The sequence below is a fragment of the Pseudophryne corroboree genome, chromosome 9 (genome assembly GCF_028390025.1).
Source record: "Pseudophryne corroboree isolate aPseCor3 chromosome 9, aPseCor3.hap2, whole genome shotgun sequence".
Lineage (NCBI taxonomy): Eukaryota > Metazoa > Chordata > Amphibia > Anura > Myobatrachidae > Pseudophryne > Pseudophryne corroboree.
In genome coordinates, this window is record NC_086452.1 from 474466148 (window position 1) to 474610326 (window position 144179).

The 144179-nt window shown below is 51.9% G+C and overlaps 1 protein-coding gene across 2 annotated transcripts; it reads right to left on the reverse strand.

Annotated features, from left to right (window-relative positions):
• Positions 1-494: 494 nt before the first annotated feature.
• On the reverse strand, positions 495-88371 carry LOC134958666 (semaphorin-3B-like). Of its 2 annotated transcripts, none has more exons than XM_063941402.1 (19): positions 88122-88371; positions 78387-78577; positions 62672-62812; positions 60302-60456; positions 60159-60221; positions 54136-54255; positions 33634-33727; positions 23234-23353; positions 15958-16100; positions 15750-15867; positions 14368-14437; positions 10302-10446; positions 9935-10154; positions 9733-9824; positions 8955-8996; positions 4806-4963; positions 4078-4133; positions 3578-3717; positions 495-3126 (listed from the first exon to the last, which is right to left on the reverse strand). In XM_063941402.1, exons 3-19 carry the CDS (start codon positions 62769-62771, stop codon positions 2653-2655), a joined length of 2310 nt encoding a protein of 769 aa, XP_063797472.1. In that variant the 5' UTR covers positions 62772-62812; positions 78387-78577; positions 88122-88371; the 3' UTR covers positions 495-2652. The 2 variants fall into 2 exon arrangements, with proteins under 2 accessions (XP_063797472.1, XP_063797473.1); XM_063941403.1 differs by lacking the exon at positions 88122-88371 and adding an exon at positions 78706-78759.
• Between the last annotated feature and the right edge of the window lie 55808 nt (positions 88372-144179).

Genomic DNA, 144179 nt, shown 5'->3' on the forward strand with positions numbered 1-144179 from the left:
ACTCATGTGCACACACACACACACACACACACACACATACAAGCTGGAAAGGGGTCTCTGTGGGTCTGCTCCAAATCACTCTTTGAAGTGATCGCCGGATGAGTCAGACTCGCCTGGGATCCAGATATTTCCCTTTAGAGTGCAGCCAGAGCTTCATTCTCACAGATGAGGACTTAGCGGGTTCCAGACCTCGGTTCACAGTATTCGCCCCATGTTCTAACACAAATCATTTACTAGCAGCTCAGCTATGAGTTCAGACCCCACACACGTCTTCTCAGTGTATCAGTAAATCAGTCTGAACGTTCCCACTCAGTGAGGATCAGCCTTTAATAATTTATCTACCCGAGATGACCCCAAATCTGCATTACTGGGGTACAGACCTATAGACATCACCAGCCGCAGACTGCACGGCCCTAAGTTCGTTTTCTGCTGATAAATGAGCCGTTTCCATGTGTATCTATCACTGCCACATTCCCAGAAGAATACGTACACCCTTTAAATAACTGATTTTATTGTGTTAACTTAATAAGTCATTTTCCATCTCCAACTTCCACCTGTTGTCCAGGACCGTCGTGACCATAGCAGTGACCAGACCAAGCCGATCACACAAACTGTAGCAGCAGAAAGGATTAATTTAGACTTTAACGCTATTTACACTAACAGAAATGTTGTCTGCCGATACCTGGGGTGGGGGTTAGTGGGAGCCTGGTTAAGGGGGTCTTGTTAGTTCCGTTGACCTCTTGGACATGGGGAGACGTGCTGGGAATATCAGGGGTGAAATGTAGAGGACCGTGAGATATATACATGGAAGCTTCGGCAAGGAGTGTGGCACCGCCTATTCAAGACCATTTCTATTGGGCGATTCAGATATGGTGGAGTGATTATCGCAGAGTGTTTTCTGGGTGAACATTAGCTTCTTGTGTATCGAAACGTGGACTATCTGTATCTTCCTAAGGGGCGATAGAGACTTATAATGTGTGTACACCTCTGTGGACACGTCTCCTATAGACATTGAAGGCTGCCAGTGTGTGTGATGCACCAGAATGCAGCCTGTACGCCCTGCTTGTGCCGCCGTGATGTCACTAGAGGGAATTGATAGGCTAAGAACTGGAGCAGCGCACATAGCGGCAGCCTTCCTTTTAAGTAATTTGCGGCTCAACTTCAGCTTTGACTGACTTCTAGGCATGTAGACTTATTACCATAGAAGAACCACTTGTGTGCAGAGAAACGTACGTGTGTATGTTCATCTACGTAATGAATAACTCATTAACATGCGGAACTGTGCAGAGAAACGTACATGTGTGTGTGTTCATCTACGTAACGAATAACTCATTAACATGCGGAACTGTGCAGAGAAACATACATGTGTGTGTGTTCATCTACGTAACGAATAACTAATTAACATGCGGAACTGTGCAGAGAAACGTACATGTGTGTGTGTGTTCATCTAAGTAACGAATAACTCATTAACATGCGGAACTGTGCAGAGAAACATATGTGTGTGTGTTCATCTAAGTAACGAATAACTCATTAACATGCGGAACTGTGCAGAGAAACGTACATGTGTGTGTGTTCATCTACGTAACGAATAACTAATTAACATGCGGAACTGTGCAGAGAAACGTACATGTGTGTGTGTGTTCATCTAAGTAACGAATAACTCATTAACATGCGGAACTGTGCAGAGAAACATATGTGTGTGTGTTCATCTAAGTAACGAATAACTCATTAACATGCAGAACTGTGCAGAGAAACGTACATGTGTGTGTGTTCATCTACGTAACGAATAACTCATTAACATGCGGAACTGTGCAGAGAAACATATGTGTGTGTGTTCATCTAAGTAACGAATAACTCATTAACATGCGGAACTGTGCAGAGAAACGTACATGTGTGTGTGTTCATCTACGTAACGAATAACTAATTAACATGCGGAACTGTGCAGAGAAACGTACATGTGTGTGTGTGTTCATCTAAGTAACGAATAACTCATTAACATGCGGAACTGTGCAGAGAAACATATGTGTGTGTGTTCATCTAAGTAACGAATAACTCATTAACATGCAGAACTGTGCAGAGAAACGTACATGTGTGTGTGTTCATCTACGTAACGAATAACTCATTAACATGCGGAACTGTGCAGATGTGTAGTGTAGGAACTGCATACCCCCTACGTTGTGGGATTCTCCCCAGTTGAAAATGGTTTCAGTCATGAACTTGTGCTCTTGGAATGAGTTTGTCATTGGAGAGCATTGCCAAGGCCAAATTTGGCATCCGGACAGGATAGTGTTTGGATGTGTCTACCGCAGAGAAGTAACCAGTCATCAGGCAGAATCCCTGGTCCTTAGGCCCCTTCATGATGTGGAGTGTTTATAAATACATAAAGACAGCGTGGAACTGGAAGAACAGAAGTGGTGTCATGATCGTGTCTTGTCCAGCATCTTTATCCGGAGTTAATGAAGCAATACTCTTTGGTAGAAGATTGGGTTACCATGCAATGCTCTGTACATTTATACCTTGCTCCGAGATACAGTCTACGAGCCCTCAATAAGGAACACGTGGAAGAGGACAGACCCCCCACCAGAGTTTCCACCTTACCAGCCCTTTCTCTTTCTACAGTTTAAAGGTTCATATGTTTGTGAATCCAGGTACCTAGCTTGCGGTACTCCGAGGTCCCCGCTCAGCCCTTTGATGCACATGCGTCCGGCGACTCCTCACTTTTATCTTATCCTCCAGGTGCTTCCATTTCTTTGCCTTCATGCTAAGTGGAGGCAGTGGCCGTCCAGGACCCTTAGAGGCTGGAAGTTGCGGAGCCCCGTGTGGGCCTGGTGGGTGGTGGCTCCGGCCTTTCCGAGCCCACAGCTCTTCACACATCTGTTCTCCTTTGGAACCCGGCTGCTGAAGAAGCCGCATAAAGTCCTGGTACCATCTCATCTGCGGCACACGCTGGGGTCCTAATGGTTCCTCAGCTCTGGAGGACGGGATGACCTCTAGATTTAGATGAAGTAAGACCTGAGTAAATCCATGTTCTGATGCATGACAGAGAAACGTCCCAGCGTCCCGGCGCATTACACTGCGCAGGAGAATCCCGCGGTCTGTATTTATTACTCGCTCATCAAACTGCACCTAGAGAGAGAACAACACAAGGTTTAGCACCTGGAAGCTGCCAAACTCAGGGGCAGATTCGTTATGGACGTGGGGTTATTTAGACCAGTGCTTCTCAACCTCAGTCCGCAAGGTACACTAACAGTCCAGGTTTTTAGGATATACTTGCTAAAGCGCATGTGACTTAATTAGCACCTCACTCGTGTTGATTTAACTATCTATGCTCAAGCATGGATAACCAGAAAACCTGTACTGTTTGATTTAGACCATAAGACCCGTAAGTCAGGCGGCGCTATAAGAGAGGCATCTTGTACCCGGCTGTTCATACCAATGATTGACATACTGTGCAGAAGTACTTAGCCACCGTGAAGTGGTAAATGAGGTGGATAGATTAATCTGTGGGGGAACTACAACTCCCAGCATGTACTAGAAGTCTAATGTAACCCTCCAGTCTCTTAAGGGACTCCTTTACCTCTTTTCTGGGTAACTCAGGCGACTTTTGATGAATCCATGTGACCTGGGCGCGCAGGGATTTGGGGAGGCACTCCAGGAAAACGCTGCTCCCCTCCACGCCGACCAGCCTCTTCTCCTGTACACTGAGCCGCTGCTGCTCTGCAGGGGGAATGGGGGATATTCAGGACGGTGAAGGCTACATCACAGAGGGGTAGATGTATTATGCCGCGATATGTGAGAAAACGGTAACTGCACACGTTAAGTGCGGCAGTGTATGGTTCTCCTAATGTATTAATCTACCAATATCGGCGCTGCAATCTTTAAGATAGTGCGCCGATGTGCCCAGCAATGTATGAACAGTCAGTGGCAGTGACTGTTCTGGCAGCTGGAGCTGTCGATTTCCACAGCTGCTGTTCTACACATTACATGTCTATACATATATACACACACATTACTTGTATACAAATACACAGATACACAACTCCAGACCGTACAAAGGTACACAAGGCAAACACTCACCCCCTGAACATAATGTGTTGGGGTCCCCATTCCTAACATCCTGGCGACGAGACCTCCTGGGGAAGAGAGAGAGATAGGAGGAAGGTGGTAAGAGACAGTGGGCACTATAGTGTAAGCAGTGGCATAACTAAGGAAGCTGGTGGGTAACACTGCCATCGTTACACGAATGCTTTGTTCTTTTTGGAGGGTTTAAAATACTTTTTAATAAACATTTTATACTTTATACCTATTGTTACTTTTTATGGCTAGGTGGATGGAAAGCTGATGCCTGGGCTTGGCATTTGTACAGAGATGCCCGCTGACGCCGCTTGCACTATGGTTGCTCGGAATGTCTGTCGCAAGTAAGCCGTCGGAGCCTTTACAGCTGCGTACGAATTAGCAGGCTGAGAGATGTACCTAGAACGGTTGCGACACGCCAGCTGGCCCCCGTTACCTCCCACAAGCGGTCACTACCTGCCATTCACTTTGCGGATAAATCCTCACTGCGTCCACCATCGCTAATCAATCGCCGACCATACGCAGTGCGGCTGGCTCATGCGCAGTTAAATAAAATCTGCCCAGACATCGCATTGCGTCCTCCCCTACATCAGGCTCTGTGTCATACTGTCAGAGAATGGCCAGTTCATGCAGGATATAGGTGTATAGTGGTAGCAAAATAGTCTCATACAAATGTTATCATCGGCCATTCCTGATAAAGCAGTGATGCGGAGACTGGCTGTTTCTCTCACCTCTTGGTGTTGGGCAGGTACCGTGTACAGCTGGCACCGTCCCAGGCACAGTAAGGGTCCCTGGCTAAGCAGCATTCGGCACAAGCCTTCCCATAGATACCGCAGCGATGCAGGGGCACCTGGGAAATGCCTCTCGCAGAACTCACATACAGTTGTTGCTGGGGAGAGTGCAAACACAAAGTGAGGGGGGAGAGTGCGGGCAGAGTGAGGTGGAGATAATGTGGCACAGAGTGAGGGGGAGAGTGTGGGCAGAGTGGGGGGGATAGTGTGGCACAGAGTGAGGGGGGAGAGTGCGGGCAGAGTAAGGGGGGAGAGTGCGGGCAGAGTAAGGTGGAGATAATGTGGCACAGAGTGAGGGGGAGAGTGGGCAGAGTGGGGGGATAGCGTGGCACAGAGTGAGGGGGGAGAGTGCGGGCAGAGTAAGGGGGGAGAGTGCGGGCAGAGTAAGGGGGGAGAGTGCGGGCAGAGTAAGGTGGAGATAATGTGGCACAGAGTGGGGGGGAGAGTGCAAACACAAAGTGAGGGGAGAGTACAAACATAAAGTGAGGGGGGAGAGTGCGGGCAGAGTGAGGTGGAGATAATGTGGCGCAGAGTGAGGGGGAGAGTGTGGGCAGAGTGGGGGGGATAGTGTGGCACAGAGTGAGGGGGGAGAGTGCGGGCAGAGTAAGGGGGGAGAGTGCGGGCAGAGTAAGATGGAGATAATGTGGCACAGAGTGAGGGGGAGAGTGGGCAGAGTGGGGGGGATAGTGTGGCACAGAGTGAGGGGGGAGAGTGCGGGCAGAGTAAGGGGGGAGAGTGCGGGCAGAGTAAGGGGGGAGAGTGCGGGCAGAGTAAGGTGGAGATAATGTGGCACAGTGTGGGGGGGAGAGTGCAAACACAAAGTGAGGGGAGAGTGCAAACACAAAGTGAGGGGAGAGAGTGCGGGCAGAGTGAGGTGGAGATAATGTGGCACAGAGTAAGGGAGAGTGGGGGGATAGTGTGGCACAGAGTGAGGAGAGAGAGTGCGCAAAGAGTGAGGGGGGATAGTGTGGCACAGAGTGAGGGGGGTAGTGCAGGGCAGAGTGAGGAGGGAGAGCGTGGACACATAGGAAATAATGTGGGGGGTATAGTGTGGACACAGAATGAGAGGGTAGGGCGGGCAGAGTGAGGAGGGAGAGTGTGGACACATAGGGAGTAATGTGCGGGCAGAGTGGGGGGAATAGTGTGGACACAGAGGGGTAAATTTACTAAGATGGGAGTAGTATTTAAGATGGGATGTTGCCCATAGCAACCAATCAGATTACAGGTATTATCTTCTAGAAAGTGCTAGATAAATGAGAGGTAGATTCTGATTGGTTGCTATAGGCAACATCCCATCTTAAATTGAACTCCCGTCTTAGTAAATTTGCCCCAGAGTGAGAGGGTTGGGCGGGCAGAGTGAGGAGGGAGAGTGTGGACACGGGGTAATATGCCTGCAGAGTGGGGGGGGGGGTAGTGCGGGCAGAGTGTGGGCACAGTGAGGGGAGAGAGTGTGGGCACAGAGGGGTAATGTGCAGGCAGAGTGGGGAGGGATAGTGTGGACACAATGAAGGGGGTAGAGCATGCAAAGTGTGGGCACAGTGAGGGGGCAGAGTGTGGGCACACTGTAAGAGAGCAGAGTGCAGATGCTGAGTGAGGGGGTAGAGTAAGGAGAAGAGTGCAGGTTTTGAGTAAGGGGGAAGCGTGCAGGTGCTGAGTAAGGGGAAGAGTGTGGGCAGAGTGAGGGGGGGAGAGTGATGGCGCAGAGTGAGGGGGGAGAGTTATGGCACAGTGTGAGAGAGCAGAGTGCAGGTGCTGAGTAAGGGGAAGAGTGCAGGCGCTGAGTAAGGGGAAGAGTGCAAGTGCTGAGTAAGGGGAAGAGTGTGGGAGTGAGGGGGGAGAGTAATGGCACAGTGCGAGAGAGCAGAGTGCAGGTGCTGAGTGAGGGGAAGAGTGCAGGTGGTGAGTAAGGGGAAGAGTGCAGGTGGTGAGTAAGGGGAAGAGTGCAGGTGCTGAGTAAGGGGAAGAGTGCAGGTGCTGAGTAAGGGGAAGAGTGCAAGTGCTGAGTAAGGGGAAGAGTGTGGGCAGAGTGAGGGGGGAGAGTAATGGCACAGTGCAAGAGAGCAGAGTGCAGGTGCTGAGTGAGGGGAAGAGTGCAGGTGCTGAGTAAGTGGAAGAGTGCAGGCGCTGAGTAAGTGGAAGAGTGCAGGTGCTGAGTAATGGGAAGAGTGCAAGTGCTGAGTGAGGGGAAGAGTGCAGGTGCTGAGTAAGTGGAAGAGTGCAGGCGCTGAGTAAGTGGAAGAGTGCAGGTGCTGAGTAATGGGAAGAGTGCAGGTGCTGAGTAAGGGGAAGAGTGCAGGTGCTGAGTGAGGGGAAGAGTGCAGGTGCTGAGTAAGTGGAAGAGTGCAGGTGCTGAGTAATGGGAAGAGTGCAAGTGCCGAGTAAGGGGAAGAGTGCAGGTGCTGAGTAAGGGGAAGAGTGCAGGTGCTGAGTAAGGGGAAGAGTGCAGGTGCTGAGTAAGGGGAAGAGTGCAGTTGCTGAGTAAGTGGAAGAGTGCGGGTGCTGAGTAAGTAGAAGAGTGTGGGTGCAGAGTGAGGGGGGGAGAGTGATGGCACAGTGTGAGAGAGCAGAGTGCAGGTGCTGAGTAAGTGGAAGAGTGCAGGTGCTGAGTAAATGGAAGAGTGCAGGTGGTGAGTAAGTGGAAGAGTGCAGGCGCTGAGTAAGGGGAAGAGTGCAGGTGGTGAGTAAGTGGAAGAGTGCAGGTGGTGAGTAAGTGGAAGAGTGCAGGTGCTGAGTAAGGGGAAGAGTGCAGGTGCTGAGTAAGGGGAAGAGTGCAGGTGCTGAGTAAGGGGAAGAGTGCAGTTGCTGAGTAAGTGGAAGAGTGCGGGTGCTGAGTAAGTAGAAGAGTGTGGGTGCAGAGTGAGGGGGGGAGAGTGATGGCACAGTGTGAGAGAGCAGAGTGCAGGTGCTGAGTAAGTGGAAGAGTGCAGGTGCTGAGTAAATGGAAGAGTGCAGGTGGTGAGTAAGTGGAAGAGTGCAGGCGCTGAGTAAGGGGAAGAGTGCAGGTGGTGAGTAAGTGGAAGAGTGCAGGTGGTGAGTAAGTGGAAGAGTGCAGGTGGTGAGTAAGTGGAAGAGTGCAGGCGCTGAGTAAGGGGAAGAGTGCAGGCGCTGAGTAAGGGGAAGAGTGCGGGTGCTGAGTAAGGGGAAGAGTGCAGGCGCTGAGTAAGGGGAAGAGTGCAAGTTCTGAGTAAGGGGAAGAGTGCAAGTTCTGAGTAAGGGGAAGAGTGCAGGCGCTGAGTAAGGGGAAGAGTGCAAGTTCTGAGTAAGGGGAAGAGTGCAGGTGCTGAGTAAGTGGAAGAGTGCAGGTGGTGAGTAAGTGGAAGAGTGCAGGTGGTGAGTAAGTGGAAGAGTGCAGGTGGTGAGTAAGTGGAAGAGTGCAGGTGGTGAGTAAGTGGAAGAGTGCAGGCGCTGATTAAGGGGAAGAGTGCAGGTGGTGAGTAAGTGGAAGAGTGCAGGTGGTGAGTAAGTGGAAGAGTGCAGGTGGTGAGTAAGTGGAAGAGTGCAGGTGGTGAGTAAGTGGAAGAGTGCAGGCGCTGAGTAAGGGGAGAGTGCAGGTGGTGAGTAAGTGGAAGAGTGCAGGTGGTGAGTAAGTGGAAGAGTGCAGGTGGTGAGTAAGTGGAAGAGTGCAGGCGCTGAGTAAGGGGAAGAGTGCAGGTGGTGAGTAAGTGGAAGAGTGCAGGTGGTGAGTAAGTGGAAGAGTGCAGGCGCTGAGTAAGGGGAAGAGTGCAGGCGCTGAGTAAGGGGAAGAGTGCGGGTGCTGAGTAAGGGGAAGAGTGCAGGCGCTGAGTAAGGGGAAGAGTGCAAGTTCTGAGTAAGGGGAAGAGTGCAAGTTCTGAGTAAGGGGAAGAGTGCAAGTTCTGAGTAAGGGGAAGAGTGCAGGCGCTGAGTGAGGGGAAGAGTGCAAGTTCTGAGTAAGGGGAAGAGTGCAGGCGCTGAGTAAGGGGAAGAGTGCAAGTTCTGAGTAAGGGGAAGAGTGCAAGTGGCGCTGAGTAAGGGGAAGAGTGCAGGCGATGAGTGAGTAAGTGGGGAGATTGAGTGAGGGAGAGCATTTGCCAAAAGTTGTGTAAACACATTACGGATCCTTCTACGTACTCGCTTAGATGATATCTGCATGCCGGTGATGGGAGATTCGTCCTGCATAGAGAGTAACAGTGCAATATGAAGAGTGGATGAAAAAGGTGAATGAGGAACATAAATATTATACTGTTTACTAAGGTGTACCTGACACATGCTCCCTACGGGGGCTGCTATCATCTTACTAGTGACCAGAGACGCTCAAGGTCCAACGCGCTTGTAGAACTGTTCTCTGACTCTGAATTAGCGTTGAACTACGAAGAACATGAACCACAAATTGGTCTGTGATTGTCAAACCCTAATCAGCTTTGAGGTCCTCAGACTGGCCATATGTGGTCACACGTGAGAATAATTCAGGCTTCGCTATTAGTGGCCTATTTATCAAGCTGCATGGGGATATCTCAGCTGGCAATATCACACAATGTATGGGGACACTGGTTATGGCATTCATCAGTCTGATGGCTTGCACTATCTGCAGATGGCGGTAGCGTGGGGATTCCCATATAAGGAGCTATCAGTGTGCAATAAGGAACATCTCTCAATGCTTACATGCGCGACCTAAGTATGTGCTCAGGACCAGTGCCGGAACAGAACCCGGTAGCGTAAACTTTCATTGCTGCAGTCATCTACGATCGTTACCATGATAAACAGCCCTATAGTAATGTTATACATTGCGGCGGTAAGGAATGCTACTGGGATTATTAATAAATAGGGTCTACAGTGATTATTGAGCACTGGCTGGCTGGATATTACACCTGCAGAAGTCAGTGCTCTCCCTGCCCCCTCTTTCTCTTACCTTGAAGACTTGAAGCTCTTCCAAAACCAGTTCCTCCATCTGGTCCCAGCTCTGTTTGGGCACGGAGATGACTTTCAGCACGGAACCCACATCTGGGAAAAGACAGTCGGACATCAAGGTGTCAGAGATGATGGGACGTCACCATTAAGCTATCAGTGACCGTGTGGCCACAAGCAGTACAGGTTACACCTGTAACACTCACCTGTTCCGATGAACATAACGTCGTATTCGCCGTCAGCGGCAGTCACCCTGTCCACGGTCAGCTTTGTAAACATGACTTCCCCGTGGCTGCGCAGGAAAATGGGCCTGCCAGAGCCGGGTGTTACAGGGTTAAACATGAGCGGGTGATTCCGTGCAAACTGCAGCACGTCGTCAGGAAAGTTTTTGGTGGATTCGAAACTTCCAAATGTTTTACTTGGACACTAGAGGGGAGCAGAGAAGGAATATATTCAGTATTCCCTTTTCCGTCTTCCCAGCATTCCACCCCTGTGTTTATTTTTATCCCACTTTCCATCTCCGTGTCACTTCCCACCTATTCCCAAACCACCAATCTCAGTGTGGTTACGTACCATCCCGGGCCGTGGATACGGCACTCTGCCCTGATACGACACCCACTGGTAGTTGGGTCCTTCCTTGTGAGCAAAGGGTCCAAGAAAAGCTCTGCGGACATCATTCATTGTGTAGACACAGATTGCAGAGCCACGGAACACAGAACTGTGGGAGATGGACAGAACAAACCTCCATAAGCAGAGCATTTCACTGTGACTTGTATGTAATCTGCTACATGCACTGCATTCTGTTGTACCAAACACACTGCATTATAGTGCACCACAAATACAAGGTACAAACACATGCACGCAGAGGCAGAACTCTGGGAGGCAACGGAGTCATCTGCCGCCGGGCTCCTGCTCTGAAGGGGGCACCTCTCCCATTCTGTGACACCATTGAATTAAGTTAATTGATAGCTGCCGCTGGCTTTTCAGTGGCCGACTTCCTCACTGGTCCCTGCACCTTACAAGTCACACCTTCTTTATTATACTGTAGATCAGTGGTTCTCAAACTCGGTCCTCAGGACCCCACACAGTGCATGTAACCCAGCAAGTGCACATGTGTATTAATTACTCACTGACACATTTTAAAAAGGTCCCCAGGTGGAGCTAATTATTTCACTTGTGATTCTGTGAGGAGACCTGCAAAACATGCACTGTGTGGGGTCCTGAGGACCGAGTTTGAGTACCTGTGCTGTAGATACACATTTTACAAGTGTCATACCCAGGATTAGAAACCACAACCTATTACACTGGAAGCAGACACCTTACTGATGAAGCTGTTTGCTCCTGTATAGGAAATATGAGAATTTCTAACTATATGAAGATACTTCTCTGATAATTACACGTAACTTCATATAGTTAGAATTCTCATGCTTCCTCTACAGGAGCAAATAGCTCCATCAGTAAAGTGTCTGCTGTTAGTGTAACAGGTCATGGGTTCTAACCCTGGGTATTACTGCTAAGAAATGTGTGATTTAAAATAAAAAGACAATTAAATGTATAAATACAGTATATAATTTTTTTTCAGAACACCACACACACACATATATATACATATATATATATATATATATATATATATATATGTATATATATATATATGTGTGTGTGTGGTGTTCTGAAAAAAAATTATATACTGTATTTATACATTTAATTGTCTTTTTATTTTAAATCACACATTTATATACACACACGCATTTATATATACACACACGCACATACATACATACATACATACATACATACATACATACATACATATATTTATCTTAATATAGGAAATAGGGGGGCACCAATATTTATCTTGCCTCCGGGCAACTGTGACGAACTTACGCCACTGCATGCACGGCATACTAAATGGGAAAAACTAGGGGATTCTGTACTGGAAAAAGACTTAGGTGTTCACATAGATAACAAACTTAGCAGTAGTACCCAAAGTAGTAATGCGGCAAAAAAGGCAAACGCGGTATTAGCATGCATAAAGTGGGGAATTGATGCAAGGATGAGAGTGTTATACTCCCATTATACAAATCACTAGTGAGGCCACATCTCGAATACTGCGCACAACTATGGGCACCATACTACTAAAAGGATATCCTGGAACTAGAAAAGGTTCAGAGACAGGTGACCAAATTGATTAAGGGAATGGAGACGCTAGAATAAGTGGAAAGGCTTGCTAGGCTAGGCATGTTTACACTGGAAAAAAAGGAGATTAAAAGGGGACATGATTAACATGTACAAATTTACAAGGGGTCAATACACAGAGATAGCGGGGGATTTGTTTTTGATAAGATCATCACAAAGGACACGTGGACACCAGCTTAGGTTAGACGAGAAGAGATTACGCACACAGAGACGGAAAGGATTCTTCACAGTAAGGACAATATGTACTTGGAATTCCCTGCCCGAGAGAGTAGTGATGGCGGACTTGGGGGGTCATTCTGACCCGTTTGCTCGCTGCTGTTTGTCGCAGCCAAGCAAACGGCTCTCTACTGCGCCGGCACCGTAGTGCGCCGGCGCATGCCAGGTGGGCGAAGGCCGTAGTAGGGCTGCGATCGCCTCTGCCTGCTTGACAGGCAGAGGTGGGAGGGGGCGGAACGGTGGCGTTTGGCCGCCGTTTCGTGGGAGCGGTTCAGCCAAAGCAGACGTGGCCGGACTGAACGGGGGGCGGGCCGCAGCGGCTGCGTGACATCACACGCAGCCGCTGCAGACCGGGGAGCGATGAGTAGGTCCTGGCCAGCACGCTAAAGCTGCACTGGTCGGGAACTACTCTTGAAGTGCAAAGGCATCGCCGCTGTGCGATACCTTTGCACTTCTGCGGGGGGGGCGGCACTGACATGCGGGGCAGACTAGCCCTGTGCTGGGCGTCCCCCCGCATGTCAGTGTGAATGATCGTAGCTGTGCTACGATCAACTCGGAATGACCCCCTTGGTCATTACTTTTAAGAAGGGGCTAGATAAATTCCTAACGGATAAGGATATACAGGGTTATGGGGTGTAAATCATGCATTATAGTAATAAAATAATAATAAAAGAAGGAATTGACATAACGGCTAAACATTCACCACAGTTAAAATTAATCTTAAAAATATTACAGTGCAGGAGATCAGTCACAGGTTGAACTTGTTGGAAAAATTGAGCCAAATGGAATAGAGCGAGAGTTTCAGAAAGAGAGATTTGGTAAGGTTTTTCTTTTTTTTTTAAAGTGGCAATCATTTACACTGCAAAACCAGGTTGATCTTGCTGTGTAAATGATTGCCACTTTAAAAAAAAAATCTCTCACTTTTTGAAACTCTCAGGAACTATGGGGGTCATTCCGAGTTGTTCGCTCGGTAAAAATCTTCGCATCGCAGCGATTTTCCGCTTAATGCGCATGCGCAATGTCCGCACTGCGACTGCGCCAAGTAAATTTGCTATGCACTTAGGAATTTTACTCACGGCTTTTTCATCGTTCTGGCGATCGTAATGTGATTGACAGGAAATGGGTGTTACTGGGCGGAAACAGGCCGTTTTATGGGCGTGTGGGAAAAAAACGCTACCGTTTCCGGAACAAACGCAGGAGTGGCCGGAGAAACGGGGGAGTGTCTGGGCGAACGCTGGGTGTGTTTGTGACGTCAAACCAGGGACGACAAGCACTGAACTGATCGCAGATGCCGAGTAAGTCTGAAGCTACTCAGAAACTGCTAAGAGAGGTGTAATCGCAATATTGCGAATACATCGTTCGCAATTTTAAGATGATAAGATTCACTCCCAGTAGGCGGCGGCTTAGCATGAGCAAATCTGCTAAAATCCGCTTGCGAGCGAACAACTCGGAATGAGGGCCTATGTTACTATGTTCTCCCAGCACATCACAAAGTTTTCAGAGAGAGTTAGATTTGGGTGGGGTGTATTCAAACTGAAATCTAAATTGCAGTGTAAAAATAAAGCAGCCAGTATTTACCCTGCACAGAAACAAAATAACCCACCCAAATCTAACTCTCTCTGCACATGTTACATCTGCCCCCCCCTGCAGTGCACATGGTTTTGCCCAATTGCTAATAAACTTGCTGCTGCGATCAACTCAGAATTACCCCCTTTATACGGTACAGTCTCTGCCTCCCAGTGCAACCCATTCTCACCTAGATCCTTGTTTCCATTCCTACAGGCGCCTGTAGCGTTACCGGATCTTATTGCGGGGCCTATTTATAAAGATGCAGCGGTAACAGAGACTCTTTATCACCAGTTATCACAGCGATAAAAAAAATCTGACGTTATAGCTGCAATCTAGTAAAAATCTGTTCGCGGCAGCTGGGGGATTCCCCACTACCTACGGGTCCCTCCTAAGCATTTGTTCATTGGTCGCCTCTGTCATTGTGACCCTGTGAGTGTGGTGGCCAAATAAGTATTGGGGCTGTACACGTGTTGCGTTGATGCGGTTAGATACTGTAGCCTATACCGTGATGTATACTGTGAAGCGATAATAAGCCCCCCCCCCCCCCAGCCACCACGTGCAAGAGAGAGACCAGAGCACAAGCGGTCTCTCACACCCAGGAAGCTGTCTGTCCGTCTCTATCAGTAGGGAAGAAGCCTGTATTTAGCTGTCTCACCTGGAGGTGGAGAATAGAGCATATATCAGCGGGTTCCTCCTGTCTTTGGTGTGCAGCAGAAATACATCTCCTAGGGCAGAGACACACATCATTCAGTAATAAGCATTAGTTCCAGTGTAGGGATCAGCCATAGCTCTGCGTGGGAGGGTCACAGATCAGTCATAGCTCTGCGTGGGAGGGTCACAGATCAGTCATAGCTCTGCGTGGGAGGGTCACAGATCAGTCATAGCTCTGCGTGGGAGGGTCACAGATCAGCCATAGCTCAGATCAGCCATAGCTCTGCATTGGGGGGGTTACAGATCAGTCACAGCTGTGCAGGGGAGGGTCACAGATCAGTCATAGCTGCGTGGGAGGGTCACAGATCAGTCATAGCTCTGCGTGGGAGGGTCACAGATCAGCCATAGCTCTACGTGGGAGGGTCACAGATCAGCCATATCTCTGCATTGAAGGGGGCGGGGTCACAGATCAGCCGTAGCTCTGCATTGGGGGGGGGTCACAGATCAGCCGTAGCTCTGCGTGGTTGGGTTACAGATCAGTCGTAGCTCTGCGTGGGGGGTTACAGATCAGCCGTAGCTCTGCATGGTTGAGTTACAGATCAGCCGTAGCTCTGCGTGGGGGGTCACAGATCAGCCGTAGCTCTGCGTGGGAGGGTCACAGATCAGCCGTAGCTCTGCGTGGGAGGGTCACAGATCAGCCATAGCTCTGCGTGGGAGGGTCACAGATCAGCCATAGCTCTGCGTGGGAGGGTCACAGATCAGCCATAGCTCTGCGTGGGAGGGTCACAGATCAGCCGTAGCTCTGCGTGGGGGGGTCACAGATCAGCCGTAGCTCTGCATTGGGGGGGGTCACAGATCAGCCATAGCTCTGCGTGGGAGGGTCACAGATCAGCCATAGCTCTGCGTGGGAGGGTCACAGATCAGCCATAGCTCTGCGTGGGAGGGTCACAGATCAGCCATAGCTCTGCGTGGGAGGGTCACAGATCAGCCATAGCTCTGCGTGGGAGGGTCACAGATCAGCCATAGCTCTGCGTGGGAGGGTCACAGATCAGCCATAGCTCTGCGTGGGAGGGTCACAGATCAGCCATAGCTCTGCGTGGGAGGGTCACAGATCAGCCATAGCTCTGCGTGGGAGGGTCACAGATCAGCCATAGCTCTGCGTGGGAGGGTCACAGATCAGCCATAGCTCTGCGTGGGAGGGTCACAGATCAGCCATAGCTCTGCATGGGAGGGTCACAGATCAGCCATAGCTCTGCATGGGAGGGTCACAGATCAGCCATAGCTCTGCATGGGAGGGTCACAGATCAGCCATAGCTCTGCGTGGGGCATTTCCCTGTGTACTCTCCAGTAAGCCCATTGTTAGTGATTACAAAGTAAAATACTTACTGAGCTCGTCGAAGGAGGTGTCGCCCCCTGCCTCATTGCCAGGTACCCTGCACACAAGGCGAGCCTTCAGGAACGTCGTCCATTTATTCACTAAGCTCCTCTGTCCTCCCATGTCATTCTGTAAGAGACAAGATAACGGATTAGCCTGATATAGCCGGAGTACCAGGACACACATGGAGAAATATTGTTCATGTCAGTGTTTATTTACCCGGCATATCTGCCCTATCCGGGCGTAGGACTGTTTGACACCTCCCAGACCCTCAACGGGCGTCTCCCGAAAGAAGAAGTAGATTTTATCATCGTCTGGGTTTTCACTCTCCGGAATCCAAAACACTTTGACAAATTTGGGTTCTAGAGAAATAGAAGACAGAGGGAATATGTACATAGTGTGTGTGCTCATCCAATGCTGAATTCACACAATATACGTGTATCCGTATCAGCACTGTGGGGGTCATTCTGACCTGATCGCTCGCTGCAGTTCTTCGCAGCGATCAGGTTAGAACTGCGCATGCATCGGTGCCGCACTGCGCCGGCGTGTGGCTGACAGCCGACGGCTGTTGTTGCCTAGCAATCGCCTCTGCCTGATTGATAGGCAGTCACTGGGGGGGCGGTATGGCGGCATTTGCCCGCCGTTTTGTGGGCGCGGTCTGACCACGCCTGCATTGGGGTGGGCCGCAGCGGCTGCGTGACGTCACACGCAGCCGCTACTACCCGGCCAGCGACGAGTAGAAGTGCAAAAGCATCGCCGTTGAGCGATGCTTTGCACTTCTGCGACGGGGCAGGGACTGACATGCGGGGCGGGCTAGCCCTGTGCTGGGCGTCCCCCCGCATGTCTGTGTTCCTGATCGTAGCTCTGCTAAATCTAGCACATCTACAATCAAGTTGGAATCAACCCTTGTGTTCTGTATGTTTGCTGTGTCACCTGTATGTTTGTTTGCTGTGTGATCTGCGTGCTCTCTGTGTCATCTGTGTGCTGTGTCATCTGCACCCATGCTGTGTGATCTGCGTGCTCTCTGTGTCATCTGCGTGCTGTGTCATCTGCACCCATGCTGTGTGATCTGCGTGCTCTCTGTGTCATCTGCGTGCTGTGTCATCTGCACCCATGCTGTGTGATCTGCGTGCTCTCTGTGTCATCTGCGTGCTGTGTCATCTGCACCCATGCTGTGTGATCTGCGTGCTCTCTGTGTCATCTGCGTGCTGTGTGCTGGCTGTGTGATCTGCACCCATGCTGTGTGATCTGTCGCTGTGTGATCTGCGTGCTCTCTGTGTCATCTGCGTGCTGTGTCATCTGCACCCATGCTGTGTGATCTGTCGCTGTGTGATCTGCGTGCTCTCTGTGTCATCTGCGTGCTGGCTGTGTGATCTGCACCCATGCTGTGTGATCTGTCGCTGTGTGATCTGCGTGCTCGCTATGTCATCTGTGTGCTGGCTGTGTGATCTGCACCCATGCTGTGTGATCTGTCGCTGTGTGATCTGCATGCTCTCTGTGTCATCTGTGTGCTGGCTGTGTGATCTGCACCCATGCTGTGTGATCTGTCGCTGTGTGATCTGCGTGCTCTCTGTGTGATCTGCGTGCTGTGTCATCTGCACCCATGCTGTGTGATCTGTGGCTGTGTGATCTGCATGCTCTCTGTGTCATCTGTGTGCTGGCTGTGTGATCTGCACCCATGCTGTGTGAACTGTCGCTGTGTGATCTGCGTGCTCTCTGTGTCATCTGCGTGCTGTGTCATCTGCACCCATGCTGTGTGAACTGTCGCTGTGTGATCTGCGTGCTCTCTGTGTCATCTGCGTGCTGTGTCATCTGCACCCATGCTATGTGATCTGCGTGCTCTCTGTGTCATCTGCGTGCTGTGTGCTGGCTGTGTGATCTGCACCCATGCTGTGTGATCTGTCGCTGTGTGATCTACGTGCTCTCTGTGTGATCTGCGTGCTGTGTCATCTGCACCCATGCTGTGTGATCTGTCGCTGTGTGATCTGCGTGCTCTCTGTGTCATCTGCGTGCTGTGTCATCTGCACCCATGCTGTGTGATCTGTCGCTGTGTGATCTGCGTGCTCGCTATGTCATCTGTGTGCTGGCTGTGTGATCTGCACCCATGCTGTGTGATCTGTCGCTGTGTGATCTGCATGCTCTCTGTGTCATCTGTGTGCTGGCTGTGTGATCTGCACCCATGCTGTGTGATCTGTCGCTGTGTGATCTGCGTGCTCTCTGTGTGATCTGCGTGCTGTGTCATCTGCACCCATGCTGTGTGATCTGTGGCTGTGTGATCTGCATGCTCTCTGTGTCATCTGTGTGCTGGCTGTGTGATCTGCACCCATGCTGTGTGATCTGCGTGCTCTATGTGTCATCTGCGTGCTGTGTCATCTGCACCCATGCTGTGTGAACTGTCGCTGTGTGATCTGCGTGCTCTCTGTGTCATCTGCGTGCTGTGTCATCTGCACCCATGCTATGTGATCTGCGTGCTCTCTGTGTCATCTGCGTGCTGTGTGCTGGCTGTGTGATCTGCACCCATGCTGTGTGATCTGTCGCTGTGTGATCTACGTGCTCTCTGTGTGATCTGCGTGCTGTGTCATCTGCACCCATGCTGTGTGATCTGTCGCTGTGTGATCTGCGTGCTCTCTGTGTCATCTGCGTGCTGTGTCATCTGCACCCATGCTGTGTGATCTGTCGCTGTGTGATCTGCGTGCTCGCTATGTCATCTGTGTGCTGGCTGTGTGATCTGCACCCATGCTGTGTGATCTGTCGCTGTGTGATCTGCATGCTCTCTGTGTCATCTGTGTGCTGGCTGTGTGATCTGCACCCATGCTGTGTGATCTGCGTGCTCTCTGTGTGATCTGCGTGCTGTGTCATCTGCACCCATGCTGTGTGATTTGTCGCTGTGTGATCTGCGTGCTGTGTCATCTGCACCCATGCTGTGTGATCTGTGGCTGTGTGATCTGCATGCTCTCTGTGTCATCTGCGTGCTGTGTCATCTGCACCCATGCTGTGTGAACTGTCGCTGTGTGATCTGCGTGCTCTCTGTGTCATCTGCACCCATGCTGTGTGATCTGCGTGCTCGCTATGTCATCTGTGTGCTGTGTGCTGGCTGTGTGATCTGCACCCATGCTGTGTGATCTATCGCTGTGTGATCTGCGTGCTCTCTGTGTCATCTGCGTGCTGTGTCATCTGCACCCATGCTGTGTGATCTGTCGCTGTGTGATCTGCGTGCTCTGTCATCTGCACCCATGCTGTGTGATCTGTCGCTGCGTGCTCTGTGTCATCTGCATGCTGTGTCATCTGCACCCATGCTGTGTGATCTGCGTGCTCTCTGTGTGATCTGCGTGCTGTGTCATCTGCACCCATGCTGTGTGATTTGTCGCTGTGTGATCTGCGTGCTGTGTCATCTGCACCCATGCTATGTTATCTACGGGCTCGCTGTGTCATCTGCGTGCTGGCTGTGTGATCTGCACCCATGCTGTGTGATCTGTCGCTGTGTGATCTGCATGCTCTCTGTGTCATCTGTGTGCTGACTGTGTGATCTGCACCCATGCTGTGTGATCTGTCGCTGTGTGATCTGCATGCTCTCTGTGTCATCTGTGTGCTGGCTGTGTGATCTGTCGCTGTGTGATCTGTGTGCTCTGTGACATCTGCACCCATGCTGTGTGATCTGCGTGCTCTCTGTGTCATCTGCATGCTGTGTGGTCTGCATGCTCAGTGTGTGATCTGCATGCTTGCTGTATGACCTTTGTGCCCCCTCTGTGTGATCTGTATGCTCGCTTTGTGACCACTGTGTGATCTGTATACTCACTGTGCTATCATGTATGCCTGCTGTGTGATCTGTATGCCCGCTGTGTGACCTCTGAATGACCTGTATGCTCAATGTGGGATCTGTATGCCCAGTGTATGACCACTGTGTGATCTGCATGCTCGCTGTGTGATCTGTATGCTGGCTGTGTGATCTGTATGCTGGCTGTGTGGATTAAGTGCTGGCTGTGTGATCTGCGTTCTTGCTGTATGACCTTTGTGCCCCCTCTATGTGATCTGTATACTCACTGTGCTATCATGTATGCCCACTGTGTGACTTCTGCGCCATCTGTATGCTCAATGTGGGACCTGTATACCTACTATGCCTACTATGCCTGTTGTGCGACCTGTATGCCCAGAGTATGAACTCCATGTGATCTCCATGCTCGCTGTGTGATCTCCATGCGCACTGTGTGATCTCCATGCTCACTGTGTGACCTGTATGTATGCTGTGTGACCTGTATGTATGCTGTGTGACCTGTATGTATGCTGTGTGATCTCCATGCTCACTGTGTGACCTGTATGTATGCTGTGTGATCTCCATGCTCACTGTGTGACCTGTATGTATGCTGTGTGATCTCCATACTCGCTGTGTGACCTGTATGTATGCTGTGTGATCTCCATGCTCACTGTGTGACCTGTATGTATGCTGTGTGATCTCCATGCTTGCTGTGTGATCTGTATGCTCGCTGTGTGACCTGTATGTATGCTGTGTGATCTCCATGCTCGCTGTGTGACCTATATGTATGCTGTGTGATCTCCATGCTCGCTGTGTGACCTGTATGTATGCTGTGTGACCTGTATGTATGCTGTGTGACCTGTATGTATGCTGTGTGATCTCCATGCTCGCTGTGTGACCTGTATGTATGCTGTGTGATCTCCATGCTCGCTGTGTGACCTGTATGTATGCTGTGTGATCTCCATGCTTGCTGTGTGACCTGTATGTATGCTGTGTGATCTCCATGCTCGCTGTGTGATCTGTATGTATGCTGTGTGATCTCCATGCTTGCTGTGCGACCTGTATGTATGCTGTGTGATCTCCATGCTTGCTGTGTGATCTCCATGTTCGCTGTGTGACCTGTATGTATGCTGTGTGATCTCCATGCTTGCTGTGTTACCTGTGTGTATGTTGTGTGATCTCCATGCTTGCTGTGCGACCTGTATGTATGCTGTGTGATCCGTATGCTCGCTGTGTGACCTGTGTGTATGCTGTTTGATCTCCATGTTCGCTGTATGATCTGTATGCTCGCTGTGTGATCTGTATGCTGGCTGTGTGATCTGTATGCTCGCTGTGTGATCTGTATGCTCGCTGTGTGATCTGCGTTCTTGCTGTATGACCTTTGTGCCCCCTCTATGTGATCTGTATACTCACTGTGCTATCATGTATGCCCACTGTGTGACTTCTGCGCCATCTGTATGCCTACTATGCCTGCTGTGCGACCTGTATGCCCAGAGTATGAACTCTGTGTGATCTCCATGCTCACTGTGTGACCTGTATGTATGCTGTGTGACCTGTATGTATGCTGTGTGATCTCCATGCTCACTGTGTGACCTGTATGTATGCTGTGTGATCTCCATGCTCACTGTGTGACCTGTATGTATGCTGTGTGATCTCCATGCTCGCTGTGTGACCTGTATGTATGCTGTGTGATCTCCATGTACGCTGTGTGATCCGTATGCTCGCTGTTTGACTTCTGCACCATCTGTATGCTCAATGTGGGACCTGTATACCTACTATGCCTGCTGTGCGACCTGTATGCCCAGAGTATGAACTCTGTGTGATCTCCATGCGACATGTGTGATCTCCATGCTCACTGTGTGACCTGTATATATGCTGTGTGACCTGTATGTATGCTGTGTGATCTCCATGCTCGCTGTGTGATCTGTATGTATGCTGTGTGATCTCCATGCTTGCTGTGCGACCTGTATGTATGCTGTGTGATCTCCATGTTCGCTGTGTGACCTGTATGTATGCTGTGTGATCTCCATGCTTGCTGTGTTACCTGTGTATATGTTGTGTGATCTCCATGCTTGCTGTGCGACCTGTATGTATGCTGTGTGATCCGTATGCTCGCTGTGTGACCTGTGTGTATGCTGTTTGATCTCCATGTTCGCTGTATGATCTGTATGCTTGCTGTGTGATCTGTATGCTGGCTGTGTGATCTGCGTTCTTGCTGTATGACCTTTGTGCCCCCTCTATGTGATCTGTATACTCACTGTGCTATCATGTATGCCCACTGTGTGACTTCTGCGCCATCTGTATGCCTACTATGCCTGCTGTGCGACCTGTATGCCCAGAGTATGAACTCCGTGTGATCTCCATGCTCACTGTGTGACCTGTATGTATGCTGTGTGATCTCCATGCTCACTGTGTGACCTGTATGTATGCTGTGTGACCTGTATGTATGCTGTGTGATCTCCATGCTCACTGTGTGACCTGTATGTATGCTGTGTGATCTCCATGCTCACTGTGTGACCTGTATGTATGCTGTGTGATCTCCATGCTCACTGTGTGACCTGTATGTATGCTGTGTGACCTGTATGTATGCTGTGTGATCTCCATGCTCGCTGTGTGACCTGTGTGTATGCTGTGTGATCTCCATGCTCACTGTGTGACCTGTATGTATGCTGTGTGATCTCCATGCTCGCTGTGTGACCTGTATATATGCTGTGTGATCTCCATGTTCGCTGTGTGATCCGTATGCTCGCTGTTTGACTTCTGCACCATCTGTATGCTCAATGTGGGACCTGTATACCTACTATGCCTACTATGCCTGCTGTGCGACCTGTATGCCCAGAGTATGAACTCTGTGTGATCTCCATGTTCGCTGTGTGATCTCCATGCGACATGTGTGACCTGTATGTATGCTGTGTGACCTGTATGTATGCTGTGTGATCTCCATGCTCACTGTGTGACCTGTATGTATGCTGTGTGATCTCCATGCTCACTGTGTGACCTGTATGTATGCTGTGTGACCTGTATGTATGCTGTGTGATCTCCATGTTTGCTGTGTGACCTGTATGTTTGCTGTGTGATCTCCATGCTCGCTGTGTGACCTGTATGTATGCTGTGTGACCTGTATGTATGCTGTGTGATCTCCATGCTCGCTGTGTGACCTGTATGTATGCTGTGTGATCTCCATGCTCGCTGTGTGACCTGTATGTGTGCTGTGTGATCTCCATGCTCGCTGTGTGACCTGTATGTATGCTGTGTGACCTGTATGTATGCTGTGTGACCTGTATGTATGCTCGCTGTGTGACCTGTATGTATGCTGTGTGATCTCCATGCTTGCTGTGTGACCTGTATGTATGCTGTGTGATCTCCATGCTCGCTGTGTGACCTGTATGTATGCTGTGTGATCTCCATGCTCGCTGTGTGACCTGTATGTATGCTGTGTGAACTGTATGTATGCTGTGTGATCTCCATGCTTGCTGTGTTACCTGTGTGTATGTTGTGTGATCTCCATGCTTGCTGTGTGACCTGCATGCACACTATGTGACCGCTATGTGATGTATATACTCACTGTGTGATTTGCATACTTTCTATGTGACCTGCATACCTGCTGTTTCACCTGTGTGCCCGTTGTACAACCTGCATGCCCACTGTGTGAGCGCTGTCAGACGTGTATGCAACACATTATATGTTGTGTTTGCCCTGTAAATATTGCTGCCCCCAGAGGCTGGGGCAGGGAGCGGAACTCACCATTCAGCCAGCGGGAATCATGCTGTTCTGTGCGCAGAGGAGGGCGTCTTCCCAAGCTCCGGAATATGGTGAAATCTCGCCCCATAAGATCAGTAGCAACTCCAGAGTATATTTCATCCCCTGGCAGATAGGAATGGAAAATAGGCAGCAGCAAAAACGTTTAAGACAGTAAAGATACTTTAGAAGCAAAAACACAGTAATATACAGAAATGCATTATGTGTATATGGTGGTGTCAGTGTGTATACAGGAATGCGGTATGTGTATATGGTGGTGTCAGTGTGTATATAGGTATGCAGTATGTGTATATGGTGGTGTCAGTGTGTATATAGTAGTGATGAGCGGATTCGGTTTTACTCGGTTCTCAAAACCGAATCTTATTGGCTCACTGATGTCACGTGTTTTGGATAGCCAATAAGATTCGGTTTTGAGAACCGAGTAAAACCGAATCCGCTCATCACTAGTATATAGGAATGCGGTATGTGTATATGGTGGTGTCAGTGTGTATATAGGAATGCAGTATGTGTATATGGTGGTGTTAGTGTGTATATGGGAATGCAGTATGTGTATGGTGGTGTCAGTGTGCATATAGGAATGCGGTATGTGTATATGGTGGTGTCAGTGTGTATATAGGAATGCAGTTTGTGTATATGGTGGTGTTAGTGTGTATATGGGAATACAGTATGTGTATATGGTGGTGTCAGTGTGTATATAGGAATGTGGTATGTGTATATGGTGGTGTCAGTGTGTATATAGGAATGCAGTATGCGTATATGGTGGTGTCAGTGTGTATATAGGAATGCGGTATGTGTATATTGTGTCAGTGTGTATATAGAAATGTGGTATGTGTATATGGTGGTGTCAGTGTGTATATGCGAATGCAGTATGTGTATATGGTGGTGTCAGTGTGTATATAGGAATGTGGTATGTGTATATGGTGGTGTCAGTGTGTATATAGGAATGCGGTATGTGTATATGGTGGTGTCAGTGTGTATATAGTAATGCGGTATGTGTATATTGTGGTGTCAGTGTGTATATAGGAATGCAGTATGTGTATATGGTGGTGTCAGTGTGTATATAAAAATGTGGTATTTGTATATGGTGGTGTCTGTGTGTATATGGGAATGCAGTATGTGTATATGGTGGTGTCAGTGTGTATATAGGAATGCAGTATGTGTATATGGTGGTGTTAGTGTGTATATGGGAATGCAGTATGTGTACGGTGGTGTCAGTGTGTATATAGGAATGCGGTATGTGTATATTGTGTCAGTGTGTATATAGGAATGCAGTATGTGTATATGGTGGTGTCAGTGTGTATATGCGAATGCAGTATGTGTATATGGTGGTGTCAGTGTGTATATAGGAATGCGGTATGTGTATATGGTGGTGTCAGTGTGTATATAGTAATGCGGTATGTGTATATTGTGGTGTCAGTGTGTATATAGGAATGCAGTATGTGTATATGGTGGTGTCAGTGTGTATATAAAAATGTGGTATTTGTATATGGTGGTGTCAGTGTGTATATAAGAATGCAGTATGTGTATATGGTGGTGACAGTGTTTACACAGAAATGCAGTATGTGTATATGGTGGTGTCAGTGTGTTTACAGAAATGCAGTGTGTGTATATGGTGGTGTCAGTGTGTATATAGGAATGCAGTATGTGTATATGATGGTGTCAGTGTGTATATGGGAATGCAGTATGTGTATATGGTAGTGTAAGTGCATATGGGAATGCAGTATGTGTATATGGTAGTGTAAGTGCATATGGGAATGCAGTATGTGTATATGGTGCAGTAAGTGTGTATATGGGAATGCAGTATGTGTATATGGTGGTGTCAGTGTATATATGGGAATGCAGTATGTGTATATGGTGGTGTCAGTGTGTATATAGGAATGCAATATGTGTATATGGTGGTGTCAGTGTGTATATGGGAATGCAGTATGTGTGAATGGTGGTGTCATTGTGTATATGGGAATGCAGTATGTGTATATTGTGGTAACACTGTGTATATAGGAATGCAGTATGTGTATATGGTGGTGTCAGTGTGTATATGGGAATGCAGTATGTGTATATGGTGGTGTCGGTGTGTATATGGGAATACAGTATGTGTATATGGTGGTGTCAGTGTGTATATAGGAATGCTGTATGTGTATATGGTGGTGTCAGTGTGTTTACAGGAATGCATTATGTGTATATGGTGGTGTCAGTGTGTATATAGGAATGCAGTATGTGTATATGGTGGTGTCAGTGTGTATATGGGAATGCAGTATGTGTATGGTGGTGTCAGTGTGTATATAGGAATGCAGTATGTGTATATGGTGGTGTCAGTGTGTATATGGGAATGCAGTATATGTATATGGTGGTGTTAGTGTGTATATAGGAATGCAGTATATGGTGCGGTCAGTGTGTATATGGGAATGCAGTATGTGTATATGGTGGTGTCAGTGTGTATATGGGAATGCAATGTGTGTGTAACGATTTCTAGAGTTCTCTGTGTGTGCGTGCTTGGAAAGATGTCAGCTGAAGCCAGGTGAAAATTAAGTAAAGTTTATTGTGGAAAAAGTGGTGGTAAAAATAAATATAAACTGGATGCTTGATTACATGGAACAAAACACGATAAATGGAATATTTCAGGTTAAACATAGATGCAAAATAAACATGAAGAAATCCGGGTTTAAATCAAGCAGGGGAAAAATAACATACCAAAAATTAAGTGATCAGGCAGGAATGGAAACAAACTGCAAATAATAGTCCAGAAATGTAGATGTTGAACTGGCAGGGTAAGAAGTCCAGAAGCAAGGCACATGCGTTTTAGCAAACTGCAGGGAAGTCTCCAAGAAGCAAATAAGGCAGAATCTGGACAGGGTTACTGGAGAGAGCCCAGTCTCACTCCATACGGAACCGCAATGATCTGCAACTAAGTGCCTGTGAGCTGGAGTTAAATAGCAGCAGGGTGTTGGGCTCCAGGTGCACACAATCAGGTAATTACCCTGCAGAGGCAGTGTGCAACTGCCATTCAGACCTGAGGCAACAAGTGAGACCCCTAGAGGCAGGAATGAGGTAATGCAAGGCAAAACAAAACACAAATATTCCTAACATTATCCCCCCCTTAAACAGGCGGATTCCAGACGCCTCAAAGTTCACCTTCTCTTCTTTTTTCCTTTTTTCTTTCTGGGTTGCCTAACCCTATTTGAAGGTGTCACAAAGACACTATTAGGCAATACAGGTCCATCAAAAACGAGTCTCGGATCATCCAGAAGCTCACTCTCAGAGTCGGAGCCACCACCCAGCGGTAGAACTGACCTCTTATTTTCCTGGATGGAATCAAGAGCGGATGGTAAACTTGTAGATGTTAAACTTGCCGAGCAATCTGCGTGAACACCTAGAGATACCTGCCCACATCTGAAAAACTGAGGGTGCTCCCCAGACTGCAAAGGCAGGTTCTCAGAGGGGCACACCTTAGTAGATTCATCTAGGAGCGTGAGGACAGTTGGTGGACTGAATCTTTCGGTCACAGCCTTGAGGAAACCGGGCAAATCTTGTAACACTGGATCTCCCTTATCTATAAGACCATTTACCCACTTCAAGGCCCTCCCTCTGAATCTCATACATACGTTAGCAATGATATCAATAGGGGACAAGTCATCAAAACTCAGATAATATCTGAAGAGAGCTAAACAGTGAGAGATATTTCCATAAAAGTAAGGCAGATCCTCGGGCAAATCTTGGATCTCGGGCATGGCAGGCACCTCTATCTGGTGTTGGACAGGCGGAACCCCCTCCTGGGGCTGGACAGGCGGAACCCCCTCCTGGGGCTGGGCAGGCGGAACCCCCTCCTGGGGCTGGGCAGGCGGAACCCCCTCCTGGGGCTGGGCAGGCGGAACCCCCTCCTGGGGCTGGGCAGGCGGAACCCCCTCCTGGGGCTGGACAGGCGGAACCCCCTCCTGGGGCTGGACAGGCGGAACCCCCTCCTGGGGCTGGACAGGCGGAACCCCCTCCTGGGGCTGGACAGGCAGAACCCCCTCCTGGGGCTGGACAGGCAGAACCCCCTCCTGGGGCTGGACAGGCAGAACCCCCTCCTGGGGCTGGACAGGCAGAACCCCCTCCTGGGGCTGGACAGGCAGAGCCCCCTCCTGGGGCTGGACAGGCCTTGGCCGGACCTCTGGCAAGGTGGACACCTCTCGGACCTCTGGCAAGGCGGGCACCTCTCGGACCTCTGGCAAGGCGTGGACCTCTGGCAAGGCGAGCACCTCTCGGACCTCTGGCAAGGCGTGGACCTCTGGCAAGGCGGGCACCTCTCGGACCTCTGGCGAGGCGGGCACCTCTCGGACCTCTGGCGAAGCGGGCACCTCTGGCGAAGTGGGCACCTCTCGGACCTCTGGCGAAGCGGGCACCTCTCGGACCTCTGGCGAAGCGGGCACCTCTCGGACCTCTGGCGAAGCGGGCACCTCTCGGACCTCTGGCGAAGCGGGCACCTCTCGGACCTCATGCCGTGAGGCAAGGGCAACGGGGACCTCATGGGGTCGCAGGGCCGGACACCCCTCCTGGGGTCGCAGGGCCGGACACCCCTCCTGGGGTCGCAGGGCCGGACACCCCTCCTGGGGTCGCTGGGCCGGACACCCCTCCTGGGGTCGCTGGGCCGGACACCCCTCCTGGGGTCGCAGGGCCGGACACCCCTCCTGGGGTCGCAGGGCCGGACACCCCTCCTGGGGTCGCAGGGCCGGACACCCCTCCTGGGGTCGCTGGGCCGGACACCCCTCCTGGGGTCGCTGGGCCGGACACCCCTCCTGGGGTCGCTGGGCCGGACACCCCTCCTGGGGTCGCTGGGCCGGACACCCCTCCTGGGGTCGCTGGGCCGGACACCCCTCCTGGGGTCGCTTGGCCGGACACCCCTCCTTTCGAAATTTGAGCACCACAGTGGCATAACTGAGCAGAATTTGGCACTATGGCAGAATGAGGAAAGCTCTTTTTATGTTTGCGAGCAGGACATAACTGAATAAAATGTCCCGACCTGCCGCAATAAAAACAGAGCTTCTTATCCCTTCTATGTCTCCTTTCTTCCTCAGAGAGACTGGGTCGTGGAAAACTCCAAAACTTGCCTTTGCTTACGCTAGAAAAACAGCAGCCAGAATTGAGAGTACCAGACTGATCTTTTCCCCTTTTTTCCTGCGTCTCCTTAAAGGGAGCAGGTAACCTTACTGAATCTTCAGGCAGAGCAGACAGTATCTCTGAAGATAGGATTTGAATACCCTCCAGTTTCTCTCTGAAATCCACCAGCAATGCAGAACTCAAAAACGGCAAAAACTTGAGAGGCAGGGAACCTTTCTGAAGTGAAGCCATTTTATGAGATTCAGTTGAATCAAAACAAAACTCCTGCACACGTTTATTTTGGCAGATCATTCTGTAACGATTTCTAGAGTTCTCTGTGTGTGCGTGCTTGGAAAGATGTCAGCTGAAGCCAGGTGAAAATTAAGTAAAGTTTATTGTGGAAAAAGTGGTGGTAAAAATAAATATAAACTGGATGCTTGATTACATGGAACAAAACACGATAAATGGAATATTTCAGGTTAAACATAGATGCAAAATAAACATGAAGAAATCCGGGTTTAAATCAAGCAGGGGAAAAATAACATACCAAAAATGAAGTGATCAGGCAGGAATGGAAACAAACTGCAAATAATAGTCCAGAAATGTAGATGTTGAACTGGCAGGGTAAGAAGTCCAGAAGCAAGGCACATGCGTTTTAGCAAACTGCAGGGAAGTCTCCAAGAAGCAAATAAGGCAGAATCTGGACAGGGTTACTGGAGAGAGCCCAGTCTCACTCCATACGGAACCGCAATGATCTGCAACTAAGTGCCTGTGAGCTGGAGTTAAATAGCAGCAGGGTGTTGGGCTCCAGGTGCACACAATCAGGTAATTACCCTGCAGAGGCAGTGTGCAACTGCCATTCAGACCTGAGGCAACAAGTGAGACCCCTAGAGGCAGGAATGAGGTAATGCAAGGCAAAACAAAACACAAATATTCCTAACAGTGTGTATATGGTGGTGTCTGTGTGTATATTGGAATGCAGTATGTGTAATGGTGGTGTTAGTGTTTATATAGTAATGCAGTATGTGTATATGGTGGTGTTAGTGTGTATATAGTAATGCAGTATGTGTAATTGTGCATATTGGAATGCAGTATGTGTATATGGCCATGTCAGTGTGTGTATATAGGAATGCAGGATGTCTACATGGTGGTGTCACTGTGTATATGGTGGTGTCAGTGTGTGTATATGGTGGTGTCAGTGTGTATAAAGGAATGCAGTATGTGTATATGGTGGTGTCTGTGTGTATATTGGAATGCAGTATGTGTATATGGTGGTGTCAGTGTGTATATAGGAATGCAGTATGTGTATATGGTGGTGTCAGTGTGTATATGGGAATGCAGTATGTGTATGTGGTGGTGTCAGTGTGTATATGGGAATGCAGTATGTGTATATGGTGGTATCAGTGTGTATATGGTGGTGTCAGTGTGTATATAGGAATGCAGTATGTGTATATGGTGGTGTCAGTGTGTATATGGGAATGCAGTATGTGTATATGTGGTGTCAGTGTGAATATGGGAATGCAGTATGTGTATATGGTGGTGTCAGTGTGTATATAGGAATGCAGTATGTGTATATGGTGGTGTCAGTGTGTATATGGGAATACAGTATGTGTATATGGTGGTGTCAGTGTGTATTTGGGAATGCAGTATGTGTATATGGTGGTGTCGGTGTGTATATGGGAATACAGTATGTGTATATGGTGGTGTCAGTGTGTATATGGGAATGCAGTATGTGTATATGGTGGTGTCAGTGTGTATATAGGAATGCAGTATGTGTATATGGTGGTGTCAGTGTGTATATGGGAATGCAGTATGTGTATATGTGGTGTCAGTGTGAATATGGGAATGCAGTATGTGTATATGGTGGTGTCAGTGTGTATATAGGAATGCAGTATGTGTATATGGTGGTGTCAGTGTGTATATGGGAATACAGTATGTGTATATGGTGGTGTCAGTGTGTATTTGGGAATGCAGTATGTGTATATGGTGGTGTCAGTGTGTATATATGTGGTGTCACTGTCTATGGCAGTGTCAGGCAGGGTATATATCAGGAGATGCTGCTGCAGGAGGCAGTGTATGGGAGAGGTGTGTGTTGTGAGATATGTGAACAGTATTGTGTGTGTCAGTAATGTATATATTTGCGGCTTGAGCAGGGGGTAACTGTACTGATGAGGAGGGGGTAATTGTACTGATGATGATGAGGAGAGGGTAATTGTACGGATGATGAGGAGGGGGTAATTGTACTGATGAGGAGGGGATAATTGTACTGATGAGGAGGGGGTAATTGTACTGATGAGGAGGAGGGGGTAATTTTACCGATGAGGAGGAGGGGGTAATTTTACTGATGAGGAGGAGGGGGTAATTGTACTGATGAGGAGGAGGAGGTAATTGTATTGATGAGGAGGAGGGGGTAATTGTACTGATGCTGAGGAGGGGGTAATTGTACTGATGCTGAGGAGGGGGTAATTGTACTGATGAGAAGGGGGTAATTGTACTGATGATGAGGAGGAGGTAATTGTACTGATGAGGAGGAGGGGGTAATTGTACTGATGAGGAGGGGGTAATTGTACTGATGATGAGGAGGGGGTAATTGTACTGAGGATGAGGAGGGGGTAATTGTACTGATGAGGAGGGGGTAATTGTAGTGATGAGGAGGAGGGGGTAATTGTACTGATGAGGAGGGAGTTATTGTACTGAAGATGAGGAGGGGGTAATTGTACTGATGAGGAGGAGGGGGTAATTGTACTGATGATGATGATGAGGAGGTAATTGTACTGATGAGGAGGGGGTAATTGTACTGATGAGGAGGGGGTAATTGTAGTGATGAGGAGGAGGGGGTAATTGTACTGATGAGGAGGGGGTAATTGTACTGATGATGAGGAGGGGGTAATTGTACTGATGAGGAGGGGGTAATTGTACTGATGATGAGGAGGGGGTAATTGTACTGAGGATGAGGAGGAGGTAATTGTACTGATGAGGAGGAGGGGGTAATTGTACTGATGATGAGGAGGAGGTAATTGTACTGATGAGGAGGGGGTAATTGTACTGATGATGAGGAGTGGGTAATTGTACGGAGGATGAGGAGGGGGTAATTGTACTGATGAGGAGGGGGTAATTGTAGTAATGAGGAGGAGGGGGTAATTGTACTGATGAGGAGGGGGTAATTGTACTGAGGATGAGGAGGGGGTAATTGTACTGATGAGGAGGGGGTAATTGTAGTGATGAGGAGGAGGGGGTAATTGTACTGATGAGGAGGGAGTAATTGTACTGATGATAAGGAGGGGGTAATTGTACTGATGATGAGGAGGGGGTAATTGTACTGATGATGAGGAGGGGGTAATTGTACTGATGAGGAGTAGGGGGTAATTGTACTGATGAGGAGGAGGGGGTAATTGTACTGATGAGGAGGAGGGGGTAATTGTACTGATTAGGAGGGAGTAATTGTACTGATGATGAGGAGGGGGTAATTGTACTGATGATGAGGAGGGGGTAATTGTACTGATGAGGAGGAGGGTGTAATTGTACTGATGAGGAGGGGGTAATTGTACTGATGAGGAGGAGGGGGTAATTGTACTGATGAGGAGGGGGTAATTGTACTGATGATTAGCAGGGGGTAATTGTTCTGATGATGATGAGGGGGTAATTGTACTGATGATGAGGAGGGGGTAATTGTACTGATGAGGAGGGAGTAATTGTACTGATGAGGAAGGGGTAATTTTACTGATGAGGAGGAGGGAGTAATTATACTGATGAGGAGGGGGTAATTGTACTGATGTTGAGGAGGGGGTAATTGTACTGATGAGGAGGGGGGGGTAATTGTACTGATGATGAGGAGGGAGTAATTGTACTGATGATGAGGAGGGGGTAATTGTACTGATGATGAGGAGGGGGTAATTGTACTGATGATGATGATGATGAGGAGAAGGAGGAGAAAGAGGAGGAGGAGGGGGTAATTGTACTGATGAGGAGGAGGGAGTAATTGTACTGATGATGAGGAGGGAGTCATTGTACTGATGATGAGGAGGGGGTAATTGTACTGATGATGATGATGATGAGGAGGAGGAGGAGGAGGAGGGGGTAATTGTACTGTTGATGAGGAGGGAGTAATTGTACTGATGATGAGGAAGGGGTAATTATACTGATGATGAGGAGGGGGTAATTGTACTGATGATGATGATGATGATGAGGGGGTAATTGTACTGATGATGAGGAGGAGGGAGTAATTGTACTGATGATGAGGAGGAGGGGTAATTGTACTGATGATGAGGAGGGGGCAATTGTACTGATGATGAGGAGGAGGTAATTGTACTGATGAGGAGGGGGTAATTGTACTGATGATGAGCAGGGGGTAATTGTACTGATGATGAGGAGGGGGTAATTGTACTGATGATGAGGAGGGCATAATTGTACTGATGAGGAGGTGGTAATTGTACAGATGAGGAGGAGGGGGTAATTGTACTGATGAGGAGGAGGGGGTAATTGTACTGATGATGAGGAGGGGGTAATTGTAGTGATGATGATGAGGGGGTAACTGTACTGATGAGGAGGGGGTAACTGTACTGATGAGGAGGGGGTAATTGTACTGATGATGATGAGGGGGTAATTCTACTGATGATGAGGAGGGGGTAATTGTTCTGATGAGGAGGGGGTAATTGTACTGATGATGAGGAGGGGGTAATTGTACTGATGATGAGGAGGGGGTAATTGTACTGATGAGGAGGGGGTAATTGTACTGATGAGGAGGAGGTAATTGTACTGATAATGAGGAGGGGGTAATTGTACTGATGAGGAGGAGGTAATTGTACTGATGATGAGGAGGGGGTAATTGTACTGATGATGAGGAGGGGGTAAATGTACTGATGAGGAGGGGGTAATTGTACTGATGAGGAGGAGGGGGTAATTGTACTGATGAGGAGGAGGGGGTAATTGTACTGATGAGGAGGAGGGGGTAATTGTACTGATGAGGAGGAGGTAATTGTACTGATGATGAGGAGAGGGTAATTGTACTGATGAGGAGGAGGGGGTAATTGTACTGATGAGGAGGAGGGGGTAATTGTACTGATGAGGAGGAGGTAATTGTACTGATGATGAGGAGGAGGTAATTGTACTGATGATGAGGAGGGGGTAATTGTACTGATGAGGAGGAGGTAATTGTACTGATGATGAGGAGGGGGTAATTGTAGTGATGAGGAGGAGGGGGTAATTGTACTGATGAGGAGGAGGGGGTAATTGTACTGATGAGGAGGGGGTAATTGTACTGATGAGGAGGGGGTAATTGTACTGATAACAGAACATGAATAGCTTCTTCTCACCGACAAGCACAGAAGCTGATGTGTGTTTAGGATCATACGGACACCGCCCCTTCCCGTCCTCCAGCCTCTTTATATCCAATTTAAACACTGGATCCTGCAATATAACACAGACTTCACATAGTGCCGCCAACCCATGTACCTCCAGCCTCCTCACTTACCTCATATAGTGCCCCCAACCCATGTACCCAAGCCTCCTCACTTACCTCATATAGTGCCCCCAACCCATGTACCCCAGCCTCCTCACTTACCTCATATAGTGCCCCCAACCCATGTACCCCAGCCTCCTCACTTACCTCATATAGTGCCCCCAACCCATGTACCCCCCAGTCTCCTCACATCACATATAGTGCCCCCAACCCATGTACCCCCATCCTCCTCACTTACCACATATAGTGCCCCCAACCCATGTACCCATAGTCTCCTCACTTACCTCATATAGTGCCCCCAACCCATGTACCCCCAGTCTCCTCACTTACCTCATATAGTGCCCCCAACCCATGTACCCCCAGCCTCCTCACTTCCCATACCTCATATAGTGCCCCCAGTCTCCTCACATCACATTCCTCATATAGCACCCCCAACCCATGTACCCCCAGCCTCCTCACTTACCTCATATAGTGCCCCCAGTCTCCTCACATCACATTCCTCATATAGCGCCCCCAACCCATGTACCCCCAGCCTCCTCACTTACCTCATATAGTGCCCCCAGTCTCCTCACTTCACATTCCTCATATAGCGCCCCCAACCCATGTACCCCCAGCCTCCTCACTTACCTCATATAGTGCCCCCAACCTCCTCACATCACATACATCATATAGCGCCCCCAACCCATGTACCCCCAGCCTCCTCACTTACCTCATATAGTGCCCCAACCCATGTACCCCCAGCCTCCTCACTTCACGTACCTCATATAGTGCCCCCAACCCATGTACCCCCAGCCTCCTCACATCACATACCTCATGTAGCGCCCCCAGTCTCCTCACATCATATACCTCATATAGTGCCCCCAACCCATGTACCCCCAGTCTCCTCATATCACATGCCTCATATAGTGCCCCCAACCCATGTACCCCCAGCCTCCTCACATCACATACCTCATATAGCGCCCCATAACCCATGTACCCCCAGTTTCCTCACATCATGTACCTCATATAGCGCCCCAACCCATGTATCCCCAGTCTCCTCATATCACATACCTCATATAGTGCCCACAACCCATGTACCCCCAGCCTCCCCACTTACCTCATATAGTGCCCCCAACCCATGTACCCCCAGTCTACTCACATTACGTACCTCATATAGCGCCCCCAACCCATGTACCTCCTGTCTCCTCATATCACATGCCTCATATAGTGCCCCCAACCCATGTACCTCCTGTCTCCTCACATCACATACCTCATATAGCGCCTCCTTCCCATGTACCCGCAGTCTCCTCACATCATGTACCTCATATAGCGCCCCCATCCCATGTACCCCCAGTCTCCTCACATCACATACCTCATATAGCGCCCCCTAATCCATGTACCCCCAGTCTCCTCACATCATGTACCTCATATAGCGCCCCCATCCCATGTACCCCCAGTCTCCTCACATCACATACCTCATATAGCGCCCCCTAACCCATGTACCCCCAGTCTCCTCACATTACGTACCTCATATAGCGCCCCCAACCCATGTACCCCCAGTCTCCTTACATTACGTACCTCATATAGTGCCCCCAACCCATGTACCTCCTGTCTCCTCATATCACATGCCTCATGTAGTGCCCCCAACCCATGTACCCCCAGTCTCCTCACATCACATACCTCATATAGTGCCCCCAACCCATTTACCCCCAGCCTCCTCATATCACATACCTCATATAGTGCCCCCAACCCATGTACCCCCAGTCTCCTCATATCACATACCTCATATAGTGCCCCCAACCCATGTACCCCCAGCCTCCTCACTTACCTCATATAGTGCCCCCAACCCATGTACCCCCAGTCTCCTCACATCACATACCTCATATAGTGCCCCCAACCTATGTACCCCCTGTCTCCTCACATAACATACCTCATATAGTGCCCCCAACCCATGTATCCCCAGCCTCCTCACATCACAAACCTCATATAGTGCCCCCAACCCATGTATCCCCAGCCTCCTCACATCACATACCTCATATAGTGCCCCCAACCCATGTATCCCCAGCCTCCTCACATCACATACCTCATATAGTGCCCCCAACCCATGTACTCCCAGTCTCCTCACATCATGTACCTCATATAGCGCCCCCATCCCATGTACCCACAGTCTCCTCACATCACATACCTCATATAGTGCCCCCAACCCATGTATCCCCAGCCTCCTCACATCACATACCTCATATAGTGCCCCCAACCCATGTATCCCCAGCCTCCTCACATCACATACCTCATATAGTGCCCCCAACCCATGTATCCCCAGCCTCCTCACATCACATACCTTATATAGTGCCCCCAACCCATGTACCCCCAGTCTCCTCACATCATGTACCTCATATAGCGCCCCCATCCCATGTACCCCCAGTCTCCTCACATCACATACCTCATATAGCGCCCCCTAATCCATGTACCCCCAGTCTCCTCACATTACGTACCTCATATAGCGCCCCCAACCCATGTACCCCCAGTCTCCTCACATTACGTACCTTATATAGTGCCCCCAACCCATGTACCTCCTGTCTCCTCATATCACATGCCTCATATAGTGCCCCCAACCCATGTACCCCCAGACTCCTCACATCACATATGTCATATAGCGCCCCCAACCCATGTATCCCCAGCCTCCTCACATCACATACCTCATATAGTGCCCCCAACCCATGTACCCCCAGTCTCCTCATATCACATACCTCATATAGTGCCCCCAACCCATGTACCCCCAGCCTCCTCACTTACCTCATATAGTGCCCCCAACCCATGTACCCCCTGTCTCCTCACATCACATACCTCATATAGCGCCCCCTAACCCATGTACCCCCAGCCTCCTCACATCACATACCTCATATAGTGCCCCCAACCCATGTATCCCCAGCCTCCTTACATCACATACCTCATATAGCGCCCCCTAACCCATGTACCCCCAGTCTCCTCACATGATGTACCTCATATAGCGCCCCCTAACCCATGTACCCCCAGCCTCCTCCCATTACATACCTCATATAGCGCCCCCTAACCCATGTACCCCCAGTCTCCTCACATCATGTACCTCATATAGCGCCCCCATCCCATGTACCCCCAGTCTCCTCACATCACATACCTCATATAGCGCCCCCTAACCCATGTACCCCCAGTCTCCTCACATGATGTACCTCATATAGCGCCCCCTAACCCATGTACCCCCAGCCTCCTCCCATTACATACCTCATATAGCGCCCCCTAACCCATGTATTCCCAGCCTCCTCACATCACATACCTTATATAGTGCCCCCAACCCATGTACCCCCAGCCTCCTTACATCACATACCTCATATAGTGCTCCCAACCCATGTACCCCCAGTCTCCTCACATCATGTAACTCATATAGCGCCCCCATCCCATGTACCCCCAGTCTCCTCACATCACATACCTCATATAGCGCCCCCTAACCCATGTACCCCCAGTCTCCTCACATTACGTACCTCATATAGCGCCCCCAACCCATGTTCCCCCAGTCTCCTCACATTACATACCTCATATAGTGCCCCCAACCCATGTACCTCCTGTCTCCTCATATCAAATGCCTCATATAGTGCCCCCAACCCATGTACCCCCAGACTCCTCACATCACATGTGTCATATAGCGCCCCCAACCCATGTATCCCCAGCCTCCTCACATCACATACCTCATATAGTGCCCCCAACCCATGTACCCCCAGTCTCCTCATATCACATACCTCATATAGTGCCCCCAACCCATGTACCCCCAGCCTCCTCACTTACCTCATATAGTGCCCCCAACCCATGTACCCCCTGTCTCCTCACATCACATACCTCATATAGCGCCCCCTAACCCATGTACCCCCAGCCTCCTCACATCACATACCTCATATAGTGCCCCCAACCCTTGTATCCCCAGCCTCCTTACATCACATACCTCATATAGCGCCCCCTAACCCATGTACCCCCAGTCTCCTCACATGATGAACCTCATATAGCGCCCCCTAACCCATGTACCCCCAGCCTCCTCCCATTACATACCTCATATAGCGCCCCCTAACCCATGTACCCCCAGTCTCTTCACATGATGTACCTCATATAGCGCCCCCTAACCCATGTACCCCCAGCCTCCTCCCATTACATACCTCATATAGCGCCCCCTAACCCAAGTACCCCCAGTCTCCTCACATCATGTACCTCATATAGCGCCCCCATCCCATGTACCCCCAGTCTCCTCACATCACATACCTCATATAGCGCCCCCTAACCCATGTACCCCCAGTCTCCTCACATGATGTACCTCATATAGCGCCCCCTAACCCATGTACCCCCAGCCTCCTCCCATTACATACCTCATATAGCGCCCCCTAACCCATGTACCCCCAGTCTCCTCACATCATGTACCTCATATAGCGCCCCCATCCCATGTACCCCCAGTCTCCTCACATCACATACCTCATATAGCGCCCCCAACCCATGTACCCCCAGTCTCCTCACATTACGTACCTCATATAGTGCCCCCAACCCATGTATCCCCAGACTCCTCACATCACATACCTCATATAGTGCCCCCAACCCATGTACCCCCAGTCTCCTCACATCACATACCTCATATAGTGCCCCCAACCCATGTATCCCCAGACTCCTCACATCACATGTGTCATATAGCGCCCCCAACCCATGTACCCCCAGTCTCCTCATATCACATACCTCATATAGTGCCCCCAAACCATGTACCCCCAGTCTCCTCACATCACATACCTCATATAGTGCCCCCAACCCATGTACCCCCAGTCTCCTCACATCACATACCTCATATAGTGCCCCCAACCCATGTACCCCCAGCCTCCTCACATCACATACCTCATATAGTGCCCCCAACCCATGTACCCCCGGGCTCCTCGCATCACATACCTCATATAGCGCCCCCTAACCCATGTACCCCTTGTCTTTTCACATCACATACCTCATATAGTGCCCCCAACCCATGTACCCCCAGTCTCCTCACATCACATACCTCATATAGTGCCCCCAACCCATGTACCCCCAGCCTCCTCACATCACATACCTCATATAGTGCCCCCAACCCATGTACCCCCAGCCTCCTCACATCACATACCTCATATAGTGCCCCCAACCCATGTATCCCCAGCCTCCTCATATCACATACCTCATATAGCGCCCCCTAACCCATGTACCCCTTGTCTCTTCACATCACATACCTCATATAGTGCCCCCAACCCATGTTCCCCCAGTCTCCTCACATCATGTACCTCATATAGCACCCCCATCCCATGTACCCCCAGTCTCCTCACATCACATACCTCATATAGCGCCCCCTAACCCATGTACCCCCAGTCTCCTCACATTATGTACCTCATATAGCGCCCCCAACCCATGTACCCCCAGTATCCTCACATCACATATTACATATAGTGCCCCCTAACCCATGTACCCCCAGTCTCCTCACATCACATACCTCATTTAGCGCCCTCAACCCATGTACCCCCAGTCTCCTCACATTACATACCTCATATAGTGCCCCCAACCCATGTACCCCCAGCCTCCTCACATCACATACCTCATATAGCGCCCCCAACCCATGTATCCCCAGCCTCCTCACTTACCTCATATAGTGCCCCCAACCCATGTACCCCCAGTCTCCTCACATTACGTACCTCATATAGTGCCCCCAACCCATGCACCCCCAGCCTCCTCACTTACCTCATATAGTGCCCCCAACCCATGTACCCCCAGTCTCCTCACATTACGTACCTCATATAGTGCCCCCAACCCATGTATCCCCAGCCTCCTCACTTACCTCATATAGTGCCCCCAACCCATGTACCCCCAGTCTCCTCACATTACGTACCTCATATAGTGCCCCCAACTCATGTATCCCCAGCCTCACTTACCTCATATAGTGCCCCCAACCCATGTACCCCCAGTCTCCTCACATTACGTACCTCATATAGTGCCCCCAACCCATGCACCTCCTGTCTCCTCACATCACATACCTCATATAGTGCCCCCAACCCATGTATCCCCAGCCTCCTCTCTTACCTCATATAGTGCCCCCAACCCATGTACCCCCAGTCTCCTCACATTACGTACCTCATATAGTGCCCCCAACCCATGCACCTCCTGTCTCCTCACATCACATACCTCTTATAGTGTCCCCAACCCATGCACCCCCAGCCTCCTCACTTACCTCATATAGTGCCCCCAACCCATGTACCCCCAGTCTCCTCACATTACGTACCTCATATAGTGCCCCCAACCCATGTACCCCCAGTCTCCTCATATCACATACCTCATATAGTGCCCGCAACCCATGTATCCCCAAGCCTCCTCACATCACATACCTCATATAGTGCCCCCAACCCATGTACCCCGTCTCCTCACATCATGTACCTAATATAGCGCCCCTAACCCATGTACCTCCAGTCTCCACACATCATGTACCTCATATAGTGCCCCCTAACCCATGTACCCCCAGCCTCCTCCCATTACATACCTCATATAGCGCCCCCTAACCCATGTACCCCCAGTCTCCTCACATCATGTACCTCATATAGCGCCCCCATCCCATGTACCCCCAGTCTCCTCACATCACATACCTCATATAGCGCCCCCTAACCCATGTACCCCCAGTCTCCTCACATGATGTACCTCATATAGCGCCCCCTAACCCATGTACCCCCAGCCTCCTCCCATTACATACCTCATATAGCGCCCCCTAACCCATGTACCCCCAGTCTCCTCACATCATGTACCTCATATAGCGCCCCCATCCCATTTACCCCCAGTCTCCTCATATCACATACCTCATATAGCGCCCCCAACCCATGTACCCCCAGTCTCCTCACATTACGTACCTCATATAGTGCCCCCAACCCATGTATATCCTGTCTCCTCATATCACATGCCTCATATAGTGCCCCCAACCCATGTACCCCCAGTCTCCTCACATCACATACCTCATATAGTGCCCCCAACCCATGTACCCCCAGTCTCCTCACATCACATACCTCATATAGTGCCCCCAACCCATGTATCCCCAGACTCCTCACATCACATGTGTCATATAGCGCCCCCAACCCATGTACCCCCAGTCTCCTCATATCACATACCTCATATAGTGCCCCCAACCCATGTACCCCCAGTCTCCTCACATCACATACCTCATATAGTGCCCCCAAACCATGTACCCCCAGCCTCCTCACTTACCTCATATAGTGCCCCCAACCCATGTACCCCCAGTCTCCTCACATCATGTACCTCATATAGCACCCCCATCCCATGTACCCCCAGTCTCCTCACATCACATATTACATATAGTGCCCCCAACCCATGTACCCGCAGTCTCCTCACATCCCATATAGCGCCCCCTAACCCATGTACCCCCTGTCTCCTCACATCATGTACCTCATATAGCGCCCCCAACCCATGTACCCCCAGTCTCCTCACATCACATACCTCATTTAGCGCCCTCAACCCATGTACCCCCAGTCTCCTCACATTACATACCTCATATAGTGCCCCCAACCCATGTACCCCCAGCCTCCTCACTTACCTCATATAGTGCCCCCAACCCATGTACCCCCAGTCTCCTCACATTACGTACCTCATATAGTGCCCCCAACCCATGTACCTCCTGTCTCCTCACATCACATACCTCATATAGTGTCCCCAACCCATGCACCCCCAGCCTCCTCACTTACCTCATATAGTGCCCCCAACCCATGTACCCCCAGTCTCCTCACATTACGTACCTCATATAGTGCCCCCAACCCATGTACCCCCAGTCTCCTCATATCACATACCTCATATAGTGCCCCCAACCCATGTATCCCCAGCCTCCTCACATCACATACCTCATATAGTGCCCCCAACCCATGTACCCCGTCTCCTCACATCATGTACCTAATATAGCGCCCCTAACCCATGTACCTCCAGTCTCCACACATCATGTACCTCATATAGTGCCCCCAACCCATGTATCCCCAGCCTCCTCACATCACATACCTCATATAGCGCCCCCAAACAATGTACCCCCAGTCTCCTCACATCACATACCTCATATAGTGCCCCCAACCCATGTACCCCCAGCCTCCTCACATCACATACCTCATATAGTGCCCCCAACCCATGTATCCCCAGCCTCCTCACTTACCTCATATAGTGCCCCCAACCCATGTACCCCCAGTCTCCTCACATCACATACCTCATATAGTGCCCCCAACCCATGTATCCCCAGTCTCCTCACATCACATACCTCATATAGTGCCCCCAACCCATGTACCCCCAGCCTCCTCACATCACATACCTCATATAGTGCCCCCAACCCATGTACCCCCAGCCTCCTCACATCACATACCTCATATAGTGCCCCCAACCCATGTATCCCCAGCCTCCTCATATCACATACCTCATATAGCGCCCCCTAACCCATGTACCCCTTGTCTCTTCACATCACATACCTCATATAGTGCCCCCAACCCATGTACCCCCAGTCTCCTCACATCATGTACCTCATATAGCACCCCCATCCCATGTACCCCCAGTCTCCTCACATCACATACCTCATATAGCGCCCCCTAACCCATGTACCCCCAGTCTCCTCACATTATGTACCTCATATAGCGCCCCCAACCCATGTACCCCCAGTATCCTCACATCACATATTACATATAGTGCCCCCTAACCCATGTACCCCCAGTCTCCTCACATCACATACCTCATTTAGCGCCCTCAACCCATGTACCCCCAGTCTCCTCACATTACATACCTCATATAGTGCCCCCAACCCATGTACCCCCAGCCTCCTCACATCACATACCTCATATAGCGCCCCCAACCCATGTATCCCCAGCCTCCTCACTTACCTCATATAGTGCCCCCAACCCATGTACCCCCAGTCTCCTCACATTACGTACCTCATATAGTGCCCCCAACCCATGCACCTCCTGTCTCCTCACATCACATACCTCATATAGTGTCCCCAACCCATGCACCCCCAGCCTCCTCACTTACCTCATATAGTGCCCCCAACCCATGTACCCCCAGTCTCCTCACATTACGTACCTCATATAGTGCCCCCAACCCATGTATCCCCAGCCTCCTCACTTACCTCATATAGTGCCCCCAACCCATGTACCCCCAGTCTCCTCACATTACGTACCTCATATAGTGCCCCCAACCCATGTATCCCCAGCCTCCTCACTTACCTCATATAGTGCCCCCAACCCATGTACCCCCAGTCTCCTCACATTACGTACCTCATATAGTGCCCCCAACCCATGCACCTCCTGTCTCCTCACATCACATACCTCATATAGTGCCCCCAACCCATGTATCCCCAGCCTCCTCACTTACCTCATATAGTGCCCCCAACCCATGTACCCCCAGTCTCCTCACATTACGTACCTCATATAGTGCCCCCAACCCATGCACCTCCTGTCTCCTCACATCACATACCTCTTATAGTGTCCCCAACCCATGCACCCCCAGCCTCCTCACTTACCTCATATAGTGCCCCCAACCCATGTACCCCCAGTCTCCTCACATTACGTACCTCATATAGTGCCCCCAACCCATGTACCCCCAGTCTCCTCATATCACATACCTCATATAGTGCCCGCAACCCATGTATCCCCAGCCTCCTCACATCACATACCTCATATAGTGCCCCCAACCCATGTACCCCGTCTCCTCACATCATGTACCTAATATAGCGCCCCTAACCCATGTACCTCCAGTCTCCACACATCATGTACCTCATATAGTGCCCCCTAACCCATGTACCCCCAGCCTCCTCCCATTACATACCTCATATAGCGCCCCCTAACCCATGTACCCCCAGTCTCCTCACATCATGTACCTCATATAGCGCCCCCATCCCATGTACCCCCAGTCTCCTCACATCACATACCTCATATAGCGCCCCCTAACCCATGTACCCCCAGTCTCCTCACATGATGTACCTCATATAGCGCCCCCTAACCCATGTACCCCCAGCCTCCTCCCATTACATACCTCATATAGCGCCCCCTAACCCATGTACCGCCAGTCTCCTCACATCATGTACCTCATATAGCGCCCCCATCCCATTTACCCCCAGTCTCCTCACATCACATACCTCATATAGCGCCCCCAACCCATGTACCCCCAGTCTCCTCACATTACGTACCTCATATAGTGCCCCCAACCCATGTATCTCCTGTCTCCTCATATCACATGCCTCATATAGTGCCCCCAACCCATGTACCCCCAGTCTCCTCACATCACATACCTCATATAGTGCCCCCAACCCATGTACCCCCAGTCTCCTCACATCACATACCTCATATAGTGCCCCCAACCCATGTATCCCCAGACTCCTCACATCACATGTGTCATATAGCGCCCCCAACCCATGTACCCCCAGTCTCCTCATATCACATACCTCATATAGTGCCCCCAAACCATGTACCCCCAGTCTCCTCACATCACATACCTCATATAGTGCCCCCAACCCATGTACCCCCAGCCTCCTCACTTACCTCATATAGTGCCCCCAACCCATGTACCCCCAGTCTCCTCACATCACATACCTCATATAGCGCCCCCTAACCCATGTACCCCTTGTCTCTTCACATCACATACCTCATATAGTGCCCCCAACCCATGTACCCCCAGTCTCCTCACATCATGTACCTCATATAGCACCCCCATCCCATGTACCCCCAGTCTCCTCACATCACATATTACATATAGTGCCCCCAACCCATGTACCCGCAGTCTCCTCACATCCCATATAGCGCCCCCTAACCCATGTACCCCGTCTCCTCACATCATGTACCTCATATAGCACCCCCAACCCATGTACCCCCAGTCTCCTCACATCACATACCTCATTTAGCGCCCTCAACCCATGTACCCCGTCTCCTCACATTACATACCTCATATAGTGCCCCCAACCCATGTACCCCCAGCCTCCTCACTTACCTCATATAGTGCCCCCAACCCATGTACCCCCAGTCTCCTCACATTACGTACCTCATATAGTGCCCCCAACCCATGTACCTCCTGTCTCCTCACATCACATACCTCATATAGTGTCCCCAACCCATGCACCCCCAGCCTCCTCACTTACCTCATATAGTGCCCCCAACCCATGTACCCCCAGTCTCCTCACATTACGTACCTCATATAGTGCCCCCAACCCATGTACCCCCAGTCTCCTCATATCACATACCTCATATAGTGCCCCCAACCCATGTATCCCCAGCCTCCTCACATCACATACCTCATATAGTGCCCCCAACCCATGTACCCCGTCTCCTCACATCATGTACCTAATATAGCGCCCCTAACCCATGTACCTCCAGTCTCCACACATCATGTACCTCATATAGTGCCCCCAACCCATGTATCCCCAGCCTCCTCACATCACATACCTCATATAGCGCCCCCAACCAATGTACTCACATCACATACCTCATATAGTGCCCCCAACCCATGTACCCCCAGCCTCCTCACATCACATACCTCATATAGTGCCCCCAACCCATGTATCACCAGCCTCCTCACTTACCTCATATAGTGCCCCCAACCCATGTACCCCCAGTCTCCTCACATCACATACCTCATATAGTGCCCCCAACCCATGTATCCCCAGTCTCCTCACATCACATACCTCATATAGTGCCACCAACCCATGTATCCCCAGCCTCCTCACATCACATACCTCATATAGCGCCTCCAACCCATGTTCCCCCAGTCTCCTCACATCACATACCTCATATAGCGCCCCCAACCCATGTTCCCCCAGTCTCCTTACATCACATACCTCATATAGTGCCCCCAACCCATGTACCCCCAGCCTCCTCACATCACATACCTCATATAGTGCCCCCAACCCATGTATCCCCAGCCTCCTCACATCACATACCTCATATAGTGCCCCCAACCCATGTATCCCCAGCCTCCTCACATCACATACCTCATATAGTGCCCCCTAACCCATGTACCCCCAGTCTCCTCACATCACATACCTCATATAGTGCCCCCAACCCATGTACCCCCAGTCTCCTCAAATCACATACCTCATATAGTGCCCCCAACCCATGTATCCCCAGTCTCCTCACATCACATACCTCATATAGTGCCCCCAACCCATGTATCCCCAGTCTCCTCACATCACATACCTCATATAGTGCCCCCAACCCATGTACCCCCAGCCTCCTCACATCACATACCTCATATAGTGCCCCCAACCCATGTATCCCCAGCCTCCTCACATCACATACCTCATATAGCGCCTCCAACCCATGTTCCCCCAGTCTCCTCACATCACATACCTCATATAGCGCCCCCAACCCATGTTCCCCCAGTCTCCTTACATCACATACCTCATATAGCACCCCCAACCCATGTACCCCCAGCCTCCTCACATCACATACCTCATATAGTGCCCCCAACCCATGTATCCCCAGCCTCCTCACATCACATACCTCATATAGTGCCCCCAACCCATGTATCCCCAGCCTCCTCACATCACATACCTCATATAGTGCCCCCTAACCCATGTACCCCCAGTCTCCTCACATCACATACCTCATATAGTGCCCCCAACCCATGTACCCCCAGTCTCCTCACATCACATACCTCATATAGTGCCCCCAACCCATGTATCCCCAGTCTCCTCACATCACATACCTCATATAGTGCCCCCAACCCATGTATCCCCAGTCTCCTCACATCACATACCTCATATAGTGCCCCCAACCCATATATCCCCAGCCTCCTCACATCACATACCTCATATAGTGCCCCCAACCCATGTATCCCCAGCCTCCTCATATCACATACCTCATATAGCGCCCCAACCCATGTACCCCGTCTCCTCACATCACATACCTCATATAGTGCCCCCAACCCATGTATCCCCAGCCTCCTCACATCACATACCTCATATAGTGCCCCCAACCCATGTATCCCCAGCCTCCTCACATCACATACCTCATATAGTGCCCCCAACCCATGTATCCCCAGCCTCCTCACATCACATACCTCATATAGTGCCCCCAACCCATGTATCCCCAGCCTCCTCACATCACATACCTCATATAGTGCCCCCAACCCATGTATCCCCAGCCTCCTCATATCACATACCTCATATAGCGCCCCAACCCATGTACCCCGTCTCCTCACATCACATACCTCATATAGTGCCCCCAACCCATGTATCCCCAGCCTCCTCATATCACATACCTCATATAGTGCCCCCAACCCATGTTTCCCCAGCCTCCTCATATCACATACCTCATATAGCGCCTTCAACCCATGTACCCCCAGCCTCCTTACATCACATACCTCATATAGTGCCCCCAACCCATGTATCCCCAGCCTCCTCACATCACATACCTCATATAGCGCCCCCAACCCATGTACCCCCAGTCTCCTCACATCACATACCTCATATAGTGCCCCCAACCCATGTATCCCCAGTCTCCTCACATCACATACCTCATATAGTGCCCACAACCCATGTACCCCCAGCCTCCTCACATCACATACCTCATATAGTGCCCCCAACCCATGTATCCCCAGCCTCCTCACATCACATACCTCATATAGTGCCCCCAACCCATGTACCCCCAGTCTCCTCATATCACATACCTCATATAGTGCCCCCAACCCATGTACCCCGTCTCCTCACATCACATACCTCATATAGTGCCCCCAACCCATGTATCCCCAGCCTCCTCACATCACATAGCTCATATAGCGCCCCCAACCCATGTATCCCCAGCCTCCTCACATCACATACCTCATATAGCGCCTCCAACCCATGTATCCCCAGCCTCCTTACATCACATACCTCATATAGTGCCCCCAACCCATGTATCCCCAGTCTCCTCACATCACATACCTCATATAGTGCCCCCAACCCATGTACCCCCAGCCTCCTCACATCACATACCTCATATAGTGCCCCCAACCCATGTATCCCCAGCCTCCTCACATCACATACCTCATATAGTGCCCCCAACCCATGTATCCCCAGTCTCCTCACATCAAATACCTCATATAGTGCCCCCAACCCATGTACCCCCAGCCTCCTCACATCACATACCTCATATAGTGCCCCCAACCCATGTATCCCCAGCCTCCTCACATCACATACCTCATATAGTGCCCCCAACCCATGTACCCCCAGTCTCCACACATCATGTACCTCATATAGTGCCCCCAACCCATGTATCCCCAGCCTCCTCACATCACATACCTCATATAGTGCCCCCAACCCATGTACCCCCAGTCTCCTCACATCACATACCTCATATAGTGCCCCCAACCCATGTACCCCCAGTCTCCACACATCATGTACCTCATATAGTGTCCCCAACCCATGTATCCCCAGCCTCCTCACATCACATACCTCATATAGTGCCCCCAACCCATGTATCCCCAGCCTCCTCACATCACATACCTCATATAGTGCCCCCAACCCATGTACCCCCAGTCTCCACACATCATGTACCTCATATAGTGCCCCCAACCCATGTATCCCCAGCCTCCTCACATCACATACCTCATATAGTGCCCCCAACCCATGTACCCCCAGTCTCCTCACATCACATACCTCATATAGTGCCCCCAACCCATGTACCCCCAGTCTCCACACATCATGTACCTCATATAGCACCCCCATCCCATGTACCCCCAGTCTCCTCACATCACATATTACATATAGTGCCCCCAACCCATGTACCCGCAGTCTCCTCACATCCCATATAGCGCCCCCTAACCCATGTACCCCGTCTCCTCACATCATGTACCTCATATAGCACCCCCAACCCATGTACCCCCAGTCTCCTCACATCACATACCTCATTTAGCGCCCTCAACCCATGTACCCCCAGTCTCCTCACATTACATACCTCATATAGTGCCCCCAACCCATGTACCCCCAGCCTCCTCACTTACCTCATATAGTGCCCCCAACCCATGTACCCCCAGTCTCCTCACATTACGTACCTCATATAGTGCCCCCAACCCATGTACCTCCTGTCTCCTCACATCACATACCTCATATAGTGTCCCCAACCCATGCACCCCCAGCCTCCTCACTTACCTCATATAGTGCCCCCAACCCATGTACCCCCAGTCTCCTCACATTACGTACCTCATATAGTGCCCCCAACCCATGTACCCCCAGTCTCCTCATATCACATACCTCATATAGTGCCCCCAACCCATGTATCCCCAGCCTCCTCACATCACATACCTCATATAGTGCCCCCAACCCATGTACCCCGTCTCCTCACATCATGTACCTAATATAGCGCCCCTAACCCATGTACCTCCAGTCTCCACACATCATGTACCTCATATAGTGCCCCCAACCCATGTATCCCCAGCCTCCTCACATCACATACCTCATATAGCGCCCCCAACCAATGTACTCACATCACATACCTCATATAGTGCCCCCAACCCATGTACCCCCAGCCTCCTCACATCACATACCTCATATAGTGCCCCCAACCCATGTATCACCAGCCTCCTCACTTACCTCATATAGTGCCCCCAACCCATGTACCCCCAGTCTCCTCACATCACATACCTCATATAGTGCCCCCAACCCATGTATCCCCAGTCTCCTCACATCACATACCTCATATAGTGCCACCAACCCATGTATCCCCAGCCTCCTCACATCACATACCTCATATAGCGCCTCCAACCCATGTTCCCCCAGTCTCCTCACATCACATACCTCATATAGCGCCCCCAACCCATGTTCCCCCAGTCTCCTTACATCACATACCTCATATAGTGCCCCCAACCCATGTACCCCCAGCCTCCTCACATCACATACCTCATATAGTGCCCCCAACCCATGTATCCCCAGCCTCCTCACATCACATACCTCATATAGTGCCCCCAACCCATGTATCCCCAGCCTCCTCACATCACATACCTCATATAGTGCCCCCTAACCCATGTACCCCCAGTCTCCTCACATCACATACCTCATATAATGCCCCCAACCCATGTACCCCCAGTCTCCTCAAATCACATACCTCATATAGTGCCCCCAACCCATGTATCCCCAGTCTCCTCACATCACATACCTCATATAGTGCCCCCAACCCATGTATCCCCAGTCTCCTCACATCACATACCTCATATAGTGCCCCCAACCCATGTACCCCCAGCCTCCTCACATCACATACCTCATATAGTGCCCCCAACCCATGTATCCCCAGCCTCCTCACATCACATACCTCATATAGCACCTCCAACCCATGTTCCCCCAGTCTCCTCACATCACATACCTCATATAGCGCCCCCAACCCATGTTCCCCCAGTCTCCTTACATCACATACCTCATATAGCACCCCCAACCCATGTACCCCCAGCCTCCTCACATCACATACCTCATATAGTGCCCCCAACCCATGTATCCCCAGCCTCCTCACATCACATACCTCATATAGTGCCCCCAACCCATGTATCCCCAGCCTCCTCACATCACATACCTCATATAGTGCCCCCTAACCCATGTACCCCCAGTCTCCTCACATCACATACCTCATATAGTGCCCCCAACCCATGTACCCCCAGTCTCCTCACATCACATACCTCATATAGTGCCCCCAACCCATGTATCCCCAGTCTCCTCACATCACATACCTCATATAGTGCCCCCAACCCATGTATCCCCAGTCTCCTCACATCACATACCTCATATAGTGCCCCCAACCCATATATCCCCAGCCTCCTCACATCACATACCTCATATAGTGCCCCCAACCCATGTATCCCCAGCCTCCTCATATCACATACCTCATATAGCGCCCCAACCCATGTACCCCGTCTCCTCACATCACATACCTCATATAGTGCCCCCAACCCATGTATCCCCAGCCTCCTCACATCACATACCTCATATAGTGCCCCCAACCCATGTATCCCCAGCCTCCTCACATCACATACCTCATATAGTGCCCCCAACCCATGTATCCCCAGCCTCCTCACATCACATACCTCATATAGTGCCCCCAACCCATGTATCCCCAGCCTCCTCACATCACATACCTCATATAGTGCCCCCAACCCATGTATCCCCAGCCTCCTCATATCACATACCTCATATAGCGCCCCAACCCATGTACCCCGTCTCCTCACATCACATACCTCATATAGTGCCCCCAACCCATGTATCCCCAGCCTCCTCATATCACATACCTCATCTAGTGCCCCCAACCCATGTTTCCCCAGCCTCCTCATATCACATACCTCATATAGCGCCTTCAACCCATGTACCCCCAGCCTCCTTACATCACATACCTCATATAGTGCCCCCAACCCATGTATCCCCAGCCTCCTCACATCACATACCTCATATAGCGCCCCCAACCCATGTACCCCCAGTCTCCTCACATCACATACCTCATATAGTGCCCCCAACCCATGTATCCCCAGCCTCCTCACATCACATACCTCATATAGCGCCTCCAACCCATGTATCCCCAGCCTCCTTACATCACATACCTCATATAGTGCCCCCAACCCATGTATCCCCAGTCTCCTCACATCACATACCTCATATAGTGCCCACAACCCATGTACCCCCAGCCTCCTCACATCACATACCTCATATAGTGCCCCCAACCCATGTATCCCCAGTCTCCTCACATCAAATACCTCATATAGTGCCCCCAACCCATGTACCCCCATCCTCCTCACATCACATACCTCATATAGTGCCCCCAACCCATGTATCCCCAGCCTCCTCACATCACATACCTCATATAGTGCCCCCAACCCATGTACCCCCAGTCTCCACACATCATGTACCTCATATAGTGCCCCCAACCCATGTATCCCCAGCCTCCTCACATCACATACCTCATATAGTGCCCCCAACCCATGTACCCCCAGTCTCCTCACATCACATACCTCATATAGTGCCCCCAACCCATGTACCCCCAGTCTCCACACATCATGTACCTCATATAGTGCCCCCAACCCATGTATCCCCAGCCTCCTCACATCACATACCTCATATAGTGCCCCCAACCCATGTATCCCCAGCCTCCTCACATCACATACCTCATATAGTGCCCCCAACCCATGTACCCCCAGTCTCCACACATCATGTACCTCATATAGTGCCCCCAACCCATGTATCCCCAGCCTCCTCACATCACATACCTCATATAGTGCCCCCAACCCATGTACCCCCAGTCTCCTCACATCACATACCTCATATAGTGCCCCCAACCCATGTACCCCCAGTCTCCACACATCATGTACCTCATATAGTGCCCCCAACCCATGTATCCCCAGTCTCCTCACATCACATACCTCATATAGCGCCCCCAACCCATGTACCCCCAGTCTCCTCACATCACATACCTCATATAGTGCCCCCAACCCATGTATCCCCAGCCTCCTCACATCACATACCTCATATAGCGCCTCCAACCCATGTATCCCCAGCCTCCTTACATCACATACCTCATATAGTGCCCCCAACCCATGTATCCCCAGTCTCCTCACATCGCATACCTCATATAGTGCCCACAACCCATGTACCCCCAGCCTCCTCACATCACATACCTCATATAGTGCCCCCAACCCATGTATCCCCAGCCTCCTCACATCACATACCTCATATAGTGCCCCCAACCCATGTACCCCCAGTCTCCTCATATCACATACCTCATATAGTGCCCCCAACCCATGTACCCCGTCTCCTCACATCACATACCTCATATAGTGCCCCCAACCCATGTATCCCCAGCCTCCTCACATCACATAGCTCATATAGCGCCCCCAACCCATGTATCCCCAGCCTCCTCACATCACATACCTCATATAGCGCCTCCAACCCATGTATCCCCAGCCTCCTTACATCACATACCTCATATAGTGCCCCCAACCCATGTATCCCCAGTCTCCTCACATCACATACCTCATATAGTGCCCCCAACCCATGTACCCCCAGCCTCCTCACATCACATACCTCATATAGTGCCCCCAACCCATGTATCCCCAGCCTCCTCACATCACATACCTCATATAGTGCCCCCAACCCATGTATCCCCAGTCTCCTCACATCAAATACCTCATATAGTGCCCCCAACCCATGTACCCCCAGCCTCCTCACATCACATACCTCATATAGTGCCCCCAACCCATGTATCCCCAGCCTCCTCACATCACATACCTCATATAGTGCCCCCAACCCATGTACCCCCAGTCTCCACACATCATGTACCTCATATAGTGCCCCCAACCCATGTATCCCCAGCCTCCTCACATCACATACCTCATATAGTGCCCCCAACCCATGTACCCCCAGTCTCCTCACATCACATACCTCATATAGTGCCCCCAACCCATGTACCCCCAGTCTCCACACATCATGTACCTCATATAGTGCCCCCAACCCATGTACCCCCAGTCTCCTCACATCACATACCTCATATAGTGCCCCCAAACCATGTACCCCCAGTCTCCTCACATCACATACCTCATATAGCGCCTCCAACCCATGTACCCCCAGCCTCCTCACATCACATACCTCATATAGTGCCCCCAACCCATGTATCCCCAGCCTCCTCACATCACATACCTCATATAGTGCCCCCAACCCATGTACCCCCAGTCTCCACACATCATGTACCTCATATAGTGCCCCCAACCCATGTATCCCCAGCCTCCTCACATCACATACCTCATATAGCGCCCCCAACCCATGTACCCCCAGTCTCCTCACATCACATACCTCATATAGTGCCCCCAACCCATGTACCCCCAGTCTCCACACATCATGTACCTCATATAGTGCCCCCAACCCATGTATCCCCAGTCTCCTCACATCACATACCTCATATAGCGCCCCCAAACCATGTACCCCCAGTCTCCTCACATCACATACCTCATATAGTGCCCCCAACCTATGTACCCCCAGTCTCCTCACCTCACATACCTCATATAGTGCCCCCAACCCATGTACCCCCAGTCTCCTCACATCACATACCTCATATAGCGCCTCCAACCCATGTATCCCCAGTCTCCTCACATCACATACCTCATATAGCGCCCCCAACCCATGTACCCCCAGCCTCCTCACATCACATACCTCATATAGTGCCCCCAACCCATGTACCTCCTGTCTCCTCATATCACATACCTCATATAGTGCCCCCAACCCATGTACCCCCAGTCTCCTCACATCACATACCTCATATAGTGCCCCCAACCCATGTACCCCCAGCCTCCTCACATCACATACCTCATATAGTGCCCCCAACCCATGTACCCCCAGTCTCCTCACCTCGGTGCGCTGCCCCACGTGCAGGTAGCCGCAGGCCGGGTGGAATGCTCCGGTCCCGCAGGTGAACAGGTGAGTGCGATTATATTGCTGCAGGACCTTCACATAATTCATACATTCTGTCTGTGGGGAGAAGATGTTACGAGGAAGCATTGTTACAACTTGCAGAAAGAGAGAATTTATCTGTGTTTCCCTCAGAATGCAGAAACCCAGCAGAGCCCAGATGCTGCTGCCTTGGCCTGAGCCCTTCCATATCTCAGATACCTGGCATAGCTTAGCCTGCTGCTGCTCAGGGGGAGGCCGGCACACCTCCATGCTGGAATTTACTCCCCAACACCCCCATGCCTGGCCCTGAATGCTCAGCTCTGCAGATCAGCAATACAGATCTGTGCAGTCATTGTGCTGCAGGGAATACAGGAGCGCTCTCCGCCTGCATCCAGTATTCTGATATAACCCCACAGACGCTGCAGGTATGGAGTCACCTTACGGAGTCACCGCCCTGTGTGCTCCATAGCATGGGGTCTCCCCATGTCTGCTGCAGTAGTGCAGGTGGGATACCATCTCCCACTAGAGGTGGGCACCACATATGGATAACGTCAGTGCCATGCCTCTCATACCATGGGGGGCCACCCTGGCCTGTGGATGGGGCAGAGTCATCCTGCAGATTCTGCAACATGGGGTAATGATGAGCCGGGGCCTTTCCTTCTACAGCAGTGACAGCAGCTAAGCCAGTTGCTTGTATTAGAGGTTGCTCACATTATGGGGTCTATGTACTAAGCCTTGGAGAGAAAGTGGACGGAGATAAAGTACCAACCGATCAGGTTATAACTGTCATGTTACAGGTTGGTGTTGCAAAATGACAAGACAAGGCTTAGTACATAAGGGGTAATTCAGATCTGATCGCTGCTGGGCATTTTCGCACAGCGGGCAATCAGATCTGAACTGCGTATGCAGCGCACTGCGCCGACGCTGCAACCGGGATCACCGGTTAGTGACGGGATTGTGCGAAGGATACATTCGCACGGGCGTTCGCAAGGAGATTGACGTGAAGAAGGCGTTTGTGGGTGGCAACTGACCGTTTTCAGGGAGTGTCTGGAAAAAACGCAGGCGTGTCCAAGCGTTTGCAGAGCGGGTGTCTGACGTCAAATCCGGTCCCGGACAGGCTGATGTGATCGCAGCAACAAAATCAGTTTCTGCAGCTCTGCTACACGTGCGATCACACACGTGCACAGCGAAAATACACTCTCCCTGTAGGCGGCGACTATCTGATCGCAGGACAACAAAAATGGCTGCCTAGCGATCAGGTCTGATTTATCCCCATGGACTCCATTGCTCTTTGCTCATTATTACATTATAGTTATCCTGAAGTATGCGCTTCTGGCCACTGATTTTTGATACAATGGTCTATATGTACACATTGATGCTCATTGTGATTTGCCTTCATCTAAGTAAGGAACAAGGGCCCCTGGGCCACAGACTGCGAGTTGCAGGAACAGGCGTGATTCTGGTTGTTTAGCCCATAGATTAAAGCCAGGTTGGTTTTGCCTTATAAATGATTGCCGTATTAAATCTAAAAGCTGAATCGGCGGAATCGTGCCAGTGCCTGCAACTCTGATTGTGTCATTCCTGCCGACTTCTAGATAGTGATGGGTTAGGGTTTGCTGTGTAATGTCTGTTAGCTGTGCACAGTCTGCAACACTCCCTGGTCACATCCCTACGTTATCCCACGCTCTGACATATTGCAGGCTGGGTACACACTGCACCCACCGCAGCGCCCAATCCCCGCATCTTCCTGCCACAGAAGCATTGCTACATGTGTGTGCCAGTGTGTACCCATACAGGCTGGGTACACACTGCACCCACCCCAGCGCCCAATCCCCGCATCTTTCTGCCACAGAAGCATTGCTACATGTGTGTGCCAGTGTGTACCCATACAGGCTGGGTACACACTGCACCCACCGCAGCGCCCAATCCCCGCATCTTCCTGCCACAGAAGCATTGCTACATGTGTGTGCCAGTGTGTACCCATACAGGCTGGGTACACACTGCACCCACCCCAGCGCCCAATCCCCGCATCTTTCTGCCACAGAAGCATTGCTACATGTGTGTGCCAGTGTGTACCCATACAGGCTGGGTACACACTGCACCCACCCCAGTGCCCAATCCCCGCATCTTTCTGCCACAGAAGCATTGCTACATGTGTGTGCCAGTGTGTACCCATACAGGCTGGGTACACACTGCACCCACCCCAGCGCCCAATCCCCGCATCTTTCTGCCACAGAAGCATTGCTACATGTGTGTGCCAGTGTGTACCCATACAGGCTGGGTACACACTGCACCCACCCCAGTGCCCAATCCCCGCATCTTTCTGCCACAGAAGCATTGCTACATGTGTGTGCCAGTGTGTACCCATACAGGCTGGGTACACACTGCACCCACCCCAGTGCCCAATCCCCGCATCTTTCTGCCACAGAAGCATTGCTACATGTGTGTGCCAGTGCCTACCCATACAGGCTGGGTACACACTGCACCCACCCCGGCGCCCAATCCCCGCATCTTTCTGCCACAGAAGCATTGCTACATGTGTGTGCCAGTGCCTACCCATACAGGCTGGGTACACACTGCACCCACCCCAGCGCCCAATCCTCACATCTTCCTGCCACAGAAGCATTGGTACATGTGTGTGCCAGTGCCTACCCATACAGGCTGGGTACACACTGCACCCACCCCAGCACCCAATCCCCGCATCTTCCTGCCACAGAAGCATTGCTACATGTGTGTGCCAGTGTGTACACATACAGGCTGGGTACACACTGCACCCAACCCAGCGCCCAATCCCCGCATCTTCCTGCCACAGAAGCATTGCTACATGTGTGTGCCAGTGTCTACCCATACAGGCTGGGTACACACTACACCCACTGCAGCGCCCAATCCCCGCATCTTCCTGCCACAGAAGCATTGCTACATGTGTGTGCCAGTGTCTACCCATACAGGCTGGGTACACACTGCACCCACCCCAGTGCCCAATCCCCGCATCTTCCTGCCACAGAAGCATTGGTACATGTGTGTGCCAGTGTGTACCCATACAGGCTGGGTACACACTGCACCCACCCCAGCGCCCAATCCCCGCATCTTCCTGCCACAGAAGCATTGCTACATGTGTGTGCCAGTGTGTACCCATACAGGCTGGGTACACACTGCACCCACCCCAGCGCCCAATCCCTGCATCTTCCTGCCACAGAAGCATTGCTACATGTGTGTGCCAGTGTCTACCCATACAGGCTGGGTACACACTGCACCCACCCCAGCGCCCAATCCCCGCATCTTCCTGCCACAGAAGCATTGGTACATGTGTGTGCCAGTGCCTACCCATACAGGCTGGGTACACACTGCACCCACCCCAGCACCCAATCCCCGCATCTTCCTGCCACAGAAGCATTGCTACATGTGTGTGCCAGTGTGTACACATACAGGCTGGGTACACACTGCACCCAACCCAGCGCCCAATCCCCGCATCTTCCTGCCACAGAAGCATTGCTACATGTGTGTGCCAGTGTCTACCCATACAGGCTGGGTACACACTACACCCACTGCAGCGCCCAATCCCCGCATCTTCCTGCCACAGAAGCATTGCTACATGTGTGTGCCAGTGTCTACCCATACAGGCTGGGTACACACTGCACCCACCCCAGTGCCCAATCCCCGCATCTTCCTGCCACAGAAGCATTGGTACATGTGTGTGCCAGTGTGTACCCATACAGGCTGGGTACACACTGCACCCACCCCAGCGCCCAATCCCCGCATCTTCCTGCCACAGAAGCATTGCTACATGTGTGTGCCAGTGTGTACCCATACAGGCTGGGTACACACTGCACCCACCCCAGCGCCCAATCCCTGCATCTTTCTGCCACAGAAGCATTGGTACATGTGTGTGCCAGTGTGTACCCATACAGGCTGGGTACACACTGCACCCACCCCAGCGCCCAATGCCCGCATCTTCCTGCCACAGAAGCATTGGTACATGGTACGTGCCATCATAGCATTGGTAAATAACTCCACAGTCTTGTATGAAGTAACATTGGAGACGGGCACAATCTAGTTATGTCTATGACACTAGCTCAGTGATGGGCAGCAGAGGTCCCTGTGCCACCTGCGGCTCACCCATTCATTCGCTGCATGCCCAGTCAGTCCCTCTATCTGCGTTATGAGGGTGGTAAGGGGTGATTTGGGATTGGCCCTGTAGAAGTCCTGCTTTGGCCACACCTGAGATCAGCGGTTGCCCGTGACTAGGGTCACTGTCACTGCGCCGAGGGCCTGGTTCATGTTTGCAGCTGCGCTTTTCTAGGTTATGGAACTGCTGATTATCACAAGTGACGCTGCCACACAGGAGCCATTGCAGATGCCCCCCTCCCACAGTGTCTCAGGGCTCCCATCTCTCCTGGCAGAGGTGCAGGGAAGTGGCCAGGCCTCCTGCTGGCAGTCAGCGCTCTGTAGGTACATGTGGCTGGTGGGAGTATCGTGCAGAACACGTATGATTCATAGATGTGCAGCATGTTCCCACCGGCAGCTGGGCACAGCTCCTCGCCTCCTTCTCCCGCACCTTTATTTGAGCGGCCAGGAAACGCAGCCTACGCACAGATGCACTTTGACTCTCCAGGGACTGGTAGTCACACTGACAGCTCAGAAAGTAAACACGCTGCAATGCATGATGGGGGTGTGGGGTGTGAGAGGGACCGAGGGCTGTACTAGGGCCACCTCATATAACCCAGGACTCTGCTGATTGTGTCAGGGACCATGCCATTGCACACACCCTGCCGTCACTGTCAGATGGCTGATTAATGCACAGGGAAGGTCACCGTTATCCAGCCCTCTGATACCCACTGTCCATTGCGTCTAATGCAGACCTGAGCGCTCACTAGCGGGTTTTTTTTTGCAGCGCTGCGATCAGATAGTCGCCGCCTATAGGGGAGTGTATTTTTGCTTTGCAAGTGTGCAAATGCTTGTGCAGCTGAGCGGTACAAAAACAGTTCTGTGCAGTTTCTGAGTAGGTCAGAACTTACTCAGCCGCTGCGATCACTTCAGCCTGTCCGGGACCGGAATTGACGTCAGACACCCGCCCTGCACACGCTTGGACACGCCTGCGTTTTTCCAACCACTCCCAGAAAATGGTCAGTTGCCACCCACAAACGCCTTCTTCCTGACAATCTCCTTGCGATCGGCTGTGCGAATGGATTCTTCGTTAAATCCATCGCCCAGCAACGATCCGCATTGTACCCGTGCGACGCACCTGTGCATTGTGGTGCATGTGCAGTTCTCACCTGATCGCAGCGCAGCGAAAACACCTAGCGTGCGATCCGGTCTGAATGACTCCCATTATAATGACACACGTCACCTGGACGGTGCCGGAGCGTCATGACACAGATACATCCCAAGTCCACCGACCATGCCACCCCAGAGCCACTGCCCGTTCACATAATCCGTAGCTCTACTCATTATATAGCTCACAGATAATAACTGGGAATTGATGATTACACTAAATCTGAGCGGAAATTTACGCAGTTGAGCATTATCGTCCGACTGCGCGTGCTTTACGGTCGCACTGCACACACGCCAAGGTACCATGGCGATGGCGCTCACAGTGAGAATATCTTCGCAAAGTGACTGACAGTCAGGGACAGTTTGGGGGTGTTACGGAGAGTGGTGACAATAACGCAAGCCTGTCGCAACTGTTTCCTGGGTTTGTCGCAGTCTACATCTGTGATCCTGTACGCAGAAAACATTTCCCGCGGCTGTTCTATGCGACCATAGCGTTGGAGGATGTGCAAACGCTGCTGCGTGCTTGTGCGCGGTTGCTGGGGTCTGCGAGGCCGCCAGTGAGTGTCTCAGTGCACATCCAGAAGGTTAGAGCGTTCGCATTGTCTCACACATCGCTGCGTACGGGATCGCAGCTGCGAATGCATTCGCGTACGTCTCTGCGTCAGGCACTGGGACTGAGACACAGGTAGACGGGTCTCCTCCATACTCACATTAATGTCTTTTCCTGCCCAGTTACATTCCTCCCTCCATTCCACAGGCGCCGGCCAGTGTATCTGGGGAGAGACAGGTGATATATCAGGATCAGGGCAATAAGGCACGTGGGGTGGGTGTAACCTCAGGTGATAGAACGTACCACAAGGTCATTCCGAGTAATGTTATCCAGACTCAACGACAGCAGGTAATTCTTTCCTCCCACAAAGAGCCGCCCGCGCTCCTCATCCAATAGGAGGGTATCGTAACAGCAAGAGCGCTCTAGCACGTAGGTGCGCAGGCCGTGCAGAGACAGATCTGTGGGGAGCGGCGGGGTTACAGAACTGATGACATCATATCCCAAGAGAAGGTAGACACAAATCTTGTAAAATAGTGCGCCTGATTCAGAGTTGCAAGAAATGACAAAAAGCGCACGACGGGGCAAAACCATGCTGCACTGCAGGTGGGGCGGATGTAACATGTGCAGAGAGAGTTAGATTTGGGTGTGGTGTGTTAAAACTGAAATCTAAATTGCTGCACAGAAAAAATATAACCCACCCAAATCTAACTCCATGCACGTTGTATCAGCCCCACCTGCGGTGCAGCATGGTTTTGCCCAGTTGTGTGCTTTTTGGCTTTGCTTGCCACTCTGAATCAGCCCAGTGATCAGTAATAGTAAGGTACAGTACACTGCATGCAATGTGTGACTGTGATCAGGCTGAGGACTGGGGACCTCCTATAAAATGACATTTGGCTGGCGTTAATAAATCCTCTTTCAGAAAGCTGTTTGTGGCTTCGCTATGCGTGTGTCTGGGGCTTATTCTGTGCTGTCTGTAACAGCGTGGTGTCCTGGCGTGTAAAGTAATGAGGATGCACAGCAGGAGAGCAGCACTCTGCAGCAGCTGCCCCCAGACAGTAGAGTCCCCCCTCCATGGTCACAGCTAATGGTCTCACAGGCATTTGGAACATGTCATGTGAGGGTCGTAGGTCAAGTGTGTGCAGAAGGCAGACTGCAGCATCATTGTCTGTTATCCCTCACATCATGCCATAAATACTCCCAGGGAGATTACTGCCAGCCTTATCACACCATCAGGCCCTCCACTAAATAAATGTTTCAGGAGATAAGTGAGTAATTAGCACATAAACTGCTGAGGATTCTAGGAACGCTGCCCGGGCAGCAGAGGATGATAAATCACCATTACTGAGTGATGAGCCAAATCTGCTCCTTTCCTTCCAGTTTTCCATCATTCCCGCTGTGGTCCTTACATTTCTGTCTCCGCAGACTCATCCCTCTGGGTTCTGTCTGGCCATATAACACTCAGCCAATGCCATCCTTCAGATGTAGACAACCTCAGGCTGTCAGCTGTGATGGTACTTGTAGTTCTACTGGAGAGCTAAAGGCTTCATGAGTCTGGTCTATATTCATCTATTTGTCTGTGAGGACATCTCTCCTAAATTCTACCTATGTGTATGTAGATGGCTCTCCTGACCCTAGTAGACCACCTGTATATGAAGAAGTCTCTCCTGGGCCAGGGCCACCTGTATATGGACCTCTTTCCTGGTCCTGTACCACCTGTATGTGATTGTACGTTCTGACACTAGACCACATATCTGAGGACATCTCTCCTGGCTGTGGACCACCTGTATGTAGTAGACATCTGGCCCTGGACCGCATGTCTGTGAGGACATCTCTCCTGGCTGTGGACCACCTGTATGTAGTAGACAGCTGGCCCTGGACCACTCTCCTGACTGTGGACCACCTGTATGTAGTAGACATCTGGCCCTGGACCACATGTCTGTGAGGACATCTCTCCTGACTGTGGACCACCTGGATGTAGTAGACATCTGGCCCTAAACCACATGTCTGTGAGGACATATCTCTTGACTGTGGACCACCTGGATGTAGTAGACATCTGGCCCTGGAACACATGTCTGTGAGGACATCTCTCCTGACTGTGGACCACCTGGATGTAGTAGACATCTGGCCCTAAACCACATGTCTGTGAGGACATATCTCCTGACTGTGAACCACCTGTATGTAGTAGACATCTGGCCCTGGACCACATGTCTGTGAGGACATCTCTCCTGACTGTGGACCACCTGGATGTAGTAGACATCTGGCCCTAAACCACATGTCTGTGAGGACATATCTCTTGACTGTGGACCACCTGGATGTAGTAGACATCTGGTCCTGGACCACATGGCTGTGAGAGCATTTATCCTGAACCTGGACCACTTGTCTGGTGGTCATGTCTGGCTCATATCAATAGTCCCCATCCTCGCTGTATCTGAAAAGGACCTGGATGTTGTGGTGGAGGTGACACAGCATTAAGTAGGTGAGGCTCAGTTTCTCATGCAGACCTCCTCTCCTATCACATTTTTTTATGTCCTGCTAATAGCTGAGATTGTGCAATTTGCCATCCCATATTCCTCTGTCCGTGTGTTATATTGTTTGTACAACTTCCCCGATGTATACTGCAGAGGGTGTCAGACTATTCCTAGCCAGACATGGCGGCCAGATGTCACTGCTTACCACGATAAGACAATTTCAGGCGAGGGGTTACTGCGTTGTCCCCACTTGCACCCCAGCACAGCAGAACACAGAGACACAGGTGACAATGGAGGACTCTCATCTTATAGGGATCAGAGCGCCTGCTCCCACAGGAGCTTCCACCTGCAAGATGACAAGAAGTAGACTGTAAAGGAAGTTGTTGTATAGAAGTGAGGGCAATGACAACACAACGTTGATTCAGGACAGGTCTGGGCTGTTCTGTATATTGGATGGAATTCCCTCTTTCTGTTCTTATTTTATGGGTTCTACAAGATAATATTTATAGATGAAAAGATTTCAAACAATGTAATAAATGACATGATAGCTAATTAATGTAAAGCACCAGCATATGTCCAAACACAGCACTCGCACCGTCCATCCACACAGCACTGCTCACACCGTCCATCCACATAGCACTGCTCAAACCGCCCATCCACATAGCACTGCTCACACCGTCCATCCACACACAGCACCGCTCACACCGTCCATCCACATAGCACTACTCAAACCGTCCATCCACACACAGCACCGCTCACACCGTTCTTCCACACAGCACAGCTCACACCGTCCATCCACACAGCACTGCTCAAACCGTCCATCCACACAGCACTGCTCAAACCGTCCATCCACATAGCACTGCTCACACCGTCCATCCACACACAGCACCGCTCACACCGTCCATCCACACAGCACTGCTCAAACCGTCCATCCACATAGCACTGCTCAAACCGTCCATCCACATAGCACTGCTCACACCGTCCATCCACACACAGCACCGCTCACACCGTCCATCCACACACAGCACCGCTCACACCGTCCATCCACACACAGCACCGCTCACACCGTCCATCCACACACAGCACTCGCACCGTCCATCCACACAGCACCGCTCACACTATCCATCCACATAGCACTGCTCAAACCGCCCATCCAGACACAGCACCGCTCACACCGTTCTTCCACACAGCACAGCTCACACCGTCCATCCACACAGCACTGCTCAAACCGTCCATCCACACAGCACTGCTCAAACCGTCCATCCACACAGCACTGCTCACACCGTCCATCCACACACAGCACCGCTCACACCGTCCATCCACACAGCACTGCTCAAACCGTCCATCCACACAGCACTGCTCACACCGTCCATCCACACAGCACTGCTCACACCGTCCATCCACACAGCACTGCTCACACCGTCCATCCACACACAGCACCGCTCACACCGTCCATCCACACACAGCACCGCTCACACCGTCCATCCACACACAGCACCGCTCACACCGTCCATCCACATAGCACTGCTCAAACCGTCCATCCACACACAGCACCGCTCACACCGTCCATCCACACACAGCACCGCTCACAATCCACCCACACAGCACCGCTCACACCATCCTCCCATGCATAGCCACTCACACCATCCACCCACACACAGCACCACTCACACCATCCATCCACAGCACCGCTCACACCATCCATCCACAGCACAGCTCATTCCGTCCATCCACACACAGCACAGCTCACACCGTCCATACACACACAGCCGCTCACACCTTCCACCCACACACAGCCGCTCACACCATCCACCCACACACAGGACCACTCACACCATCCATCCACACACAGCACAACTCACACCGTCCAGCCACACACAGCACAGCTCACACCGTCCATCCACACACAGCACCGCTCACACTGTCCATACATGCACAGCACCACTCACACCGTCCATCCACACACTGCACCGCTCACACCGTTTATCCACAGCACCGCTCACACCATCCATCGACTCAGCACCGTTTACACCGTCCATCCACACAGCACCGCTCACACTGTCCATACACGAACAGCACCACTCACACCATTTATCCTCACACAGCAGCGCTCACACCGTTTATCCACACACAGCACCGCTCACACCGTTTATCCACGCACAGCACCGCTCACCCGTCCATCCACACAGCACCGCTCACACCGTCCATCCACACAGCACCGCTCACACCGTCCATCCACACAGCACCGCTCACACCGTCCATCCACACAGCACCGCTCACACCGTCCATCCACACACAGCACCACTCACACCGTCCATCCCCACAGCACCGCTCACACCATCCATCCACACAACACCACTCACACCGTCCATCCACACAGCTCCGCTACACCGTCCATCCACATACAGTACCACTCATACCGTCCATCCACACAGCACCGTTCACACCGTCCATCCACACAGCGCAGCTCATACCGTCCATCCACACACAGCACCGCTCACACCGTCCATCCACACACAGCACCACTCACACCATCCATCCACACACAGCACCGCTCACACCATCCATCCACACACAGCACCGCTCACACCGTCCATCCACACACAGCACCGCTCACACCGTCCATCCACACACAGCACCGCTCACACCGTCCATCCACACACAGCACCGCTCACACCATCCATCCACACACAGCACCGCTCACACCGTCCATCCACACACAGCACCGCTCACACCGTCCATCCACACACAGCACCGCTCACACCGTCCATCCACACACAGCACCGCTCACACCATCCATCCACACAGCCCCTCTCACACCATCCATCCACACAGCCCCGCTCACACCATCCATCCACATACAGTACCACTCACACCGTCCATCCACACAGCACCGTTCACACCGTCCATCCACACACAGCACCGCTCACACCGTCCATCCACACACAGCACCGCTCACACCGTCCATCCACACACAGCACCGCTCACACCGTCCATCCACACACAGCACCGCTCACACCGTCCATCCACACACAGCACCGCTCACACCATCCATCCACACAGCCCCTCTCACACCATCCATCCACACAGCCCCGCTCACACCATCCATCCACATACAGTACCACTCACACCGTCCATCCACACAGCACCGTTCACACCGTCCATCCACACACAGCACCGCTCACACCGTCCATCCACACACAGCACCACTCACACCATCCATCCACACACAGCACTGCTCACACCATACATTCACACAGCACTGCTCACACCATCCATCCCCACAGTCCCCGCTCACACCGTCCATCCACACAGCACCGTTCACACCGTCCATCCACACAGCGCAGCTCATACCGTCCATCCACACACAGCACCGCTCACACCGTCCATCCACACACAGCACCACTCACACCATCCATCCACACACAGCACCACTCACACCATCCATCCACACACAGCACCGCTCACACCATCCATCCACACAGCCCCGCTCACACCATCCATCCACACAGCCCCGCTCACACCATCCATCCACATACAGCACCGCTCACACCATCCATCCACACAGCACCGTTCAGACTGTCCATCCACACAGCACCGTTCAGACCGTCCATCCACACACAGCACCACTCACAACGTACGTCCACACACAGCACCGCTCACAACGTACGTCCACACACAGCACCGCTCACACCGTCCATCCACACACAGCACCGCTCACACCATCTATCCACACACAGCACCGCTCACACCATCCATCCACACAGCCCCGCTCACACCATCCATACACATACAGCACCGCTCACACCATCCACCCACAGCACCACTCACACCATCCACCCACACACAGTACCGCTCACATTGTCCATCCACACACAGCACCGCTCACACCGTCCGCCCACCACATAGCACTGCTCACACCGTCCGCCCACCACATAGCACTGCTCACACCGTCCACCCACACACAGCATCGTTTACACCGTCCACCCACACACAGTACCGCTCACACCGTCCGCCCACACACAGTACCGCTCACACCGTCCGCCCACACACAGCACCGCTCACACCGTCCGCCCACACATAGCACTGCTCACAACGTCCATCCACACACAGCACCGCTCACACCGTCCATCCATCCATCCATACACACTACCGCTCACACCATCCACCCACACACAACATCACTCACACCGTTCATCATTACAGCACCGCTCACACCGTTCATCCACACATAGTAAAGTGGAAGTTTTTTTGTAATAAAGTGGTAGGAGGGTGCAATGTATTATGTGATAAAGCAGTATGAGGGTGGAAGGGTGTATGTAATAAAATGGTAGGAGGGTAGAATGATTTATGTAATAAAGTGGTAGAAGGGTGCAAGGTTTTATGTAGTAAAGCGGTAGCAGGGTGGATTGTTTTATGTAATAAAGTGGTAGGGGGTGCAAGGTTTTATGTGACAAAGTGGTAGGAGGATACAAGGGTGATGTGACAAAGTGGTAGGAGGATACAAGGGTGTATGTTATAAAGTGGAAGGAGGGTGGACTTGATGTAAGATTTTCCGCCTACCTACATCCCCAGTTTGTGGAAACGTCTCCAATGGCCAGCAAGTAGGCATGTGCCTTAAAAATATAAGCCAAAGCTGACTGGTGCTCAGTGAGGATGCTTTGCCTGCAGACACTGGTTCTTGTAACGCTGTTATATGTACCCCATCCTCAGCACAGAGGACGATACGCGTCACATTAGCTAGACGAGACGGCTGTGTATGAGGATGCGTTGTCTGCAGACACTGGTTCTTGTAACGCTGTTATATGTACCCCATTCTCAGCACAGGACGATACGCGTCACATTAGCTAGACGAGACGGCTGTGTATGAGGATGCTTTGTCTGCAGACACTGGTCCATGTAACGCTGTTATATGTACCCCATCCTCAGCACAGAGGACGATACGCGTCACATTAGCTAGACGAGACGGCTGTGTATGAGGATGCTATATCTGCAGACACTGGTTCATGTAACGCTGTTATATGTACCCCATCCTCAGCACAGAGGACGATACGCGTCACATTAGCTAGACGAGACGGCTGTGTATGAGGATGCTTTGTCTGCAGACACTGGTTCTTGTAACGCTGTTATATGTACCCCATCCTCAGCACAGAGGACGATACGCGTTACATTAGCTAGACGAGACGGCTGTGTATGAGGATGCTTTGTCTGCAGACACTGGTCCATGTAACGCTGTTATATGTACCCCATCCTCAGCACAGAGGACGATGGGGGTCATTCAGACCTGATCGCTCGCTAGCATTTTTTTGCAGTCCTGCGATCAGATAGTCGCCACCCATAGGGGAGTGTATTTTTGCTGTGCAAGTGTGCGATCGCATGTGCAGCCGAGCGGTACAAAAAAACTTTGTGCAGTTTCTAAGTTGCCCAGAACTTACTCAGCCGCTGCGATCACATCAGCCTGTCCGGGTCCGGAATTGACGTCAGACACCCGCCCTGCAAACGCTAGGACACGCCTGCGTTTTTCCAAACACTCCCAGAAAACGGTCAGTTGCCACCCACAGACGCCTTTTCCTGTCAATCTCCTTGCGATCGGCTGTGCAAATGGATCCGTCGCACAAACCCATCGCACAGCAACGATCCGCTTTGTACCCTGCGCATTGCGGTGCATGTGCAGTTCTGACCTTATCGCAGCGCTGCAAAAAACGCTAGCGAGCGATCAGGTCTGAATGACCCCCCCCCCCCATACACATCACACTAGCTAGATCAGATGGCTGTGTATGAGGATGCTATGTCTGCAGACACTGGTTCATGTAACGCTGGTATATGTACCCCATCCTCAGCACAGAGGACGATACGCATCACATTAGCGTGCTACAGACGGCTGTGTATGAGGATGCTATGTCTGCAGACACTGGTCCATGTAACGCTGTTATATGTACCCCATCCTCAGCACAGAGGACGATACGCGTCACATTAGCGTGCTACAGACGGCTGTGTATGAGGATGCTATGTTTGCAGACACTGGTCCATGTAACGCTGTTATATGTACCCCATCCTCAGCACAGAGGACGATACGCATCACATTAGCGTGCTACAGACGGTTGTGTATGAGGATGCTATGTCTGCAGACACTGGTCCATGTAACGCTGTTATATGTACACCATCCTCAGCACAGAGGACGATACGCGTCACATTAGCTAGAAGAGACGGCTGTGTATGAGGATGCTATGTCTGCAGACACTGGTCCATGTAACGCTGTTATATGTACCCCATCCTCAGCACAGAGGACGATACGCGTCACATTAGCGTGCTACAGACAGCTGTGTATGAGGATGCTATGTCTGCAGACACTGGTCCATGTAACGCTGTTATATGTACCCCATCCTCAGCACAGAGGACGATACGCTTCACATTAGCGTGCTACAGACGGCTGTGTATGAGGATGCTATGTCTGAAGACACTGGTCCATGTAACGCGGTTATATGTACCCCATCCTCAGCACAGAGGACGATACGCTTCACATTAGCGTGCTACAGACGGTTGTGTATGAGGATGCTATGTCTGCAGACACTGGTCCATGTAACGCTGTTATATGTACACCATCCTCAGCACAGAGGACGATACGCGTCACATTAGCTAGAAGAGACGGCTGTGTATGAGGATGCTATGTCTGCAGACACTGGTCCATGTAACGCTGTTATATGTACCCCATCCTCAGCACAGAGGACGATACGCGTCACATTAGCGTGCTACAGACAGCTGTGTATGAGGATGCTATGTCTGCAGACACTGGTCCATGTAACGCTGTTATATGTACCCCATCCTCAGCACAGAGGACGATACGCTTCACATTAGCGTGCTACAGACGGCTGTGTATGAGGATGCTATGTCTGAAGACACTGGTCCATGTAACGCGGTTATATGTACCCCATCCTCAGCACAGAGGACGATACGCTTCACATTAGCTAGAAGAGACGGCTGTGTATGAGGATGCTATGTCTGAAGACACTGGTCCATGTAACACTGTTATATGTACCCCATCCTCAGCACAGAGGACGATAGGCGTCACATTAGCGTGCTACAGACGGCTGTGTATGAGGATGCTATGTCTGCAGACACTGGTCCATGTAACACTGTTATATGTACCCCATCCTCAGCACAGAGGACGATACGCGTCACATTAGCGTGCTACAGACGGCTGTGTATGTAGATGCCGGATCGGTAAATACATTCCACATTCCACAACAAACCTGCAACAACTAGTTCCAGAGCTGACAACACGGCACACACTCATTACTGCAGGCTACTCACCAGGACAAGGCACAAATACAGACCCGCAGCTTCCCAGTATACACTATATATACATGATGTAACTGATATAATACTGGACCCTGGGTGGACAGACGAAGGTGGTGACATCTGTGGACAGTGACGTGGGCTCTCAGACCCAGGGAAATAATATCACATATACATAGGGATATATGCAGGACAAGCAGAACCCTGTGTGTCACTATACCACCCAGTGACATGCAGTATGGGATCCAGTTACGAGACAAGCCGTGGAGTATTTCCCCGGCCACTTCCAGATTACAGAGGGAGCAGATGGGACGGCGCTGGCTTTTGATGCAACCTTCATATTAGTATCAAAGAGCGATCCCCTTTTGATGTTGTCGTTAAGTTTAACGGGCACCTGGCATTAGGCCAGTGATTATTGTACGTCTTCTTTATTCGCACAATATAAAGCAGAAATATCTCTCATAAGATGTGTCTGGAATGGGGGAAATTAATGCAAAACAGATATATGAAGCAATGGCGGATTTATAGGGAATATTTATATATTGAAATGTTATATTGTCCGCGGGATAATTAATCACAGGTGGAGGGGTGGATGTAAGTTATAACATACGTCATTAATAGAGAAATAGGGGGTCATTCCGAGTTGATCACTCGCTAGCTAGTTTTAGCAGCCATGGAAACGCTGTGCCGCCGCCCTCTGGGGAGTGTATTTTAGCTTAGCAGAAGTGCGAACGCATGTGCAGCCGAGCTCTGCAAAACCAGTTTGTGCAGTTTCTGAGTTGCTCTGAACCTACTCAGCACTTGCGATCACTTCAGCCTATTCCTGTCCGGATTTTACGTCATACACCTGCTCAGCGAACGCCCAGCCACGCCTGCTTTTTTTCAGACACACCTGCGTTTTTTTAGACACACCTGCGTTTTTGCAAACACTCCCTGAAAACGGTCAGTTGACACCCAGAAACGCCCCCTTCCTGTCAATCTTCTTGCGACCGCCAGTGCGAAGGAAAACTTCACTAGAACCTGAGCACAACCACAAAGAGCTTTGTACCCGTACATCGCGCGTGCGCATTGCGGGGCATGCACAGAAATGCAGTTTTTTTTTACCTGATCGCAGCGAGCGATCAACTCGAAATGACCCCCATGGAGCGTTAGCTGGAGAACAAACATTTACATGTAACTATAGAGTAAGGCGGAGATATAGTGTTATCTGATGTTATAGCACTGACAGTATATACAGGTAACAGGGTGTACATACCTGTACTAAAGCTATACTGAGACAGTGCTGCCCAGGTATCTCTAGGGAAGGATCACAGGGTATAACATAGCTTTGTAGGTCTGTGGAGGGTCTCAAACAAGTGCTGGGGTGGGCTGTACGGTAGCAGAGGGGGCAGTATTGGTATCTTACAGTGCTAGGTCCCAGGGTTTGGTTCTGGTCAGTGGGGTATTTATGTTCTACCCGTGTTCCCACGGCGACTGTCTGCATGAACAGTAGTATCCCTTACTACTGTGGGTTAGTGTTACCAGGCCGCGGAGTTCTATATACTGTAGATGTATTGTTCTAAAAGAGTTCTATGAACAAAACTTGATAACGGAGGCACAATGGTTAACTTGCTGCCTCACAGATCTGAGCTCTTGGATTCGATTGCCACCAAGGCCCCATCTGTGCGGAGTTTGTATGTTCTCCATGTGCATTTTCTCTGGGTGCTCTCTATTCTTGCCACCACAAAACTTGCAGGGACTGACATACAAAGTTCTGCAGAATATGTGTGCACTATATAAATAACACTATACATTGCTGTATGGATGGACGAGATTATAAGATTGTAAGCCTGCGAGCAGGGCCTTCCTACCTCTATGTCTGTCTGTTATTACCCAGTTTCTCCTATCACGGTTGATTGCAATTGTACAGCGCAACAGAGTATGCTGCGCTATATAAGAAATTGTAAATACATAAAGAAGGGAGACGTCACAATGCTGCTTTCTGCAGCGGGGTACACTGTGTTCCACAGCGAATACATCATCTCATGTGAAGTTCAGTGGTAAATGCTTAAAAGTGAAATACTTAGTTTCTGTAAGTAACGAGCTCTCAGTACTAATGCTACATGATATCGCAGAGGTCACATGCCCAAATATAAAGCTCTCTCATAGCTTATATCACGGGCTGACAGACGATGCACTTTCCTAGCTGCCAATAAAACCCTTTTAAAAGCGCTCAAGCAGCTCAGAGAGAGAAAGTACAAACTCCACCTGCGTGAGAAACACCTGGGACCTGTGTATTGAGATATTATTCAGGTATTTGGGAGACGTTTGTCTATACCAGCGAAGTATAGGAAATACAGCAGTAATGGACCTTGCTGGGAGTATTACATTATTATTGGAGTAATACAGCAAGTGATCATTATTATCAGCATTAATAACACTGACGGCAGTAGGGATAAGCGGCCATTGCTCGGTATTCTGGGAGCTGCGATGTCACTGGAATCAGGAGAGCGGCATTAGCCACTAATTCCTGTATGGCGTTAGGTAAGATTAGCATTTCTCACAATATTATACTATATTTTCTTTGTTCAGAGCTCGATGCTTGTGAGAATTCCAGAATTCATAAAATCTGCTTTTCTAGGGCTGTAAGTACCCCCCCCCCCCCCTCCCCCACCCTTTCCAGGTCGCCACACCTGTAATCCCTACAGCTTCTAACACAGAAGGTCAGGGGTCAAACATACAGGAGAGAGGAGGAATTTAGAGGGTGCACTAGGAGATGATATGTGGCTTCCGGGGGTTCAGATACAGCACTGAGCCATTCCTGCTCTCACACAGGGAACCACTATGCCCAGAGTCACTTCCCGAGAGGACGTCCTGGGAGTAATAGTACCGCTGCCCAGTGCCGTGGTGCAGATACAGAGTACTGAGCCATTCCTGCTCTCACACCGGGAACCACTATGCCCAGAGTCACTTCCCGAGAGGACGTCCTGGGAGTAACAGTACCGCTGCCCAGCGCTGTGGTGCAGATACAGTACTGATCCATTCCTGCTCTCACACAGGGAACCACTATGCCCAGAGTCACTTCCCGAGAGGACGTCCTGGGAGTAACAGTACCGCTGCCCAGTGCCGTGGTGCAGATACAGTACTGATACATTCCTGCTCTCACACAGGGAACCACTATGCCCAGAGTCACTTCCCGAGAGGACGTCCTGGGAGTAACAGTACCGCTGCCCAGTGCCGTGGTGCAGATACAGTACTGAGCCATTCCTGCTCTCACACCGGGAACCACTATGCCCAGAGTCACTTCCCCAGAGGACGTCCTGGGAGTAACAGTACCGCTGCCCAGTGCCATGGTGCAGATACAGTACTGAGCCATTCCTGCTCTCACACAGGGAACCACTATGCCCAGAGTCACTTCCCCAGAGGACGTCCTGGGAGTAACAGTGCCGCTGCCCAGTGCCGTGGTGCAGATACAGTACTGAGCCATTCCTGCTCTCACACCGGGAACCACTATGCCCAGAGTCACTTCCCTAGAGGACGTCCTGGGAGTAACAGTACCGCTGCCCAGTGCCGTGGTGCAGATACAGTACTGATCCATTCCTGCTCTCACACCGGGAACCACTATGCCCAGAGTCACTTCCCTAGAGGACGTCCTGGGAGTAACAGTACCGCTGCCCAGTGCCGTGGTGCAGATACAGTACTGATCCATTCCTGCTCTCACACCGGGAACCACTATGCCCAGAGTCACTTCCCCAGAGGACGTCCTGGGAGTAACAGTACCGCTGCCCAGTGCCGTGGTGCAGATACAGTACTGATCCATTCCTGCTCTCACACCGGGAACCACTATACCCAGAGTCACTTCCCCAGAGGACGTCCTGGGAGTAACAGTGCCGCTGCCCAGTGCAGTGGTGCAGATACAGTACTGATCCATTCCTGCTCTCACACCGGGAACCACTATACCCAGAGTCACTTCCCCAGAGGACGTCCTGGGAGTAACAGTACCGCTGCCCAGTGCCGTGGTGCAGATACAGTACTGAGCCATTCCTGCTCTCACATCGGGAACCACTATGCCCAGAGTCACTTCCCCAGAGGACGTCCTGGGAGTAACAGTACCGCTGCCCAGTGCCGTGGTGCAGATACAGAGTACTGAGCCATTCCTGCTCTCACACCGGGAACCACTATGCCCAGAGTCACTTCCCCAGAGGACGTCCTGGGAGTAACAGTGCCGCTGCCCAGTGCCGTGGTGCAGATACAGTACTGAGCCATTCCTGCTCTCACACCGGGAACCACTATGCCCAGAGTCACTTCCCCAGAGGACGTCCTGGGAGTAACAGTACCGCTGCCCAGTGCCGTGGTGCAGATACAGTACTGATCCATTCCTGCTCTCACACCGGGAACCACTATGCCCAGAGTCACTTCCCCAGAGGACGTCCTGGGAGTAACAGTACCGCTGCCCAGTGCCGTGGTACAGATACAGTACTGATCCATTCCTGCTCTCACACAGGGAACCACTATGCCCAGAGTCACTTCCCCAGAGGACGTCCTGGGAGTAACAGTACCGCTGCCCAGTGCCGTGGTGCAGATACAGTACTGAGCCATTCCTGCTCTCACACCGGGAACCACTATGCCCAGAGTCACTTCCCCAGAGGACGTCCTGGGAGTAACAGTACCGCTGCCCAGTGCCGTGGTGCAGATACAGTACTGAGCCATTCCTGCTCTCACACCGGGAACCACTATGCCCAGAGTCACTTCCCCAGAGGACGTCCTGGGAGTAACAGTGCCGCTGCCCAGTGCTGTGGTGCAGATACAGTACTGAGCCATTCCTGCTCTCACACCGGGAACAACTATGCCCAGAGTCACTTCCCCAGAGGACGTCCTGGGAGTAACAGTACCGCTGCCCAGTGCCGTGGTGCAGATACAGTACTGATCCATTCCTGCTCTCACACCGGAAACCACTATGCCCAGAGTCACTTCCCCAGAGGACGTCCTGGGAGTAACAGTACCGCTGCCCAGTGCCGTGGTGCAGATACAGTACTGATCCATTCCTGCTCTCACACCGGGAACCACTATGCCCAGAGTCACTTCCCCAGAGGACGTCCTGGGAGTAACAGTACCGCTGCCCAGTGCCGTGGTGCAGATACAGTACTGAGCCATTCCTGCTCTCACACCGGGAACCACTATACCCAGAGTCACTTCCCCAGAGGACGTCCTGGGAGTAACAGTGCCGCTGCCCAGTGCCGTGGTGCAGATACAGTACTGAGCCATTCCTGCTCTCACACCGGGAACCACTATGCCCAGAGTCACTTCCCCAGAGGACGTCCTGGGAGTAACAGTGCCGCTGCCCAGTGCCGTGGTGCAGATACAGAGTACTAAGCCATTCCTGCTCTCACACCGGGAACCACTATGCCCAGAGTCACTTCCCCAGAGGACGTCCTGGGAGTAACAGTACCGCTGCCCAGTGCCGTGGTGCAGATACAGTACTGAGCCATTCCTGCTCTCACACCGGGAACCACTATGCCCAGAGTCACTTCCCCAGAGGACGTCCTGGGAGTAACAGTACCGCTGCCCAGTGCCGTGGTGCAGATACAGTACTGATCCATTCCTGCTCTCACACAGGGAACCACTATGCCCAGAGTCACTTCCCCAGAGGACGTCCTGGGAGTAACAGTACCGCTGCCCAGTGCCATGGTGCAGATACAGTACTGAGCCATTCCTGCTCTCACACCGGGAACCACTATGCCCAGAGTCACTTCCCCAGAGGACGTCCTGGGAGTAACAGTGCCGCTGCCCAGTGCCGTGGTGCAGATACAGTACTGATCCATTCCTGCTCTCACACAGGGAACCACTATGCCCAGAGTCACTTCCCCAGAGGACGTCCTGGGAGTAACAGTACCGCTGCCCAGTGCCGTGGTGCAGATACAGTACTGAGCCATTCCTGCTCTCACACCGGGAACCACTATGCCCAGAGTCACTTCCCCAGAGGACGTCCTGGGAGTAACAGTACCGCTGCCCAGTGCCGTGGTGCAGATACAGTACTGATCCATTCCTGCTCTCACACCGGGAACCACTATGCCCAGAGTCACTTCCCCAGAGGACGTCCTGGGAGTAACAGTACCGCTGCCCAGTGCCGTGGTGCAGATACAGTACTGAGCCATTCCTGCTCTCACACCGGGAACCACTATGCCCAGAGTCACTTCCTCAGAGGACGTCCTGGGAGTAACAGTGCCGCTGCCCAGTGCCGTGGTGCAGATACAGAGTACTAAGCCATTCCTGCTCTCACACCGGGAACCACTATGCCCAGAGTCACTTCCCCAGAGGACGTCCTGGGAGTAACAGTACCGCTGCCCAGTGCCGTGGTGCAGATACAGAGTACTGAGCCATTCCTGCTCTCTCACAGGGAACCACTATGCCCAGAGTCACTTCCCCAGAGGACGTCCTGGGAGTAACCGTACCGCTGCCCAGTGCCGTGGTGCAGATACAGTACTGAGCCATTCCTGCTCTCACACCGGGAACCACTATGCCCAGAGTCACTTCCCCAGAGGACGTCCTGGGAGTAACAGTGCCGCTGCCCAGTGCCGTGGTGCAGATACAGTACTGATCCATTCCTGCTCTCACACCGGGAACCACTATGCCCAGAGTCACTTCCCCAGAGGACGTCCTGGGAGTAACAGTGCCGCTGCCCAGTGCCGTGGTGCAGATACATAAGAAGAATGCAGCAATACGTCTGTCTGCTCAGTGAGCGCTCAGAAGGGGGAGAAGAGGAAATTTTCAGCCCAATGTTTGTATTTATTCACGGATTATACATCCACTGTAAAGTCTGCCAATACTGTAATATACTTTCCAGGAACATTACGCAGGTAATCCGGATGATATATTGGCAACACACAGATAAAAGAGAACTACAACCCCCAGCATGCACTGTTTTCTCAGTTTTACACTTTTATGCATTTTGTCTGTCAGAAAACTTTGACAAAATACAAAATAGAATAGATGGTTACAATTAGGGGACTGGCCTACAGGTGCACAGGGGAATTCCCTGGTGGCCCCCGCTGAATAAGGGCCCCGTCATTCCTCTAGGGGTCTGGTACTTGGAGGTGCAGGATCATCGATGTTCTTGGGTGTTTGTTTGTTTTTTATTATTGAAACTACACCAAGATTATCCTTCCTGCCAATCAAAGCAGGTGGTCCCTCTTCCTTTAACAAGGGGCCCAGTTCTTTGCATGTCACCTGTAATGGTTGGAGAAACTTCTCTATGGTGGCCGGCCTCATCCCTTACATTCCTTGGTGGACCCTTCATGACCCAGTCCGACATTGTATAGATGGTTAGAACCGCATCTTAGGGCAGATGAAGGGGAATATAGTAAATATAGACTCATTTCTACAACACGGGACGGCTTGCTCTTCATTGTAATTGTGTTATTGATGTAGAGCTGCTAATTTCTTAAATGAATCTTTAAATAGTTTTGTAAGACAGCAATGAAGACAGCGGTGGCAGAAAGCAGACGCCTGGCTGTGTATAGATCATTCCCTGGCCCGTGTGGCTCAATAGAGACAAATATGTCCAATTACCGGCGCATACAGTCACTGCTATCAGGAGGCGTTCAGCTGCACGAAAACAAAGTCATGCACACGGTATCATGCAGCGATGATCACTGAGGCACCGCCAGCGTCAGTATCACACACAGCGTCCAAACCTGTTATTATTATCATTATTATACATTTATATGGCGTCACAAGGGTTCCACAGCGCCTGACAGAGTACATAAACAATGTCATGCACACGGTATCATGCAGCGATCACCACTGACAGTAGTCACACACAGCGTCCAAATCTATTATTACTATTATGATCATTATTGAGTCCTATTGGAGAAAGAGCGCTATATAAATAAAATTATTATTATTATTATTATTATTATTAATTTTTATGGCGCCACAAGGGTTCCGCAGCGCCTAACAGAGTACATAAACCAATGAGCAAAACAAGAACACAATGACTTACAGTACAAGACAATGCAGGACAAGTACATGGTATATACACATCGCTGCATCAGGGGACAGGACACTGAGATAAGCATCAGGGTGGCAGAAATTGGGTGTGAGACCCTAAATAACGGGGTGACAGAACAGCACATCCTTACAGAGCCCTGATCCCAACATGCCAGTAAGTTACAACGTTACAGCATCATGGACTACAACACACTGCTTCTGTTTTATATACGTTATATATATATATATATATATATATATATATATATATATATATATCTCACCAGCTGTATATAATATAGATAGCTATGTTCATATATATGTATATTATACACAGGATGTATAATCTGAATAGAATTCTGCACAGCACCGTGTACATTATACAGTTATGTACTGTACTTAGATATTCTTGTGAGCTGGGGATCATTCTCTCTGTATACTCACAGTCTGTGCTCCAGGTGTTCTACACTTTATCCTCTGCCACAACCCAGACTCATATATTGCACCTGATTGTAAAACGCGCAGTACTCTCACCAGCTGCTCATCAGGCTCCGTACTGAACCAGCGCACCCAAGTGCAGTAACCATCCTGTCCCCAAGAGCTGACAATCTCCGCACAATAAACAAGCCCTTCCCATTCCACACCGCAGAACTCACCTGTAACTGCTGCCCCAGCGGAGCGGTGTCAGGGTTGGTTACAGGGAGAGGAATAAGGGCAGATGGAACAAGCCAGTGTAGCTGCTGAGCGTGTGTGAGAGGTGAGCCCTTTCCTTCTGGCTTCTGTGAGTCTGTCCTACTCCCTCCCACTCTATGTAGCACTCACAGCTCCAGAGACAGGGAGGAGGGGGCTGGAGAGAGAGGAGACAGTGTAATATTGTGATTAGTGTTTGGAGAAAATACTATTCCTTGTCACTAGCTATCTCACTATAAATACAGGCGTGCCCGCACCATAACACTGCTGCCAGCCAGCACTCACCTGAGCTGGCACCTGTCCACAGTCAGAGCCGCCCTGATTACGCTCCAGCCCCGCCTCGGTCCAGCTGTGCCACTACATAACAGTTCTCATTCCTAGCAGCCCATGCCAACACCCACAGCAGCGAATCTGGTGACAGCCTCACATTTCACAGCCTCACTCCTGGCAACCCAGAAATAGCAGCTCCCATGTGTCCAGCACCCCATATGCCCACATACCAATCCCTTCCCCAAACTACAACTGAGGATGGTAATATCCCTCAATACAGCACATCTTATTGTGTCCTAGCACCCCCTGCACAATGCATTGCCCATCCCATCTCCATACCATGTGCTAGCACACTCCACCATTCTCTCTGCTGTCAGACAGCTGGCATTCCCCCACTTCTTGTACTGTACCCAGGGGGTAGGCTGCAACCTATGCCCGTATTACAGTATCGCTATGCAGCTTATTCTCCATGCTGGGCCCTCGCTGGGGAAAATCTGATACTGTTTATGTTTGTGATGATACAATTTATTAACTTTCCTATATATCCCCGTGGCAGCCAGAGGGGAGAGATATGATGACTGGAGACACAAGGGGGAGAGATTTGATGGCTGGAGACACAAGGGGGAGAGATTTGATGGCTGGAGACACAAGGGGGAGAGAGATTTGATGGTTGGAGACGCAAGGGGGAGAGATTTGATGGCTGGAGACACAAGGGGGAGAGATTTGATGGCTGGAGACACAAGGGGGAGAGATTTGATGGCTAGAGACACACAAGGGGGAGAGACTTGATGGCTGGAGACACAAGGGGAGAGAGATTTGATGGCTGGAGACACAAGGGGAGAGAGATTTGATGGCTGGAGACACACAAGGGGGAGAGATTTGATGGCTGGAGACACAAGGGGGAGAGATTTGATGGCTGGAGACACACAAGGGGGAGAGATTTGATGGCTGGAGACACAAGGGAGAGAGATTTGATGGCTGGAGACAAGGGGAGAGAGATTTGATGGCTGGAGACACAAGGGGGAGGGATTTGATGTCAGGAGACACAAGGGGAGAGAGATTTGATGGCTGGAGACACAAGGGGAGAGAGATTTGATGGCTGGAGACACAAGGGGGAGAGATTTGATGGCTGGAGCCGCACAAGGGGGAGAGATTTGATGGCTGGAGCCGCACAAGGGAGAGATATTTGATGGCTGGAGACACAAGGGGGAGAGATTTGATGGCTAGAGACACAAGGGGGAGATATTTGATGGCTGGAGACACAAGGGGGAGAGATTTGATGCTGGAGACAATGGGGAGAGATTTGATGGCTGGAGACGCACAAGGGGGAGAGATTTGATGTCAGGAGACACAAGGGGAGAGAGATTTGATGGCTGGAGACACAAGGGGAGAGAGATTTGATGGCTGGAGACACACAAGGGGGAGAGATTTGATGGCTGGAGCCGCACAAGGGAGAGATATTTGATGGCTGGAGACACAAGGGGGAGAGATTTGATGGCTGGAGACACAAGGGGAGAGAGATTTGATGGCTGGAGACACAAGGGGGAGAGATTTGATGGCTGGAGACACAAGGGGAGAGAGATTTGATGGCTGGAGACACAAGGGGGAGAGATTTGATGTCAGGAGACACAAGGGGAGAGAGATTTGATGGCTGGAGACACAAGGGGAGAGAGATTTGATGGCTGGAGACACACAAGGGGGAGAGATTTGATGGCTGGAGCTGCACAAGGGAGAGATATTTGATGGCTGGAGACACAAGGGGGAGAGATTTGATGGCTGGAGACACAAGGGGGAGAGATTTGATGGCTGGAGACACAAGGGGAGAGAGATTTGATGGCTGGAGACACAAGGGGGAGAGATTTGATGTCTGGAGACACAAGGGGAGAGAGATTTGATGTCTGGAGACACAAGGGGAGAGAGATTTGATGTCTGGAGACACAAGGGGAGAGAGATTTGATGGCTGGAGACACACAAGGGGGAGAGATTTGATGTCAGGAGACACAAGGGGAGAGAGATTTGATGGCTGGAGACACAAGGGGAGAGAGATTTGATGGCTGGAGACACAAGGGGAGAGAGATTTGATGGCTGGAGACACAAGGGGAGAGAGATTTGATGTCTGGAGACACAAGGGGAGAGAGATTTGATGTCTGGAGACACAAGGGGAGAGAGATTTGATGGCTGGAGACACAAGGGGGAGAGATTTGATGGCTGGAGACACAAGGGGGAGAGATTTGATGTCAGGAGACACAAGGGGAGAGAGATTTGATGGCTGGAGACACAAGGGGAGAGAGATTTGATGGCTGGAGACACACAAGGGGGAGAGATTTGATGGCTGGAGCTGCACAAGGGAGAGATATTTGATGGCTGGAGACACAAGGGGGAGAGATTTGATGGCTGGAGACACAAGGGGAGAGAGATTTGATGGCTGGAGACACAAGGGGGAGAGATTTGATGTCTGGAGACACAAGGGGAGAGAGATTTGATGTCTGGAGACACAAGGGGAGAGAGATTTGATGGCTGGAGACACACAAGGGGGAGAGATTTGATGGCTGGAGACACACAAGGGGGAGAGATTTGATGACTGGAGACACAAGGGGGAGAGATTTGATGTCTGGAGACACATGGGGAGAGAGATTTGATGGCTGGAGACACACAAGGGGGAGAGATTTGATGGCTGGAGCCGCACAAGGGAGAGATATTTGATGGCTGGAGACACAAGGGGGAGAGATTTGATGGCTGGAGACACAAGGGGAAGAGATTTGATGGCTGGAGACACAAGGGGGAGAGATTTGATGGCTGGAGACACAAGGGGAAGAAATTTGATGGCTGGAGACACAAGGGGGAGAGATTTGATGGCTGGAGACACAAGGGGGAGAGATTTGATGGCTGGAGACACAAGGGGGAGAGACTTGATGGCTGGAGACACAAGGGGGAGAGATTTGATGGCTGGAGACACAAGGGGAAGAAATTTGATGGCTGGAGACACAAGGGGGAGAGATTTGATGGCTGGAGACACAAGGGGGAGAGATTTGATGGCTGGAGACACAAGGGGAAGAGATTTGATGGCTGGAGACACAAGGGGAAGAGATTTGATGGCTGGAGACACTGACACCCTTTGCCACCCTAGTCACCCACTGTCACGAGCCCACGCCCATTTGATAAGGCCACACACCCTTATTGGGTGCACACGTGCACACAATGGTTCCTACATTGGCACCAGCCAGAATCTCTCTTAGGGCATAAGATTGGTCGGGGAAGAGGGTTACAGGAAGAAGTGTGATGTAAAATGTCCGTGGGCAGGTATTGGTGATGGAATTATCATCATCCATTGATCAGAACAAAGTGTATGATGTCGCAGGTGGCGTCCTCGTGCCCCTGATCACTTGGCGATATTAGCATCATTATGAATCGTCCACAGAGAAATGAGAACTGCGCAACTGGTCAGTTCTGAAATATAACTGCGGCCCCTAGTACCCGGGACTTGTCCCTAGAATGTAGAGACCTCTGACAATGCACACCTAGTAAGCGCAGACTGGCAGTGCCCATTACTACATACACATCTGTGTGACAGTCACTTATTAATGTCTCACACTCGGCAGGAAAAGACATTCCAGCCTGCGACAAGTGCAGGCCTCCTTCACACCAACATAAAGCGAGCGGGGGGCAAGGGGGGCATGGGGAAGCAGTAAGGGGTGAGGAACTATAATGAGGCCAAGGAAATGGGAGGACAACTACCGAGGGGGGTTAGGAAGCAATTAATGGTGGGTGGTGAAGGAGGGGTGTATATGACTAATGAGGAGATAACGAAGCACAGAAAAACATCAGCGTCTGTGCCCGCTGTATGCTCGTCCATGTGCTGAGACTTTCCTGTTATGTGTAAGAAATGCAAGGAAGGAGCCCAGTCTACGCCAGCAGAGTGATGATATTATGAATATTAAGAAGTACCCGCAGGGAAAAGGGCTCCTAAATGGATTCTGTCCGTGCGATGCGCTGTCAGTACGTGCGCATCGGCCATTTACTGCGCAGGGTTCATTCAGGGGATACTTAATATTTGCGCAAACATACAATGATAATTGGGCCCCAAAGTGAGAAAGATTAAAGTATAGGACGGGAAAACAGAAAATGCCTGCGTTCCTCTGCATGTAGCGAGCACCGCCGCAGCTCGCCGTCCCTTTATCTCCTTATAATATCACTGCTGAGGTGCCGCCTGCTGCACCTCCGCACACACCGCCCTACTGAGAGGCACCGGGAGGCAGAGCGTCTGAGCTTGGTAAATGGCGCGCAGTTCCCCAGCATACTGTCCCTTCCACCAGCAAGACGGGAGATGCCACGGGCAAGGGCGACCAGGCCTGACATCCGGAATAATGACAGGAAGCGTGGGCAGAGGCAGGCATTGGGGGTTATGTGGCTCAGTACGATCTATATGCACATACGGCCTAATTCAGACCTGATCGCAGCAGCAAATAGTTCTCTAATGGGCAAAACCATGTGTACTGCAGGTGGGGCAGATGTAACATGTGCAGAGAGAGTTAGATTTGGGTGGGTTATATTGTTTCTATGCAGGGTAAATACTGGCTGCTTTATTTTTACACTGCAATTTAGATTTGTTTGAACACACCCCACCCAAATCTAACTCTCTCTGCACATGTTACATCTGCCCCCTCTGCAGTGCACATGGTTTTGCCCATTAGAGAACAATTTTGCTGCTGCGATCAGGTCTGAATTAGGCCCATAGTATATGTATTTTCACTCTCTGTAAGCTCTAGGAGAATTCTACGGATTGGAAGTGAATGCAGAATACACAGGTGCATCAGCAGCATGTGAGGATAAGGGGGAGGGGGCCGCTGCAGAGATGCCCTCTCCTCCCCCCCCCCACACTGGGGGCAAACGGACACAGGAGATATTAAGTGTCCCTCCCATGTCACAGGTCATTTACACCACATTTAACACATTGTCACCTAAGTGACCCGCAGCATTGAGCACGGTCAAAGGGCGTCACGCCCAGTGGCCCGGCTGGCTGTCAGTCTTTAGGGAGTTCTATAAGTGCTGGTGTCCTGTTGGGGAACTGAGTGCAGGGGTCGCAGAGGAAGAGGGGCATGAACACATTAAGGTGACACTAATCCCCATGAAAGCTGGCAGGTAAATGGCTCTCTGCCCCTACAGGTCTCCATCTCACCCCCCTGCCGCCCAGACCCCTCTCCCCATCCCCATATTGCATTTTCCCTCATTTTCTCCTGTTTTGCTGCTTTTCTGCCCTCTCCAGCTGCCTCACACATGCCTGGCCCTCCCCCAGATCCTTACAAATCACATTCTTTTGATGCCTCGGATTTTCCAGGCTCTGTTTTCTCAACTGCTGCAGCCACCGAGCAACAAGTGCAGAGTGGAGATACCCCACTTCCACAGCCTGCCTGACCTCTGTAATAGGAAGAGCCGCCCCCCCTATCCCCCTTCAGTCACACGGTGACATCAGGGTGACATCACAGCTCCACAAAACCAGCACCAGTCATAACCGAGCCTGATCTGGGTGTCAGCTGGGGGGGAAAGTTCAAACTGAATGGCTTCTGTGTAGGAAATGATGATGTCGCTGACTGTGACCTTGGGTGGCGTATGTGGGTACTGGGGGGGGGGTAGTACGCGGCACTGCGGCAATCATTGCCAGTCAGGAAGGCTACAAGGTCAGTGACATTGGGATAGTGCCAGAGGAACCCAGACAGTCATGTATGGATGAAGGAAACACAGTCATTCATGCGTCATGTCAGGCAGTATAGCTCTCCTTATACTCAATCCATCTGAAGAAGACAAGTGGAGAAGTTGCCAATAGCAACCAATCAGCTTTTGGCTATCACTTCTCTAGTACACTGTATATAATGATAGCTAGGGTCTGATTACAGGGAAGGTGGGGGGGCAAAATGAGCAATGAATCCCCCCGCAAGCATATTCCGTCCCCAGACCCTGCATCAATCTTACAGTGATATCGGTGGTGATAAAGCCCAAGAGGCATAAATAGTAAAAGCACAAAATGTACGTGTGCAGATCTATTTCCATGTGCAAGGTAAATGCAGCCGTTCCCAGGACCATATATACATAATAACATATAGGGGGGGGATTCAAATGTTTGAAAAGTCGGTTGGGTGTCTGTCTATTAGATAGGAAAAAACAGACTCCCAACTGACTTTTCAAACGTTTGAATCTCCCCCATAGTGTTACTCAGATAATCCATCGCCTGGCGTGACGCTGACCACCCCCGGCCTCTTCCAGTCATACTGTATGTCCTTGGCATACAATTGTGCCCATACGTAAAGAACTTTCTCCTGGACCAGCTCAGAAGGATGCAGCATTAACCCGTGAAGGTGGCAGAGACTTGCCTAGCAGAGCAGAGGGGCATCTCGGACTCCTCAGCAGCTGGGAAAGGCTCCAGATCTGCCCTTCGCTCCCACGGTGTAACTGAGGTCCATAGTTACCCGCTCCTGTGTGCCACCTCTACCACATCAGCTGGCAGTCACCTGTACCAGCCTCTAGGTTATATAACTCCTCATTGTATATGTATAACATCTATATCCAGCGTATAACCTCATCTTTACAGGACGGCAGCTGCCCCTGAGGTGTAAGAGATCTGTCAGACCAAAACGTGTCATTGTATGTATATATATATATATATACACACACACATACATACACACACACACACACACACACACACACACACACACACACACACACACTCGTGTGTGTGTGTATAGATATACAGACACCCCGCTATCCGTCCCTCTCCTCTCTGCAGTGGGTACTACCCAGCGCTGCCCTACTGACCCAATGGCAGAAGCATCCAGCACACCGGGGGTTACACACGCCACCAGTTCTCTGTGCAGCGGTGAAGGTCACTGGCAGACAGAGCTAGAACTGAAGACCAAATATCTGCCAGGGATACATGGCATCAACGCTGAATGCCAAGGATAAGGTCAGGTAATATAGTAGCTTCATGAAACAGAACTGGACACTTTTTGACCAAGAATCCTGGGTATTGTAGTTCAACAACAGGCACATACTATTGCTAGAGTAAGGATGTGAGAGGTTTTCATTTTTTTCTTAAAGTGGCAATCATTCACATGGTAAAATCAACCTGGTATTGCCAAATAAATGATTGCCACTTGAAAAAAAAAACCACCCAGGAGAACTCTCAGCTCCTGATTCTCCCCTATTACATCTCCCCGGTCTCTGCTGCTGTACTACAACCTCTTCCACCCTCTACTATGACTTATAGTCCACATCAGCGGGTGAGGCAATGGTAGGACTTACAGGTCCAAAGCAGCTGGCGTTAGTGATGGGTCTTCTGGGACTTGTAGTTTCACAGAAGCTGGGGGCCAAGATTTACTGTTATGCCATTACTTGTAGTTCCCTATCACTAAAACAGTGGTGGTCATTCCAAGTTGTTCGCTAGCTGCTTTCGTTGAGGCAAAAAAACGGCACTTCTGCGCATGCGTATGCAGCGCAATGCGCACGCGTGACGTACTATTACAACGAACGATGTCGTTTCACACAGGGTCTAGTGAAGCTTTCCTGTCGCACTGCTGGCCGCAGAGTGATTGACAGGAAGTGGGCGTTTCTGGGTGGTAACTGAGCGTTTTCAGGGAGTGTTCTGAAAAACGCAGGCGTGGCTGGGTGAACGCAGGGCGTGTTTGTGACGTCAAAACAGGAACTGAACAGTCTGAAGTCACACAAGCACTTAGTAGGTATTGAGCTACTCTAAAACTGCACAAAAAAACTTTGCCGCCGCTTTGCGATCCTTTCGTTCGCACTTCTGCTAAGCTAAAATACACTCCCAGTGGGCGGCGGCATAGCGTTTGCACGGCTGCTAAAAACTGCTAGCGAGCGATCAACTTGGAATGACCACCTGTGTTTCTTAAACTGTGTGCTGTGGCTCCCTGGGGTGCCTCGGAACAATTGCTGGGGTGCCCTGTTTCAGGGACGGATCTAGATTTTTCTTTAGGGGGGGCGGTTTACTGTTTAATCTTGACTCCTCCCTCTACAGTCCCAACTCCTCCCATCTGCAATCCTAACTCCTCCTCTCTCAATTCTGACTGAACTTTCTGAGTGAGACTGAGATAGAGCTTTGTGATTGTTCTATGTACATGTGACTGTGCTATGGGGTAATTGTATTTATTAACCCTAGTACCCACACACCAGCAAGTGAGGGGCAAATGTTCTGTAACCCTTGCTCTCCTGGCTCCTCTGTGCTGCTGTGGTATAGGCTGCAGCACATCATTCTGCCTCAGGCTCTCCCAGGAGAGCTCTCTTCTGCTCAAAAGTGGGCGTGGCTATGACTGTTAGGGGGGGCGGTCGCCCCCTTCGCCCCCCCCCCTAGATCCGGCCCTGCCCTGTTTGGTGGTACAGGACCAATGCAAATATTTTTGGTCAATGTAATAAGCAAAACCAGCGCTGGCGGCTGCCAATCATACGATATGTGGACAAACAGAAGCAAATCCCGTCCCTCACCGCACAGTTGTACCTAAGGATGACATATGAACACAACTGACTTCATTTAAGATTTCTTTCTACATTTCTCAATTAGAAACTTTTGGCCTACGGGTGCCGTGATTTTTTTTTGGAATACTCTAGGGCGCCGTGATTCAAAAAAGTCTGGGAACCACTCGCCTAAAACAATCCCTCATTAGATGAAGGTGACCAACAGGAAAGGTATAATCGCAGGTCTGTGCCGGGAATATCTAATGGTGACGTTCTGAGTCTGTAGTAATGGTATTATCCCTATTACCCGCTCGTCGCCCTGTGACACCCTGTATCCCCCCATTCCCTGACGGCTCTACGGACAGGCCATGGCCTGGGTGACAGAAGAGGTAGTGAGTACATGGAAGGGATGCCCAGTAGTCACACTGGCAGCAGATCTTTGGATTGACGTCTGGCACATGACATATCTGGCGCCAGGGCTCTGCTCAGCAGACAGCGGCGTGCTGGATCTTCTTATCATCTGTGTCTATGTTTTGGTTTCATTTCACTCCCTTATTACGGCGTTACCCTTGGCTGGAGCAGCGAAACACGTCAGTTACACATTAATAACATTAACAGAGTGTAAGCGGCTGTTGCTGGAGCTGTGAGCAATTAGAGTGTCAGCCCTCTGCACAAAACAACAACAACCCTGCCCCACATCAGCGCCAGGGCCCCGCCGCACCGCCCTGTCACTTGTGTGTGGTGACCAATTAACGGTACCAGCCTGGCACCTCGCCAGCGGCTGAGGAATGTGCCTTACACAGAGTACACACAGGCAACGCACACTCCCACACATATAACACAATCACGCACAGCACTGTCACACTGCCGCTCCTGTAACTTACACAGTACACAGTGACTTCAGTCACTAACATTCTACAAAGCCACCAGTTCTGCCATGTAGCATATAATGTGTACAGAAGACGTACCTGGCGTGGCTGCAGCTTCTCAGAGGTTACCTGTAAAGGTGAGCTGCCTGCACAACACAGGTAACTCAGGGAGGCGGGGCCTGTGACGCACGCTCACCCATCAGCCTGTTACCCCCTCTCTGCCAGTGCTGGGACAGGCTGTGGGATGGGGGCAGTGCCTGGCTTAGGGCCTGTTCTGCCCCAGGGTGGGACATCTGGCACATCCCCAGCGAGAAGTTCAGGAATGAGATTCTTACCCCCGTCTCCTGACTCCATGAATGTAGCTGGAGGGCAGGAATACAGGAGATAAGATTCCCAGACGCTGATAACGCGGGCCCTGCTGTGACAGAGCACCTGTGTGTAATAACACCGAGCAGAGGACACACCTGTGTGTAATAACACAGAGCAGAGGACACACCTGTGTGTAATAACACCGAGCAGAGGACACACCTGTGTGTAATAACACAGAGCAGAGGACACCTGTGTCATCTCATCCTGCGTGCTGGGATCATCTACATAATATAGTCAAAAAAACTAACTATAGGGCCCATTTTCCGGGGGTGTTCTCATGGCAGATCTGGGGCAGAAGAGGAAGATTGTGGGTTACCAGGTGTGTAGCTCAGTGACCCTGTAATGTCTTACCCACCCTCCAGCTGCGGTCATGCATGTGTTGTAACCATGCCACATGTAAACTCATACAGATACTGATTACACAAACGAAACACATGTATAAAGTCAGCGAATATCTCACAACATTATCAATATAAAGCTTGCTTGGCGCAGGGCGCGCTTAAGCACTCACTTTTGCGCTATTATTTGCGCTATTATTTGTCCTATGGGGGTCATTCCGAGTTGTTCGTTCACTAGCTGTTTTTAGCAGCCGTGCAAATGTATAGTCGCCGCCCACGGGTGAGTGTATTTTTTGCTTTGCAAGTGTGCGATCACCTGTGCAGCCGAGCTCTGCAAAAACATTTCGTGCAATTTCTGAGTAGTTCTGGACTTACTCAGCCGCTGCGATCACTTCAGCCTGTCCGGGTCCGGAATTGACGTCAGACACCCGCCCTGCAAACGCCTGGACACGCCTGCGTTTTTCCAACCACTCCCAGAAAACGGGCAGTTGACACCGACAAACGCCTTCTTCCTGTCAATCTCCTTGCGATCGCCCATGTAATGTTTTGTACCCATGTGACGCGCCTGCGCATTGCGGTGCATACGCATGCACAGTTCTGACCTGATCGCAGCGCAGCGGAAAAACCTAGTGTGCGATCAGGGCGGAATGACCCCCTATGTTCGGTCAGCGCTGCGTCCGCAGGGTTGCAGAAGTGACTGTAGAGCATCTGTGCCTGTGCACGTTTAGTCGCATGTGTGTGCGCCAGCCAGCGATAGGGACTTTTCTCGCTTCTCCCTGTACATGACGGGGTTACTGCCGGCTGTCACAGTGCAATCCCGGCCTTCAGTTCCACTGTGCATGTGTGAGCCAGTAATACCTGCGGACTGCGATAGCAAAATAAGAACACATTTAAATCAGGACCAGTCAACTCCTGTCACTGCAGTTATTGTAGAACTACAACTCCCAGCATGCACTGTAGTCCATAGACGGTCTCTTTTGGTGTAACCGCAGAGTATAATACTGGAAAGGGGAGATGTGAGCGTTAGAGAGAAGGAATGTAGAGAAGGAGGAATAATGGAGAGGGGCGGCCAGAGGTCTGAGTCTGTTACAGTCATTACGTGCGCAGGTCGCTGACCGGTCGCTGCCAGCCTCCCCCCCCCGTCACCTCTCTCTCTCGCTGTTTTCCTGCTTTCTAGCTACCAGAATATTAGCATTTTTGACACACATTGAAAAGCCATCACTTGTACGCTGGTGACATCAGTATATAAGTATGTTAGTGCCCTGCAGATCATTCCTCCTGCAGCCCGTTCTATGTGCACATGCCATGTATACCGCACCGGTGCCAACCTCCGCCCACCCAACACAGTGCAAATATGTATTTGTCTCTGACACACTGTGGACATTGGGAATATGTTCTTCTGCTTGGTGCACAATGCAGGCAGGAGGATGTGACCTCATACATCCACCCTCAATACGCCGCGTGGTGCGAGATGGCTGGCGCAGGTGAGCCGCCAGGCCCTGGTAACTCTGCTAGCGTTGGGCGTCTGTTTTTGGTGCACAACAGAACCTGGTGTGAGAAAGGGTATCCGTTCACATGGTCGACCATGTTATGGTCGACAGTCATTAGGTCGACCACTATTGGTCGACATTGACATGGTTGACATGGACACATGGTCGACACATTAAATGGTCGACACATGAAAGGTCGACACATGAAAAGGTCGACGTGAGTTTTTTTACTTTTTTTTTCTTTTGGGGAACTTTTACATACTTTACGATCCATGTGGACTACGATTGGAACGGTAATCTGTGCCGAGCGAAGCGATAGCGGAGCGAAGGCACCATGCCCGAAGCATGGCGAGCGAAGCGAGCCATGCGAGGGGACGCGATGCACTAATTGGGGTTCCCAGTCACATTACGCAAAAAATGACACCAAAAAAAGTTAAAAAAATCATGTCGACCATGTGTCAATGTCGACCATGTCAATGTCGACCAATAGTGGTCGACCTAATGACTGTCGACCATAACATGGTCGACCATTCATACCGGAACCGTGAGAAAGAGCTGCGGCTGCCGCATTGTATACAGTCAGACTTATACACAGATATTAATCAGCGCAGTCTCCCGGTGCATCCGCGTCACATCGCATTGCAGCTAATACGCATTGTTAGGTAAAAAGACGCAGAAAAGATGGCAGGCGCTAGCAGAGATGCACAGGACCTGGCGTGCAGAGAGGATCTGTTTGGCGCGGCTGCAATTATAATAATGTATACAGTGCTAATAGCAAGTGCTTTTATTATATTGCCTTGGCACTGTACAGGCTAGAACAGTAGTAGCGATTGCAAGCTCCTGTGCTCAGCAATGAGAGGAGAGCACTGGTGAGTAGTAATACCGTCAGTCGGCCTCAGGGCTCGCGCACATGGCTGGACCAGTCATTTCTTGTACTGCAGGCCGCAGCGTGGGGTGAAAAGTGCATCTTATGTTTTACCTGCAGGGGTGGAATTCCTAGCGGAGTGCTATCAATCACACCTGCGACACCGCCCAATGCAGGGACTAGAGAGCCCAGCCAGCCTGCAAGTTTATGTATCGTCATATCCCACTGGCCCTGGGGTGGCCTCAAGCTTTACACTGTTACAGAGAAGTTTGGGGATTAATCCCATTTATTCCATTCTATAAAGCAGATTATAAAGGGATTAACACCAGGAGCGCTGTAACCCTTTCGCTGCCTGGAGCAGAACTGAGTCGCTGTACAGGCAGGTAATTCTGCACTATGTAAAACGTAGCTTTAGGGGCCCAGGAAATGCTGCACATGTCGTACTGTAAGGTAACGTCAGAGGTGGAATAGCTGCTCCATCCTTCATGTCATATAACCCGCCGCCTGTGTGACTGCGTACTGCTCCGGTATAATGCACACGGGGTCTAATTCAGACCTGATCGCAGCAGCAAATTTGCTAGCTAATAGGCAAAACCATGTGCAGTGCAGGTGGGGCTGATGTAACATGTGCAGAGAGAGGTAGATTTGGGTGGGTCATATTGTTTCTGTGCAGGGTAAATACTGGCTGCTTTATTTTTACACTGCAATTTAGATTTCAGTTTGAACACACCCCACCCAAATCTAACTCTCTCTGCACATGTTACATCTGCCCCCCCTGCAGTGCACATGGTTTTGCCCATTATCTAACAAATTTGCTGCTACGATCAGGTCTGAATTAGGACCTTGGTACAATAGGCTATGCTTAATGAGTGGCCGGATTTCCTGGCCCATGTTATCTGGGATTATTTAAGGAGTTCACTCCAGTTCATAGCCGCTGGTGCCCCCAGTTCAGTAACTCACTCTTCCCCCTTCCTGTTCTCAGGCTCTGTGGGTACCAAACAGACGTCGCCCCTCCTTCACCCCTGTAGCAGCAGGGTCTCTCATTAATCACTTAAAACGAGCCCTGTGTGGGGTGGAGAGGAGGGGGATTCCTGTACCCCCCCTCCGCAGCTCCATGGCACCACATCCCCCCCCCCCCCCTCAAGGGAACAGCAGCTCTGTCCCGTCCAATCCTGAGCTGGCATAGGAACATGCGACGCTGCTTGCCGTGTCAAACAAGCAATGAGAAGGGGGACCCCCTGGCCACACCCACACCTGCAGAGTATCGCACCCTGAACATGTCCGGCATCCTGCACTAACTCTGCATTACATGTGGAACACTTGTGTCTTTGTAGGTCAGGAGAGAAGCCCCTAACACCCAACCCACACTAGCAATGCATTGTTCTATACATCAGCCCACACTGCCAGGGTACACAGGAAGGGGTTTCACCTGTAACAGCACAAAGAACTATACATACATTGCAAACAGTACAAGTCCTTATCTGCAGCAAGAGCTGCGCTTTCCTGTACAATGCAGCACTGATTGCATCTCACTTGTGCAAATGTCACTTTCATTACTACACTATGGGGGTCATTCCAAGTTGATCGCAGCAGGATTTTTGATAGCAACTGGGCAAAACCATGTGCACTGCAGGGGAGGCAGATATAACATGTGCAGAGAGAGTTAGATTTGGGAGTGGTGTGTTCAATCTGCAATCTAATTTGCAGTGTAAAAATAAAGCAGCCAGTATTTACCCTGCACAGAAATATAACCCACCCTAACTCTCTCTGCACATGTTACATCTGCCCCACCTGCAATGCACATGTTATATCTGACCCCCCGCCCGCTGCAGTGCACATGGTTTTGCCCAACTGCTATCAAATTTGCTGCTGCGATCAACTCTGAATTACCCTCTGAATCCTGTATCTTTACCCTAACCTCCCGCAGCCTAACCCTAACCTCCACCCATCAGAGTATAACCCTAAACTTCCCCAACCCCCGCAGCCTAACCCTTACACTCCTCCTCGCGCCTAACCCTTACCCCGAGGCCAGTACGCACCTTCGGGATTCTGACCGCTGAGATCCCGACTGGCGGGATTATGACCACATCCCGCAATGATGTATTGGGGCAGCAAAAAGTATTCTTCTGCTTTTCACCCTTTGATAAATAGAAAGTAACCTAACATTCCACTGTACATCTCTCCCACACCACTAATTCATAAGTGGCCGTGTTCATTTCTGTAGGAATGTAAAACGCGACCGACGCCATTACTCATGCTTGCAGAATATCATATGAGGCCAGGTGCTCTGATGCGGGGGTGTAGGGGCACCTGCAGTGCTGCCCCCAGCGATTGGTGCCCCTAGGCATGTGCCTAATGGGAAATCCATTACTGTATAACAGCAGTAACTAACGCTCCTCCCTGGTATTATATTATTATACAGACTAGGGTCGGCTGTGTGATATGTGACATCTGAAAAAAACCCTAGTCAGGCGCTTTCATATTACATCCAACTGTTTAAAAATTCTTCCTTGTGTTAAGTTGTAACTTGCTATGTACAAATGTCCGCTACCTGACGGTGGAATGGTCCAGAATCTTCTGTAAAATGATTCAATATTTTCACTACTTGTCTGAATCCTAAATGATGGCACCAGCGCATATAATATACATTAGATTGCAAGCTCTGTGGTCATTTCTCATCTGTTGCTGTGTTCAGGGCCAAATCTGTGTCCAACTTTTCCCCCTAAGTGTTACTCTATTATATTGGCGTGACAATAGACTGGCACCCAGCATCCATCCCTACATTCATGAGACAACAAGTAGCACCCTAACTGCGTATAGCGGAAGCTCCTGGCAGCACAAAGGTCTCATAACTCCCAGCTCCCGCTCTCAGGATACTCAGCGGCTTCATTCAGTGTCTGATGCGTCGCTTCCCCAATTAATGTGTTCAGTTGGCTTCAGCCCATAGAGCACAGGACGTATGAGCAGTGTATGAAGTGAGTGGGTGCGGAATATTAATACACTCCCAGTCAGCGGCCACCCACACCTCATTGTCTGTCTAATTAGTGGTTATTGTGAGTGCCGGGGCCTGGGGGAGACATCAGAGAGATATCTAAGGACAATGCGGGAGCGCTGACCCATCTCTGGGTCTCTATTCACTATGGTGACCTCTCATCTGCCCTAAATAGAGGCACGGCGTGGGGCTGGGGGCAGCACCGGGGCTGGGGTTTACTAGGGGACAATGGAAGAGCAACAGAAAGAGAAAAGCGGAGTGACGGGCAGGGAGGGGGCATCACAGACATTTCACCCCTTCCTTCCACAGGGAAAGATGCCCCATAGTCAACCAGTGAGCGGGCACAGCGGGTCTGTATACTGATGGGTCCAGGTCAGGTACACTCCTGGGGGCTGGTGTGCGCTTGTAGCAAAGGGCACAGAAACAACTAAAACACAGTAGCGCGTGTCCGCATACACATCCTGGGTTCACCCCGCAAGGCAGCAGTGCGTACTTACACCCTGTGCAGATGCAATGGGTACATCTCCTAACCGGCGTATACGCCCGCTTATGTGCTGGTCTGCATTACTGTGCCCTGCCTATGTGAGGACGCTCATTCCCTCCCGTTACACACCTCCTAACCGGCGTATACGCCCGCTTATGTGCTGGTCTGCATTACTGTGCCCTGCCTATGTGAGAATGCCCATTCCCTCCCGTTACACACCTCCTAACCGTCGTATATGCCCTCTTATGTGCTGGTCTGCATTACTGTGCCCTGCCTATGTGAGGACGCCCGTTCCCTCCTGTTACACGTCTCCTAACCGGCGTATACACCCGCTTATGTGCTGGTCTGCATTACTGTGCCCTGCCAATGTGAGGACGCCCATTCCCTCCCGTTACACGTCTCCTAACCGGCGTATACGCCCGCTTATGTGCTGGTCTGCATTACTGTGCCCTGCCTATGTGAGGACGCCCATTCCCTCCCGTTACACATCTCCTGACCGGCGTATACGCCCGCTTATGTGCTGGTCTGCATTACTGTGCCCTGCCTATGTGAGGACGCCCATTCCCTCCCGTTACACATCTCCTGACCGGCGTATACGCCCGCTTATGTGCTGGTCTGCATTACTGTGCCCTGCCTATGTGAGGACGCCCATTCCCTCCCGTTACACATCTCCTGACCGGCGTATACGCCCGCTTATGTGCTGGTCTGCATTACTGTGCCCTGCCTATGTGAGGACGCCCATTCCCTCCCGTTACACATCTCTTGACCGGCGTATACGCCCGCTTGTGTGCTGGTCTGCATTACTGTGCCCTGCCTATGTGAGGACGCCCGTTCCCTCCCGTTACACACCTCCTAACCGGCGTATACACCCGCTTATGTGCTGGTCTGCATTACTGTGCCCTGCCTATGTGAGGACGCCCATTCCCTCCCGTTACACATCTCCTAACCGGCGTATACGCCTACTTATGTGCTGGTCTGCATTACTGTGCCCTGCCAATGTGAGGAAGCCCATTCCCTCCCGTTACACATCTCCTAACCGGCGTATACGCCTACTTATGTGCTGGTCTGCATTACTGTGCCCTGCCAATGTGAGGACGCCCATTCCCTCCCGTTACACGTCTCCTAACCGGCGTATATGCCCGCTTATGTGCTGGTCTGCATCACTGTGCCCTGCCTATGTGAGGACGCCCATTCCCTCCCGTTACACATCTCCTGACCGGCGTATACGCCCGCTTATGTGCTGGTCTGCATTACTGTGCCCTGCCTATGTGAGGACGCCCGTTCCCTCCCGTTACACACCTCCTAACCGGCGTATACACCCGCTTATGTGCTGGTCTGCATTACTGTGCCCTGCCTATGTGAGGACGCCCATTCCCTCCCGTTACACATCTCCTGACCGGCGTATATGCCCGCTTATGTGCTGGTCTGCATTATTGTGCCCTGCCTACGTGAGGACGCCCATTCCCTCCCGTTACACGTCTCCTAACCGGCGTATACGCCCGCTTATGTGCTGGTCTGCATTACTGTGCCCTGCCTATGTGAGGACGCCCATTCCCTCCCGTTACACATCTCCTGACCGGCGTATACGCCCGCTTATGTGCTGGTCTGCATTACTGTGCCCTGCCTATGTGAGGACGCCCATTCCCTCCTGTTACACATCTCCTAACCGGCGTATACGCCCGCTTATGTGCTGGTCTGCATTACTATGCCCTGCCTATGTGAGAACGCCCATTCCCTCCCGTTACACACCTCCTAACCGGCGTATACGCCCGCTTATGTGCTGGTCTGCATTACTGTGCCCTGCCTACGTGAGGACGCCCATTCCCTCCCGTTACACGTCTCCTAACCGGCGTATACGCCCGCTTATGTGCTGGTCTGCATTACTGTGCCCTGCCTATGTGAGGACGCCCATTCCCTCCCGTTACACATCTCCTAACCGGCGTATACGCCCGCTTATGTGCTGGTCTGCATTACTGTGCCCTGCCTACGTGAGGACGCCCATTCCCTCCCGTTACACATCTCCTGACCGGCGTATACGCCCGCTTATGTGCTGGTCTGCATTACTGTGCCCTGCCTACGTGAGGACGCCCATTCCTTCCCGTTACACATCTCCTGACCGGCGTATACGCCCGCTTATGTGCTGGTCTGTATTACTGTGCCCTGCCTATGTGAGGACGCCCATTCCCTCCCGTTACATATCTCCTCACCGGCGTATACGCCCGCTTATGTGCTGGTCTGCATTACTGTGCCCTGCCTACGTGAGGACGCCCATTCCCTCCCGTTACACATCTCCTGACCGGCGTATACGCCCGCTTATGTGCTGGTCTGCATTACTGTGCCCTGCCTACGTGAGGACGCCCATTCCCTCCCGTTACACACCTCCTAACCGGCGTATACGCCCGCTTATGTGCTGGTCTGCATTACTGTGCCCTGCCTACGTGAGGACGCCCATTCCCTCCCGTTACACATCTCCTGACCGGCGTATACGCCCGCTTATGTGCTGGTCTGCATTACTGTGCCCTGCCTATGTGAGGACGCCCATTCCCTCCCGTTACACACCTCCTAACCGGCGTATACGCCCGCTTATGTGCTGGTCTGCATTACTGTGCCCTGCCTATGTGAGGACGCCCATTCCCTCCCGTTACACATCTCCTGACCGGCGTATACGCCCGCTTATGTGCTGGTCTGCATTACTGTGCCCTGCCTATGTGAGGACGCCCATTCCCTCCCGTTACACATCTCCTGACCGGCGTATACGCCCGCTTATGTGCTGGTCTGCATTACTGTGCCCTGCCTATGTGAGGACGCCCGTTCCCTCCCGTTACACGTCTCCTAACCGGCGTATACGCCCGCTTATGTGCTGGTCTGCATTACTGTGCCCTGCCTACGTGGGGACGCCCATTCCCTCCCGTTACACATCTCCTGACCGGCGTATACGCCCGCTTATGTGCTGGTCTGCATTACTGTGCCCTGCCTATGTGAGGACGCCCATTCCCTCCCGTTACACACCTCCTAACCGGCGTATACGCCCGCTTATGTGCTGGTCTGCATTACTGTGCCCTGCCTATGTGAGGACGCCCATTCCCTCCCGTTACACATCTCCTGACCGGCGTATACGCCCGCTTATGTGCTGGTCTGCATTACTGTGCCCTGCCTATGTGAGGACGCCCATTCCCTCCCGTTACACATCTCCTGACCGGCGTATACGCCCGCTTATGTGCTGGTCTGCATTACTGTGCCCTGCCTATGTGAGGACGCCCGTTCCCTCCCGTTACACGTCTCCTAACCGGCGTATACGCCCGCTTATGTGCTGGTCTGCATTACTGTGCCCTGCCTACGTGGGGACGCCCATTCCCTCCCGTTACACATCTCCTGACCGGCGTATACGCCCGCTTATGTGCTGGTCTGCATTACTGTGCCCTGCCTATGTGAGGACGCCCATTCCCTCCCGTTACACACCTCCTAACCGGCGTATACGCCCGCTTATGTGCTGGTCTGCATTACTGTGCCCTGCCTACGTGAGGACGCCCATTCCCTCCCGTTACACATCTCCTGACCGGCGTATACGCCCGCTTATGTGCTGGTCTGCATTACTGTGCCCTGCCTACGTGAGGACGCCCATTCCCTCCCGTTACACATCTCCTAACCGGCGTATACGCCCGCTTATGTGCTGGTCTGCATTACTGTGCCCTGCCTATGTGAGGACGCCCATTCCCTCCCGTTACATATCTCCTGACCGGCGTATACGCCCGCTTATGTGCTGGTCTGCATTACTGTGCCCTGCCTATGTGAGGACGCCCATTCCCTCCCGTTACACATCTCCTAACCGGCGTATACGCCCGCTTATGTGCTGGTCTGCATTACTGTGCCCTGCCTATGTGAGGACGCCCATTCCCTCCTGTTACACATCTCCTAACCGGTGTATACGCCCGCTTATGTGCTGGTCTGCATTACTGTGCCCTGCCTATGTGAGAACGCCCATTCCCTCATGTTACACGTCTCCTAACTGGCGTATACGCCCGCTTATGTGCTGGTCTGCATTACTGTGCCCTGCCTACGTGAGGACGCCCATTCCCTCCCGTTACACATCTCCTAACCGGCGTATACGCCCGCTTATGTGCTGGTCTGCATTACTGTGCCCTGCCTATGTGAGGACGCCCATTCCCTCCCGTTACACATCTCCTGACCGGCGTATACGCCCGCTTATGTGCTGGTCTGCATTACTGTGCCCTGCCTATGTGAGGACGCCCATTCCCTCCCGTTACACATCTCCTAACCGGCGTATACGCCCGCTTATGTGCTGGTCTGCATTACTGTGCCCTGCCTATGTGAGGACGCCCATTCCCTCCCGTTACACATCTCCTGACCGGCGTATACGCCCGCTTATGTGCTGGTCTGCATTACTGTGCCCTGCCTATGTGAGGACGCCCATTCCCTCCCGTTACACATCTCCTAACCGGCGTATACGCCTACTTATGTGCTGGTCTGCATTACTGTGCCCTGCCTATGTGAGGACGCCCATTCCCTCCCGTTACACATCTCCTGACCGGCCTATACACCCGCTTATGTGCTGGTCTGCATTACTGTGCCCTGCCTATGTAAGAACGCCCATTCCCTCCTGTTACACATCTCCTAACTGGCGTATACGCCTACTTATGTGCTGGTCTGCATCACTGTGCCCTGCCTATGTGAGGACGCCCATTCCCTCCCGTTACACATCTCCTGACCGGCGTATACGCCCGCTTATGTGCTGGTCTGCATTACTGTGCCCTGCCTATGTGAGAACGCCCATTCCCTCCTGTTACACATCTCCTAACCGGAGTATACGCCCGCTTATGTGCTGGTCTGCATTACTGTGCCCTGCCTATGTGAGGACGCCCATCCCCTCCCGTTACACATCTCCTAACCGGCGTATACGCCTACTTATGTGCTGGTCTGCATTACTGTGCCCTGCCTACGTGAGGAACGCCCATTCCCTCCCGTTACACACCTCCTAACCGGCGTATACGCCCGCTTATGTGCTGGTCTGCATTACTGTGCCCTGCCTATGTGAGGACGCCCATTCCCTCCTGTTACACATCTCCTAACCGGCGTATACGTCCGCTTATGTGCTGGTCTGCATTACTGTGCCCTGCCTATGTGAGGACGCCCATTCCCTCCCGTTACACATCTCCTCACCGGCGTATACGCCCGCTTATGTGCTGGTCTGCATTACTGTGCCCTGCCTATGTGTGGACGCCCATTCCCTCCCGTTACACATCTCCTAACCGGCGTATACGCCTACTTATGTGCTGGTCTGCATTACTGTGCCCTGCCTATGTGAGGACGCCCATTCCCTCCCGTTACACATCTCCTGACCGGCGTATACGCCCGCTTATGTGCTGGTCTGCATTACTGTGCCCTGCCTATGTGAGAACGCCCATTCCCTCCTGTTACACATCTCCTAACCGGAGTATACGCCCGCTTATGTGCTGGTCTGCATTACTGTGCCCTGCCTATGTGAGGACGCCCATCCCCTCCCGTTACACATCTCCTAACCGGCGTATACGCCTACTTATGTGCTGGTCTGCATTACTGTGCCCTGCCTACGTGAGGAACGCCCATTCCCTCCCGTTACACACCTCCTAACCGGCGTATACGCCCGCTTATGTGCTGGTCTGCATTACTGTGCCCTGCCTATGTGAGGACGCCCATTCCCTCCTGTTACACATCTCCTAACCGGCGTATACGTCCGCTTATGTGCTGGTCTGCATTACTGTGCCCTGCCTATGTGAGGACGCCCATTCCCTCCCGTTACACATCTCCTCACCGGCGTATACGCCCGCTTATGTGCTGGTCTGCATTACTGTGCCCTGCCTATGTGTGGACGCCCATTCCCTCCCGTTACACATCTCCTAACCGGCGTATACGCCTACTTATGTGCTGGTCTGCATTACTGTGCCCTGCCTATGTGAGGACGCCCATTCCCTCCCGTTACACATCTCCTCACCGGCGTATACGCCCGCTTATGTGCTGGTCTGCATTACTGTGCCCTGCCTATGTGAGGACGCCCATTCCCTCCTGTTACACATCTCCTAACCGGCGTATACGTCCGCTTATGTGCTGGTCTGCATTACTGTGCCCTGCCTATGTGAGGACGCCCATTCCCTCCCGTTACACATCTCCTCACCGGCGTATACGCCCGCTTATGTGCTGGTCTGCATTACTGTGCCCTGCCTATGTGTGGACGCCCATTCCCTCCCGTTACACATCTCCTAACCGGCGTATACGCCTACTTATGTGCTGGTCTGCATTACTGTGCCCTGCCTATGTGAGGACGCCCATTCCCTCCCGTTACACATCTCCTAACCGGCGTATACGCCTACTTATGTGCTGGTCTGCATTACTGTGCCCTGCCTATGTGAGGACGCCCATTCCCTCCCGTTACACATCTCCTCACCGGCGTATACGCCCGCTTATGTGCTGGTCTGCATTACTGTGCCCTGCCTATGTGTGGACGCCCATTCCCTCCCGTTACACATCTCCTAACCGGCGTATACGCCCGCTTATGTGCTGGTCTGCATTACTGTGCCCTGCCTATGTGAGGACGCCCATTCCCTCCTGTTACACATCTCCTAACCGGTGTATACGCCCGCTTATGTGCTGGTCTGCATTACTGTGCCCTGCCTATGTGAGAACGCCCATTCCCTCATGTTACACGTCTCCTAACTGGCGTATACGCCCGCTTATGTGCTGGTCTGCATTACTGTGCCCTGCCTACGTGAGGACGCCCATTCCCTCCCGTTACACATCTCCTAACCGGCGTATACGCCCGCTTATGTGCTGGTCTGCATTACTGTGCCCTGCCTATGTGAGGACGCCCATTCCCTCCCGTTACACATCTCCTGACCGGCGTATACGCCCGCTTATGTGCTGGTCTGCATTACTGTGCCCTGCCTATGTGAGGACGCCCATTCCCTCCCGTTACACATCTCCTAACCGGCGTATACGCCCGCTTATGTGCTGGTCTGCATTACTGTGCCCTGCCTATGTGAGGACGCCCATTCCCTCCCGTTACACATCTCCTGACCGGCGTATACGCCCGCTTATGTGCTGGTCTGCATTACTGTGCCCTGCCTATGTGAGGACGCCCATTCCCTCCCGTTACACATCTCCTAACCGGCGTATACGCCTACTTATGTGCTGGTCTGCATTACTGTGCCCTGCCTATGTGAGGACGCCCATTCCCTCCCGTTACACATCTCCTGACCGGCCTATACACCCGCTTATGTGCTGGTCTGCATTACTGTGCCCTGCCTATGTAAGAACGCCCATTCCCTCCTGTTACACATCTCCTAACTGGCGTATACGCCTACTTATGTGCTGGTCTGCATCACTGTGCCCTGCCTATGTGAGGACGCCCATTCCCTCCCGTTACACATCTCCTGACCGGCGTATACGCCCGCTTATGTGCTGGTCTGCATTACTGTGCCCTGCCTATGTGAGAACGCCCATTCCCTCCTGTTACACATCTCCTAACCGGAGTATACGCCCGCTTATGTGCTGGTCTGCATTACTGTGCCCTGCCTATGTGAGGACGCCCATCCCCTCCCGTTACACATCTCCTAACCGGCGTATACGCCTACTTATGTGCTGGTCTGCATTACTGTGCCCTGCCTACGTGAGGAACGCCCATTCCCTCCCGTTACACACCTCCTAACCGGCGTATACGCCCGCTTATGTGCTGGTCTGCATTACTGTGCCCTGCCTATGTGAGGACGCCCATTCCCTCCTGTTACACATCTCCTAACCGGCGTATACGTCCGCTTATGTGCTGGTCTGCATTACTGTGCCCTGCCTATGTGAGGACGCCCATTCCCTCCCGTTACACATCTCCTCACCGGCGTATACGCCCGCTTATGTGCTGGTCTGCATTACTGTGCCCTGCCTATGTGTGGACGCCCATTCCCTCCCGTTACACATCTCCTAACCGGCGTATACGCCTACTTATGTGCTGGTCTGCATTACTGTGCCCTGCCTATGTGAGGACGCCCATTCCCTCCCGTTACACATCTCCTAACCGGCGTATACGCCCGCTTATGTGCTGGTCTGCATTACTGTGCCCTGCCTATGTGAGGACGCCCGTTCCCTCCCGTTACACGTCTCCTAACCGGCGTATACGCCCGCTTATGTGCTGGTCTGCATTACTGTGCCCTGCCTACGTGAGGACGCCCATTCCCTCCCGTTACACATCTCCTGACCGGCGTATACGCCCGCTTATGTGCTGGTCTGCATTACTGTGCCCTGCCTACGTGAGGACGCCCATTCCCTCCCGTTACACACCTCCTAACCGGCGTATACGCCCGCTTATGTGCTGGTCTGCATTACTGTGCCCTGCCTACGTGAGGACGCCCATTCCCTCCCGTTACACATCTCCTGACCGGCGTATACGCCCGCTTATGTGCTGGTCTGCATTACTGTGCCCTGCCTATGTGAGGACGCCCATTCCCTCCCGTTACACACCTCCTAACCGGCGTATACGCCCGCTTATGTGCTGGTCTGCATTACTGTGCCCTGCCTATGTGAGGACGCTCATTCCCTCCCGTTACACATCTCCTGACCGGCGTATACGCCCGCTTATGTGCTGGTCTGCATTACTGTGCCCTGCCTATGTGAGGACGCCCATTCCCTCCCGTTACACATCTCCTGACCGGCGTATACGCCCGCTTATGTGCTGGTCTGCATTACTGTGCCCTGCCTATGTGAGGACGCCCGTTCCCTCCCGTTACACGTCTCCTAACCGGCGTATACGCCCGCTTATGTGCTGGTCTGCATTACTGTGCCCTGCCTACGTGAGGACGCCCATTCCCTCCCGTTACACATCTCCTGACCGGCGTATACGCCCGCTTATGTGCTGGTCTGCATTACTGTGCCCTGCCTATGTGAGGACGCCCATTCCCTCCCGTTACACACCTCCTAACCGGCGTATACGCCCGCTTATGTGCTGGTCTGCATTACTGTGCCCTGCCTACGTGAGGACGCCCATTCCCTCCCGTTACACATCTCCTGACCGGCGTATACGCCCGCTTATGTGCTGGTCTGCATTACTGTGCCCTGCCTACGTGAGGACGCCCATTCCCTCCCGTTACACATCTCCTAACCGGCGTATACGCCCGCTTATGTGCTGGTCTGCATTACTGTGCCCTGCCTATGTGAGGACGCCCATTCCCTCCCGTTACATATCTCCTGACCGGCGTATACGCCCGCTTATGTGCTGGTCTGCATTACTGTGCCCTGCCTATGTGAGGACGCCCATTCCCTCCCGTTACACATCTCCTAACCGGCGTATACGCCCGCTTATGTGCTGGTCTGCATTACTGTGCCCTGCCTATGTGAGGACGCCCATTCCCTCCTGTTACACATCTCCTAACCGGTGTATACGCCCGCTTATGTGCTGGTCTGCATTACTGTGCCCTGCCTATGTGAGAACGCCCATTCCCTCATGTTACACGTCTCCTAACTGGCGTATACGCCCGCTTATGTGCTGGTCTGCATTACTGTGCCCTGCCTACGTGAGGACGCCCATTCCCTCCCGTTACACATCTCCTAACCGGCGTATACGCCCGCTTATGTGCTGGTCTGCATTACTGTGCCCTGCCTATGTGAGGACGCCCATTCCCTCCCGTTACACATCTCCTGACCGGCGTATACGCCCGCTTATGTGCTGGTCTGCATTACTGTGCCCTGCCTATGTGAGGACGCCCATTCCCTCCCGTTACACATCTCCTAACCGGCGTATACGCCCGCTTATGTGCTGGTCTGCATTACTGTGCCCTGCCTATGTGAGGACGCCCATTCCCTCCCGTTACACATCTCCTGACCGGCGTATACGCCCGCTTATGTGCTGGTCTGCATTACTGTGCCCTGCCTATGTGAGGACGCCCATTCCCTCCCGTTACACATCTCCTAACCGGCGTATACGCCTACTTATGTGCTGGTCTGCATTACTGTGCCCTGCCTATGTGAGGACGCCCATTCCCTCCCGTTACACATCTCCTGACCGGCCTATACACCCGCTTATGTGCTGGTCTGCATTACTGTGCCCTGCCTATGTAAGAACGCCCATTCCCTCCTGTTACACATCTCCTAACTGGCGTATACGCCTACTTATGTGCTGGTCTGCATCACTGTGCCCTGCCTATGTGAGGACGCCCATTCCCTCCCGTTACACATCTCCTGACCGGCGTATACGCCCGCTTATGTGCTGGTCTGCATTACTGTGCCCTGCCTATGTGAGAACGCCCATTCCCTCCTGTTACACATCTCCTAACCGGAGTATACGCCCGCTTATGTGCTGGTCTGCATTACTGTGCCCTGCCTATGTGAGGACGCCCATCCCCTCCCGTTACACATCTCCTAACCGGCGTATACGCCTACTTATGTGCTGGTCTGCATTACTGTGCCCTGCCTACGTGAGGAACGCCCATTCCCTCCCGTTACACACCTCCTAACCGGCGTATACGCCCGCTTATGTGCTGGTCTGCATTACTGTGCCCTGCCTATGTGAGGACGCCCATTCCCTCCTGTTACACATCTCCTAACCGGCGTATACGTCCGCTTATGTGCTGGTCTGCATTACTGTGCCCTGCCTATGTGAGGACGCCCATTCCCTCCCGTTACACATCTCCTCACCGGCGTATACGCCCGCTTATGTGCTGGTCTGCATTACTGTGCCCTGCCTATGTGTGGACGCCCATTCCCTCCCGTTACACATCTCCTAACCGGCGTATACGCCTACTTATGTGCTGGTCTGCATTACTGTGCCCTGCCTATGTGAGGACGCCCATTCCCTCCCGTTACACATCTCCTAACCGGCGTATACGCCCGCTTATGTGCTGGTCTGCATTACTGTGCCCTGCCTATGTGAGGACGCCCGTTCCCTCCCGTTACACGTCTCCTAACCGGCGTATACACCCGCTTATGTGCTGGTCTGCATTATTGTGCCCTGCCTATGTGAGGACGCCCATTCCCTCCCGTTACACACCTCCTAACCGGCGTATACGCCCGCTTATGTGCTGGTCTGCATTACTGTGCCCTGCCTACGTGAGGACGCCCATTCCCTCCCGTTACACACCTCCTAACCGGCGTATACGCCTACTTATGTGCTGGTCTGCATTACTGTGCCCTGCCTACGTGAGGACGCCCATTCCCTCCCGTTACACATCTCCTGACCGGCGTATACGCCCGCTTATGTGCTGGTCTGCATTACTGTGCCCTGCCTATGTGAGGACGCCCATTCCCTCCCGTTACACATCTCCTAACCGGCGTATACGCCTACTTATGTGCTGGTCTGCATTACTGTGCCCTGCCTACGTGAGGACGCCCATTCCCTCCCGTTACACATCTCCTGACCGGCGTATACGCCCGCTTATGTGCTGGTCTGCATTACTGTGCCGTGCCTACGTGAGGACGCCCATTCCCTCCCGTTACACATCTCCTGACCGGCGTATACGCCCGCTTATGTGCTGGTCTGCATTACTGTGCCCTGCCTACGTGAGGACGCCCATTCCGTCCCGTTACACTTCTCCTGACCGGCGTATACGCCCGCTTATGTGCTGGTCTGCATTACTGTGCCCTGCCTACGTGAGGACGCCCATTCCCTCCCGTTACACATCTCCTGACTGGCGTATACGCCCGCTTATGTGCTGATCTGCATTACTGTGCCCTGCCTACGTGAGGACGCCCATTCCGTCCCGTTACACTTCTCCTGACCGGCGTATACGCCCGCTTATGTGCTGGTCTGCATTACTGTGCCCTGCCTACGTGAGGACGCCCATTCCCTCCCGTTACACATCTCCTGACTGGCGTATACGCCCGCTTATGTGCTGATCTGCATTACTGTGCCCTGCCTACGTGAGGACGCCCATTCCCTCCCGTTACACATCTCCTAACCGGCGTATACGCCTACTTATGTGCTGGTCTGCATTACTGTGCCCTGCCTATGTGAGGACGCCCATTCCCTCCCGTTACACATCTCCTAACCGGCGTATACGCCCGCTTATGTGCTGGTCTGCATTACTGTGCCCTGCCTACGTGAGGACGCCCATTCCCTCCCGTTACACACCTCCTAACCGGCGTATACGCCTACTTATGTGCTGGTCTGCATTACTGTGCCCTGCCTACGTGAGGACGCCCATTCCCTCCTGTTACACATCTCCTGACCGGCGTATACGCCCGCTTATGTGCTGGTCTGCATTACTGTGCCCTGCCTATGTGAGGACGCCCATTCCCTCCCGTTACACATCTCCTAACCGGCGTATACGCCCGCTTATGTGCTGGTCTGCATTACTGTGCCCTGCCTATGTGAGGACGCCCATTCCCTCCCGTTACACATCTCCTAACCGGCGTATACGCCTACTTATGTGCTGGTCTGCATTACTGTGCCCTGCCTACGTGAGGACGCCCATTCCCTCCCGTTACACATCTCCTGACCGGCGTATACGCCCGCTTATGTGCTGGTCTGCATTACTGTGCCGTGCCTACGTGAGGACGCCCATTCCCTCCCGTTACACATCTCCTGACCGGCGTATACGCCCGCTTATGTGCTGGTCTGCATTACTGTGCCCTGCCTACGTGAGGACGCCCATTCCGTCCCGTTACACTTCTCCTGACCGGCGTATACGCCCGCTTATGTGCTGGTCTGCATTACTGTGCCCTGCCTACGTGAGGACGCCCATTCCGTCCCGTTACACTTCTCCTGACCGGCGTATACGCCCGCTTATGTGCTGGTCTGCATTACTGTGCCCTGCCTACGTGAGGACGCCCATTCCCTCCCGTTACACATCTCCTGACTGGCGTATACGCCCGCTTATGTGCTAATCTGCATTACTGTGCCCTGCCTACGTGAGGACGCCCATTCCCTCCCGTTACACATCTCCTGACCGGCGTATACGCCCGCTTATGTGCTGGTCTGCATTACTGTGCCCTGCCTACGTGAGGACGCCCATTCTCTCATACGCCCGCTTATGTGCTGGTCTGCATTACTGTGCCCTGCCTACGTGAGGACGCCCATCCCCTCCCGTTACACATCTCCTGACCGGCGTATACGCCCGCTTATGTGCTGGTCTGCATTACTGTGCCCTGCCTACGTGAGGACGCCCATTCCCTCCCGTTACACATCTCCTGACTGGCGTATACGCCCGCTTATGTGCTGATCTGCATTACTGTGCCCTGCCTACGTGAGGACGCCCATTCCCTCCCGTTACACATCTCCTGACCGGCGTATATGCCCGCTTACGTGCTGGTCTGCATTACTGTGCCCTGCCTACGTGAGGACGCCCATTCTCTCCCGTTACACATCTCCTGACCGGCGTATACGCCCGCTTATGTGCTGGTCTGCATTACTGTGCCCTGCCTACGTGAGGACGCCCATTCCCTCCCGTTACACATCTCCTGACTGGCGTATACGCCCGCTTATGTGCTGATCTGCATTACTGTGCCCTGCCTACGTGAGGACGCCCATTCCGTCCCGTTACACTTCTCCTGACCGGCGTATACGCCCGCTTATGTGCTGGTCTGCATTACTGTGCCCTGCCTACGTGAGGACGCCCATTCCCTCCCGTTACACATCTCCTGACTGGCGTATACGCCCGCTTATGTGCTGGTCTGCATTACTGTGCCCTGCCTACGTGAGGACGCCCATCCCCTCCCGTTACACATCTCCTGACCGGCGTATACGCCCGCTTATGTGCTGGTCTGCATTACTGTGCCCTGCCTATGTGAGGACGCCCATTCCCTCCCGTTACACATCTCCTAACCGGCGTATACGCCTACTTATGTGCTGGTCTGCATTACTGTGCCCTGCCAATGTGAGGAAGCCCATTCCCTCCCGTTACACATCTCCTAACCGGCGTATACGCCTACTTATGTGCTGGTCTGCATTACTGTGCCCTGCCAATGTGAGGACGCCCATTCCCTCCCGTTACACGTCTCCTAACCGGCGTATACGCCCGCTTATGTGCTGGTCTGCATCACTGTGCCCTGCCTATGTGAGGACGCCCATTCCATCCCGTTACACATCTCCTGACCGGCGTATACGCCCGCTTATGTGCTGGTCTGCATTACTGTGCCCTGCCTATGTGAGGACGCCCGTTCCCTCCCGTTACACACCTCCTAACCGGCGTATACACCCGCTTATGTGCTGGTCTGCATTACTGTGCCCTGCCTATGTGAGGACGCCCATTCCCTCCCGTTACACATCTCCTGACCGGCGTATATGCCCGCTTATGTGCTGGTCTGCATTATTGTGCCCTGCCTACGTGAGGACGCCCATTCCCTCCCGTTACACGTCTCCTAACCGGCGTATACGCCCGCTTATGTGCTGGTCTGCATTACTGTGCCCTGCCTATGTGAGGACGCCCATTCCCTCCCGTTACACATCTCCTGACCGGCGTATACGCCCGCTTATGTGCTGGTCTGCATTACTGTGCCCTGCCTATGTGAGGACGCCCATTCCCTCCTGTTACACATCTCCTAACCGGCGTATACGCCCGCTTATGTGCTGGTCTGCATTACTATGCCCTGCCTATGTGAGAACGCCCATTCCCTCCCGTTACACACCTCCTAACCGGCGTATACGCCCGCTTATGTGCTGGTCTGCATTACTGTGCCCTGCCTACATGAGGACGCCCATTCCCTCCCGTTACACGTCTCCTAACCGGCGTATACGCCCGCTTATGTGCTGGTCTGCATTACTGTGCCCTGCCTATGTGAGGACGCCCATTCCCTCCCGTTACACATCTCCTAACCGGCGTATACGCCCGCTTATGTGCTGGTCTGCATTACTGTGCCCTGCCTACGTGAGGACGCCCATTCCCTCCCGTTACACATCTCCTGACCGGCGTATACGCCCGCTTATGTGCTGGTCTGCATTACTGTGCCCTGCCTACGTGAGGACGCCCATTCCTTCCCGTTACACATCTCCTGACCGGCGTATACGCCCGCTTATGTGCTGGTCTGTATTACTGTGCCCTGCCTATGTGAGGACGCCCATTCCCTCCCGTTACATATCTCCTCACCGGCGTATACGCCCGCTTATGTGCTGGTCTGCATTACTGTGCCCTGCCTACGTGAGGACGCCCATTCCCTCCCGTTACACATCTCCTGACCGGCGTATACGCCCGCTTATGTGCTGGTCTGCATTACTGTGCCCTGCCTACGTGAGGACGCCCATTCCCTCTCGTTACACACCTCCTAACCGGCGTATACGCCCGCTTATGTGCTGGTCTGCATTACTGTGCCCTGCCTACGTGAGGACGCCCATTCCCTCCCGTTACACATCTCCTGACCGGCGTATACGCCCTCTTATGTGCTGGTCTGCATTACTGTGCCCTGCCTATGTGAGGACGCCCATTCCCTCCCGTTACACACCTCCTAACCGGCGTATACGCCCGCTTATGTGCTGGTCTGCATTACTGTGCCCTGCCTATGTGAGGACGCCCATTCCCTCCCGTTACACATCTCCTGACCGGCGTATACGCCCGCTTATGTGCTGGTCTGCATTACTGTGCCCTGCCTATGTGAGGACGCCCATTCCCTCCCGTTACACATCTCCTGACCGGCGTATACGCCCGCTTATGTGCTGGTCTGCATTACTGTGCCCTGCCTATGTGAGGACGCCCGTTCCCTCCCGTTACACGTCTCCTAACCGGCGTATACGCCCGCTTATGTGCTGGTCTGCATTACTGTGCCCTGCCTACGTGAGGACGCCCATTCCCTCCCGTTACACATCTCCTGACCGGCGTATACGCCCGCTTATGTGCTGGTCTGCATTACTGTGCCCTGCCTATGTGAGGACGCCCATTCCCTCCCGTTACACACCTCCTAACCGGCGTATACGCCCGCTTATGTGCTGGTCTGCATTACTGTGCCCTGCCTACGTGAGGACGCCCATTCCCTCCCGTTACACATCTCCTGACCGGCGTATACGCCCGCTTATGTGCTGGTCTGCATTACTGTGCCCTGCCTACGTGAGGACGCCCATTCCCTCCCGTTACACATCTCCTAACCGGCGTATACGCCCGCTTATGTGCTGGTCTGCATTACTGTGCCCTGCCTATGTGAGGACGCCCATTCCCTCCCGTTACATATCTCCTGACCGGCGTATACGCCCGCTTATGTGCTGGTCTGCATTACTGTGCCCTGCCTATGTGAGGACGCCCATTCCCTCCCGTTACACATCTCCTAACCGGCGTATACGCCCGCTTATGTGCTGGTCTGCATTACTGTGCCCTGCCTATGTGAGGACGCCCATTCCCTCCTGTTACACATCTCCTAACCGGTGTATACGCCCGCTTATGTGCTGGTCTGCATTACTGTGCCCTGCCTATGTGAGAACGCCCATTCCCTCATGTTACACGTCTCCTAACTGGCGTATACGCCCGCTTATGTGCTGGTCTGCATTACTGTGCCCTGCCTACGTGAGGACGCCCATTCCCTCCTGTTACACATCTCCTAACCGGCGTATACGCCCGCTTATGTGCTGTTCTGCATTACTGTGCCCTGCCTATGTGAGGACGCCCATTCCCTCCCGTTACACATCTCCTGACCGGCGTATACGCCCGCTTATGTGCTGGTCTGCATTACTGTGCCCTGCCTATGTGAGGACGCCCATTCCCTCCCGTTACACATCTCCTAACCGGCGTATACGCCCGCTTATGTGCTGGTCTGCATTACTGTGCCCTGCCTATGTGAGGACGCCCATTCCCTCCCGTTACACATCTCCTGACCGGCGTATACGCCCGCTTATGTGCTGGTCTGCATTACTGTGCCCTGCCTATGTGAGGACGCCCATTCCCTCCCGTTACACATCTCCTGACCGGCGTATACGCCTACTTATGTGCTGGTCTGCATTACTGTGCCCTGCCTATGTGAGGACGCCCATTCCCTCCCGTTACACATCTCCTGACCGGCCTATACACCCGCTTATGTGCTGGTCTGCATTACTGTGCCCTGCCTATGTAAGAACGCCCATTCCCTCCTGTTACACATCTCCTAACTGGCGTATACGCCTACTTATGTGCTGGTCTGCATCACTGTGCCCTGCCTATGTGAGGACGCCCATTCCCTCCCGTTACACATCTCCTGACCGGCGTATACGCCCGCTTATGTGCTGGTCTGCATTACTGTGCCCTGCCTATGTGAGAACGCCCATTCCCTCCTGTTACACATCTCCTAACCGGCGTATACGCCCGCTTATGTGCTGGTCTGCATTACTGTGCCCTGCCTATGTGAGGACGCCCATCCCCTCCCGTTACACATCTCCTAACCGGCGTATACGCCTACTTATGTGCTGGTCTGCATTACTGTGCCCTGCCTACGTGAGGAACGCCCATTCCCTCCCGTTACACACCTCCTAACCGGCGTATACGTCCGCTTATGTGCTGGTCTGCATTACTGTGCCCTGCCTATGTGAGGACGCCCATTCCCTCCTGTTACACATCTCCTAACCGGCGTATACGTCCGCTTATGTGCTGGTCTGCATTACTGTGCCCTGCCTATGTGAGGACGCCCATTCCCTCCCGTTACACATCTCCTCACCGGCGTATACGCCCGCTTATGTGCTGGTCTGCATTACTGTGCCCTGCCTATGTGTGGACGCCCATTCCCTCCCGTTACACATCTCCTAACCGGCGTATACGCCTACTTATGTGCTGGTCTGCATTACTGTGCCCTGCCTATGTGAGGACGCCCATTCCCTCCCGTTACACATCTCCTAACCGGCGTATACGCCCGCTTATGTGCTGGTCTGCATTACTGTGCCCTGCCTATGTGAGGACGCCCGTTCCCTCCCGTTACACGTCTCCTAACCGGCGTATACACCCGCTTATGTGCTGGTCTGCATTATTGTGCCCTGCCTATGTGAGGACGCCCATTCCCTCCCGTTACACACCTCCTAACCGGCGTATACGCCCGCTTATGTGCTGGTCTGCATTACTGTGCCCTGCCTACGTGAGGACGCCCATTCCCTCCCGTTACACACCTCCTAACCGGCGTATACGCCTACTTATGTGCTGATCTGCATTACTGTGCCCTGCCTACGTGAGGACGCCCATTCCCTCCCGTTACACATCTCCTGACTGGCGTATACGCCTACTTATGTGCTGGTCTGCATTACTGTGCCCTGCCTACGTGAGGACGCCCATTCCCTCCCGTTACACATCTCCTGACTGGCGTATACGCCCGCTTATGTGCTGGTCTGCATTACTGTGCCCTGCCTACGTGAGGACGCCCATTCCCTCCCGTTACACATCTCCTGACCGGCGTATACGCCCGCTTATGTGCTGGTCTGCATTACTGTGCCCTGCCTATGTGAGGACGCCCATTCCCTCCCGTTACACATCTCCTAACCGGCGTATACGCCTACTTATGTGCTGGTCTGCATTACTGTGCCCTGCCTACGTGAGGACGCCCATTCCCTCCCGTTACACATCTCCTGACCGGCGTATACGCCCGCTTATGTGCTGGTCTGCATTACTGTGCCCTGCCTACGTGAGGACGCCCATTCCCTCCCGTTACACACCTCCTAACCGGCGTATACGCCCGCTTATGTGCTGGTCTGCATTACTGTGCCCTGCCTACGTGAGGACGCCCATTCCCTCCCGTTACACATCTCCTGACCGGCGTATACGCCCGCTTATGTGCTGGTCTGCATTACTGTGCCCTGCCTATGTGAGGACGCCCATTCCCTCCCGTTACACATCTCCTAACCGGCGTATACGCCTACTTATGTGCTGGTCTGCATTACTGTGCCCTGCCAATGTGAGGAAGCCCATTCCCTCCCGTTACACATCTCCTAACCGGCGTATACGCCTACTTATGTGCTGGTCTGCATTACTGTGCCCTGCCAATGTGAGGACGCCCATTCCCTCCCGTTACACGTCTCCTAACCGGCGTATACGCCCGCTTATGTGCTGGTCTGCATCACTGTGCCCTGCCTATGTGAGGACGCCCATTCCATCCCGTTACACATCTCCTGACCGGCGTATACGCCCGCTTATGTGCTGGTCTGCATTACTGTGCCCTGCCTATGTGAGGACGCCCGTTCCCTCCCGTTACACACCTCCTAACCGGCGTATACACCCGCTTATGTGCTGGTCTGCATTACTGTGCCCTGCCTATGTGAGGACGCCCATTCCCTCCCGTTACACATCTCCTGACCGGCGTATATGCCCGCTTATGTGCTGGTCTGCATTATTGTGCCCTGCCTACGTGAGGACGCCCATTCCCTCCCGTTACACGTCTCCTAACCGGCGTATACGCCCGCTTATGTGCTGGTCTGCATTACTGTGCCCTGCCTATGTGAGGACGCCCATTCCCTCCCGTTACACATCTCCTGACCGGCGTATACGCCCGCTTATGTGCTGGTCTGCATTACTGTGCCCTGCCTATGTGAGGACGCCCATTCCCTCCTGTTACACATCTCCTAACCGGCGTATACGCCCGCTTATGTGCTGGTCTGCATTACTATGCCCTGCCTATGTGAGAACGCCCATTCCCTCCCGTTACACACCTCCTAACCGGCGTATACGCCCGCTTATGTGCTGGTCTGCATTACTGTGCCCTGCCTACATGAGGACGCCCATTCCCTCCCGTTACACGTCTCCTAACCGGCGTATACGCCCGCTTATGTGCTGGTCTGCATTACTGTGCCCTGCCTATGTGAGGACGCCCATTCCCTCCCGTTACACATCTCCTAACCGGCGTATACGCCCGCTTATGTGCTGGTCTGCATTACTGTGCCCTGCCTACGTGAGGACGCCCATTCCCTCCCGTTACACATCTCCTGACCGGCGTATACGCCCGCTTATGTGCTGGTCTGCATTACTGTGCCCTGCCTACGTGAGGACGCCCATTCCTTCCCGTTACACATCTCCTGACCGGCGTATACGCCCGCTTATGTGCTGGTCTGTATTACTGTGCCCTGCCTATGTGAGGACGCCCATTCCCTCCCGTTACATATCTCCTCACCGGCGTATACGCCCGCTTATGTGCTGGTCTGCATTACTGTGCCCTGCCTACGTGAGGACGCCCATTCCCTCCCGTTACACATCTCCTGACCGGCGTATACGCCCGCTTATGTGCTGGTCTGCATTACTGTGCCCTGCCTACGTGAGGACGCCCATTCCCTCTCGTTACACACCTCCTAACCGGCGTATACGCCCGCTTATGTGCTGGTCTGCATTACTGTGCCCTACCTACGTGAGGACGCCCATTCCCTCCCGTTACACATCTCCTGACCGGCGTATACGCCCTCTTATGTGCTGGTCTGCATTACTGTGCCCTGCCTATGTGAGGACGCCCATTCCCTCCCGTTACACACCTCCTAACCGGCGTATACGCCCGCTTATGTGCTGGTCTGCATTACTGTGCCCTGCCTATGTGAGGACGCCCATTCCCTCCCGTTACACATCTCCTGACCGGCGTATACGCCCGCTTATGTGCTGGTCTGCATTACTGTGCCCTGCCTATGTGAGGACGCCCATTCCCTCCCGTTACACATCTCCTGACCGGCGTATACGCCCGCTTATGTGCTGGTCTGCATTACTGTGCCCTGCCTATGTGAGGACGCCCGTTCCCTCCCGTTACACGTCTCCTAACCGGCGTATACGCCCGCTTATGTGCTGGTCTGCATTACTGTGCCCTGCCTACGTGAGGACGCCCATTCCCTCCCGTTACACATCTCCTGACCGGCGTATACGCCCGCTTATGTGCTGGTCTGCATTACTGTGCCCTGCCTATGTGAGGACGCCCATTCCCTCCCGTTACACACCTCCTAACCGGCGTATACGCCCGCTTATGTGCTGGTCTGCATTACTGTGCCCTGCCTACGTGAGGACGCCCATTCCCTCCCGTTACACATCTCCTGACCGGCGTATACGCCCGCTTATGTGCTGGTCTGCATTACTGTGCCCTGCCTACGTGAGGACGCCCATTCCCTCCCGTTACACATCTCCTAACCGGCGTATACGCCCGCTTATGTGCTGGTCTGCATTACTGTGCCCTGCCTATGTGAGGACGCCCATTCCCTCCCGTTACATATCTCCTGACCGGCGTATACGCCCGCTTCTGTGCTGGTCTGCATTACTGTGCCCTGCCTATGTGAGGACGCCCATTCCCTCCCGTTACACATCTCCTAACCGGCGTATACGCCCGCTTATGTGCTGGTCTGCATTACTGTGCCCTGCCTATGTGAGGACGCCCATTCCCTCCTGTTACACATCTCCTAACCGGTGTATACGCCCGCTTATGTGCTGGTCTGCATTACTGTGCCCTGCCTATGTGAGAACGCCCATTCCCTCATGTTACACGTCTCCTAACTGGCGTATACGCCCGCTTATGTGCTGGTCTGCATTACTGTGCCCTGCCTACGTGAGGACGCCCATTCCCTCCTGTTACACATCTCCTAACCGGCGTATACGCCCGCTTATGTGCTGTTCTGCATTACTGTGCCCTGCCTATGTGAGGACGCCCATTCCCTCCCGTTACACATCTCCTGACCGGCGTATACGCCCGCTTATGTGCTGGTCTGCATTACTGTGCCCTGCCTATGTGAGGACGCCCATTCCCTCCCGTTACACATCTCCTAACCGGCGTATACGCCCGCTTATGTGCTGGTCTGCATTACTGTGCCCTGCCTATGTGAGGACGCCCATTCCCTCCCGTTACACATCTCCTGACCGGCGTATACGCCCGCTTATGTGCTGGTCTGCATTACTGTGCCCTGCCTATGTGAGGACGCCCATTCCCTCCCGTTACACATCTCCTGACCGGCGTATACGCCTACTTATGTGCTGGTCTGCATTACTGTGCCCTGCCTATGTGAGGACGCCCATTCCCTCCCGTTACACATCTCCTGACCGGCCTATACACCCGCTTATGTGCTGGTCTGCATTACTGTGCCCTGCCTATGTAAGAACGCCCATTCCCTCCTGTTACACATCTCCTAACTGGCGTATACGCCTACTTATGTGCTGGTCTGCATCACTGTGCCCTGCCTATGTGAGGACGCCCATTCCCTCCCGTTACACATCTCCTGACCGGCGTATACGCCCGCTTATGTGCTGGTCTGCATTACTGTGCCCTGCCTATGTGAGAACGCCCATTCCCTCCTGTTACACATCTCCTAACCGGCGTATACGCCCGCTTATGTGCTGGTCTGCATTACTGTGCCCTGCCTATGTGAGGACGCCCATCCCCTCCCGTTACACATCTCCTAACCGGCGTATACGCCTACTTATGTGCTGGTCTGCATTACTGTGCCCTGCCTACGTGAGGAACGCCCATTCCCTCCCGTTACACACCTCCTAACCGGCGTATACGTCCGCTTATGTGCTGGTCTGCATTACTGTGCCCTGCCTATGTGAGGACGCCCATTCCCTCCTGTTACACATCTCCTAACCGGCGTATACGTCCGCTTATGTGCTGGTCTGCATTACTGTGCCCTGCCTATGTGAGGACGCCCATTCCCTCCCGTTACACATCTCCTCACCGGCGTATACGCCCGCTTATGTGCTGGTCTGCATTACTGTGCCCTGCCTATGTGTGGACGCCCATTCCCTCCCGTTACACATCTCCTAACCGGCGTATACGCCTACTTATGTGCTGGTCTGCATTACTGTGCCCTGCCTATGTGAGGACGCCCATTCCCTCCCGTTACACATCTCCTAACCGGCGTATACGCCCGCTTATGTGCTGGTCTGCATTACTGTGCCCTGCCTATGTGAGGACGCCCGTTCCCTCCCGTTACACGTCTCCTAACCGGCGTATACACCCGCTTATGTGCTGGTCTGCATTATTGTGCCCTGCCTATGTGAGGACGCCCATTCCCTCCCGTTACACACCTCCTAACCGGCGTATACGCCCGCTTATGTGCTGGTCTGCATTACTGTGCCCTGCCTACGTGAGGACGCCCATTCCCTCCCGTTACACACCTCCTAACCGGCGTATACGCCTACTTATGTGCTGATCTGCATTACTGTGCCCTGCCTACGTGAGGACGCCCATTCCCTCCCGTTACACATCTCCTGACTGGCGTATACGCCTACTTATGTGCTGGTCTGCATTACTGTGCCCTGCCTACGTGAGGACGCCCATTCCCTCCCGTTACACATCTCCTGACTGGCGTATACGCCCGCTTATGTGCTGGTCTGCATTACTGTGCCCTGCCTACGTGAGGACGCCCATTCCCTCCCGTTACACATCTCCTGACCGGCGTATACGCCCGCTTATGTGCTGGTCTGCATTACTGTGCCCTGCCTATGTGAGGACGCCCATTCCCTCCCGTTACACATCTCCTAACCGGCGTATACGCCTACTTATGTGCTGGTCTGCATTACTGTGCCCTGCCTACGTGAGGACGCCCATTCCCTCCCGTTACACATCTCCTGACCGGCGTATACGCCCGCTTATGTGCTGGTCTGCATTACTGTGCCGTGCCTACGTGAGGACGCCCATTCCCTCCCGTTACACATCTCCTGACCGGCGTATACGCCCGCTTATGTGCTGGTCTGCATTACTGTGCCCTGCCTACGTGAGGACGCCCATTCCGTCCCGTTACACTTCTCCTGACCGGCGTATACGCCCGCTTATGTGCTGGTCTGCATTACTGTGCCCTGCCTACGTGAGGACGCCCATTCCCTCCCGTTACACATCTCCTGACTGGCGTATACGCCCGCTTATGTGCTGATCTGCATTACTGTGCCCTGCCTACGTGAGGACGCCCATTCCGTCCCGTTACAGTTCTCCTGACCGGCGTATACGCCCGCTTATGTGCTGGTCTGCATTACTGTGCCCTGCCTATGTGAGGACGCCCGTTCCCTCCCGTTACACGTCTCCTAACCGGCGTATACACCCGCTTATGTGCTGGTCTGCATTATTGTGCCCTGCCTATGTGAGGACGCCCATTCCCTCCCGTTACACACCTCCTAACCGGCGTATACGCCTACTTATGTGCTGGTCTGCATTACTGTGCCCTGCCTATGTGAGGACGCCCATTCCCTCCCGTTACACATCTCCTAACCGGCGTATACGCCCGCTTATGTGCTGGTCTGCATTACTGTGCCCTGCCTATGTGAGGACGCCCGTTCCCTCCCGTTACACGTCTCCTAACCGGCGTATACACCCGCTTATGTGCTGGTCTGCATTATTGTGCCCTGCCTATGTGAGGACGCCCATTCCCTCCCGTTACACACCTCCTAACCGGCGTATACGCCCGCTTATGTGCTGGTCTGCATTACTGTGCCCTGCCTACGTGAGGACGCCCATTCCCTCCCGTTACACATCTCCTGACCGGCGTATACGCCCGCTTATGTGCTGGTCTGCATTACTGTGCCCTGCCTATGTGAGGACGCCCATTCCCTCCCGTTACACACCTCCTAACCGGCGTATACGCCCGCTTATGTGCTGGTCTGCATTACTGTGCCCTGCCTACGTGAGGACGCCCATTCCCTCCCGTTACACATCTCCTGACCGGCGTATACGCCCGCTTATGTGCTGGTCTGCATTACTGTGCCCTGCCTACGTGAGGACGCCCATTCCCTCCCGTTACACATCTCCTAACCGGCGTATACGCCCGCTTATGTGCTGGTCTGCATTACTGTGCCCTGCCTATGTGAGGACGCCCATTCCCTCCCGTTACATATCTCCTGACCGGCGTATACGCCCGCTTCTGTGCTGGTCTGCATTACTGTGCCCTGCCTATGTGAGGACGCCCATTCCCTCCCGTTACACATCTCCTAACCGGCGTATACGCCCGCTTATGTGCTGGTCTGCATTACTGTGCCCTGCCTATGTGAGGACGCCCATTCCCTCCTGTTACACATCTCCTAACCGGTGTATACGCCCGCTTATGTGCTGGTCTGCATTACTGTGCCCTGCCTATGTGAGAACGCCCATTCCCTCATGTTACACGTCTCCTAACTGGCGTATACGCCCGCTTATGTGCTGGTCTGCATTACTGTGCCCTGCCTACGTGAGGACGCCCATTCCCTCCTGTTACACATCTCCTAACCGGCGTATACGCCCGCTTATGTGCTGTTCTGCATTACTGTGCCCTGCCTATGTGAGGACGCCCATTCCCTCCCGTTACACATCTCCTGACCGGCGTATACGCCCGCTTATGTGCTGGTCTGCATTACTGTGCCCTGCCTATGTGAGGACGCCCATTCCCTCCCGTTACACATCTCCTAACCGGCGTATACGCCCGCTTATGTGCTGGTCTGCATTACTGTGCCCTGCCTATGTGAGGACGCCCATTCCCTCCCGTTACACATCTCCTGACCGGCGTATACGCCCGCTTATGTGCTGGTCTGCATTACTGTGCCCTGCCTATGTGAGGACGCCCATTCCCTCCCGTTACACATCTCCTGACCGGCGTATACGCCTACTTATGTGCTGGTCTGCATTACTGTGCCCTGCCTATGTGAGGACGCCCATTCCCTCCCGTTACACATCTCCTGACCGGCCTATACACCCGCTTATGTGCTGGTCTGCATTACTGTGCCCTGCCTATGTAAGAACGCCCATTCCCTCCTGTTACACATCTCCTAACTGGCGTATACGCCTACTTATGTGCTGGTCTGCATCACTGTGCCCTGCCTATGTGAGGACGCCCATTCCCTCCCGTTACACATCTCCTGACCGGCGTATACGCCCGCTTATGTGCTGGTCTGCATTACTGTGCCCTGCCTATGTGAGAACGCCCATTCCCTCCTGTTACACATCTCCTAACCGGCGTATACGCCCGCTTATGTGCTGGTCTGCATTACTGTGCCCTGCCTATGTGAGGACGCCCATCCCCTCCCGTTACACATCTCCTAACCGGCGTATACGCCTACTTATGTGCTGGTCTGCATTACTGTGCCCTGCCTACGTGAGGAACGCCCATTCCCTCCCGTTACACACCTCCTAACCGGCGTATACGTCCGCTTATGTGCTGGTCTGCATTACTGTGCCCTGCCTATGTGAGGACGCCCATTCCCTCCTGTTACACATCTCCTAACCGGCGTATACGTCCGCTTATGTGCTGGTCTGCATTACTGTGCCCTGCCTATGTGAGGACGCCCATTCCCTCCCGTTACACATCTCCTCACCGGCGTATACGCCCGCTTATGTGCTGGTCTGCATTACTGTGCCCTGCCTATGTGTGGACGCCCATTCCCTCCCGTTACACATCTCCTAACCGGCGTATACGCCTACTTATGTGCTGGTCTGCATTACTGTGCCCTGCCTATGTGAGGACGCCCATTCCCTCCCGTTACACATCTCCTAACCGGCGTATACGCCCGCTTATGTGCTGGTCTGCATTACTGTGCCCTGCCTATGTGAGGACGCCCGTTCCCTCCCGTTACACGTCTCCTAACCGGCGTATACACCCGCTTATGTGCTGGTCTGCATTATTGTGCCCTGCCTATGTGAGGACGCCCATTCCCTCCCGTTACACACCTCCTAACCGGCGTATACGCCCGCTTATGTGCTGGTCTGCATTACTGTGCCCTGCCTACGTGAGGACGCCCATTCCCTCCCGTTACACACCTCCTAACCGGCGTATACGCCTACTTATGTGCTGATCTGCATTACTGTGCCCTGCCTACGTGAGGACGCCCATTCCCTCCCGTTACACATCTCCTGACTGGCGTATACGCCTACTTATGTGCTGGTCTGCATTACTGTGCCCTGCCTACGTGAGGACGCCCATTCCCTCCCGTTACACATCTCCTGACTGGCGTATACGCCCGCTTATGTGCTGGTCTGCATTACTGTGCCCTGCCTACGTGAGGACGCCCATTCCCTCCCGTTACACATCTCCTGACCGGCGTATACGCCCGCTTATGTGCTGGTCTGCATTACTGTGCCCTGCCTATGTGAGGACGCCCATTCCCTCCCGTTACACATCTCCTAACCGGCGTATACGCCTACTTATGTGCTGGTCTGCATTACTGTGCCCTGCCTACGTGAGGACGCCCATTCCCTCCCGTTACACATCTCCTGACCGGCGTATACGCCCGCTTATGTGCTGGTCTGCATTACTGTGCCGTGCCTACGTGAGGACGCCCATTCCCTCCCGTTACACATCTCCTGACCGGCGTATACGCCCGCTTATGTGCTGGTCTGCATTACTGTGCCCTGCCTACGTGAGGACGCCCATTCCGTCCCGTTACACTTCTCCTGACCGGCGTATACGCCCGCTTATGTGCTGGTCTGCATTACTGTGCCCTGCCTACGTGAGGACGCCCATTCCCTCCCGTTACACATCTCCTGACTGGCGTATACGCCCGCTTATGTGCTGATCTGCATTACTGTGCCCTGCCTACGTGAGGACGCCCATTCCGTCCCGTTACAGTTCTCCTGACCGGCGTATACGCCCGCTTATGTGCTGGTCTGCATTACTGTGCCCTGCCTATGTGAGGACGCCCGTTCCCTCCCGTTACACGTCTCCTAACCGGCGTATACACCCGCTTATGTGCTGGTCTGCATTATTGTGCCCTGCCTATGTGAGGACGCCCATTCCCTCCCGTTACACACCTCCTAACCGGCGTATACGCCTACTTATGTGCTGGTCTGCATTACTGTGCCCTGCCTATGTGAGGACGCCCATTCCCTCCCGTTACACATCTCCTAACCGGCGTATACGCCCGCTTATGTGCTGGTCTGCATTACTGTGCCCTGCCTATGTGAGGACGCCCGTTCCCTCCCGTTACACGTCTCCTAACCGGCGTATACACCCGCTTATGTGCTGGTCTGCATTATTGTGCCCTGCCTATGTGAGGACGCCCATTCCCTCCCGTTACACACCTCCTAACCGGCGTATACGCCCGCTTATGTGCTGGTCTGCATTACTGTGCCCTGCCTACGTGAGGACGCCCATTCCCTCCCGTTACACACCTCCTAACCGGCGTATACGCCTACTTATGTGCTGGTCTGCATTACTGTGCCCTGCCTACGTGAGGACGCCCATTCCCTCCCGTTACACATCTCCTGACCGGCGTATACGCCCGCTTATGTGCTGGTGTGCATTACTGTGCCCTGCCTATGTGAGGACGCCCATTCCCTCCCGTTACACATCTCCTAACCGGCGTATACGCCTACTTATGTGCTGGTCTGCATTACTGTGCCCTGCCTACGTGAGGACGCCCATTCCCTCCCGTTACACATCTCCTGACCGGCGTATACGCCCGCTTATGTGCTGGTCTGCATTACTGTGCCGTGCCTACGTGAGGACGCCCATTCCCTCCCGTTACACATCTCCTGACCGGCGTATACGCCCGCTTATGTGCTGGTCTGCATTACTGTGCCCTGCCTACGTGAGGACGCCCATTCCGTCCCGTTACACTTCTCCTGACCGGCGTATACGCCCGCTTATGTGCTGGTCTGCATTACTGTGCCCTGCCTATGTGAGGACGCCCATTCCCTCCCGTTACACATCTCCTGACTGACGTATACGCCCGCTTATGTGCTGATCTGCATTACTGTGCCCTGCCTACGTGAGGACGCCCATTCCCTCCCGTTACACATCTCCTAACCGGCGTATACGCCCGCTTATGTGCTGGTCTGCATTACTGTGCCCTGCCTACGTGAGGACGCCCATTCCCTCCCGTTACACATCTCCTAACCGGCGTATACGCCCGCTTATGTGCTGGTCTGCATTACTGTGCCCTGCCTACGTGAGGACGCCCATTCCCTCCCGTTACACATCTCCTAACCGGCGTATACGCCCGCTTATGTGCTGGTCTGCATTACTGTGCCCTGCCTACGTGAGGACGCCCATCCCCTCCCGTTACACATCTCCTGACCGGCGTATACGCCCGCTTATGTGCTGGTCTGCATTACTGTGCCCTGCCTACGTGAGGACGCCCATTCCCTCCCGTTACACATCTCCTGACTGGCGTATACGCCCGCTTATGTGCTGATCTGCATTACTGTGCCCTGTCTACGTGAGGACGCCCATTCCCTCCCGTTACACTTCTCCTGACCGGCGTATACGCCCGCTTATGTGCTGGTCTGCATTACTGTGCCCTGCCTATGTGAGGACGCCCATTCCCTCCCGTTACACATCTCCTGACTGGCGTATACGCCCGCTTATGTGCTGATCTGCATTACTGTGCCCTGCCTATGTGAGAACGCCCATTCCCTCCCGTTACACATCTCCTAACCGGCGTATATGCCCGCTTATGTGCTGGTCTGCATTACTGTGCCCTGCCTACGTGAGGACGCCCATTCCCTCCCGTTACACATCTCCTGACTGGCGTATACGCCCGCTTATGTGCTGATCTGCATTACTGTGCCCTGCCTACGTGAGGACGCCCATTCCCTCCCGTTACACTTCTCCTGACCGGCGTATACGCCCGCTTATGTGCTGGTCTGCATTACTGTGCCCTGCCTACGTGAGGACGCCCATCCCCTCCCGTTACACATCTCCTGACCGGCGTATACGCCCGCTTATGTGCTGATCTGCATTACTGTGCCCTGCCTATGTGAGAACGCCCATTCCCTCCCGTTACACATCTCCTAACCGGCGTATACGCCCGCTTATGTGCTGGTCTGCATTACTGTGCCCTGCCTATGTGAGGACGCCCATTCCCTCCCGTTACACACCTCCTAACCGGCATATACGCCCGCTTATGTGCTGGTCTGCATTACAGTGCCCTGCCAATGTGAGGACGCCCATTCCCTCCCGTTACACATCTCCGCTCATGCGGTTTGATACACGCTTGTGGGTGTGCGTTGCGCATATGTGTGGCTCTCTTTCTGGGCATCTGCAGGAAACCCTACACAGACTGGAGTAGTACTCACTCAGCAACAGCCCCTTAGTGTTGTCACTCAGGTCATCAGACAGAAAGATCTGCGGGGCAGGAGACAGACAGAGACCTGCGGGACAAGAGACAGACAGAGACCAGCGGTGCAGGAGACAGACAGAGACCAGCGGTGCAGGAGACAGACAAAGACCAGCGGTGCAGGAGACAGATAGAGACCTGCGGGGCAGGAGACAGACAGAGACCTGCGGGGTAGGAGACAGAGACCTGTGGTGCAGGAGACAGACAGAGACCTGCGTGGTAGGAGACAGAGACCTGTGGTGCAGGAGACAGACAGGGACCTGCGGTGCAGGAGACAGACAGAGACCTGCAGTGCAGGAGACAGACTGACAGAGACCTGCGCTGCAGGAGACAGACAGAGACCTGTGGTGCAGGAGACAGACAGAGACCTGCAGTGCAGGAGACAGGGACCTGCGGTGCAGGAGACAGACAGAGACCTACAGTGCAGGAGACAGACAGAGACCAGTGGTGCAGGAGACAGACAGAGACCTGCGGGGCAGGAGACAGACAGAGACCTGCGGTGCAGGAGACAGACAGAGACCTGCGTGGCAGGAGACAGACAGAGACCTGCAGTGCAGGAGACAGGGACCTGCGGTGCAGGAGACAGACAGAGACCTACAGTGCAGGAGACAGACAGAGACCAGTGGTGCAGGAGACAGACAGAGACCTGCGTGGCAGGAGACAGACAGAGACCTGCGTGGCAGGAGACAGACAGAGACCTGCAGGGCAGGAGACAGACAAAGACCTGCGGGGCAGGAGACAGACAGAGACCTGCGTGGCAGGAGACAGACAGAGACCTGCGTGGCAGGAGACAGACAGAGACCTGCAGGGCAGGAGACAGACAAAGACCTGCGGGGCAGGAGACAGACAGAGACCTGCGGGGCAGGAGACAGACAGAGACCTGCGGGGCAGGAGACAGACAGAGACCTGCGGGGCAGGAGACAGACAGAGACCTGCGGGCAGGAGACAGACAGAGACCTGCGGGGCAGGAGACAGAGACCTGCGGGGTAGGAGACAGAGACCTGGGGTGCAGGAGACAGAGACCTGCGGGGTAGGAGACAGAGACCTGTGGTGCAGGAGACAGAGAGAGACCTGCGGGGCAGGAGACAGACAGAGACCTGCGGGCAGGAGACAGACAGAGACCTGCGGGACAAGAGACAGACAGAGACCTGCAGGGCAGGAGACAGACAGAAACCTGCGGTGCAGGAGACAGACAGAGACCTGCGGGGCAGGAGACAGACAGAGACCTGCGGGGCAGGAGACAGACAGAGACCTGCGGGGCAGGAGACAGACAGAGACCTGCGGTGCAGGAGACAGACAGAGACCTGCGGGGCAGGAGACAGACAGAGACCTGCGGGACAAGAGACAGACAGAGACCTGCAGGGCAGGAGACAGACAGAGACCTGCAGGGCAGGAGACAGACAGAGACCTGCAGGGCAGGAGACAGACAGAGACCTGCGGGGCAGGAGACAGAGACCTGCGGGGCAGGAGACAGACAGAGACCTGCGGGGCAGGAGACAGACAGAGACCTGCGGGGCAGGAGACAGACAGAGACCTGCGGGGCAGGAGACAGACAGAGACCTGCGGGGCAGGAGACAGACAGAGACCTGCGGGCAGGAGACAGACAGAGACCTGCGGGGCAGGAGACAGAGACCTGCGGGGTAGGAGACAGAGACCTGGGGTGCAGGAGACAGAGACCTGCGGGGTAGGAGACAGACAGAGACCTGCGGGGCAGGAGACAGACAGAGACCTGCGGTGCAGGAGACAGACAGAGACCTGCGTTGCAGGAGACAGACAGAGACCTGCGTTGCAGGAGACAGACAGAGACCTGCGGTGCAGGAGACAGACAGAGACCTGCGGTGCAGGAGACAGACAGAGACCTGCGTTGCAGGAGACAGACAGAGACCTGCGGTGCAGGAGACAGACAGAGACCTGCGGGGCAGGAGACAGACAGAGACCTGCGGGACAAGAGACAGACAGAGACCTGCAGGGCAGGAGACAGACAGAAACCTGCGGTGCAGGAGACAGACAGAGACCTGCGGGGCAGGAGACAGACAGAGACCTGCGGGGCAGGAGACAGACAGAGTCCTGCGGGGCAGGAGACAGACAGAGACCTGCGGGACAAGAGACAGACAGAGACCTGCAGGGCAGGAGACAGACAGAGACCTGCAGGGCAGGAGACAGATAGAGACCTGCAGGGCAGGAGACAGAGACCTGCGGGGCAGGAGACAGACAGAGACCTGCGGTGCAGGAGACAGACAGAGACCTGCGGGGCAGGAGACAGACAGAGACCTGCGGGACAAGAGACAGACAGAGACCTGCAGGGCAGGAGACAGACAGAGACCTGCAGGGCAGGAGACAGACAGAGACCTGCAGGGCAGGAGACAGACAGAGACCTACGGGGCAGGAGACAGAGACCTGCGGGGTAGGAGACAGAGACCTGTGGTGCAGGAGACAGACAGAGACCTGCGGTGCAGGAGACAGACAGAGACCTGCGGTGCAGGAGACAGACAGAGACCTGCGGGACAAGAGACAGACAGAGACCTGCGGGACAAGAGACAGACAGAGACCTGCAGGGCAGGAGACAGACAGAGACCTGCGGGGCAGGAGACAGACAGAGACCTGCGGGGCAGGAGACAGACAGAGACCTGCGGGGCAGGAGACAGACAGAGACCTGCGGGGCAGGAGACAGAGACCTGCGGGGCAGGAGACAGAGACCTGCGGGGCAGGAGACAGAGACCTGCGGGGCAGGAGACAGAGACCTGCAGTGCAGGAGACAGAGACCTGCAGTGCAGGAGACAGACAGAGACCTCCAGTGCAGGAGACAGACAGAGACCTCCAGTGCAGGAGACAGACAGAGACCTACGGGGCAGGAGACAGAGACCTGCGGGGTAGGAGACAGAGACCTGTGGTGCAGGAGACAGACAGAGACCTGCGGTGCAGGAGACAGACAGAGACCTGCGGGACAAGAGACAGACAGAGACCTGCAGGGCAGGAGACAGACAGAGACCTGCGGGGCAGGAGACAGACAGAGACCTGCGGGGCAGGAGACAGACAGAGACCTGCGGGGCAGGAGACAGAGACCTGCGGGGCAGGAGACAGAGACCTGCGGTGCAGGAGACAGACAGAGACCTGCGGGACAAGAGACAGACAGAGACCTGCAGGGCAGGAGACAGACAGAGACCTGCGGGGCAGGAGACAGACAGAGACCTGCGGGGCAGGAGACAGACAGAGACCTGCGGGGCAGGAGACAGAGACCTGCGGGGCAGGAGACAGAGACCTGCGGGGCAGGAGACAGAGACCTGCGGGGCAGGAGACAGAGACCTGCAGTGCAGGAGACAGACAGAGACCTCCAGTGCAGGAGACAGACAGAGACCAGTGGTGCAGGAGACAGACAGAGACCAGTGGTGCAGGAGACAGACAGAGACCTGCGGGGCAGGAGACAGACAGAGACCTGCGGTGCAGGAGACAGACAGAGACCTGCGTGGCAAGAGACAGACAGACCTGCGGTGCAGGAGACAGACAGAGACCTGCGGGGCAGGAGACAGACAGAGACCTGCGGGACAAGAGACAGACAGAGACCTGCGGGACAAGAGACAGACAGAGACCTGCAGGGCAGGAGACAGACAGAAACCTGCGGTGCAGGAGACAGACAGAGACCTGCAGGGCAGGAGACAGACAGAGACCTGCAGGGCAGGAGACAGACAGAGACCTGCAGGGCAGGAGACAGACAGAGACCTGCGGGGCAGGAGACAGAGACCTGCGGGGTAGGAGACAGAGACCTGCGGTGCAGGAGACAGACAGAGACCTGCGGTGCAGGAGACAGACAGAGACCTGCGGGACAAGAGACAGACAGAGACCTGCAGGGCAGGAGACAGACAGAGACCTGCAGGGCAGGAGACAGACAGAGACCTGCAGGGCAGGAGACAGACAGAGACCTGCGGGGCAGGAGACAGAGACCTGCGGGGTAGGAGACAGAGACCTGTGGTGCAGGAGACAGACAGAGACCTGCGGTGCAGGAGACAGACAGAGACCTGCGGGACAAGAGACAGACAGAGACCTGCAGGGCAGGAGACAGACAGAGACCTGCGGTGCAGGAGACAGACAGAGACCTGCGGGGCAGGAGACAGACAGAGACCTGCGGGGCAGGAGACAGACAGAGACCTGTGGTGCAGGAGACAGACAGAGACCTGCGGTGCAGGAGACAGAGACCTGTGGAGCAGAAGACAGACAGAGACCTGCAGTGCAGGAGACAGACAGAGACCTGCGGTGCAGGAGACAGAGACCTGTGGAGCAGAAGACAGACAGAGACCTGCGGTGCAGGAGACAGACAGAGACCTGCGGTGCAGGAGACAGACAGAGACCTGCGGTGCAGGAGACAGACAGAGACCTGCGGTGCAGGAGACAGACAGAGACCTGCGGTGCAGGAGACAGACAGAGACCTGCGGTGCAGGAGACAGGGACCTGCGGTGCAGGAGACAGTCAGAGACCTCCAGTGCAGGAGACAGACAGAGACCAGTGGTGCAGGAGACAGACAGAGACCTGCGGTGCAGGAGACAGACAGAGACCTCCAGTGCAGGAGACAGACAGAGACCAGTGGTGCAGGAGACAGACAGAGACCAGTGGTGCAGGAGACAGACAGAGACCAGTGGTGCAGGAGACAGACAGAGACCTGCGGTGCAGGAGACAGACAGAGACCTGCGGGGCAGGAGACAGACAGAGACCTGCGGGGCAGGAGACAGACAGAGACCTGCGGGGCAGGAGACAGACAGAGACCTGCGGGGCAGGAGACAGACAGAGACCTGCGGGGCAGGAGACAGAGACCTGTGGTGCAGGAGACAGACAGAGACTTGCGGGAGAAGAGACGGACAGAGACCTGCAGTGCAGGAGACAGAGACCTGCAGTGCAGGAGACAGAGACCTGCAGTGCAGGAGACAGACGGACAGAGACCTGCGGTGCAGGAGACAGACAGACCTGCGGTGCACAGAGGCAGACATACAGAGAGACAAATAGACACCTACAGTACAGGAGACAGCCGGAGTGACAGACAGAAACCTGCTGGTCTGATGAACCACTTTTTCTTTTACACCATGTGGACGGCCGGGTGTGTGTGCCTCATTTACCTGGGGAAGAGATGGCACCAGGGTGCACTATGGGAAGCCGGCGGAGGCACTGTGATTCTCTGGGAAATGCTCTGCTGGGAAACCTCGGATCCTGCCGTTCATGTGGATCTTACTATGAGACGTACCACCTAACCACAGAGCCGGCCTTAGGCATAGGCAAACTAGGCAAATGCCTAGGGCATTTGGTATGCTTAGGGGCACCAGCAGCTTCTGCTGATTAAAATGATATGCGGCATGCCTATATTCTGTGTGTGACTGCGGCTCTATCTGCATGCGAAATACTACATTGCACTGTATTCCTGGAAATCACTGTAATGTAACATAGAAACATAGAAACATAGAATTTGACGGCAGATAAGAACCACTTGGCCCATCTAGTCTGCCCCTTTTTTATTTTATCCTTTAGGCAATCTCAACCCTTTTTTAACCTTGATTCTTTGTAAGGATATTCATATGTAGCATTTCGTATGCAGATACAGCCGCAGTTGCACACAGAATATAGGCATGCTGCATATTATTTTAATCAGTAGAAGCTGCTTGTGCATCCTAGCCACATAGTAATGCAAATAATGCATTTTCAGAAACAAAAGGCGCCAGACGTTAGCAGAGCTGCCAGATGACTCATGCCAGGCATCTCCTTCAGAACAAGTGGTGGTGCTAGGGGGCACCAGCCAAAATCTTGCCTAGGGCATCATATTGGTTAGGGCCGGCTCTGCCTAACCACCCAGTACCCCCCCCCCCCCCCCCTCATGGCTGTTGTATTCCCTGATGGTAGCAGGATACTGCACCCGGCCACACTGCAGACATTGCTCAGGAATGGTTTACGGAACATGACAAAGATCAAGGTGATAACTTGACCTCCAAATACTCCAACTCTAAATAAAATCGAGCATCTGTGGGATGTGCTGGAAAACAAGTCCAAGCCATAGAGGACACACCTCAGGATTCATACCGTCTTGGTGCCAGATACAACTAGAGATGAGCGGGTTCGGTTTCTCGGAAACCGAACCCCCCCGAACTTCAGCCTTTTTACACGGATCCGAGGAAGACTCGGATCTTCCCGCCTTGCTCGGCTAACCCGAGCGCGCCCGAACGTCATCATCCCGCTGTCGGATTCTCGCGAGGCTCGTATTCTATCGCAAGACTCGGATTCTATATAAGGAGCCGCGCGTCGCCGCCATTTTCACACGTGCATTGAGATTGATAGGGAGAGGACGTGGCTGGCGTCCTCTCCGTTTAGACTGTAGACTAGAGAGAGAGTAGAGAGTGACACTTGATTTACTAATTTTGGGGAGCATATTAGGACGGAGTACTACTTGCTGATAGTGTGACCAGTGACCACCAGTTTAATTAATCCGTTCTCTGCCTGAAAAAAAAACGATACACAGTGTGACACAGTCACATACCATATCTGTGCTCAGCCCAGTGTGCTGCATCATATGTAATACTGTATATCATTATCTGACTGTGCTGAGTGCTCACTGCTCACACAGCTTAATTGTGGGGGAGACTGGGGAGCAGTTAGAGCAGGAGTACATATTTTAAGTACAGTGCACACTTTTGCTGCCAGAGTGCCACTGCCAGTGTGACTGACCAGTGACCACTGACCACCAGTATATTGTGATTGTCTGCTGACCACCAGTATATTGTGATTGTCTGCCTGAAAAAGTTAAACACTCGTCGTGTGGTGTTTTTATAAACGCATTCTGCAGACAGTGTCCAGCAGGTCCGTCATTACATAATATATACCTGTCCGGCTGCAGTACTAGTGTGATATATATATATTTTAATTTTATCTCATTATCATCCAGTCTATATTAGCAGCAGACACAGTACGGTAGTCCACGGCTGTAGCTACCTCTGTGTCGGCAGTCGCTCGTCCATCCATAATTGTATACCACCTACCCGTGGTTTTTTTTTTTTCTTTCTATCTTCTTGATACTAGTAGCTTACTTTAGGAGTCTGCAGTGCTGACAGACAGTGTCCAGCAGGTCCGTCATTACATAATATATACCTGTCCGGCTGCAGTACTAGTGTGATATATATATATATTTTAATTTTATCTTATTATCATCCAGTCTATATTAGCAGCAGACACAGTACGGTAGTCCACGGCTGTAGCTACCTCTGTGTCGGCAGTCGCTCATCCATCCATAATTGTATACCACCTACCCGTGGTTTTTTTTTTTTCTATCTTCTTGATACTAGTAGCTTACTTTAGGAGTCTGCAGTGCTGACAGACAGTGTCCAGCAGGTCCGTCATTACATAATATATACCTGTCCGGCTGCAGTACTAGTGTGATATATATATATTTTTTAATTTTATCTCATTATCATCCAGTCTATATTAGCAGCAGACACAGTACGGTAGTCCACGGCTGTAGCTACCTCTGTGTCGGCAGTCGCTCGTCCATCCATAATTGTATACCACCTACCCGTGGTTTTTTTTTTTTTCTATCTTCTTGATACTAGTAGCTTACTTTAGGAGTCTGCAGTGCTGACAGACAGTGTCCAGCAGGTCCGTCATTACATAATATATACCTGTCCGGCTGCAGTACTAGTGTGATATATATATATATTTTAATTTTATCTCATTATCATCCAGTCTATATTAGCAGCAGACACAGTACGGTAGTCCACGGCTGTAGCTACCTCTGTGTCGGCAGTCGCTCGTCATCCATAAGTATACTAGTATCCATCCATCTCCATTGTTTACCTGAGGTGCCTTTTAGTTGTGCCTATTAAAATATGGAGAACAAAAATGTTGAGGTTCCAAAAATAGGGAAAGATCAAGATCCACTTCCACCTCGTGCTGAAGCTGCTGCCACTAGTCATGGCCGAGACGATGAAATTCCATCAACGTCGTCTGCCAAGGCCGATGCCCAATGTCATAGTACAGAGCATGTAAAATCCAAAACACCAAATATCAGTAAAAAAAGGACTAAAAAATCTAAAATAAAATTGTCGGAGGAGAAGCGTAAACTTGCCAATATGCCATTTACCACACGGAGTGGCAAGGAACGGCTGAGGCCCTGGCCTATGTTCATGGCTAGTGGTTCAGCTTCACATGAGGATGGAAGCACTCAGCCTCTCGCTAGAAAAATGAAAAGACTCAAGCTGGCAAAAGCACAGCAAAGAACTGTGCGTTCTTCGAAATCACAAATCCACAAGGAGAGTCCAATTGTGTCGTTTGCGATGCCTGACCTTCCCAACACTGGACGTGAAGAGCATGCGCCTTCCACCATTTGCACGCCCCCTGCAAGTGCTGGAAGGAGCACCCGCAGTCCAGTTCCTGATAGTCAGATTGAAGATGTCAGTGTTGAAGTACACCAGGATGAGGAGGATATGGGTGTTGCTGGCGCTGGGGAGGAAATTGACCAGGAGGATTCTGATGGTGAGGTGGTTTGTTTAAGTCAGGCACCCGGGGAGACACCTGTTGTCCGTGGGAGGAATAGGGCCATTGACATGCCTGGTGAAAATACCAAAAAAATCAGCTCTTCGGTGTGGAAGTATTTCAACAGAAATGCAGACAACATTTGTCAAGCCGTGTGTTGCCTTTGTGGTTCCGGTATCCATCATTACTGCAGAGCCAACTAGAGACTTGTTGGAGGTACTGTGTCCCCGGTACCAAATACCATCTAGGTTCCATTTCTCTAGGCAGGCGATACCGAAAATGTACACAGACCTCAGAAAAAGACTCACCAGTGTCCTAAAAAATGCAGTTGTACCCAATGTCCACTTAACCACGGACATGTGGACAAGTGGAGCAGGGCAGGCTCAGGACTATATGACTGTGACAGCCCACTGGGTAGATGTATGGACTCCCGCCGCAAGAACAGCAGCGGCGGCACCAGTAGCAGCATCTCGCAAACGCCAACTCTTTCCTAGGCAGGCTACGCTTTGTATCACCGCTTTCCAGAATACGCACACAGCTAAAAACCTCTTACGGCAACTGAGGAAGATCATCGCAGAATGGCTTACCCCAATTGGACTCTCCTGTGGATTTGTGGCATCGGACAACGCCAGCAATATTGTGTGTGCATTAAATATGGGCAAATTCCAGCACGTCCCATGTTTTGCACATACCTTGAATTTGGTGGTGCAGAATTATTTAAAAAACGAGAGGGGCGTGCAAGAGATGCTGTCGGTGGCCAGAAGAATTGCGGGACACTTTCGGCGTACAGGCACCACGTACAGAAGACTGGAGCACCACCAAAAACGCCTGAACCTGCCCTGCCATCATCTGAAGCAAGAAGTGGTAACGAGGTGGAATTCAACCCTCTATATGCTTCAGAGGTTGGAGGAGCAGCAAAAGGCCATTCAAGCCTATACAACTGAGCACGATATAGGAGGTGGAATGCACCTGTCTCAAGCGCAGTGGAGAATGATTTCAACGTTGTGCAAGGTTCTGCAACCTTTTGAACTTGCCACACGTGAAGTCAGTTCAGACACTGCCAGCCTGAGTCAGGTCATTCCCCTCATCAGGCTTTTGCAGAAGAAGCTGGAGACATTGAAGGAGGAGCTAACACAGAGCGATTCCGCTTGGCATGTGGGACTTGTGGATGGAGCCCTTAATTCGCTTAACAAGGATTCACGGGTGGTCAATCTGTTGAAATCAGAGCACTACATTTTGGCCACCGTGCTCGATCCTAGATTTAAAACCTACCTTGGATCTCTCTTTCCGGCAGACACAAGTCTGCTGGGGTTCAAAGAACTGCTGGTGACAAAATTGTCAAGTCAAGCGGAACGCGACCTGTCAACATCTCCTCCTTCACATTCTCCCGCAACTGGGGGTGCGAGGAAAAGGCTCAGAATTCCGAGCCCACCCGCTGGCGGTGATGCAGGGCAGTCTGGAGCGACTGCTGATGCTGACATCTGGTCCGGACTGAAGGACCTGACAACGATTACGGACATGTCGTCTACTGTCACTGCATATGATTCTCTACCCATTGAAAGAATGGTGGAGGATTATATGAGTGACCGCATCCAAGTAGGCACGTCAGACAGTCCGTACTTATACTGGCAGGAAAAAGAGGCAATTTGGAGGCCCTTGCACAAACTGGCTTTATTCTACCTAAGTTGCCCTCCCACAAGTGTGTACTCCGAAAGAGTGTTTAGTGCCGCCGCTCACCTTGTCAGCAATCGGCGTACGAGGTTACATCCAGAAAATGTGGAGAAGATGATGTTCATTAAAATGAATTATAATCAATTCCTCCGTGGAGACATTGACCAGCAGCAATTGCCTCCACAAAGTAGTACACAGGGAGCTGAGATGGTGGATTCCAGTGGGGACGAATTGATAATCTGTGAGGAGGAGGATGTACACGGTGATATATCGGAGGAGGATGATGAGGTGGACATCTTGCCTCTGTAGAGCCAGTTTGTGCAAGGAGAGATTAATTGCTTCTTTTTTGGTGGGGGTCCAAACCAACCCGTCATTTCAGTCACAGTCGTGTGGCAGACCCTGTCACTGAAATGATGGGTTGGTTAAAGTGTGCATGTCCTGTTTATACAACATAAGGGTGGGTGGGAGGGCCCAAGGACAATTCCATCTTGCACCTCTTTTTTTCTTTCATTTTTCTTTGCGTCATGTGCTGTTTGGGGAGTATTTTTTTGAAGGGCCATCCTGCGTGACACTGCAGTGCCACTCCTAGATGGGCCAGGTGTTTGTGTCGGCCACTAGGGTCGCTTAGCTTACTCACACAGCTACCTCATTGCGCCTCTTTTTTTCTTTGCGTCATGTGCTGTTTGGGTAGTGTTTTTTGGAAGGGCCATCCTGCGTGACACTGCAGTGCCACTCCTAGATGGGCCAGGTGTTTGTGTCGGCCACTTGGGTTGCTTAGCTTAGCCATCCAGCGACCTCGGTGCAAATTTTAGGACTAAAAATAATATTGTGAGGTGTGAGGTGTTCAGAATAGACTGAAAATGAGTGGAAATTATGGTTATTGAGGTTAATAATACTTTGGGATCAAAATGACCCCCAAATTCTATGATTTAAGCTGTTTTCTAGGGTTTTTGAAAAAAACACCCGAATCCAAAACACACCCGAATCCGACAAAAAAAAATCGGTGAGATTTTGCCAAAACGCGTTCGAACCCAAAACACGGCCGCGGAACCGAACCCAAAACCAAAACCCGAAAAATTTCCGGTGCTCATCACTAGATACAACAGGACACCCTCAGAGGTCTTGCAGAGTCCATGCCTCAGCGGGTAACAGCTGTTTTGGTGGCACTAGGTGGACCTACACAATATTAGCAGGTGATGTTAATGTTCTGGCTGATCGTGTTCCCCCCAGGTGTAACCCAGGCACACATACCAGTGTTCTCTCCAGCATCTATTAGATGTAAGCTGACACTAGGCACTCACAGTTGATGTGGTGAATGCAGAAGATCTAGGTATAAAGAGGGCAAAGTCATAATGCATTTCTGGAACAGCCAGGCTGTGTAAGGTCAGCTGTGGTTATCTACTACTGACTATGGTCTGAGGGGAGACACACCATAGACCGCTGACAGAGCGTTGAGCGGCTAAGACTCATTGATTTTGAGAAGTCAACGAGGGCTATTCCATCTGGCATGAACCAACAGTAGGACGACTGTGGCACAAATCATAGACAATGTTATTACTTACGAGTAATGTGTCCCGACACACAGTGTATGGAACCCTGCTGCATATGGGTCTGCATAGCCACAGGCCAGTCAAGGTGCCCATGCTGACTCCTAGTCTGATGAATACCATATTATTTTACATTATGTGGACAGCCGGATAAGTGGCATTGATTACCTATGGAAGAGAACATCAGGGTGCATTGTGGGGGGAAAAGCCAGTGGAGGGAGACTGAGGCTTTGGACAATGTTCTGCTGGGAAACCTTGGGTCCTGCCAGTCATGTAGACATTACTTATATACGTATAACCTGCCTAAACGTCTTTGTGGACTAGTTTAATCCATTCATGGTATTTTCTGATGGAAGTAGCCTCTCTCAGCAGGAAAATGTGCCCTGTCACTGCATGGATAGTTCTAGAATGTTTTGAGGAACACGATGGAGAGTTTAGGTTGTTGGCCTGGCCTCCAAATTCACCAGTTCGAGTCAAGCATCTGTGATATATCGCTTCTCGGCCTTTTGGCTAAGATCATGTGTAGTACCTACTCGAGGGAAACACTTGGCGGAGTACCTGTTCAACCACTGGGAGATTGAGAGGTCCCTAGTGTGGAATGGAGAAACACCTTGTGGAGTACCATGCCGGGGTGTGGCAATGCCTCTGGTCGAGAGTGGAGAAAAACTGGGCTTAGTATCCGTTGCCTTCTAAGGGGATGAAATAGGGCCCCTTGCTTGGAGCGGGAACGGCCTGGTCTAGTATCTACTCTCATACTGGAGGTTGACCCTGGCACAGAGTTGTTCTGGCTGAGAGGTCGAGAGCAACCTGAAGGTCGAGGTGTTCTGTGCCCCTGGAACTGGAAGGGACAGGGGTGCCTGAAATGCACTGTGGATTCGGACCACCTTTGCACTAGGGCACTTTAGCATGGAGCACATCTACCCTTCCGTCTGCACCTACTTCTTTGCCCTGGCCTTTTGGCTAGGGCAAGGATCGTTTTTACTTTCCCCCCCGGCCTTCTGGCTGAGGCCTTATTTATTTATTTATGTACGTGTGCTGCACTTTGTGTGTGTGTGTGTCACGTTTTTGTTGGGGTTTAGGTGAGACCCTTATGGGCCACCCTCTTCCCTAGTTGCCGAGACACTTTCTTTTTGGGGAGGGCTAGAGGCTGTTTCGATCCACAGGGGGAAGCTTCGGACAACCTTGGGGATACCCGAAGGTCCCCCTGCGCTTCGGCAAGGGGGGACCCACAGTCCCTTTTTCCCTTCAGTAGGCCTTTTGGCTCTGAGGGGTTCGGGAGTAACGGGGCCCTTCTCCTTCTGGAGAGGGTCCCACGTCCTATGCCCCCAGCACGTTTTTGCACAGACACTAGCCACGCACCTCGGGCTTCAAGAGGAAAATAATAAAATAAACAATCTGTGATATATGTTGGAACAAGAAGTCCAGTCCATGGCGGCTCCACCTCGCACCTCACAGGAGCTGAAGGATCTGCTGGTGACGTCATGGTATCAGATACCACAGTCACAGCTATTATGGCGGCACAAGGTGGAGCTGCAGCAGTATAATAGGCAGGCAGTCAGAATGTTTGGCTCACCAGTGGTCTCAGCATATCCTGCCCTTACTTACCCTGTAGGACACAAGTGACGTATACGGGCAGCTCTGAAAGTACAATGCTTACAATGCTCTGTTTCCAGGGTGCATTTTGCATTGAAATGTGTATTCGGTGCAGCGCAGTGTAAGCCTCATGGTGTATAACTAGACATTACACAAGCCGCAGACCTGGGCATATGGGTACAAGAGAGGCCGGAAATCTCTAACCAGACACACGTGTGATGTTCTCCTTTCATCTCTCTTATCTTACACAGCACTGCAAAGATATTACATCTAGCAAATATGAATCACATTTACATCAATATGGCGTGTCCTGTACCTCTAGGACTGGTATCACACCATAACACAAAGAGTATCATTCACTTCTAGGATAGCTGTCGCACCATAACACAGATATCCTTCACCTCTAGGACTGGTATCTCACCATAACACAAAGAGTATCCTTCACCTCTAGGACTGGTATCTCACTATAACACAGATATAGGGGGTCATTACGAGTTGTTCACTCGCAAGCTGCTTTTAGCAGCTTTGCACACGCTAAGCCGCCGCCTACTGGGAGTGAATCTTAGCTTATCAAAATTGCGAACGAAAGATTCGCAATATTGCGAAAAGACTTCTCTGTGCAGTTTCTGAGTAGCTCGAGACTTACTCTGCCAGTGCGATCAGTTCAGTGCTTGTCGTTCCTGGTTTGACGTCACAAACACACCCAGCATTCACCCAGACACTCCTCCGTTTCTCCAGCCACTCCCGCGTTTTTCCCAGAAACGGTAGCGTTTTTACACACACTCCCATAAAACGGCCAGTTTCCGCCCAGAAACACCCACTTCCTGTCAATCACATTACGATCACCAGAACGAAGAAAAAACCTTGTAATGCCGGCCCTCATTCCGAGTTGTTCGCTCGCAAGCTGCTTTTAGCAGCATTGCACACGCTAAGCCGCCGCCTACTGAGAGTGAATCTTAGCTTTGCAGAATTGCGAACGAAAGATTCTCAAAATTGCGAATAGAAATTTCTTAGCAGTTTCTGAGCAGCTCGACACTTACTCAGCCACTGTGATCAGTTCAGTCAGTTTCGTTCCTGGTTTGACGTCACAAACACACCCAGCGTTCGCCCAGACACTCCCCCGTTTCTCCAGCCACTCCCGCGTTTTTCCCAGAAACGGCAGCGTTTTTTCACACACACCCATAAAACGGTCAGTTTCCGCCCAGAAACACCCACTTCCTGTCAATCACACTCCGATCACCAGAACGAAGAAAAAACCTTGTAATGCCGTGAGTAAAATACCTAACTGCATAGCAAATTTACTTGGCGCAGTCGCAGTGCGAACATTGCGCATGCGCAGTTAGCGGAAAATCGCACCGATGCGAAGGAAAATAACGAGCGAACAACTCGGAATGACCCCCATAGAGTATTCTTCACCTCTAGGATTGGTCGCTCACCATAACACAGATATAGAGTATCCTTTACCTCTAGGACTGCTATCTCACCATAACACAGATATAGAGTATCCTTCACCTCTAGGACTGGTATCTCACCGTAACACAGATAGACAGAATCCTTCACCTCTAGGACTGGTATCTCACCATAGCACAGCGTATCCTTCACCTCTATGACTGGTATCTCACTATAACACAGATTTAGAGTGTCCTTCACCTCTAGGACTGGTATCTCACTATAACACAGATATAGAGTATCCATCGCCTCTAGGACTGGTCGCTCACCATAACACAGCTATCCTTCACCTCTAGGACTGGTATCTCACCATAATACAGATATAGAGTATCCTTCACATCTAGGACTGGTATCTCACCATAATACAGATATAGAGTATCCTTCACATCTAGGACTGGTATCTCACTATAACACAGATATAGAGTATCCATCGCCTCTAGGACTGGTCGCTCACCATAACACAGCTATCCTTCACCTCTAGGACTGGTATCTCACCATAACACAGATTTAGAGTATCCTTCACCTCTAGGACTGGTATCTCACTATAACACAGATATAGAGTATCCATCGCCTCTAGGACTGGTCGCTCACCATAACACAGCTATCCTTCACCTCTAGGACTGGTATCTCACCATAATACAGATATAGAGTATCCTTCACCTCTAGGACTGGTCGCTCACCGTAACACAGATAGAGAGTATCCTTCAACTCTAGGACTGGTATCTTACCATAATACAGATATAGAGTATTCTTCACCTCTAGGACTGGTCGCTCACCATAACACAGATATAGAGTATCGTTCACCTCTAGGACTGGTCGCTCACCATAACACAGCTATCCTTCACCTCTAGGACTGGTATCTCACCATAACACAGATAGAGTGTCCTTCACCTCTAGGACTGTTCACTGAACATAACACAGATATAGAGTATTCTTCACCTCTAGGACTGGTCGCTCACCATAACACAGATAAAGAGCGTCGTTCACCTCTAGGACTGGTCACTGAACTTAACACAGATATAGAGTATTCTTCACCTCTAGGACTGATCGCTCACCATAACACAGATAAAGAGTGTCGTTCACCTCTAGGACTGTTCACTGAACATAACACAGATATAGAGTATTCTTCACCTCTAGGACTGGTATCTCACCATAACACTGATAGAGTGTCCTTCACCTCTAGGACTGGTCGCTCACCATAACACAGATAAAGAGTGTCGTTCACCTCTAGGACTGTTCACTGAACATAACACAGATATAGAGTATTCTTCACCTCTAGGACTGGTCGCTCACCATAACACAGATATAGAGTGTCCTTCACCTCTAGGACTGGTATCTCACCAAAACACAGATATAAAGTATACTTCACCTCTAGGACTGGTCGCTCACCATAACACAGATAAAGAGTGTCGTTCACCTCTAGGACTGGTCACTGAACTTAACACAGATATAAAGTATACTTCACCTCTAGGACTGGTCGCTCACTATAACACAGATAAAGAGTGTCGTTCACCTCTAGGACTGGTCACTGAACTTAACACAGATATAGAGTATTCTTCACCTCTAGGACTGGTCGCTCACCATAACACAGATAAAGAGTGTTGTTCACCTCTAGGACTGTTCACTGAACATAACACAGATATAGAGTATTCTTCACCTCTAGGACTGGTCGCTCACCATAACACAGATAAAGAGTGTCGTTCACCTCTAGGACTGTTCACTGAACATAACACAGATATAGAGTATTCTTCACCTCTAGGACTGGTCGCTCACCATAACACAGATAAAGAGTGTCGTTCACCTCTAGGACTGTTCACTGAACATAACACAGATATAGAGTATTCTTCACCTCTAGGACTGGTCGCTCACCATAACACAGATAAAGAGTGTCGTTCACCTCTAGGACTGTTCACTGAACATAACACAGATATAGAGTATTCTTCACCTCTAGGACTGTTCACTGAACATAACACAGATATAGAGTATTCTTCACCTCTAGGACTGGTCGCTCACCATAACACAGATATAGGGGTAAATTTACTAAGATGGGAGTTCTGTTTAAGATGGGATGTTGCCCATAGCAACCAATCAGATTTTATTTCTCTTTTATCTAGAACCTTCTAGAAGATGATACCTGGAATCTGATTGGTTGCTATGGGCAACATCCCATCTTAAATAGAACTCCCATCTTAGTAAATGTACCCCATAGAGTATCCTTTACTTCTAGGACTGCTATCTCACCATAACACAGATAGAGAGTATCCTTCACCTCTAGGACTGGTATCTCAACGAAACACAGATTTAGAGTATCTGTCACCTCTAGGACTGGTATTTCACCGTGATAGAGATATAGAGTATCCTTCACCTCTAGGACTGGTATCTCACCATAACACAACAAGTATCGTTCACCTCTAGGACTGGTATCTCACATAACACAGAGTATCCTTCACCTCTAGGACTAGTAACTCATCATAACACAGATATAGACCTTTCTTTGCCTCTAGGACTGATCGCTCACCATAACACAGCTATCCTTCACCTCTAGGACTGGTATCTCACCATAACACAGATAAAGAGTGTCCTTCACCTCTAGGACTGGTCGCTGAACATAACACAGATAGAGATAATTCTTCACCTCTAGGACTGGTCGCTCACCATAACACAGATCTAGAGTATCCTTCACCTCTAGGACTGGTATTTCACAGAAACACAGATTTAGAGTATCCATCGCCTCTAGGACTGGTATTTCACCATAACACAGATATAGAGTATCCTTCACCTCTAGGACTGGTACCTCACCATAACACAGATATAGAGTATCCATCGCCTCTAGGACTGGTACCTCACCATAACACAGATATAGAGTATCCTTCACCTCTAGGACTGGTCGCTCACCATAACACAGATATAGAGTGTCCTTCACCTCTAGGACTGGTATCTCACCAAAACACAGATATAAAGTATACTTCACCTCTAGGACTGGTATCTTACCATAACACAGATATAGAGTATCCTTCACCTCTAGGACTGGTACCTCACCATAACACAGATATAGAGTATTCTTCACCTCTAGGACTGGTATCTCAAGGGGGGTACTCACGGAGCGATAATCTAAGCAATCTGACTATAGATTGCTTAGATTTTAAGCATGATCGCTCCGTGTGTACCCCCTACAGCGATAGCGATGCGCAGCCCTGTGCATCGCTGTCGCTGGTGCTAGATAGGGCTGCCATGCAGGGCAATCTTGCAGGTCGCTCACTTCACCCGCTGGGTGAAATGAGCGCCCCCCCCCCCCCCCCCCCCCCCCCCGTCTCCCCCGGCACGCTCAGCACACATCTCTCCCACATCGGCCCATGAATACGGACCTTTACCATAACAGAGATTTAGCTGCTCCTTATTCTGTGGCTATAGTCCTTGTCTGTGATATAATAGTGCCATGTTGCATGGTGCCCCCTCACCTTTGGTGCCTAGGTAACCGGTAATGGTGGCATCAGCCCCGGTGACCTCTAGTATTAGCTGTAGATACATAGTGTCCTTACTAGGGGCAGATGTACCACGGCACATCTCTATGAAATAGTTATTATAAATACTTCTGCTTATTATATGTTGGTCAGCTTTGCTATAGATGGTTATAGTATATGGCTGTAGATGTTATAGTATGTGGCTATAGATGGGTATAGTATGTGGCTGTAGATGGTTATAGTATATGCCTATAGATGGTTATAGTATATGGCTGTAGATGGTTATAGTATATGGCTGTAGATGGTTATAGTATGTGCCTGTAGATGGTTATAGTATGTGCCTGTAGATGGTTATAGTATGTGCCTGTAGATGGTTATAGTATGTGGCTGTAGATGGTTATAGTATGTGGCTGTAGATGGTTATAGTATGTGCCTGTAGATGGTTATAGTATGTGCCTGTAGATGGTTATAGTATATGGCTGTAGATGGTTATAGTATATGGCTGTAGATGGTTATAGTATATGGCTGTAGATGTTATAGTATGTGGCTATAGATGGGTATAGTATATGGTTGTAGATGGTTATAGTATATGACGGTAGATGGTTATAGTATATGGCTGTAGATGGTTATAGTATGTGGCTGTAGATGGTTATAGTATATGGCTGTAGATGGTTATAGTATATGGCTGTAGATGGTTATAGTATGTGGCTGTAGATGGTTATAGTATATGGCTGTAGATGGTTATAGTATGTGCCTATAGATGGTTATAGTATGTGGCTGTAGATGGTTATAGTATGTGCCTGTAGATGGTTATAGTATGTGCCTGTAGATGGTTATAGTATATGGCTGTAGATGGTTATAGTATATGGCTGTAGATGTTATAGTATATGTCTATAGATGGTTATAGTATATGGCTGTAGATGGTTATAGTATATGGCTGTAGATGTTATAGTATATGTCTATAGATGGTTATAGTATATGGCTGTAGATGGTTATAGTATATGCCTGTAGATGGTTATAGTATGTGCCTGTAGATGGTTAAAGTATATGGCTGTAGATGGTTATAGTATATGGCTGTATATGTTATAGTATATGGCTGTAGATGGTTATAGTATATGGCTGTATATGTTATAGTATATGGCTGTAGATGGTTATAGTATATGGCTGTAGATGTTATAGTATATGTCTATAGATGGTTATAGTATGTGGCTGTAGATGGTTATAGTATGTGGCTGTAGATGGTTATAGTATATGGCTGTATATGTTATAGTATATGGCTGTAGATGGTTATAGTATATGGCTGTAGATGTTATAGTATATGTCTATAGATGGTTATAGTATGTGGCTGTAGATGGTTATAGTATGTGGCTGTAGATGTTATAGTATATGGCTGTAGATGGTTATAGTATATGGCTGTATATGGTTATAGTATATGGCTGTAGATGGTTATAGTATGTGGCTGTAGATGGTTATAGTATGTGGCTGTAGATGTTATAGTATATGGCTATAGATGGTTATAGTATATGGCTGTA

What these genes read in the sequence shown, in the direction of transcription:
- LOC134958666 (XM_063941402.1), bottom strand. Translation starts at nt 62,771, where the DNA reads ATGAGAGTCCTCCATTGTCACCTGTGTCTCTGTGTTCTGCTGTGCTGG. An exon ending in TGATTCCCGCTGGCTGAATG is followed by an intron (nt 16,101 to 23,233) that starts GTGAGTTCCGCT and finishes CTATTTCTCTAG; the next exon opens with AACCCAAATTTGTCAAAGTG. An exon ending in CTGAGTTACCCAGAAAAGAG is followed by an intron (nt 3,127 to 3,577) that starts GTAAAGGAGTCC and finishes TTCTCTCTCTAG; the next exon opens with GTGCAGTTTGATGAGCGAGT.